At 55.2% G+C, this 128,804-nt stretch overlaps 1 protein-coding gene and 1 long non-coding RNA gene across 6 annotated transcripts; one reads left to right on the top strand and one right to left on the bottom strand.

The window, feature by feature from the left end:
• The first annotated feature begins 1,217 nt into the window (after positions 1-1,217).
• On the top strand, positions 1,218-8,535 carry LOC123480200 (uncharacterized). Of its 4 annotated transcripts, XR_008427202.2 has the most exons (8): positions 1,218-1,498; positions 1,601-1,739; positions 1,942-2,006; positions 2,118-4,260; positions 5,690-5,834; positions 5,947-6,120; positions 6,597-8,053; positions 8,339-8,535. It is a non-coding gene; the product is annotated as an uncharacterized lncRNA (long non-coding RNA). The 4 variants fall into 4 exon arrangements; XR_008427200.2 differs by having other exon boundaries at positions 6,597-8,535; XR_006656107.3 differs by lacking the exon at positions 1,942-2,006 and having other exon boundaries at positions 4,057-4,260; positions 6,597-8,535.
• A 2,749-nt stretch (positions 8,536-11,284) lies between these two features.
• Positions 11,285-91,128, bottom strand: UBE3C (ubiquitin protein ligase E3C). Of its 2 annotated transcripts, XM_024564552.4 has the most exons (23): positions 90,740-91,128; positions 79,893-79,946; positions 78,509-78,583; positions 77,827-77,973; positions 74,594-74,709; positions 72,198-72,355; positions 66,843-66,996; positions 66,298-66,518; positions 65,735-65,889; positions 63,322-63,509; positions 57,343-57,429; positions 52,466-52,623; positions 52,089-52,321; positions 45,390-45,494; positions 43,343-43,430; positions 43,084-43,181; positions 41,916-42,048; positions 38,158-38,405; positions 25,028-25,240; positions 21,014-21,202; positions 20,856-20,922; positions 15,437-15,567; positions 11,285-12,742 (listed from the first exon to the last, which is right to left on the bottom strand). In XM_024564552.4, the coding sequence occupies exons 1-23, from the start codon at positions 90,803-90,805 to the stop codon at positions 12,572-12,574; spliced, it is 3,255 nt and encodes a 1,084-aa protein (XP_024420320.1). In that variant the 5' UTR covers positions 90,806-91,128; the 3' UTR covers positions 11,285-12,571. The 2 variants fall into 2 exon arrangements, with proteins under 2 accessions (XP_024420320.1, XP_024420321.1); XM_024564553.4 differs by lacking the exons at positions 74,594-74,709; positions 78,509-78,583; positions 79,893-79,946; positions 90,740-91,128 and having other exon boundaries at positions 77,827-77,963.
• Positions 91,129-128,804: the final 37,676 nt, after the last annotated feature.

The following is a 128,804-nucleotide window of genomic DNA, read 5'->3' as shown; positions in this document are numbered from 1 at the left end:
CGTTCCGGAACAATCTCATCACCTCCGTCCTCCCTCTTCCCACCCCCCCCTTCCCCTCGCCCCATCCCCGGACCGTTCCTCTGCTTTCCAAGTCTGTGCATCTGCCTCCTCGGGACAACGCACGGGGAGAAGTCCTTGTTTCTTTTCCTTTTTGTTCCTTTCAAACTACTTTGAATTTTATTAGACACGGCAATGTCTACACGCACTTAAATCAGAGGCACGTGACAGCATGAGATGTCGTAGTTAATCAGTGCTCAGAGACAAAAAGAGGTGACCTTGGACCCGGCAGATCCACCAAGAGGAAGTTATTCGTCGGACACATTTGCACAAGGGGGCGAAGTCACGCACGTTGTACGTGTGCTGAGAGCAGACACACGGGATGGGCTCGAGCACTCTCTGCAGAGAGCTGGTGAAGGGAGCCGTGGTAGAGCCGCCCGGTGGAATACTGAGCAGCCATGAAAAAGGTTACCCTGGTAAGGTCCTCTAGTTTTCATTATGGTGTAGGAACATATCTTTTCTTTAAAGATTGTATTTATTTATTTTTAGAGAAGGGAAGGGAGGGAGGAAGAGAGGGAGAGAAACATCATGTGTGGTTGCCTCTCGTGCGCCCCCTACTGGGAATCTGGCCCACAACCCAGGCATGTGCCCTGACTGGGAATCGAACCAGCGATCTTTCAGTTTGCAGGGTGATGCCCAAGCCATTAAGCCACACCACAGGGCAACAGGAACATATCTAAAAACCTAGAAAGAAAAACCAAGTGTGTGAGGAGGGAGGAAGGGTCTAAGGGGCATAACATGATGGAAAGAGACCTGACTTGGGGTGGTGAACCTACAGTAGAGTGCACACGTGAGGAGTTGTAGAATGTGCACCTGGAACCTGTACAAGTTTCGTTAACCAGTGTCACCCCGATAAAAAGAAAAAAAAAGGAATATCCAAGGAAACACCCGGAAACAAAGATCTACAGCCGAGGAATGCGGAAACCCACACAGGATGTTTGGCCAGAAACCACCGCGCTGGCGTTCCCATCAGAGCAGCCAGGACCTCATCTCTGAGCTCAGAGCCCGACCACTTCCTGGAGCTGGGCTGTGCACGTGGTCACCGTTGCCCAGACGCCACTGAGCAAACAGAAGTGCCAGATCTGTCGATTGTTTCACTGGAGTTTGTTTGGTTTCCACCCACACAGAGCCCACCTGGACCACTCCCATGCTCCTTTGGGGCGAGGCCGCGGGGCGTACTGCAAGGCTTGCTCTCTCGGACTCCCCCTCCCCTGCACTCGGAGATCCCCCCACCCTTCTCCTAAGGCCAAGTCTCCAACGTCCCTCCTGAACTGCGTGAGGGGCTGGCCTCTGCTCCCCAATGGTGTCACGTGTTGGAGGCCCCCCCCAGGACCTCGGGCTGTGACCATACTTGGAGACAGGTCTTCACAGAGGTGGAGGGGACTCGCCAGGGTCCTTAGGTCTCTAGGGTGGCCCTAACCCTACACCGATGGGTGTCCTGGTAAGAGGGGAAATTCTGACCCAGAGACACATGCTGGGGAGTGGACGGCGGGACACAGGGCGGCGGTGGCCGAGCAGGGGGCCCGGCCCCATCTCTCCTCAGCCTCAGCAGGAGCCAGCCCTGTGCGCCCCAACGGGGCTCGGCCGCCAGAACCACGAGACTGTCCCCTGCCCACTGAGCCGCCTGGTCCGGCTCCCCCAGCGAAGAGAAGAAAGGCCTCCCGTCCCTGGTCCCTGTGCCTGTGAGTCCCAGCCGCCCGGTGTGCGGCTCAGCTCCGGGGTTTATAGGTTACCACTCCTGCGGTCTCGTGAACTCCCCACACGCCACCCAAAGCTGCTAAATATTTGTCTTCAGACACCCATCTCCGCTTCACTCCAACTCCACTGGGTGTGGGTGTCTCCCACATCTTACGAGTTTTTTCCGTCCTTTGCTAATCTCACAAGTGTAACAGGAAAACCAGCCTCCACGCCGGACTCCGGAACGGCCCCCGGTGCTGATGGCCCTGCAGGTCCCGGACCCCCCCGTGCAGGGCCCGGTGCTGCTTCTGGCCTTTGGGACTCACAGCGGGTCTGGGCCGCATGTCCTTCCTGCCCAGTCTGTGTATTGTGGTCCTTTACAGAAGCCGTGAAAACCGTTCCTGGCTCAGGACCAACTGCCCACACAGGGCCCGGGGGGTCAGAGTGCGCGGCCGCCCACCGGAAAACATGACTTTCTGCAGGACGAGGGGGAGCACATGCAGCCACGTCGGGGGGCTGATCCGGGGGAGTCGCAGGAGCTTCAGGCGCCTCCTCCCTCGGTGGCTGCCCGGGGGCGGCCACTGTCCTGCGGACGCTCAGCAAAGCCCCTTCTCTGCAGGCGCGTCTCGGGGACCCCGCACTCACTGAGCTCCGGGTCTTCGGGGTTTATCCCTGTCTCAGCAGGTGTCGGGGGTCTGTCCTCCTTAGGGTTGGGTAACCTCCCGTGTCCTTCTCTGACCCTGTCTGGCTCCTGGCTCCTTTCCTCCCTGCCCCCCAGCCCTGCCCCGCTGGGTCCGTGGCCTCCCTCCCAGACTCCAGGAAGAGCAGCCAGGAGACAAGGTGTCCAATGTCCATCTGCTTTGCAGTTAGAATCCCTGCCCCTCCCTGCTGTGAGCTGAGGTCCTGAAGGTCCCCACCCGTCACCTGCCCTGCCCCCTCCTCTAGAAGGGCTTTGGGGCCAGGTCAGCCTGCAGCCACCCTGACTTCCTCCCCCATGGACGGTGAGGCCAAGCTGGGGAACCTGCCAGGCCAGGTCGGCCTGTGCTACTCTTCCGAGAACACACCTGCATTTCACCTGAAGCCTTTTAGCCTCAAGTCAACCTGCCCGCCTGGGGATTCCCGCTCAGAGCCCGAGGAAGGGGCCGCAGCGGGGACACATGGCCACCTGGCTTCCTGGCTCTGCTGAGCCACACACCCCCATGCCTACGCTGCAGGCTGCACGCAGGCAAACCTGTGGGCCCTCCGGCCCTGACTCACTGCCAGTGGCAGCTCCTGCCCTCCCTCCCGCCCACAAACCGGAGCTGCTGGGCCTGCCTCTGACTCACCTGAGCCACGCAGGCCCTCCTGGCCAGGGCGGGAGGGGTGGTCACCCCATCTCCCAAATGCCCCTGGAGGCTGTCATTTACATGTTAGTGAGAACAAGCTGGCTTTGCCCTAGACAGAGGGACCCATTCAGGGGAGAGGCTTGTCCTTGGAGCTGGAGGAGCTGGGTGGGTGGGGTGTGGCCAGAGCTCCCCAATCACCCAGAGAAACGCCTGGACTGGCTGAGCCGAGCAGGTCTTGGGAAACCTGTGCTGTTCCAAGCCCTGAGGGAAGACCGGTTGAGAAATGGGTTCTGCAAGAGTCAGAACGTTGTCTTTGGTGTAAAGACCTTCCCAGCCGGGGGCACCTGGGTGTCGGTCAGAAGCTGGGAAGGAAGAGGGGAAGGTGGAGGGACACTTTGGGGGAACTGGGGCAGTCCGAGAGCCGGCCAGGGTGTGGACACCTTGCCGGCAGCTGCAAGTGGGTGACGGACTGTCTGCTGCGGCCAGTGAGTCACCTCCGCACGAAAAACCAGTGCTCACCTGCACACCCTTCGGGCCTGACCTGTGTTCCCTCAAGGACACCGTGGGCCTCCGCTGGGGTCTGTGCTGGGCGCTGACTGGGCTGGTGGCCTGCGAGCATTGTGGTACGTGCGTGGCGCCCAGTCCCGTTCAGGGGGCCTCCCTGGGCTGAGGAGCCATGTAGACGCTACTGAACTGAATATTCCTTCTGAAACAAGGTCTCCACAGTCATGGAGTACAAAGTCGGAGAAATGTAGGAAGTGTTCCTTTTGGAAATATTTTATTCATTTAATTTTAGAGAGAGGGGAAGGGAGGGAGAAAGAGCGAGAGAGAAACATCAAGGTGTGGTTGCCTCTCGCATGCCCCCTACTGGGGACCTGGCCTGCAACCCAGGCATGTGCCCTGACTGGGAATTGAACTGGGGACACTTGGGTTCGCAGGCCTGCTCTCCATCCGTTGAACCACACCAGCCGGGACTCACCTTGTCTTTTTAAAGCAGAAGAGCCCCTGACCGTCCATACGACCCCGTCACAGAGCGCCGACTCAGTCTTTCCCACGGGCAATGGGTGTGATACCAACACAGGAATGTGAAGCCGTGCAGAAAACTACAGACCAGCTGGTGACGTCAGGACCTGAGGGGTCTCGGGAATTCTGACTGCTCATCCGCTCATTCCTGAGTCCTGAAGGTGAATCCCTGTCAGGGGTGGGTGACTAAGGATCACCCGTGTCCCCACCCACACTGTGTCAGTGTGAGGTCCCGCCCCCAGCCGGAACAGGCCCTGGTTCAGGCAGCAGGAATTTGCTGAACTCCAACAACATCTGCGGTTGGGGGAGGCCTGGGGGGCAGTGGCCGCGGGCCTTGCCCCAGCGAGGGCGGCAGCAGCGCGGTGGCTCCAGCAGGCTGGTTGTCTCACTCAGACCCCCAGTCTCCTCCTCCTGCAGGAAGCCCTCCCGCCTTGGGCCTGGGGTGGGCTGTGGGCTGTGGTGGGGGCGCCCTCTCTCCGGCAACCAAAGGTGGGCTCACAGCCCCTCCCCTGGGTGTCCGCAGCTTCGCCCTGTCCCTGTCCTCACCTTGACCTCGTTCCACTTGGTGCCTAGCTGAGCATTTCTGCGTGTAGCCTGGAGCTGCTGGACTCGAGAAACCAGCCCCAGCCCCAGCGCTGTCCCTTTCCCGGCCCCGGCACCCCTAGGAAGCCCCCAAGGGCGCGGCCTTGACCCCAAGGACCCCGTAGAAAACCACCTCAGACTGTGGTGTCTGCTCCCAGGGGCAACACGTTGCCCCAAAGGAGCAGCTCCGTGGGGCGTGTGCTCCAGACACGGAGCTTAGCACACAGGCTCACCCACCCCATGTGTGCAGCGACAGTGGGGACAGCTGTCAGTGTCCGCCTCCGAGTCAGGCCTGTCTTGTGGCTCCCGCATGACCCCCAGGAGGACCTCCAGCCGGCACGTGGCCTAAGAGGCCTGCAGAGGGCCATTGTCCGGGCTGCCACCCCAGCCTCCCTGTCCACTTGTGCTGACCACTGCAATGGCCTCGGGCCGCAGGTTGGGACCCTGGGTGGCCTAGCTGTGCAGCCTGCTTTGGCTTCCAGGTAAAATAGGGGACGCCGGTGAAGAGAGAACTCCAGATAAACAGTGTGGGGTGCACTGGGGCCAACAGGGAATGGTCCGCCTGAAACTCCCCTCCCACTGGGCACCGGGCTCCCCAGGCCTGGGTGGCCATGACACCCGCAGGCTCCTCACCACCCACAGCCGAGTCCTTGGAGGGAGCCCAGCCTCACAGGCCACCAGGAGTCCAGGCGGAGATGTGGGCCCAGGCCACAGACTTGTTGTGGAGACAGCAGGTCATGTAACAGGACCAGGTGGTTTTGCTAGAGACGTAAATAATTGAAGCTGCGTCTTAAATTACCAGAAGGATTCGGTGTGTCTTACAATCCCACACAGCCTGGCCTGGTGCTGCCAGTTCCCAAACGCCGGCTGCTGCTGCTGGCATCCAAGAGGAAACATCTCCAGACCGGGAGGGAGGGGGGTGAGGCTGGGGATCCAGTCACCTGTCCTTCTGGTCCAGGACCGGCCCTAGGGGTCTCTGTGCTTTGTGGGGGGCTCATAGCACCCCTGGCTTCCACCTACCACAGGCCAGGAGCTGTGGCCCCTCCCGTGTGACAACCAGGAATGTCTCCCAGGGGCTACCTGCAGTCAGAACCTCGGTCTAGAGGGACAGCAGATTGGGACATCATGGGGTCAGTGCCTGGGACCCCGTTGCACCCTGGGGAGGGAGAGGTGAGTGCATCTGAGAACCACACTCAGGGCAGATGAGCTGAGCGGCACCATCCTCGACAGGCTGCCCCCCAGGAGTAGCCTCGTGACAAATGTCCTCCGTCCCTGCACACAGGAGGTGGTACAGCCATGCCTGGCTTGGGCGTTTCTGGGAGACCCAGGCTGCCGCCCACAGCCTGAGACAGCGGTGCTGACGTTGGCGGCTCTTCTGAGTGCAGTCACCAAGTAGCTTCCAGGCCCGGGTGGCCTTGCCCGTTACCCAGCTCTCCATGTGTCAGCCTGCTCACAGGTCAGCGCCAACCTGGATGCCCTCAGGCAGTGGGCCGTCACCCTGGGTCCTCGCCTCCTGCCTCCCCCACCTGCTGCCCCACTGCAGGAGCCAGCGTGTGGCTGCCAATGCAGAGCTGGTCCTGGACGCCCCCCTTGAATCCTTCGGTGGCTCCCCAGTACTTTCAGCCACCTGTGCCCACCTGTGGCCCCATGACTCTGCTGCCCTTCACAGCTCCGGCCTCCCGCCCCACCCCCCACCATGTCTGCTTAGCTCACCCCAGGAGCTCAGCACCTGGGGCCTGGCCGGCCAGATGCCCTCACGAACTTGTCCTGAATGGATGCACGAGCCGAGAAACATGTGGTTCAGATGCACACACCCTAGAGCAGGGCGTGCTGCGTGGGGGCACCCGGAGGACCCAGAGCCAGTGACCCACAAGGCAAAACGGCCCACGAGGTCCCAGAGGCACCCGCGATCCATCCCCAACTTCGTTTCAGGTAGTAGGTCGTCTGCCTTTTTGGGGCTCCGGAGGCCCCATCGGCAGAAGTGGCCGGAAGTCAGGCATCCCCATCCAATGAGGAAGCCTGGTGAAGCGGTAATTCAAGAGGAGCAACAAACGACCTTGCAGTAGAAGTATTTCCCAAACGCCACGTGCGACACCTTCTCGGCACTTGCTCGCTGCTCACCTGGTGTCCAGGCCTACCAGGAGTCCGGCGTGGCCCAGCCGGCTGGCCCTACGCCCAGGCCCCTCCCAGAGTGTTGGTGTGGGAAGCACCTTTGGCCCATGAGTGGATGCAAAGACTTCTCTGGTAACCGGGGAAACTGAGGCCCACAGGGCTGAAAAAATGGCTTGAAAATCAAGGCCACCAAGAGTGTGGTGATAGCAGAATAACTTCAGGGGTGTGGCGAGCTGACCAGAGGCCAGGAAGGCATTGGCCTGGAGCCTGTGCCCGGCACCCCGTGGATGAAGGTTCTGATGGGGCTAAGGGCTTGGGAACAGAGGCACAAGGTGGGGAGGAGGCCCCTGCGCTGGGCAGGGTCGGGGGCCTGGGTTCTCCCCGAACCCCTGGAGGGAGCAGGGCCCTGAAGACGAGGACGGAGAGTCCTGGTCCCCAGAGCCGGAGAGGCCACATTCCGCAGTCTCGCCCCGCCCCATCTGTGGTCGGCAGCGCAGGAGCGCGTGAGGGCTCTAGGTGGAGACAGTGAGGCTGCAGCGGACAGGCAGCTGGGGCCTCGGGTGGCCTGGGGACCCTGCGCCCCAGTCCCTAGTGCTAGACACGCGTGGCCGTGCTGGCCCCCGTCGTGGACCTCACCGGACTGGGCCGCCCGTGGCGAGGCCCGAGGCTTGAGGTTGTGGGGAGGACTCTCCCGGGTCCTGCAGATCCGACCTCCCTTCCAGAGGCCCAGCCGACCCCGCCCGCTGGGCCCCGGTTACAGGCTGCATTTGGGTGTCTCGTTGGGGCCACCTCGGCCTTCGCGCCCCTCCCCACGCGGGGCCCAGGTGGGCTCTCCCTGGGACTGGAGAAGACTGAGCCCCGGCCCAGCCTCCACCTGCGGGCGCGGCCCGGCTAGGTAGGCGATCCGGCGCCTGCGCAGAACGCCCCTGCCGTTCCTGCCCCCCGCTTCTGACACCACGTGGAATTAGAGCTGACCCCACGGAGGGCCTTTCGGCCTGCGCGGGCAGCAGGTCTGCGTGTGCTGTGCACACTTGTGTGCCGTGTGCAGGCGCCCGTACCAGTGTGTGCTGCGTGGCAGCAGCGCCCTCTGCTGGCTACACCGGGGACCGCAGGGACGGACAGTTCCGGAGGCGCCCTCTAGGACTCGGGGCCCCGCAGGATCCCCGTCCGCAAGGCCCGTGGCGATCCGCACAAGAGCCGGGGCGACAGCACCCCTCCCCGGGAACGGAGCCCAGCGTATTGCCCCCCAACTTTGTCGCCGAGTCCCCTCCATCTTGGTAAACACCCATGGCTCCCAGCTGGGACTCGGGGTGCAGCCGCCCCCCACGACCTGCCCCCCTCAGGGCCCTTGAACTCCCGGGCAGAAAGCCCCCTGCAGGGTCCTCCAGGCCCAGCCCCGGGGTACGACCCAGAGGCGGCTCCGGCAGCATTTTCGCGGGGTGTGACCGGACCTTCGGCCACAGGGCCAGCGAGGGCAGCCCCGCATGTGCCCTGTGCTCGACCACAGGAGCCGCCACGCCCTACCAGCCCCCCAGCAGCTTAGCGACCGCATCTCCTCACAGGTGCAGGTCCTCACGGATGGTAGAAGCGGCCACCCCACCCGGCCCCCAGGGAAGAAGTGTGGTCGGTCTTCTGGATCAGAGGTGGGGGCTGGCTCCAGGTTCCCACGTGGCTCCTGGCAGCCCTTCTTGTGGAGGGAGGGTGCTTCCACAAGACACAGAACCACTTCTCGGTCTTCCTGCAGAGCAGGCTCCTGCCCCCCCCCGGGGGACCCTGCCGCACCCCCCCCCCGGGGACCCCTGCTGCACCCCCACCCCCTGGGGGCCCCTGCTGCACCCCCACCCCCTGGAAGCCAGGAGTCCTCCCCCAGGAGCCTGACCTGGGTTTGGCAGCCTCTGCCCCAAGCCCTGGGGACACCGTGCACCAGTGGTAGTCTGAGGGGTAGAAGTGTACGCTGGTCAGCTTAGCCCCAGGCACCATGTCCCTTGGCGACCGACCCTACCAAAACTGTACACAGGGCTCCGGGCTGGGGACCCTCTGCCAAGCTGACCAGCACCCTCGGCTGTAGCAGCTGCGAGTAGAATTCTTTCTGGGGGGTCACTGTGCACCAGGGCAAGCCAGGGCCCCAGGCTATGGGGATGGGGAGCAAGCCCTGAGAGCCGTGATGTGGTTGGGGGAGCAGGGGAGCAGCCACTGGGTCACAGGTCACCCGCCCAGACAGCCGGGCCTCTCCTCCTCTGTGACCTTCCCGAAGAATACAGCACTCGTCTTCTGTCTGACTCACAGGGACGTAGATGATGAATGTGAAGTAAAAACGGAGAGTCCACGTTTCCCAGCACATTCACTGTGTGTGTGTCTAACCCTCACCACCCCCTTCCTGTCCCCTCTCCTCCCGGGAACATCAGTGCAGGGGACAGCTGCACCCCAGGCCACATGCATCCGGACAGCCCTCCTGAGGGCTCGTGGGCCCGCACGGTCTCCCGTGAAGGAGTGCCTGTCGGGGTCCCAGGCACCACGGGTCGGCACGGGCAGCCTCCACAGCTGCGGGTGCAAGGCGGCCCACCTGGGCCCAACAGCGTTACCTTGGCCAGCGAACCTGTCATCCCCCCACCCCCCATGGAGCAGCCCCCGGGTGCCCCCTGCATGCCAGGCAACATTCTAGGTGCGCAGCGCACAGTGGCTGCTGGACAAAGTCCCCCCCGAACCTCAGTCTCGATCCAGAGGGGTGGAGGCAACTATACGCCAGAGGTGCATGAACCGCCATGGGGATGACGTGAGTGAGGGACAGTGGCGGAGAGGTGACACCCAGTGAGGAAGGGCCTGGTGTCTGCAGCCCCAGGAGGTGTTGGGCACAGGACAGAGGGACCAGGAGCCAGGATGTCCTTTGGGTGCTGAGTCCACGCTGTCCCTCTGCCTGCTGGGGAGGCTTCACTGGGGTGGTGTCGTGACTGTAAAGCAGCCACTTCCTGACACACAGCACAGTCAGTCCTTCGGGGACAAGCCAGTGATGCCAGTTCCGTCACCTGGGAGCAGCTACCCCAGTGCCTGCAAGTGACAGGGTCAGGGGTGCAGAGAGGAGTGCCGAAGGGGTCAGCCCCCTGCCCAGCCCAGGGGAGGGAAGGGCAACATGTCGACTACACAGAGCCGGTCACCCTGCGGCCATCAGGACGGGCTTTCACTGCGGTGCAGGGAACACCTGCCACCTGGGACGGCAAACCTCCTAAGGAGACAGGTGTGCAGAGTCCTGCTGCATCTGTGATGGGGAGGACGGTCACAGCTCCCGTCACACCTTCGAAGCAGCCGGGGACACCACGCAGCCCGGTTCCCCACTTCATGGATACAGGAGGGAAGACGCGGAGTGCTTGAGCTTGACAGGTCACCCTCAGAACCTGGAAGCAGAGACGCACAGAGCCGTGCCTGCAGCCTGCTTGACCCCTCAGCTGTCTCCAGACTTTCCCATCCAGTCCCCCAGCCTCCAGGACTGGTTAGCTGTGGCCCCCACTGCAGTGCCGGGGAAGGGCCTTCAGGGGCCACCAGCCCAGCCACACGGCCTCTCGGGGAGCAGAAGCAGCCTCTTCTCTGAAACGGATCCCAGGAGCCTGCTGTCCTCCACCAGCCTCGGGGCCGCCCCCTCAAGCTCAGACTGCGCACTGCCCTGATGCTCTCTCTCCGGCCTGGAGCAGCTGGGTTCAAAGAGCTGGCTGTTTTATATTTGTGTCTATTTAGCGGGGCGAGGGGGAGGGGTCTTGGTTGTAAGAAACCAGCTCTGGGCTGTGGTCGGCTTCCCTGAGGCTCCTCCCCCAGGTCCTCGGCCTCTCCCACAGGCTGGGCTCTCTGAGCTGCCCCTCAGCGGTCGCCCCCCAGCACGGTCCTGGTCCCCCACCTGCCTGTGGCCCAGCGCGCGGCGAGGTAGACCCAGGACATCCCGCTAAACCGATGTGCAGACGAGAGCTTGGGAGAGACACCTGGAATAACCTCCCTGTAACTTGGCATTCAGGACTGGGCACAAAACTGGGCACAGAAGCAGCAAACAAAACGGTGCAGAAAGGAGACCCCTCATGGGCACACCCTTCCTCAACTGTGATGCCCACCCCAAGGACAGGAGAGTCCCCGGGGCCTCACCCCAGCCCGACACCACCCAGCACACGGAGGAGGTGGGGGAGGGGAACTCGGGGCAGCATGCCTGGGCGGCGTACACCTGGCGATAACCCCAGTTACACCCGAGCGGCTGCAGCTTCCCAGGGCAGGAGGAAGTAACTGCAGGGGTCTGGGGCATGACCCTAACACAACCTTGGGGAAAAAACATTTAATGCAAAATTTACCCATGAAAACGTACAGATAAATAAATAAGCTCAAAATGGCCAATGGAAAAAAAACCCCAAATGAAGTGTAACTGCCCATTTCTCTTCAGTCCCCGATATTTCCAAATACTGATGATAAAATACACAAATTAACTAGTAAGTAAAGAAGATACAGAACATCCAACAGAAAACCACCTCAAATAAAAATAAAACCAAGGACAAACCCTAATTATTTTATTTCTGTGTATCAAGACTACAAATAGCATTTAACACTTAATTTATTATTCAGATTAAGAAATTACACATTTGTTTCGATAACGGTCATTGTCTCAGAAGCATCGTTCAGTCCCCGCGTCTAAATGTGTATTGCTGATCTGGTCAACACAGGGGGCAGCCCGCAGCCCTGACAGGGACACACCCGCCAGGGGGAGGAGCCGTGTCGAGGTCCCACCCTGTCTCCGGAGACCCGGGTCGCCCACCAACAAGTCAGGTCCTGATAAAGTGCCCATCTTGCGGGAATCACAGCGCTCCTCCCCGGATGTGTGTCTAGGGACTGTCCCGTCTTCCTTCAAAGCAGCACCGTTGAGGGAGCGGGGGGTGCGGGAGGGTTGCGAGTCACCGACATCCGGGGAGAGGATGGCCGGCCCAGGGGCGAGGGTGGCGGGCCGCAGGGGGAAGGTGCAGCCGCCACTTTGGTTCAAGTGACTGGATCGATCTCAGTGTCTCTTCTCCCACGTTGCCATTCGCGGGAGGTCACACGCGTGCCGTGGGGGCTGGACAGAGACCCCTCTCCTGAAAGCTCCCCAGGCACAGAGTGCAGACAGGCGGCAAGGAATGAAGTACCCACCGCGTACACCCCAGTCATGGCATCCGGACCGCCAGGTCAAAGGTCAACAGAACACCCCAAATGAGCATGCCAGCCTCTCCGGGAGCCATGGCTTAAAAGCACAAGTAAAACACCATCACGTCTCTTCTCCAAACCTCCCCGCTTCGGGAAAAGGCAGCAGGAAAAATGCCTTCAGTGTGAACAGTCAGGCTTGTAAACAGTTCGGCCACACGGGAAGCCGTGGCCCCTGAGAGTCAGCCCCCACCTCCCAGACCCTGTGCCCCGCAGACCAGAGCCCGCCTGCCCCAGCAGCCGCGCCCAGGGGCCCTGCCCGGGCGCCCCGGCTCAGGAAGGCCTGGAACCCACCAGCAAAGCCAAAGCTGCATCTTTGGTTAATTCCGCTGAGTCACCACTAGTCTCCCAACTGCCCATCCCGGCAGTATTTCCACGTCAGCCGTGCGGCACCCAATGTTTGTTACTGAAAGTTATCTGAAAAGCAACGTCCACCTAAGTAAAGGACCATGACCTAAGTCATTTACAAACTGGAGGGGGTGACAGAGGGGGGCAGGGGAGCCGTGGGGGTGCAGCCTGAGCACGTCGGCCCGGGAGGAGCTACTCACGACGGAGGCGCGCAGCTTCTGGGCACGGGTGGGCCCGCCTGGGCCTGCTCAGCTCAGCTCGAAGCCGGCCGCGCACTCGATGGCGTAGAGCAGCTTGCTGCGCAGCAGGGACTCGTCATGGAACTCGGGGAGCTTCAGCAGGTTCATACAGGTGCTGGCCGTGGGCAGCCGCTCCAGGTCGGAGCCGCCGTGGTGGATGCAGAAGGCCGGGTACAGCTCCTGGAAGACAGCACCGGCCAGCACAGCCGTCAGCCCGCTTCTGGACAGCTGGGCACACGGCTTTGCCGCGGCGGCATTGAAAGGGGTGCACACCCGCATGACCCCGCATCCACAGAGGCACCCAGCAAGCAGCCTGCTAGCCAGGGCGGGGGAGCTGGAGAACATGCCGGGAGCCACATCCCTGCTCTGACAGGGACCCTGGCGAGCGTGGGCCACCCCACCCCGCCCTTGGGCTCCCCATTGCTGGGTTTAGCAGGCGCTCTCTGACTGGGCAGAGCTGGCCGAGCGCACAGCCATGCAGCGCGGGACAGAGACCGCGGGCTCTCCGGTCGGGCTCAGCTCTGCCAATCAGCACACGGGCAGGCGCTGCGGGCTGGACCCCAGGGTGCCGTCCAGCTCCAGTTCACAGGGCACCCCAAGTGTCTCACAAAATGGTCAGACAGGAGTCCAGAGAGAAAAGAGAGCGTCTGTTGTCTCTACCATTGTTCTCATTATCATTCAGCGCTCTGGGCACAGCGAGAGAACTGCTTTTCTCAGAGGCTTTAAATACAGTACAGCAGAAGCACCCAGGACCGGCTCTGTGACGGCGGGGTCGGTGAGCACAGTGACAGTGGTGTGACCGGGGAATGAGGTTGTGAAGTGGGCTTTGCAGTCAAATGCCACATGTTAGTGTTTCTTTCTAACACTAATGGATCCCCTACCTGGAGTCCGAAAGTACAAGAAAGGCACTCTGCCCACGCTCTGAGGCAGGGCGCCATCTCAGGCATGACTGAGTGGGCACAGGGGAACCTGCGTTAGTTCAGGGCGAGAGAAACCCGCACTTCATGGTGCGGCCTGATGGTGGCGTCACGGCTTCCTGTGGCACCTCAATGTTTTTTTTTTCCTGGAACAATCATGTTCATTGAACAAATGAAACTTTAATTAGCTCTAGCAGATGTCCTTCCTCCCCAACAACCCGGCACCGCGGCGTTTCCAGCTGACTACATGGGCGGCCTGCTGCCACAGGGCTGCAGGGGGAGCCAGGCTCTCCTCCGCTCGCGGTTCTGCCAGCCCTTCGCCGGCACCCTGCTCACTGAGCAGCATGCAGATTATGGTGACTTTTCCACATCTGAAGTCCAATTTGTGACAACTACAAAAACCTGTCAACACTCTTCAACTTCACATTTTATAGGTTTTGATTTTTATTTATTGATTTGAGAGAGAGATCGGTTGCTCCACTCTTGATGCACCATTGGTTGATGCTTGTGTGTGCCCTGACCGTGATCGAACCCGCAACCCTGGTGCACGGGGAGCTGCCCTGACCCACGGAGCACCCAGGCGGGGCCCCATGGAAAACATCTGTGGTCACTGGAAACAGCCTGAACGAGGGAGAGGGCCGCCCCAGAGCTGGCCTGCAGTCCTGACGTCAGAGGGGAGGCAGCCTGGGAGGTGGCCCGCCCCGCACGGTCTGTCTGTGCCCGCGTGCAAGTCCTCGAGCTGCACAGTTAGAGCTGTGCCACTACCCACAGGCCGTCCGGGCCTGCGGTGGCGCCACCGTACCCGAGTCCCTGCTGCCCTCGGCCCCAGGCAGCCACTGCCCCGCTTGTGTCTGGACACGGAACGATCACACGTGTCCCTTTCCTTCCCCGTGTGCGTGGTCTTCCACATGTGCGCAGTGGCGTGTGGGGCACTGTGTTCCTCTGCAGTCCTGGGTGGACCCGCTGGGTGGACACGGGGATCCTCAGTGCCTGGGACAGACATGCGGACGGTCCCCAGTCTGTGGCCTCGTGAGAAGTGCGACTCTGGCACCCCCAGGGGAGCCACGCTGCCATCCAATTCGGGTGTGTTCCCTCATGCCGAGTGAGGGTCAGGCTGACCTGCCTGCGCCCCATGGAGGTGCCGGCAACGCGGCGTCCAGCGGGAGCCAGGCTGGGACGTGGGCACTGTGGTGGGTGCCAGGACATCAGGTGTGTCTCTGGCCCACTGCCCCCGCCCCGTCCGGTGACTCCTGGCAGTTCTCTGGGCAGCTGAGGCTGCGGGGCCAGGACTGCGGTGTGGGAGCCAGCCTCGCTGCATGCCCCTCTTCAACGATTCGTCTGTGGTTATGGAGGGTGTTTGCATTTTAGGGAACCAGAAGGAACTCCAGTGCCTCCAATGACCCCCGAGGGGCACCGAAAAAGAGGCAGACAGAGTGATGGGGCCGGGGCGGCCAATGCAAACAATCGCTAACATCGGCTACAGCGCTCTCTGCCCAGTTCCGGCAAGTTCTGTGTAGGTTTGAAACGGTGCGCTGAGGCCAGGCAACCACACACACCTCAGTGAACCACCAAGAAACACGCACTTTTCTGTTCATACACCCTCCTCCCCGAACACACAACCCCGCTTTCGGCCCATGCTCCCCACAGTGCACGGCTGACTGGGTGTGCTTCCGGGAAGCACGGCCACAGGTGACTGCCGGGAGTGCAGGAGGGCCACAGACAGACCAGTCCCAGGGTGCGGACCCACCCAGTGGACCAGCCACCACACTGAGGCTGCAGTGCTGCCGACACGGCACAAATCAATGACCCTGGTGCCGCCGAGCCACAGCACACTCACGTCACCTGCTGGGACACACCGCGAACGCCCCCCCCCCCCCCCCCCCCCCCGCCACAGAGCCCACGGGCTGTCCCACCGCCTCCCCCCGGGGCTTTCAGAGCGAACGCACAGGGGCTGTACCTTAAATCCCAAGAGCGGGGGCCGGGAGCAGCTGGTGACGAACTTGAGCAGCTTCCGCTTCTCCTCATCCGTGAACCCCTCCACGACGCGCCAGAAGACCCGGATCACGGGGTGGTCGGCAGAGTAGCCCCCTGACAGAACGAGCATGCCTCCGTCAGCACAGGCCACGTGCAGAGGCCGCCTCTCCCAGCACCTCTCACTGTCCCTGGGGGCGGCGCGCAAGCTCCGAGGGGACAGAGCCTTCACTGGGGGCAGAACGGGGAGTGCTCCACAGCACAAGAGGCTGCCAGGGTCTGGGCCTCAGGCGCCGCGCTGGAGCTCAGGGCGACCCAAGGGGCAGTGCCCGAGCAGCGGGAGGTGCAGGAAGGTCCCGAACCTAACGGCGGGCAGACTGGGGACCTCCGTCTGGACAGCCACTTATCCTGCCCACCCGGCTCAGTGTCTCCGTCCTAGCTGGTCCCGACCGTGGCTGACGATTAGACCACTATTCCAAAGTGTAACATCTGCTACTTACAGCTTTTAATCTGCTTAAGTGCTTCCTAAAACTGAAATAATTGCCTTATATTGTTCTCTCATTGTTAATACACTACAAAAATAACATCAATAAAATATCTTAAGTGCATTAATTGGCACCAAAATGAATATGATAATATTTTAAAACTATTTACTGGAATAGCTAAGATCATTAAAGGCATGAGCTTTCTGTGCAGACGGGGAATGCAAACAACCCAAGACAATTTCTTGGCAAAGGAAAGGCTGGACTGATTTCATTTTTCTACACTTACGACTTGATAGTGGGGACAGTGTGACCTTAGACCATTTGCCTTTGCATAAACACCAGAGTTCAAGTTTAGAGCAATATGAATTAATTACAGAAAGGGCAAACACATGGGCACGCACACACTCACATACATGTGTATTTAATGAATAAACGATTTTAGCAAATTCACGGAGCTTGCAAGCTCCGGAGCATGCACGGAGATGCAGTTTTGGGACATCTCTGTTCCCTCAGCAAACCCCGTGCCTGCCGTCCGCCCGAGCAGACACCTCACCCCCACGGAGCCCCCGTTTGCAAGCTGGGAGACTCCCACGCTGTCCTGGGTCCCGAAACCTCGTCGGAGTCCCCAAGGAGGGCGGGCTGGGAAACAGTGCCCACAGCACAGAGGGCAGGAGGATGGTTCCCGTTGTTTAAAAACTGCGGTAATGGAAATTACGACCCACCACTGATGCTGTTGCTAAGTGGCATTGGCCATACAGGCCGTGTGGGGTGGTCCCTGCTGTTTCCAACCAGCAGCCCCCTCCCCAGCCATAGGTCACTCAGGGGCTGAGTCCTACAGTCCATGTCCTTCCATGTGTGCCAGGCCCATGTCCCTCTACAGGATGGTGCCAGGGCTCGCCTTGCTGTCACGTGTGTGTGAGCCTCACTTCTCCCAGCCACGCAGACCACACTCGCCCACCTGCTCCCTCACAGGCAGGTGTTTGGGCCGGGTTGGCCCCTGCCTCCTGCGAGCACCCCGGGTGGGTCCTTGCTCCGCACCCTGTGTTGGGCTGGCTCACCAGGCAGCGCTGTGCTCAGACCTCCAGGAGCTACCAAACCACCTTCCACAGCGGCTGCTTTACATCCCCAGCAGCAAAGACCGGGGCTTGTTCCCCCTCGTCTTCACCAACCTGTTACTTCCCGTGTGTGTGTGTGTGTGGGGGGGGGGGGGTTAAGTGTTTTCTCTCCCAACCTGCGGCTTGTCCTGTCATTTCCTCAATGGTAACTTTGGAAGCCCAAGGCCTTTAATGTTGAGGAAGGCCAATTTTCCATCAGTGTCTCTTTTCTGGATCACACGTTCGGGCAGAACTCTGCCTAATCCAAAAGCCACGAAGGTTTGCTTGTCCGTGCCACAGTAGAAGCCTCCCCCCCAGGCCCGCGACCCTGTGCAAGGCCCACACTCACGCTTCTCTCTGGGTCTCGCCCCAGCAGCAGCACCCGGTCGAAGAGCCGGTGGGCGCGACAGAAGGGTTCAATTCTGAACTCCCAACGACGTCCCACCCACCGACAACCGACTGTCCCCGCGCCCACACTGCCGTGTCCTGGTCACCGCGGCCTCACGGCGCACTCCAGGCAGAGCCTGAGCCCTTCAGCTCTGTCCCATCGAACCGTTGTGGCTACTTTAGGTCCTCCACATTTCCAGATAAAATTTAAAGCCAGCCCATTGATTTCCAATCAGCCTGCTGATCTTTGGATAAGGGTCACGTCACCGATACGGAGTCTCCCGGTCCATGGAAACAGACCGTCACTCCACCCATCCACGCTTCCTTCACGCTGCGTGCAAGTCCTGCACTCACTTCGCTGAACTTGTACTTTATTCTTTTTGACGCTGCTTTGAATAAAAGCGTTTTATTGACGCCATTCTTCACTTCCGTACAGAAACAGGGCTGGTTCCTGGACACTGCCCTATGGTGCAATCTGCTACGACTGTTTATCAGTTCTAGCATGTTTCTTCTCTTTCTGCTCACGTCGTCTATGAAAACTTTTACTTCTTCCACTGTTCCTTGTTCGAGCGGGACACCCCGCGCCCCGCACCCCCCGCCTTCCTGCCCGTGTCACCTCACTGTACCAGCTGGAGCCTCCGTGCAGTGCTGGGTAGGACCACAAAACAAGCCCCTTCGCCTCGGCAGAGAGCACAGGGACCTCCGCTGGTCAGTGTGCCCCCGGCTGTGAACTCCTCGGGACATCCTGCGTCCGCTTCAGGAAGACCCTTCTGCCCTGGTTTCCTGAGAAGCATCACCCTGCACAGGCAGGAGAGGCTCCTGGCCCGGAAGAAGCGACGGTGCTTCCCTTTCCTTCATGGCTACTGGGATGGTCGCACGGGCTTTGTCCTCTCCGCCTCCAGTGCTGAGCTCCGCCCCAGTGCGCTTTCACGCGGGCCGTGCGACCTGATGTTCTCGCAGCAAGCACGCCTTGATATACCGATTGTTATGTGTTGCTACTTCATTTAATGTTTTCAGCTTTGCCTGTGTTCACGAGGGATAGTAATCTATAATTTCCTCTCCTGTTACTTTTTTCTGCCTTTGACATCAGGCTAACATACTGATTTTTGAGGAGAGGAGCCCTCTCCTCACTCAGCCACAGCTGGGCGTCCTGCACAGGATACACCTTTCTGACTTACATACTAAAAGAAATATGCATTTGCCCTGGCTGGTGTGACTCAATGCATTGAGAGCTGGCCTGCGAACCAAAGGGTCGCCAGTTCGATTCCCGGTCAGGGCCCGTGCCCGGGCTGCGGGTTCTGTCCCCTGTCAGGGTGCATATGCTCGACATCTCTCTCTCACATCGAGGCTGCTCTCCCTACTGCCCCACAAAAATCAACAAACATGACCTCAGGGGAGGATTAAAAAAACAAGTACAATGAAGAAAAATGAAGAAAAAAAATTGCCTGTTATTTCATTAATTGTGAACGATTACTACCACTTTCTAAAACTGAAATGGATTTTAAATATCCTTGGTTTTAAAAAGTAAATTATGCACTATGTATACTATTCACACAACAGAGAAAGAGAGACAAAATTTTAAGCAATATGTGTTTATTTTTGGAGAGAGGGGAAGGGAGGGAGAAAGAGAGGGATAGAAACATCAGTGTGTGGTTGCCTCTCACACGCCCCCCACTGGGGACCCAGCCCGCAACCCAGGCCTGTGCCCTGACGGGGAATCGAACTGGTGACCTCTGTTTGCAGGTCAGTGCTCAATCCACTGAGACACGCCAGCCAAGGCAGAAAAACACAATTTTAAACAAGCAAAACTGACTTGTAATCTCAGGACCACTTACCAACTTTGCTTTTATCTTGTTCATGTTCCCTTTCACATTCAGACATGGGTCACATGACACCGTCAGCTGGTTCAGTTAAGACCGTGCTTTAAATTCTCTGACACAGGAAACACTCGGGAATGCCCACGCGCACAATGCAGACAGAGCCAGTGGCCAACACTGGGACGACTCCCACAGCACACACTGAGGACTCTGCACAGGCTTCTACGGAAGAGCAAGGAGACTGGAAGGGTGAACACACCCTCGCCTCCATTCAAAGATCTGCACAGTTTCCTGTGAGCCACATTCATTTTAATTTCACCCCAGAAATGTTCAAATTCTGTAGCAAGTAATTTAACTTCTGGGCTTCTCTCATTAAAAAAAAAAGACTTTAGCTCTGGCTGGTGTGGCTCAGCGGACTGAGCGCCGGCCTGCAAACCAAAGGGTCACTGGTTTGATTCCCAGTCAGGGCATATACCAGGGTTGCAGGCCGGGTCCCCAGTAGGAGGCATGTGAGAGGCACTCACACACTGATTCTCTCCCTCTCTTTCTCCCTCCCTTCCCCTCTCTCTAAAAATAAAAGACTTAACGCATAGGCAGAAATATAAGTAAAGTTGTTTGTTATGGTGGAAAGTTAAATCGCATACATCTACTTAATCTCAGAAATTAATTGCAAGGAGAGTCACAGCGGGGAAACACTTTAAGCTCCCAACGCTCAGCAAACAGAAGCTGCACTCCCCGCTGCACAGCCCCACGTGCTGCACGAAGGCACAGACCAGACTGGGACTGGAGAGCGGGCAAGGACGGCGGGCCGAGACACCAGTGGCTGCTACAGGGTCTGTTTCTCTTTTTCTTTTCATTGTTCCAATAAGCACCAGGAGGGTCGTGTAAAAACTCACAACACCCAGAAGGTGCACTAACTGCAACTCCGAACACTCCCGTCACGGTATCAGTTTGTTACTTCTCTGACCGCTGACGGTGCTGAGCATCTCTACATGTGCTGATTGGCCATTTGTGCAGCTTTGGCTTTTCATTTTCTTGAAAAACAAACACATTTAAGCTTAAAAGTGATCAAAAAATAAAGATTTCAACGAGGCCCAATTTTTAGGGTTTTTTTTTCTTTCAGTTTTTCTCTTGTTAGTGGACTTTTGGGGGGCTGGCACTGCTTTTGGAAGTGAAAGCCTGGAAGCAGCCCACTGCGCACAGGCAGAGGAAGACCCCACAGGACGCACAGCAGCTGTATCTGTGCGTAAACACACATGGGCACTGAGAGGAGTCGGGACTCACGGCGGGGGGTGGGGGTGGAGGTGGAGGGGCAGTAGATGGGACCAGGAACAGGACTATGGCTATGGCCTCGCTATAGTTTTAAAAACAGTGTCGTTTTTTTAGTCCTCACTCGAGGCCGTGTTTTCGTTGCTCTTAGAGAAAGGGAGAGAGGAGGGGAGAGAAAAACTGATGCGAGAGGGAGGTGCTGACTGGCTGCTGCCCAGACTCGCCTGGACCGGGAATCAAACCCGCAACCCTCACTGCAGTCTTTGAACCCACAGGGTTAAAAATGCGTCATCTACGTAAGGATGGGTATTGGTAACGTGTTCAGGAAGAAGGAGCGCACAGTGGTAACATACCTGAGTAGTTGGTGAAGGATTTCAGGTCCTCCAGACTAATGGGCACCTGTGCCCCAGAAATCAGCACCTGAAAAAAACCCAATTTGTGGAACCGGAGGCAGGGGTGAGGGAGCCGTGTCATGCCACAACGGCACCCCTGGGCAAGGTGGGCCGCAGACCTGGATCTCCTGCTGGTCGAACATGCGCAGCCACTCAAGGTTGACCACATTGGCGAGGCCCTGGCGGAAGGCCAGGCAGTGCTGGCGAATCTGCCGGTTCAGCCTGTAGTCAGCCACCAGGTGGATGTACGCGATGCGATTCGCGCTGGTGACGGGGATGTCTTTCCCACCGGACTTTAGCTCGACTACCTGTGAACGTTAAAACAAGGGTCTTAAAATCCTCAAAGCAGGATCACAGGATGAGAGCCAGGAAGGATCATCTTCTGGGAGCTGGGCAGTGCTGCTTTGCAAAGGAGAGCACAAGCATGAGCAACGAGCAGTGCCCTGGGCGTGCCCGGCCTTGTGGGCCTGTGTTCCCAGGGCCAAGCAGCTCAGCCCTCCTCACAGGCACTGACCGCCCTTCTCTCCCCACAGTATGAAGGGACCGTGGCAACGTCACCATGGCCCTTCCGTTTACAACATCGGAAACCATGAAGGGCCAAGCTCTGAACCAAATGACCCCTGAAGTCAGAGGGGGAAATGCATTCCGGGGACAGCACAGCTCCAGGACCGAGGTGGCATGAGGACTTGCGCCGGCGTCTCCCCCACTTCTCCTGCCATCAGTAAAAGGTGATATGTGATGATGTAAGCGCCTACCAGTGAAGCGGGCTGACAAACCACGGACAACTGTAAACAGCTAAGCCTGATTTCAAGAGTGCACTTTTAAGCTCCTTGTTCACGGGCACCTAAAAGAAATGCCTCCTCCACGCAAACGACGCCGTCCACACCGAGGAGGAGACAGAGACAACCCATCCAAACCGAGTACAGACGCCGCGGAGTGACGGCAGTGGGCTGGGGACCGGGCAGCCTGCACCCGCGGAGTGGGCGGTGAGCTTCTGCAGTAAAAACACGGGGAGGCTCTGATTGTGGGGGGCAGGCACCTACGGTTCTCCTGGAAACAAAGACACCCCCCCCCAGGGTGATGGCTTCACCCTATCTCCCCACTTCATTGAGAGGTGGCTCTAAAACCCACTGGAGAGTGTCCCTCAGTCACTGCATGCCTGCCAACACCACGGCTCTCCAGCCTCACCACGTGACTCGGCGTTATCCCTTGCTGGGTGACGCTGCCCTTTCACTGGTGCCTGTCCTCGGTGTTGAACCACTGTCTGCACTCTGGGGAGGGGCTCTGCCCCCCAACACCCCTACCCCCGCCCTGTGGCCACTCCCCTGACAGGCCATCCTTCACCAGCTGGCTTGGGCTCCATTTCCACAGATGAAACTCGGGGCAGCCCCCGTAAGTGGATTAAGGGCAGGTAACAAAGGCTGATGTTCCCTGTGACTCGGAGACAAAGGGCCTGTCAGGCAATCAGTTGCGACCAAAGGGTCCCCCTCCCCCCACCAGACAGCAGCAACATTTCTAGAACCCGAACGTGGCCACACTTTGGCCTTCACACTCCTCTCAGGCTACACACACCTAAACCACCACATGGGTTTAAAACCATGTCAAACCAGTCCCCAGGGCACCCCTGCACCTGTACGCACGGACCAGAGCAGCTTCACCTACAGCTGGCCAGGCCCCTTCCAGATGCATGGTCCGGAGCAGCTCCGTTCCCCGCACCTGAGCAGGGGCCTCTGGCTGGCCCCAGATCACAGAGCGCAGGGCAGGACTTCCACCATGGTCTCCCGCCTGCAGGCTGAGTCCGGTCTGCATGGCGCACAGTGATGTGCAGCCCTTCTCAAACCGGTGCACGCCGACCAGCAGGGGCCGGAGCTTCTCGTTCTTTTCCCAGCGGGCCGGCAAACGGCCACACTGGCTGTACTGAAGACATCAGACTTGAAAGCAAACCCACTGTTTTAAAAGGGAAGATTAACTAACAGGACCTGCCAACACAATGAAGTATTTCCATATTACAGACCCTGAACTCATGGAATTTTATAAATTTAAAGACCTGTGTAGAGGACTATGGTTTTGTATCTATTTCTCCATAAATCTCTAAGATCTCCCCCAAATTAGATGCCTCACCAGGGACTTTTTTTAATTTGCCCCATCAGGCCGGCTAGTCTAATTATCCTTACACAGCGCCCTCTGCAGGCCCATTGCTGGGGGACCTGCGGGGAGCGACAAGGACACTGGACACCGTGCTGCTGTGCTCAGCGGTCTCGGTGCTGTCAGGGCGTCCGCACCGCCGTCTGCCCATTGCCGTCTGCCCCCGTGAGCCAGGCCTCGGTCCCCCCTCTGGAAGCCAGCTGCATGGAGTCCCCAGGGTGCTGGGGGGCATAACCCCCTACCTTCCCACCATCTGCCTGCACACTGCTGAAAATTCAGCTCTGTGGTATGGGAGAAAACAAAATAAAATCAACTAAGTTGCAACCAGATGAAAAACGGTTCTGTCTTCCTCGTCTTTACTCTGCCTTACACTGCTGGGGTCAGTCGCCCAGAGCGCCTCCATGGCTGTGCAGGGGGTGGGGAGGCCCGGAGGCAGCACCAGCTAGCTGTTCCTGCTTAGGATTCAACCCAGACTTGCGTCTGAAAGAAGCGGCTTCGAAGGCTAAAACACAGATGGAAAATCCAGGTCCAGGTCCGACAAAGGTGGCTATGTCTCTAGGACGCACAGGTCTGCGGGACAGGGGCCGCGCAGGCTCTGGGGTCGAGGGAAGCCGCCAGTCAGAAGGCACGCAGCCTTGCCACTTCCCAGAGGTGCTCTCAGCAGCAAGGCACAGAGCGCAGGGGCCCCCAGCTCGACACACACTCTCACCACAGGGACGGCTACTCCCTGAGGCAGAGCCAGGCAGAGAACAGGACACGAGTGTGACAGGGTGTGGGGAAACATGGCCCCGTGCCTGGCCGGTGGGACTGGGAGATGCATGTGGGCAGTGGGAAGGGTCCTCGGAAAGAGGGTGAGCCGCCATGTGACCAGCTCGTCTAGGAGTCTCCCCCAGAGGGCTGCCAGCAGGGATGGAGAAGGTGCTCCTGCAGCAGCGCCCACGGCTCCCAGGACAACACTAATGACCACAGATGGATGAGAAAGCCACGTGGCCTGTACATGCAGGGACGCAGCACTCAGCCCCCAAAAGGAGCAACCTCTGCTGCCCCGACAGCACGGGCGAGTTCAAGACACTGCCCCACAAGATGCAGTTTAAGTAAAGGTGACAAGGGTGTCGCGGTGTCTGACTCCTGTACCCACCTGGCCCAGGCCCTGCCCGCCCCAGCCTCCTGAGCCCAAGGCCAGCCTGCTGGGACAGCAGCTCGCTGCTCCCTCGCTGCTCGCTTCCTGCCAGGTCTGAAAGGCACCCATGGAGGCTGCAGCTCCCCGAACCAGCTGTGGGACGGAATGCCAGCCTTCCCGAGCACAGGGTCGGCCTTCCTAGAGCCCCAGACCTGCCGTGCTCCACAGGCCACAGCTGAAGCCCACCTGTGCCTCCCTGGGCAGCCCCCTGGGCTGTGCACTCCACCAGGCTGTGTGTCTCACCCCACAGGCGCCTGCCTCTCCTGGGGGTACATGCGTGCTCTGCTGTGCCCCTCCCGGCTTGGCACCGTGGCCGGCACAGCGAGTGGGTAGATGTCCCGAGAATCAAGGAGACGAAGGCTCAGTCTGGTGGCTGTAGGTGAGGGACAGGAAAACAACCCAAATGGCACTGACCCCAGCTTGCCGCACGTGATTCACCCGGGGAGGGCTGGGAGGGCCCTGGGTGTGGTGCCTTTCCACGGTGAGCCCACTGACCTCGAAGCCTACTCGATACACGGTGACTCTGCAGTGGGCAAAGCCGCTGGCCTGGGAAAGCTGGGTCAGAACCCGAGGGAGACAAAAACTTGGGAGAAACAAGCGCAAGGTCGAAAGATAACTGTGTGTAACAAAAACCCAACTACCAAGTTGAGAAGACTGTTGAGTGATGTGAGAATGCTGGAGACGCCTCTTCCCAGCTGGCCCCTTTACAACCTGACAGAACGAGGCACCAGGACCCCTGTGGCGGGGAAGGCCCCCCAACAATGGGAGTCCTACGCAGGCGTGCGGACACCCCGCCCCCGGGCCACACCTGCGCCTCCCCGAGGTCGTTGTTCACCACGGTGAAGTTCAGCCCCAGCTCCTCCACGTCGCCCTCATAGCTCTTGAGGAACAGGAGGTTCCGGTACACTTCCGGGTCCAAGGACGCCAGGTGGTGGATGTCCACGTCGGCGCTGGTGCCCAGCAGCTTGGACAGGAAGAAGCCTGCGAAGGGCAGCTCCACCAGCATGTTCTCGTAGAGAGCCTGCAACAGAACAGGGGCTGGCGGTCAGCAGCTCCCAGACTTGAGGAGAATAAAGGTGTGCGTGCTCCCTGTAGGGTGACAGGACCCCAGGGCGGCGCCAGCCTTCCTCTGCATCAGAGACCAGGGTGCTGGCGCGAGGACTCAGTGGGCATTGGGTTCGCCACCTGCCAGGCTACAGGCGCAGCGGTTGGGGCATGCGTTCGGTGCATCGAAGATTCTACACCAGACTATCAAGGAGTTTTAGGGCTGAAACCACAGAATGTTAATACCAATGGACATTTTTAAAAAGATTCTGTTTATTTTTAGAGAGGAGAAGAGAAGGAGAAAGAGAGGGAGAGAAACATCAGTGTGTGATTGCCTCTCACGTGCTCCCCACTGGGGACCCAGCCCGCAACCCAGATATGTGCCCTGACTGGGAATTGAACCGGCGACCCTTTGGTTTGCCGGCTGGCGCTCAATCCACTGAAACACACCAGCCAGGTCCCAGTGGGGATTTTTAAGAGCCAAACCGTTACCCCGACCAGTGTGGCTCAGTGGGTCCCGCCACATGAAAAGTCACGGGTTTGATATCCAATCAGGGCACAGGCCTGGGTTGCCAGTTCAGTTCCCAGTCAGGGCACGTTCGAGACCAAATGATGTTTCTCCCCCTTTCTCCCACCTTTCCCCTCTCTCTAAAAATAAATAAAATCTTAAAAAAAAAAAAAAAAAAAGAGCCAAACCCTCCACGCTGCAACAGAGGCTGGCAAGCCTTTCCTGCAAATGGCTTTGCGGCTGGCCTGGTCTCCAGGTGCTGCTGTCGCCACGCACCACAAATTGAGGGGCTTAAGCAACAGAAATGTGCTGTCTCACAGCCTGGAAGCCACAGGGCCACAGCCATGGCGTGTGCCGGCCACACTCGTCCCTAAGGCTCAGGGACGGACCCCTCCGGCCCCTTCCCGCGTGCCCCGTGAACCAGGCCTGGGACTGCTCCCTCCGGCCTGTGGCTGTCCCGTGTCTGAGCCTGTCCTCCTACAGCAACACTGACACTGCACTCAGGGACCCTTGGGGACCCAGCACGACCTCACCTGCATGTGACTACATGGTGAACACTGTTCTTTCCAAGCAAGGCCACCTTCACAGGTACAGGGTGTGAGGACTTGAGCTTTCTTGGGGGTGGCACAATCCCACCATCTCGGACCCCCCACCCGACTGTGCCTTTGGAGGATGAGAGAGGGAGGCTGTGGCCAGCGCTGTGCACCACTGACTTCCGACAGAAGCAGCACTGCTCCCTACGCTTGTCTGTCAGCCACGGGGGAGGGGCACTCACAGCACACTGAGCCCTCGCCCTGCTTTACAATGAAGCAGCCGGGCCCTGGAGCTCGGGGGGCACTTGTCCTGACATTATGAGTTAGTAGGTGGCAAACTGGTAGCAAGCCCCACATCCCTGATGCCAGACCAATGACGTTCTCCCTCGAGTCCCTGTGTGCCGCCACGCTGAAGGGCCTCAGAGGGCAGTTACTTCTGTGTTTATTTGCAGTCACATACGAGTCACACAGGGGAAAGCACGCTGCTGTAAAGCCTGGCCGGAGGAACTGCAGCACCTGCCCTGACCGCAGCTGGGAGATGACCCTCCTCCAATCAGGGAGCAGAACATCGGCACGCACCCCGCACCCCGGACCCTCACCCCATGCTGCCGCCACCTCGAGGATGTCTCAACGGCTACAGAACCTGCACGACGGTTATGCAGGCCTCACCCCCCCTTCGCACCTGACCTCCCACTGCACACCCTTCTTGAGACTCGCCCAGGCTGCTGTCTGCTCATGAATGCACCTGTGCAGCGTCTGTGCATGCTCCCCGTGTTTGGCTACGGTGCGTAAGCCCTGTGGAGGCCCCTGCGAGCCTTTCTGGGGGCCTGCGCCTCCCCCCGTCTCGTTGGTGGGCACCGAGAGAGGCTGTGTGGACGGGGAAGTACTGGCTTGCAGGCCTGCTTCCCAGAACGAAGTGACTGTGTCCCCACGACCGCCACTCGGGTGGGTGGCACCTGGCCCACCCTCGCCGGGGACACAGTGCTGTCGCTGCGCCTGGTCTCACGTGTCCCGGTGGGGGCAGTGACTTCGTCGCCCCGACAACCAGAGTGCGAGGCAGCATTCCGTGTGGAATCCCTGTGCCACCTCTGGCACAGGTGAGGGCCAGCGGCTGCGGGCTGCGACCACGAGCCAGCCTGCGCCCAAGCGGCAGACACACCCGTCTCCTCACCTCATGGAGGACCAGAGAGGGCCACCACAAAGCTTTCTGGTCAGAGACGTGCTGCTGAAGACAGCAGCTCCCCTCCTGAGGGCCTGCCGGGCATAGGGCAGGGTGTCAAGGACGCACTCGGCACCTGCTGCCTGACTGCTGCCTGCCGCCACGCTGTCCGGGTTCCTGCTCGGGCCCTTCTGGTGAGGACGCCCCCACCTCCCGGGCAAGAGGAGCAGTGGTGTGGCCCTGCCCCAAGGGGTCAACAGCAGCTGCAGGCATAGTCCCGAGTTCAGTGGTTACAGACCCTCTGTCTGGGGGACAGCCTGTAACCCTTGGCCAAGATGGAGTGACCTCAGAAGGACAGTGGGCAGGGTGGTGAGGGCTGGGTGGGCCCCACCTCAGAAAGGCCTGGGGGAGGCCTGCTGGGGGAGGTGTGTGTTGACACAGGCACACCCCGAGGCTGCAGCACTGCACCGGGACCCCACATGCAGAACCGGCATGTACTCTGAGGGCCCCCAGCCAGGGAACGGTGCCGCCCTCAGATGTCACTCTTCCCAGTTGGCGTGTGCCCCAGGGCTCAGCAAGATGGGTGTGTGAGAGCCAGGAATGAGCGCTGGGCTCAGCCCCTCCCAAGCCCAGCGGAAAAGCAGCTCAGCTGACCCCAGCAGACACCACGGCGCAAGCGAGCAACTGCTCCAGGTGGGCAGTTGGGAAGTCACACACTCGAGAGTGTGCCCGTCGCCTGCACCCCCAAGGGAGCTCACAGGCATGCCAGCCCACGTTTCTGTCTCACCACCAGTGGGCCCACAGGCAGTGCCAATGGGCGGGTCATGTCTCCCCGAGAGTGACGCCCAGGGGGCACTGGCGTCTCGCTTTAGGAAGGCTGCATGGCCACAGAGCCCAGAGCTCCTGTCAAATGCGGACTCCGCCACATCCCCGCCAGCCGATGCCTCAGGGACACGGAAACCACTTGCTTTTATTTCTGATCTGAAGACTAATGTTGACCTGATTACTTTTAAAAAGTTGGCAGATAAGTCCCTCTTCCCGAGGGATGGGGTAACGCCGTGGCTCCTGGCACCGTGTAGGGCAGCTGGGCTGAGGTGAGGCCGCAGGCCGCAGGGTCCCAGTGGCCGGGATGCCGGCCCCGCAGCCTCGGGTGAATGACGCTGGAGCCATGGAGGACACTCGCAGACGGGCAGGCGTGCAGGACGGCCTCCCTGTGCCACGGACCGCCGCGTTGGACAGTCAGTGCCTGCGGCCACTGTCTGTCAGGTCCACATTGGTGACAACAAACCAGTGAAACTGGCTAACCCGGCCTGAGCTACCTGCATTTTAAACAGAGCCTCACTGTGACTCACAAAGTGTAAACGCAAAGGTGCAATTTTTTACGGAAGGCAGCTTTCACCCTCCGGAGCATTTATGTACGAGGACTAATAAATGACAGCACTAAAACCCATGACTGCATCAGCTAAATGGATTATAAATTAAATTTCCATAATGTATGCAACCGAGATACAAATGTCAGCATAAATCAAGGTATTTTCTAAACACAGGTTAATTATACAACTTCAAAAACTGCCTATTTTTTATGCAAAATAATCCACTTAGCATTTTTCATCTTGGCCAGCTGACCAGCTGGTTCCCGAGCCGCATCAATTACTGCCTGTCTCAGCCAGCGGCCGCAGGTATGTGGAAAAACCTGTGAGGGATTTTTCAACTGCCCGTGTTTTATGAGTGTTTATAGGTGGAAATTGTGCCAAAATGATCTGAAATAAAAAGGATTAATTATCCTAGGAGCCTTTCAACGTGAGTGAGTGCAGCCGAGCGCAACGACCGCAGGCTGCGGCACCGTCGGGAGGGCAGATGCGGACCGTGCTGTGGCCACTCTGTGCTGCCCAGCAGCGCCAGTAATTTACTATATTAAGAATCGATAAAAAAAAATAATGCTTTTCAAATGCATCTTTATCAATCTTCAGGTGGCTGCAAAGTGAACATTTATAACTTCATCTGAAAACTGTATTAGCAATATTTTTTTTAGAGGCCCCTGATTGAGCAAGAAGAAAACTTTCCTTTGGTCCCTGCTCACCTCCGAGTTTCAAAGGTGAACGGGAACGCAGAGCAGGGAGGTGCGCTGACAGCAGTGTGCTGCTGAGCGCAGGGGCTGTGCTTGGTGCGGCTGCTGACCCCTGCGTGCGGGCTCCCAAGGGGCGGCAGGCCCACCCAACCTCTACACACCACACGTGGTGCCCACCCGTGGGCCAGGGACTACTTCATACCCTGGAATCCTGTGCCTGTGATTCCTTTTCAAAACCACGTTTACTCCCTCTCTTCTGGGAAATCTTGTGATGAAAACCACCTGTGTGTCTGCACTCGTCACAAATCCGTGGCTTCGCAATCTGGCTCCAGTAACCACCCCCGCCACGGTTCATCCCTTCAGCCCCACCTGCACAGGCCTGGGCCTTTTCTGTGCTCCGACCCAGGAGCACAGCTCAGGTCCCTGCGGAGTGAGCCCAGAGAGCAGGGCCCTCAGCCTCGGGATCAGGACCCACTCGCATGGCCCTAGCCAGGCAGCTCAGTGCGTCAGAGAGACACCCTGAGGCACCAACACTGCGGGTTTGATCCCTGGTCAGGACACATACAAGACCCAGCCAATGGCGCGTCAATAAGCGGAACGACGACAGATCAGTGCTTCTCTGTCTCTCAAATTACAAAAAGGTACTACATCCCACTCATGGCCCTCCTAGACCAGCGACCCTGACATCCACCACAAACTCGCCCTGCCCGCTCTGGAACCGGTGAACACGGAGTCCGGCTCCCTCCTCACAGCCTCGGGCCCGGGTGGTCTGGTGCTCTCTGAGCAAGCTGCGGTCTGCTCCAGTCAGCACCCACACACACACATCCTCCTGTCTGCCAGGACACTCCTGGGGGCACAGGCAGAGGGATGGCCTGAGACGCACCAGAGACTTGTTCTGGCAGCTCTGGCCTCCACACTCCTCAACGCCGCCATCCCTGCGGGCCCTTCTCAGTCCTGTCTGCCTGACCCTATTCACTGCCCCGTCTCCCGCGAAGCACTTTCCTGGGCCTCTCCCCACCTTTCTCGCAGTGCCGACATGCTCCCAACCCCAGGACGTGGGATGGCCGGGACAGCCCCTCAGCTGGTTGGCAGCAGCCTGTGCTCCCTGGGTGACACCGCCCAGGGCCAGGCCCTCAGTGCTCAGCCCAGACCCGCCCCGCACTGGGGGCTTGGCCTCAAGCTCCACCCAGACCCCCTGCAGGCATGTCTGACAGGAGCTCTGACGGGGCACCAGACAGATCATCAGCCCTCCCCAAGTGCACCCTCAGCCAGTGGCACCCCATCCTCCTCATTCTCACAGCAAAACCCAGACAGTCCCCCTCAACACCTGGCCCCGCCTCCCCGCCAGGACCTCCCAGGACGAGTGCCTGGGACCCCTAAGCTGGTCGCCCTGCCTGAGTTCCTACTGCCATGGGCGAGCTGCACTCCCAGAGGCATCCAGGAGCCGTCTCCCCACCAGGGTCCCCACCGGTGGGTGACTCGGAGCGAGCCTGGCTCGCTCACTGAGGAGCTGGGGCTCAGTGGCCTGCCCTGCCGCCTCCTTAATGAAGTCCACCCCAGTGTCGGAAACCAGAGTGGCAGCCCACGCCGCCTCCTGCTCTGCTCTGCGGGAAGCTAAACTCACTACTTTTTAATGAATGTCAGATGTTTAAGATAACTGAAACGAGCTACACTTTAGTTTTAGGTGGTTACCAGCCAGGCACAGCCAACAGCAGACTTGGAGGAGGACCAGCGAGGGCCTGTGTTCTCCAAGTCTCTTGGTGACAGTGCAGCACGGCTGAAAGAGGGGAGTGGCCTCAGTGCCACACTGGCCTCCACGGACGCATGTCTGCGAGTGTTCAAAAGCAGGGCAGCGATGCCCTGGCTGGTGGCTCAGTGGGCTGGGTGTTGTCCCGAAAACCAGAAGGTCATGGGTTCAACTCCCAGTCAGGTCATGTGCCCAGGCTGCAGGTTAGGTTCCCAGTTGGGGTGCACATAGGAAGCAGCCAATCGATGTTTCTGTCTCTCTTTCTCCTTCCCTTCCCTCTAAAAAAAAAAAAAAGAAGAAGAAGAAAAAAAGAAAAGGAGTGATCTCTCAGGAGCAAAGAAGACCCTTACCCGGGGACAGACGGGATGTGGTGACTATCTTGGAGCAGCCAGCACTGTCATGCTGTGTCCAGGTACTGGGTCAACTGAATTCTGCAGCACACCTGTCCTTTTTCCCTGTACGATCGAAACCACTTTCATTTCGTGTTTTATTATTTTTTTATTTTTTTAAAGACTTTATTTATTTTTAGAGAGAGAAGAAGGGAGGAAGAAATGGAGGGAAAGGAACATTGACTGGTTGCCTCTTGCATGCCCCCGACTGGGAACCTGGCCCGCAACCCAGACACGTGCCCTGACTGGGAATCAAACTGGCGACACTTTGGTTTGTAGGCTCGATCCACTGACCCACACCAGACACAGCTGTTTTGTGTTTAGTTTTAAGGAAATAAAGAAACTTGTATAGAAAACTATGACCTTGGCTGACAAGAAAGTATCATCTCCAGATCTGTGATGGCTTTGTTTTAACAGAAAAGAAAATAAATCATGATTACAAGGAGGCTATAAACGCAGGCAAAATTCTTAGAAGGGGTGAGCTTCAAAAACAGTAACATTCGTAAAAACGACCTTTGATTTTACTGCGACAAAAAATGCTGTCGGTCAGTGAGAGAAAGCTCAGGAAGACCTGCCCGTGGTCTGGCCTGGAGAGAGCACAGCATGCAAGGGAGACCTGCTGGCGTCCAAGCGAGGTGGCCTCCAGTCACTGGGAGGTTCCTGCCGGAGTAGAACACGCAGCTGTCTGCGGGGGTCACGTTTAGAGTCTCAGGGCAAGACGCAGCAGTGGTCGCAGCACTTGGTCCCAGGGCAGGCGGAGAGGACGCTCAGTCCCAGCCCCCTGACGGGTCTGTGAGTCAGAACCAGACCTCGCAAGCAGAGGCTTTGCCACCTAAGGACCAAGGGCACTTACATCACTAACGTTCACCTCACTCCACAGTTTCAAAGCTTCAGCAGACCCAGTGAGTGCTTAACAAAAGGGCTCCAATGATACCGAAGAACAAATGTTCCCAACTCTCGAGAATCTCGGGATAAACTGCTAACTGTGCTCTAGGATACATAAAGGGCACACTAAAATACAAAATTATAAACTACACGGACATTTCACAATCTAATTAAAATTTGAAATATATGACTGAGGTTTTATCAAACAATCTGATTTATAGGTATTCTGTTCCAATTAAATCAATATTCTAAAGCAAGAAAAAAAGGGAGCCATTTTCAAGTAGAATTCAAATATGATAAAAGATTCCCTTCAATAAATATTCTGCACTTAATTGGCTTAAATGGGCCTAGGTGCTTCTGTCTGAATAAAAACGCTGGAGATGACATTACCGCATCCTTGAGCTGTTTACTTACCCCGGCGCGGCCTGATTTACAGGCGGTAAGTGCCACGCCGGCCGCAGGAGCCATCTGCTAATGGAACTCCTAATTGGGGAGCGAGCAGCCGAGGAGAACTCTTCCCGGGCAGGACTGCTCCCGGGGCCTGGCGGCACTCTGTCACGGCAAACAATCACTAACATATGCATTAGGGGGATTTAAATACATTACGACCCAATAAACACCATCATCCATCAACACAGTCTTGCCCCCAGAGCTCCCATGTGCAGGCCCAGCTGTCGGCGCCGTGAGCCACACTCCCTCGGCCCCGACGGTCCGACCGTCTGTGGTCAGTCAGCCACCAGAGCGTCAGGAGCAAGCGCTCCCTGGGGGACAGCTGCAGAAACCCATGCAGGCCTGCAACACGTGGGGCTGCCATGGGTCAGCCACCACCCTCAGGTGGCTGTGGGCTCCTTACAGGCTTGTCGGAGCAGCATTCTTTCCAGCAGCTTCACTGACACAGGACTTTCATAAACCAGTACCCACGCACCCTGCCCGGACCCCGGGTAGAGGGGTGCGCAGCAACCAGGGGGTGAGAGGCGCCCCCCATCCCCGAGTCTGTGGCACCCGAGACAGTGCCTTGAGCCCCGCCCCGGCCATGGGCCGCCACCACCCAACCGGCGGCACCACTCCTCGCCAGCCCCGTGACCAGCAGCTCCCCTGACTTCAGAGGGCCAGGGCCAGCCGACTCCCCTGTCTCTGCAGCCACTGAGACTGGACAGTCTGCACAGTCAGGAAGGGAAGGAACACAAGATTTCGAACACTGAATTCCAGCCAACGGAGCAACTCTGCCTGTCACCTGTCACCACACTGTGTGAGCCGCTCCCCGGAGCAGCGCTGCAGGCCAGTCCAGGCTCCTGTAGTCATTCTCGGTTTCTTAATAAAGATTTTGTTTATTTCTAGAAAGAGGGGAAGGGAGGGAGGGAAAGAGGAAGAGAAACATCAATGTGTGGTTGCCTCTCACATGTCCCGTACTGGGTACCTGGCCGGTAACCCAGGCACGTGCCCTGCCTGACTGGGAATCAAACTGGCGACCCTTTGGTTTGCAGGCCGGCGCTCAGTCCACTGAGCCACACCAGCCGGGGCACCTTCACTGTTATTTCAAATTTATTTTTGTTATTATTAATTTAGCAAGTTCTTGGGCTTGCCCTGACAGAAGGAACTACGCACATCCAGTCTCAAAGGCTTCTACACCACGAGTCAGGAAATGTGTGTCCTGAGGGACCGAGAGGCAGAGATGCGCCGTCTTCAGTGAGTTAAAGGGAGAGCATGGCCCGTGGCACACTCACACTAGGGCCTCCACCACCAGGCCAGCATCTGAACTGTCACTGAAATGACGAGGTGACGAGAGGCGAGCCACAGGGCAGTGGCGAGGCCGGGCCGGGCTGCTCCAGAGCTGAAGACCGCGAGCCATTTCCACCCGCAGGACAGCGTTGCCTGCAGCCCGCCCAGGGAGGCCACCACCAAGGGCCTGGCGGTGCCGCAGTACCAGCAGGGGCCTGTCACCACCTGTCCCCCTCAACACAGGGCTGACCATGGGCCACGGTGGTCAGAGCAGAGCTGTGTGGGCATCAGGGGCCTGACGGACAGATGGGGGGTTCGGAGAGACACCCTCAGGGTGGTGATTGGCTGGTTCTGAGCTAACGGGCTAGACACGTGGGAGCCGAGAGGCGGAAGAACTCACCTCGCACCATCCACACAGATCACCTCCACCTGGACCCCAGACCCACCTGTCAGAGACGAACCAGCAAAGTGCTTAGCAGGACACACAGGGGCGGGTATTTCGTGACCCTGGGTCAGGCAATGGTTTTTTAGGTAAGACATCAAATGCACAGAAAAAAAAAGAAATAGAAATCACCAAAAATAAGAACTTGTGCTCCAACAGACACCATTAAGAACGTGAGACACAACCCACAAAACGGGAGAAAATATCTGCAAATCCTGTATCTCTGATAAGGGATCAAATCTGGAATAGATAAAGGACTTTAAGGGCAGTGACTGACTGTAAGAAACAGGCAGTAGGCTTGGACAGACACTTCTCAGAGTCGCGCAGCATCGCCAGTCACCAGGGAAACACGACTCCGAACACAGACGCCCTGCCTGGCTGTGAGGGTGCTGGCGATGGACCCATGGACGGAGGGCAGGGCTGGTGGGGGTGAGGCACCGGGGTCCTCCCTATCCACTGGTTTGGAGGCTCTCAGGCTGCAGACCCCGGCCCAGTTACCGAAGGGCCCCCACCTGCTCCCCGAGGCCTGCACGCTCCCAGACACCCACGTCCCCACAAGTGGTTGCCTGTGACTGTCCCAAAGTTCTCAGCAGCACTCTCCACAGCAGCTAGCAGGTGGGGAGGGACAACCAGCGAGACACTGCTGCGGGAGAAGGGAGAGCTGACACCCACCACACTGCAGTGTGCCGTGTGCTCTGTCAGAGCGGCCGGTCAGCCACGCCCACGTGCCGCTGCCGCCTTACACCCGACTCCCAGGGTGGGTGATGGGGCCATCTGGGATCAGAGTGGGGGGTGGCACAGCTCAGGGCCTCTACTAAAAACCACTGTATTGTCCCCTTTCAAGGCTAAATTTTACGAAACGTGAATTATATCTCAAGATAGCTATTATTTTGAAAAGTCACAAAGAGCGTGATCTGCTTGGCAGGCACTGATTTTAAATTCCGCTGCTTCTCAGACGGGCAGCTCCCCACCCTACGCTGCATGGGGACAGCGACAGAGCTGTCCCTAGAGGTGGGCGCTGGCCTGGGAGAGGAGGAGCCACCTGATGGACCTGGGTGGTAGAAATGTCCCACACATGCATGTGGCTCCTCCGTGCAGGTGCAAACTCCCTGCCACAGGTGAGCTGCGTGGCACGGGAGTCAGGTCTCCACAAAGCTGTAAAGAGAAAACACCAAGAAAGAAGGCCTGGCGGCTCCGCCCAGTGGTCACTGCTCAGTCCTCCCTCGGCCTGGCCACACGACGTAACCGCAGTCCAGGCCACCACCACCGAGGACCTAGACCCCCGCCTGCCCCCACAGCACCACAGCCTCCGTCACATTGTGCTACGTCTGTCACCTCAGCCATGACCCGAGGCACGCACACTCAGCCTCTCATCCCGGAGCACAAGGGCCCGATGGCCGGGCTGGGCCTGGGCAGCACACGCGGGCCCCGCTGCTCAGCGCTGCCATGGGAAGAGGCAGCCACCACCGACTGGTGGGGTCAGGCCTGGCTGGTCCAAGTGAAGCCCCTCCATACGAACACGGGGGGTGGACCGGCAGTGGCTGTGGTCTACGGCCCTCGGGTCCTGAGAAGCCACACTGACCACAATCCTTGTTACGCCCGTCTGTCTCTACGAAGGGTCAGACAGCAAACACGAAGCAGCGGGTGCTACTGTTCCACCACTTTCCATAGGGGAGTGAAAACGTATTCCCGCCCATTCACAAACCCTAACGAATTTCCCTGAGACACCACGAAAAACGCTGCCTGTCTGTAACGCATAAAAACACACCCGGGACTCGTGGACGACATGGAACGTGAATAGTATCTGATGGTGACCTCCCCAGTGGGAGTGCTGTGTGCACTGTGCAAGGCCGCCTGATGGTCTGCGGGCAGCGGCACTCTCCTGGCTGACAGGAAAAACCAAGGGAGGTGTCTTCTGAGCTGGTCAGTCCCCTGGCAGAAGCTGGTGCTGGGAGGCAAAGGGGCAGGGCATGAGGGGCAAGGCTAGCCAGCTGGGGCCCCTGAGACCCAACCCGCTATTCTCCCGCCCCCTGCAGGCTGTGACCCCAGCCTGACTCGGACAGTGACGCTGGGGCACACGCACGCACGCCCGTTGGAGCAGAGGTGGAGCACTGGCAGCCCGGGTGCAGCCCCGCAGCCTGTCGTGCCCAGGACGGTCCTTCATCCAAGGCCAGCTTGGGGACCTCTCGTTTCTGACTCCTCACGGGAGTGACTGAAATGATACTCTGTCTCGTCCACACCAGCCCAGGCAGAACTCTGAATTTCTGATTTCCCTGGGGGATCTGCCCACCACGGCCAGCCAGCATTAGCAAGTATCAACATTAAATCTAAGGCAAAAAGAAGCAAATGCACTAAAACAAAAAAAAACCCAGAAATACCACATTGCACACAAAAGTTCCCCATTACTAAAATGCCAGTAATCAACTAAAAAGAAAAACCCAACAAACCCAAATGATTTTTGTGGGCCTGGTCTGGCCTGAGGGGAAGCAGCCAGACACCCCGACTTCAGCGAGGTCTTGCTCCAATGTTCCCCACCCCCACAGGCTGGGCGAGGTCTGAGTGACCGTGTTCCCCAAAATCCGTACAATGGACCCTCCCAGCAGGGTGAGGGTGTCAGGAGGGGAGGCCTTTGGGTGGAGCATCAGGCACAGATCAGCACCCCGTGGGAGAGGCCCCAGAGCACCCCCACCCCAGGAGCTCACAGCGAGGAAGTGGCCCACCAGGTGATGCACGGGGCAACCCAACCTCGGCCGTCCAGCCTCTGGGACCGTGAGACAGGAACGCCTGTGGCGCGTGAGCCCCTGCCCAGGGTGCTTTGCTACGGCAGCCTGAACGCAGCGAGGACCCCCTCGCTCAGTGATGAGGGTCGGCACCCAGGGGGGCGTCCTCATCCTGCTCTGACTTCAGTGGGAGGCAGCGTTAAGAAGGTTCGACAGGAGTCGGAAGTCTGCACAGGTCACGCAATCCCCTCCGTCTACAGTAACGAGCAGGGTGAGCTCGTAAGGATGGTCGGTTGGCAGATGTGCTGTGACAGCTGTGACAAAAATGCCACAGCAGCAGCCTTCACCAGCCAACTTCCACGCAACCCACACCCAGCACAAGTGCACACGCCCCACTGTGCCCCCCGGCCTTCCGCCTTGCAGCGCTTCAGCGTGGCGTAGACCCTTACAGGAGCCACTCACAGCCTGACTCCCAGCAGGCGCCTGTGCGGGGCCCTCAGCCCTATGCACCCCCCAGGCACTTTCCCGGGCATGACTGCTGTGGATGTGAAGCGTAAGGGTGAGCTGGGGTCAGGAAGCAGGAAGTGCTCCTCAGGGTTCATCAGAACCAGGCCAGCAATTCTGAACGAGGGCCCTCAGGGAAACGGGGGGAGCCGTGCAGACACACAGCCCGCCACCCCCCCCACCCCCCGTGGCTGAAGCCACCTCTGTGTGACACTGTTACCTTTCCGAGCATCCTGCCTAGGAAGTAGTAATGTCTGGCAAAGGAGTCTCCCACGAGCATCTGTGCGGCGGGGTTGGGGTACAGAAGCCCCTCGTTCGTGGTCTTGAAGAAGCCCTGGTTGGGGTTGAAGCCCGACTTCAGCAGCTCATTCAGAAACTCCCGGAAGATGCCGCCGCCATCGATGCCGGCCTCATCCAGGCCGTGTGCGTTGAGCAGGTGGACGCGGATGCGCTTCTTCAGGTCGGGCTCTGGGGGCGGGGAAGGTGAGAAAGGAAAGCAACACAGTAAGCAGAGGGGAGGCAGAGAGATTTGCAGAGGAACTTCAGTGCAGGGCTCGGGAACAACCCACAGACAGAGGTGCCGGCCCGGGCACGCTGGAACCTGCCGCTGGCGAGGAGGCCCTCCGCACCCACATGTGAAGACGGAGTTATGGGACGGGGAGGCAGGAGAAAACAGCCACTCGCACGTCCTCAAGGGCAATGCACACTAGAACCAGGAAAGGCGGTGAGTGGGATGAACGACATAGGACGACACTGGGACACAGAACTATCACCACGAAGGCAAGAAGGCGTGTGAATAGAGACTCGGCAGAGCGAACGTCTCAGAGACCCTCTGAACGAGGAGGATGCTGCGGACCCCAGAATCCATGTCGCCATTTCAGACTGCTCCTTGGCCAGAAAGGGGGGACATTCCTGGGTTATGGACGGTGCCACAATGACAGGGAGGCACCCCGCACAGGTCTTGTACAGACGGGGCCGCAGGAGTGGGACAGACCACCCCCAGCAGCTGGCCATGATGACAGCAGCCCTCCACCCCAGCGCCAGCATCCCAGCACCAAGCACGGCCCAAGTGGGGCCATGCGGGTCCCGCTGGCCAGGCTCAGTCAGGGGACGAGGGTGACGCCGTGGCGGCCCTGTCCTTCCCCCTGCCCACCAGTGTCCCCCAGGGGCTCTGCCTTGGGGGTCGGCTCTTCCCAAGTCAGAGAACCTGGTGTGAACTGTCTACAGTGTGCCTCACTCCCACTCTGCGCAGATGGCGATCTTGCTGTTGTGCACAGCAGGACTGAGTGGGTCCTCCATCCCACGGCAGGGACCAAAGCTGTGCCAGGTGCGCCAGGTGAGCTGCATTGGGGCCCACATGCCCCCAGGGCAGGGAGGGCGAGGAAACCCCAACCACCTGGCTGCAGCTCGCTCCTGAGCCAGAGTTCGAAGAGTGACTGATACCCACATTGCAGGGCCGTCTTTGTCCCTGAGCCTCAGTGGCCAGTCACCAAGTCGCCCTCCCCCTGGGCTGGAGCTGCAGCTGGGGCCCCTGTGGAAACAGTGCCACGCGGCAGCACCAGGGCGCCCTCAGGACCTCACCCCTCCTCAGGTCTCAGATGCTGAGGCTGCGCGCACAGCAAGGTCCAGGTGAGGATGCCAGAGGGACCGCTGTTTCGGCCTCACCCCACTCCTATGGCTCCTTCAGGAAAACAGCGAGAGAAATCTAGTCCCACGAAAGCAGTGACACCCAAACATGTGGACGACTGAGGCTCTCAGGAGGGAACTCCACATGGGTCCGCCATGGCCACCCACAGCAAAGACGGACACCAGGAGTTCACCGGGGCGCCGCCCCAGCCCCAGGACGGTCCAGGGGAAAGGGGTTGCTCCCCACAGCCCCCACACAGACAAGGCCCCAGCCACGCTGTCGCCGTGGAAAGGGCTGCAGCAAGCTGGAGTGCTGGGGGCAGCATGCGGGTGTCCCCGTCTGCTCAGCGCTCCTAGTGACGAAGGGAAGCCACCATGCTTCCCGGAGCTCCGCCCGCCCACACCCGGGACACAGGCCTGAGACGGTGTGCAGTGAACAGCACCCACAGAGGGCAGGCTTGCATTCACAACTGGAGGATACAGGGACGACCGTGCTGACTAATCACAAGCAAACCATCAGTCAATGGAGCACTCTGGACCCCTTTCCCGGGAGTAAAGGAAACGTTCTAAGGTGATATTTAATTTCACTATCTTGCCTAGCAAAATGCCAAACAATTTTAACATGTGGCTTAAAAATCTCACCGATGAGAATTACACAACATCTGTAAAGACTTGAAGCATTGTAAGACACGTTGTTCACACTACATGTTTTCCCAAACCCTTTGAACCGACGCAGTCATCACCCTGCACCCAGGCAGCCGGAGCATGAGCAAATGTGAACACGTTGGAAGCTTGAGGACACGCTTGGAAATGTGGGGTTGTCATCACTGGGCAGTGATGTCTTCAACGACCCCACACAATGTGGGTTTGCAGCTGCACCCTGATGAGGCAAACGCTCCTGTGTGCAGGTACCTGCAGAAGCCCAAGCCTGCCAGGTGCAGCCGCCACTGCGCCGGCGGTCCAGCCTCACTGCAGCCTCACCTGCAGGCCCGTCTCCTGTTTCCCAGGACCTGGGCCAAGTCCCCCTGTTCACATAGCCCACCAGGACCCACCAGTCTCTGCTCCAAACAGCAGGCCAATCATGGAGAATTTATCACTGTCTCATATCGCCAGTCTTTCCCCAGGCTCGACCACAGAGCCAGCACACGTCCACCGAGCACCAGGTGTGTAGGGACTGAGGACAGGATTCTGCCCCAGACCCGCGAGGGCCTGGGCCGTTAGCACAACCCAAAGACACAACCCCAAGGGACTCAGGACGGGCTGTGGGTCCCAGGGGGGAGCGGCCTCTCTGTTCAAAAGGACGTGAGGTGAGGGGCCAGAAAACCTGGCTGTGCCTCGTCCATACATAGCACCTAGGACAGCTGCCGACCCCACCGGGAGCAACCAGCTGCAGCAGGGAGTTCACAGCTGGGGCTCGGACTCGGGTGAAGCCCTTGGGTGGCGGTGTCTGTTGTCCGAAGGCCGTGTCACTGGCGGGATGGAAAAGCTCGATGACAGGAAAACACAGATCGTGCTCACAAAACCTGGAGCAGAGTCGGGGTGCTGGAAATGCTGGCCTTCCTCCCACGGGATCACACTAGCTCCTGAGCCAGAGGCCCCACTCTGCTAGCAGAAAGTCAAACTGCTCTTCTAAAGCAAAGACGACCGAGATGCCCCACCCTGCACCCAGGTTCTGCCCAGCTCCCGTTCTAACCTCCCGCAGGGATTTCGCTTCGATTTAGGGCAGCACCGTGGGCTCTGCGTGCTAAAGTCAAGATCGTCAACATGTACGTTAACTCGGAAACTCTGAGCCCTGGGTGTCAACACTAGCCCAACACAGAACGCGCCACCGACCCTCAAAGGGCTATCCTGACAACCGCCCCAGCACGAGTCCCCTCCACCTGGCACACGGCTGTCCAGACACATTGCCCGGTGGACGAGGGCACGTGGGGGCAGTGCTGTTTGTTTCAGTGCCTTCAGGGTGGCGGACAGCCTGCAGCATCTGCACGAGCAGACAGTTCTCTGTGACCCGCAGAAAGGACGTAAGGGAGGTGGCTGCCTGTCCACTCTGCCAGAGTCGTAGGCTGTCAGCTCCATCTCGCACCAGACCCCGGGGGCACGCCCAGGGTGAGCGCAGTTCTTGCCGTAAAAAAATTCTGTATTTGAGAAGCGTGTGCTGCAGTAATTTGTCAATTTCAGGAACCTTATTTGATGATACACACGCCCCAAACCTGACTCACTGCACTCAGTTTTAACAAGTCACTCCAGAAGAGGTGACAGCCACTCACTGTTTAACCATCAGCTTTCCCTAAAACACCTCCCCAGCCCCTGCCCCGCGCACACATGCGCGTGCACACACACAGTGACACGTACCGTTTTCTGGGGAGAGCTTGTCATAAGCATCTTCATAAATATAGTTTCTCCTTATCGTGACATTGATCCCATCGAGAAATGGACCGTCTCCTTGAACTTCCTGCTTATCTGCATATATCAGCCTTTGAAAGATCTACAGAACAGGGGGCAGTAAGGGTATTTGACACAACGGACAGTTACAAACATAAGCAACCGAAGGGAAAACTGCCAAATAAACCTTACCTTTTACACCTTCCTGAACTGTGAAATCAACTTTAAAGGCCAAGATATCAAATACTGATTTTACATGTTATCTGTTACCTGTAAGTATAACATCTATGCATTTGTAACATCACTTCTTTTCCCCATTTTATAACAAATTAAAAAAAACTCCAACCTACAGTAATGTCCCCACATTTCCTTCCATAAACTCTTTACGAAACTCAGGTGCTGGAGGGAGAACAGAAACAGCTCTTTCAGCTGCATGAACACATCCGTACCAGCACAAGTTCCCCCCAGGGGTGCAGTTCACGCCATGTGCTTTTTTGACGCTGGAGCTCCAGCAGAGGGAGCTCGGGAACTGCACGAGAAGGAGGAAGCGCAAACCGCTGTAGGAGGAGCTCGCCCCAGCTCTTCCCCTGAAAAGGAGGTGCAGGCCGGGGAAAACACCTTCTCCAGCACTGACCTCAGAATGGAGCCTCATGGTCCACGGAAATCTGCTCCGTTGGTGAGAGCACACAACACACTTTAAATTACAAGCTCTGTATATTAGTCAAAAATCACTAGGCAACAAATTAAGATACCTGTCCGTCTCTTTTTTATGTAAAGTAGCTTTTTAAATAAAGTATAAATATCTTTAACACAATGTACAGAGACATATTGTTTTTAAAAGTTGTACTTTCAAAAATGAAGCAAAACTTACAAGGGAAAAAGTACCTCATTGCTTCCATTATAAGAAAATTACAGCATAAGAGGCCTTTTAAGTAATCACAACTAAGGGGAAAATATTTCTGGTTCATACCAGCAGCCACCTGGTCGGATCACACCTGTATAAATCACAGTTAACTACTACCACCTAACTCGGGCGACTCGGTTCTGCGACCCACTGGGCCCCAGGCGACGCCAGAGGGTGGCGTCCTCCCTGCCTCCCGCCCTGTGCCCCCTGTCCCATGGAGAACACTGGGCCTACCTTCACCCGCTCCTCAAACGGCACCACAAAGGGCAGCTCCGTCAGGACGGCCAGCTGCCGCTCCTCGGACACAGACAGCGGCGGTGACTCCACGCCCACTGCAACACAGACCTCCGTTAGTGTGCACCTGCCTTTCCAGACCCCCACGGACACGCCCCAGGGACCAACCCAAGCCCGAGGTGCCTGGTGCACTTCCTGCAAACTCCCTGGACACACCCCTGGGAGTGACCCCAGCAGACCTGTAGCCTGCGCTCCTCACCATCCAGGGTGGACTGCAGGGGGCCGATCCGCCCCATCCGTCGGAACCTCCACGCGTGTCTGGCGGCCGGCACATACAGCTGGGGGACCTGCGGGACCAGCGACCCTGCTCAGTGCTGCCCGTGAGCTGCCCACACTCACCTGTCCCCGCAAGCTGAGGACAGTGCCTCTTCTCTGCAGGTAGCTGGGCCCCTCTCCGACCTCGCGTCCCTCTTGGGGGCCCTGTCTGTGCCCGGCACACTCACCATGTGACGGATCCCCCTAAGGCGCCCCCAGGAAGCCTCTGCTGTCCCATGTGCTGATGTGGGACACAGTGACCTGCCTCAGGATGGGCGCTTCACGAAGCAAACGTATTGCTTAGAAAGCTGACAATTTCCTACTGTTACTGAACACTCATTTGTGGTTTTCCAAACAACTGGCCTGTCCACACTGCGCAGCACCCCAATGCCATGCGCAGTCTCCCGGCTCCCACACGCCTTCACTCCGTCGCCCCAGACTCTGTGGGGCAGCGCCCTCGTGGTGTCACCGCCTGCTCCGTTGCCCTACGCCTGCAGTCGCCCACGGATGCCTCCACCCTGGGCAGGAGTCGGACCAGAGTGCCAGGCATGCGTGGCTGCCGGTCGGTGGTGAGGTCAAGAACATGTGCTGGCACGTGGGCCACCAATGCCACTGGGCACCCCGGGCAGCCGGAGCGCAGCGGGACCTGTGTCCTGGCCCCAGACAGTCACCAGGTGGGCCTCTCCCCCACAGCCCTACAGACCACGGTATAGCCAGCACTCGAGAGCCCGTCTGGCCTGTTACTGCCCCAGGGCCCATGGGAGAGGGAGGCTCCAGTTCAGAGACTGTCCCTGCTGCCATCAGCAGGGAGGCGTCCACTCCACGGAGGGCCTCTGCCATCCACTCCACGGTCAGCCTGAGGATGAGTTTGTACAGGGAAGGCAGGCTGAACGCCTGACCCCTCTTCCAAACCGTGTCCAAAACTGCGCTTGGTCCTCAGCAGCCCGGGAGCACCTGCTCATTTGAGGTCCATGAACCCATCACCTAAGTGTCACCTGAGGTCTAGCCCACTGTACCTGTTCACTTTCGTGTGGGGGAATCCCTCAGTGGGCCCTGGCTCTCTCACACCACCCATCTTGTCCAGTCTCCCCAGACCTAGGATCGGCCACGGTGCCCACAACCACTCTTCCCAAGGGGCGACGCTATTTAGAGGCCCTGCCCTGGGCCCTGCCAAGCTCGCTGACACAGGGCCCGTGGTGGTGTCTCGACGTGGGAACGCTTCCGAAACTGCTGCAGACCCTGCTCTCTGTACTGTCTCAGCAGTAGCCCCCGTGTCTCCCACCCATCCACTCTCTGCTCCATGCCCAAGTCATGCCTTTTTCTGACAAACGAAAACGCCTCATGTCCTTTATTAATGTTATTTAATTCTTAAAAATATACTGTTGAGTCTATACTTTAGCTCTAAATGTTAGTAATATTCAAAATTGTCTGTTCCCTTAGAAAATCAAGGATAAGTTTCATTTCTTTTAAGTACCCAATCTATACTGACGACACCAATAAAAGCAAAGTCTTCTTCAAACCCAACAAAGAATCATCAGGGTTCAATACAATCTGTGGTTAAAGGGGCAAATTAAAGTTAATAAACTCAGGCCTTGGTTGCTGTGGCTCAGTGGATTAAGCGCCACTGGCCTGCAAACCAAAGGGTCACCAGTTCAATTCCCGGTCAGGACACATGCCTGGGTTGCAGGCCAGGTCCCCAGTAGGGGCCACACGAGAGGCAACCACACACTGATGTTTCTCTCTCTCTCTCCCTCCCTTCCCCTCTCTCTAAAAATAAATAAAATCTTAAGAAAAAATAAAGGAAAATAAACAAACTCAGGATGCATGACATTGTTTCCTGTGACCTAAGAGTTAAAATTTACAAGTTTACTGTTACCAGTCAGTTATGTACTAAGTAATAAACAATTACAAAGGATTTGTTCTTTTCCCCAGAAAGACAAAAGCTGGAAACGCAGGTCTGGAGAAGAACACCCAAGGGTCCGCAGTAACACCTTATCTGCTCGGATGTCTTCCTGCTCCGACAGCCAGTGGTTTGGGGGACAGAAGCTCCTCCGCGTGTCTCTGGACTTCAACATCTTCACCAGGTTGGTGATGACCTGCAGGGAGAGGAGGTCACGTCACACCAACGAGCCTGGGACTGCCACCAGCCATGGTCGGGGCGGCCCCAACGAGAGTGCGTGTGCTTTGGCGTTCATGCCCTGGCCTCGCTCCCCTACCCCCCAGTCAGGTGGTTTACAGGGAGGGGTCTCATTCTGCGATCACAGGAGTGGGTTTTTGGTACAGAGCAGACAGTCATCTGCCAACAGAGACAGCAAAGTTAACGCAGATGCACACGTGCCAACGCTGATTTCCAAACACCTACAAGGAAGGCAGTCAGGGAGTGTGGAAGTAGGTTTGGAAATGTAACTGGCTCATCTGAGCTATAATGAAAGATCTCCAATATAGCAATTTTATAAACCCTTTTCCCAAGGTAAAATAGCATTTCTTGTTTTCTGAAAAATGGTACATCCAGGGCGCTGGGGAAGAAAAACACATCTCACTGGGACATGAGAAATGATGTCACTGCTTCCCTCCCCGAGCCTCTGCAGGTCGGGTGCCCACCAGACGTGCGAGATGGCACAGTCTCAACTGTTGAGAGACTCCCCTCCAAGCCCTGCAACTCGGCGTCCAGACCACAGAAACGCAAAGGCCCCTTTCATGACACGTACGTGCCGATGTCCAGGACATCAGGAACTCCACGCCCAGAGACCCTGCTGAGAGCACGGTCCTCTTTTGAGAGAGAGAGAGAGAGAGAGAGAGAGAGAGAGAGAGAGAGAGAGAGAGAGAGAGAGAAGCAGGGGGCGTAGACGGGAGAGGCAGAGTGACCCAGGCCTGCAAGCACGTGTCCAGGAGGGGTGGCCGAGGGAGAGGTAGCTGGGGAAAAGTGCCCCAAACAACTGAAGCCGACAGGAACCCGAGGCGACGGTGGTCCCTGCCGAAGTTTGCCGGAGACACAGCACGCCTAGAAATAAGCCTGGACTTCAGAGAGATGCCAAATAATTTTTCACTTTATGTCCCAGATGTTGCTTTATTCCAAGTATAAGTATGTCCCAAATAATGCTTTTGTTAAAAGTGTAAGTATATCCACAGCATTGCATTGGACACGTCTATACATAAAAAAGCATTAGTTACCTGAAATTCAAGTTTAACTGGGTGCCACATCTTACCTGCTACACCTGGCAACACTAGCTCTGCACCCAGTCCAAAATGCTATGTTCAAACTGTCAGAACCCTTAACCTTAAATTCAGCTGAACACTACTGCCTTCATTTAAATAATCTTTTCTTCTAAGTTTTACAAGAAAGTACAAATTTTAAGAAACCATGAAAGTTAACTGCATGCCTTTTATGATGTCAAAATGCCTCTAAACACATCCCTTCCCTCTGCATCTGTTTTCAGCATCACAGACGCAGCGGCTACAGAGATACTGGATATGGAAAGAGCAGTTTGCGGAGATGACCATTAAAATCACAGGCGCTGATGAAAGACTGTGAGCGGTACAGGAAAGTGGAGCAACAACTCTAACCCGACCAAGAGAGCCAGCGCTGAGATCAGAAGTGTTCACTTTCAGTGAACTTGACCACATTTTCTGGCCTAGGGAGGACCCCTAAAGAAGACTCCACCCAAACTGAAGACTCAGAGTTCCAGACATAAAGAGGACCTAAGACACAAATGTCCACACAGGGCCACCACAACCAATTTGTATCCCATTCGTTCGAGGGGACGCCACTCAATGGTAGTTTCCCAGGAGACCCAAATGCGCAGTGAGACTTGGGAACCAGCGTGCGGGGTGCAGAGCAGCACGGGCTGACGAGAATGAGCCAGGGCAGCGGGCTGTGCCCGGCGCCGCCTGCAGCATCTCAGCGGAGACCACGGCATCACACCGATGCGACACATCCTGCCACGTCTGAGGAAATCAGCGCTCTGAACTCACAGGAGGGTTCAGGTCCTGAAAAATGCATGCAGCCGCTCTCCACGCTCCATTACGGACAGGGAGGTGACACCTGTCGGCAGGTGTCCCTCAGCCCAGTGTGGAAAAGGTCGAGTGGACAACCGCTCCTCAGACCACACCTGGCCACGTGTGCCCCACAGGGCCACTGCCCGACCCAGCATGACATGTGTCGCAGCACCTGCTGCACATGTGTGCACATGTGTGACTTCAGGCTGCTGCTGTGAGGGCCTGTTCCTACATGGAGCTCACTGACGTCTAGTTGCATTAATACAACCAAAAAGTACATGTAGTTCACACTTTGAGAGGCAGCTGGAAGTCTATGTTCCATTAGAATATGTGATACTTTCTTTCCGCCTTAAGTCTGACATGTAAAATCTGGTCAGTAAAATCAACCACCTTAGGTAATTCTTGAAAAAGTTCAATACAAAGTACAGGATAAAGCATGTAATTTATGGGTACTCAGGTGTGGTAAATTTTTAACGATAAATATACATCAACTAAGACATTTTTAAGAATTTGATTTCATAACAAAAAACACATAAAAATGGAAGAGGCGTGCCCTGGCTGGTGTGGCCCAGTGGACTGACCACCGGCCTGAGAACCAAAGGGTTGCTGGTTCAATTCCCAGTCAGGGCACCTGCCTGGGTTGTGGGCCAGGTCGCCAGTAGGGGGCATGCGAGAGGCAACCTACACTGATGTTAAAAAGAAGGGAAAAAAAAATGAAAGGAGAAAAACCAGAACAGCCTAGCCTTGAGAACAGAACCTCGGCTGTCAGAATGCAGTCTTCCTAGACTCGCTCCCCGGAGGGATGTGGCCCATGTGTGTCCCGGCCTGGGAGCTCCAGGGGTACCCGCCACCCAGCCCCATTTCCCTTGCTGCAGTTGGCCGGATGTGTCTTGTTCGGTGCACAGTGACCCCGAAGATCAGGGACTCAGTCCGGGCTCAGACACGGCCCCCGCACAGGGTACAGCCAGCCTTCCTGGACTGAGCAGCATGGGGACCTGGCTGAGGACGGTGACGACACCCCACTCTGTGTCCTACAGTGTCTGGTGAGGACTGTGGCTGTCACAAGGCTCATGATTTCTACAGCCCTCAGTTTCCACTCACTTAAACTGGTGTGGTTTAAAGGACAACAGTGTCTTCCACTTTACTTAGTAGTGAAGACAAAGCAAACCAGCCCTGGGCGGTGGCTCAGCATGTGGGAGCGTCATCCCGTGCATCAAAGACTGTGGGTTTGACCCTCAGTGCGGGCTCATATGGGGGGAACCAACTGATGCTTCTCTCTCACATCAACGTTCCTCCCCCTCTCTCCCTCTAAAATCAGTAAATGTACCCACGGGAGAGGATTTAAAGCAAAAAGCAAACCCAACAGAAACAGAACCCTTACAAGACAGGCAGGAGGGGGCATGCTCTGCCAGAACAAAGGCCACCGCTCGGCACCCCTCGGTGAACAGGCTGCTGGGACGGTGGTGTGACGGGGTGCCGTTGTCTTGATTCTTAATTTTTGAAAAAGTCTTTTGAACCTGAAAAGCACAAATCAACCCCCAAGACAGTGGCAACCCGTCGCACCGGGCCCTCTCTGTCCAGACAGGTGTGGTAGGCAGGGCCCGAGTCCCACCCACCCGGACCCTCCTGTGGAGGCGCTGCACACACACCAGTGTCCCAGGCACACATGTGCTGGAGCAATCAGAGCTGCAGACCACACCCACCAGGAATTCACAAAGTTGATAAATGCAGAAACTGTTTTAGCAGCATCGATGCACGCCTTAGAAACTGACCTCAGTTCCCACAGTGACAGAGAAAGATGATTCTCTCCACTTGAAATTCTATTCTGTGACCAGACAACAGCTTCTCCCAGAAACTGGCTCGAGAGGACCAGTGCGGGACTGAAAATGAGTGGCTGGCGGTCCAGGGAGCCAGGTCCCATCATGGCAACCCCATCAGGTCAACGGAAGGCAGATTCTGCCTTGCAATCTTCAACTCAAAGCTGGCACTGCTGTATATAAAGAAGGCCAACAGGCTTCCGGTGAAGAGGGAGGCGGAGGTGGACACGCTTTACCTCCTCGCACAACCGTAAGGGTCACAACTAAGCTCAAAACAAAAAACAGCCAGAAGTGCCAGATAATCGAACTGTGTGGAAGTCCGACAACCAAGGGTTTGAAGAAGCCACATTTGTCCAGACGAACATGGCTTCCAGAAGAAGATCAAAACTATGAACAGTAGAACGACAACAAACTCACAACTATCAACAACCAAACCTAAGAAAACAAAAACAAAAACCAACTAAGTAAACAACTAGAACAGGAACAGAATCACAGAAATGGAGATCACATGCAGGGTTAACAGCGAGGAGTGGGGGGGGGGAGAAGGGGAGAGGGGAAAGACACAGGGAATAAGAAGTGTAAATGGTAGGCAGAAAATTGACAGGGACATTAAGAACGGAACGGGGAATGGAGAAGCCAATGAACTCACATGCACGACCCATGGACATGAACTAAGAGGGAGATGGGCAGAAGGGGAAAACTTGGGACAACTGTAGTAGTATAATCAATAAAACATACTTTAAAAAAACGCTAACAGTTTACTCTGTTTCTCCCCTCCCACTACCATGTGACCTCACCTGTAGCACAGGAGAGTCACCGCATCCTCCCCATGGCGTGGTGCCATTAAAGTAACCAACACACGCCAAGCTCTCAGAGCGCTGCCTGGACACAGTGCCTGCGGGGACGCTCTCCCCACCTCACGTCCTGGACTGTGCTCCCAGTACGGGGCCCTGGGCGCAGCCAGGCCCTTCTCTGCTCACGGAGGCTTCCTGCTGCCATGGGCAGGCCTCGGCTCAGTGCACAGGTGGCATAAAGGACTTTTCCCCCAGGACAGAGACCTTGTTCAAGAAAACTGCCTTCAAACAACTCTGTTCGAAACTCAGAAGGTCTTTGTAACAACTAATTTCAAACCTAAATGAATCCTTTACCAAAAAAGTGAACTCTCACCCTAATTCTCAAAACCCTCAATCCCTATAAAGTGGTAATGAGTCATTTTGAGGGGTAAGAAAGAAATTCATTATAAAATTTCCAGTTAATGCTTAAGTAAAATAAAATAGGGCCGGGGGGAAATCTATAGCATTATTAAACTCAGAGATTTTCAGGTCCAAAAGATAAACCTGTCAAATGAAAATTATTAAATTCTCAATAGGTGCTGTAAAACGATGAAACTATCTGATACTGTGCACAGTACCTGTTACCTACACGATGGAAAGCTTAATTAACGAAGGCCCCAGCGTTTAATTAAACACTTAGAGAGAAACACATATGCCACCGTAATGCACATATCCAGGAAAGTTTACATAAGAGTGATAGGCTTTCAATGGGTTGATAGCTTATTTTTAACTTAGAAAAGTTAGAAAATTGTCAATCTTTAAGAAAGGATATATCAAGGGCTAAATATGTAACCTTCCAAATTTACTTAGGGACCTAGACATGGGTGATTAAAGTAAACTGCAAACACATCTCACAGTCATCGGCACAAATTACAAATTCAATGGGGCATTAGGACTGTGTTCTGCGCCATCAAAACATTACCCGTTAGCCCTTCGGCTTCTAATGCTTCGCCGTAAGTGCAATGTGCTGTGAGGCCAGCGGAAGGGGCCGCGCAGAGCCCACCGCGCCCCTCGGATGAGTAAGCAGTCCTTAATTAGCCCATCAGGTTAAGTGCAAGCATTAATGGGCCTTTCCTAAAGTCTAGCTTGACATCTTTCTCCAAACATGGCCAAGAAGAAAGTTCCATTAGCAATATTAATACAAGCTTAGTTGATCATTTTCATTCAATTAACTTCTTTCAATTAAATAGATAGCTTGACAACAGCGGTGATAAAAGACCTGAAGGGACAGCTGATGACTCGCACCGAACATTAGTGCGCGAGAGGTCGCCAGTCTTCGCCGGACGGTAAATCTAGCACTCACTTTGGAAAATGCATTTCTTCTGCTCTCAGCCCTTTAACGAGCGATTTTAGCTGACTGGATGTGTTTGCCACAGAAATTTCACGGGAAGTCAAGCACCCTTTTCCCTTCCATTTTTCTGCCCCGATAGCTAGTCAGTCTCCCTCCGTGGAGGCAGTTTCCTGCCAACACTGCAGCCCTGGTAACTCCAACTGCCCTTTCTGCATGGCCGCAGATGAGGCTCTTCTGAAATGATTCATATTCCACTGTCATGAAATTGATGACCTCACTCCACCTATGTCAATTTCTTGTAAGACTAGAGAAATAAAATCTGTAAGAGAGCCTGTAGTAAAAAACAGGAACAAAAACATTAAAAACCTTCTTTGCACGCCACCACGGCATGGGAAGTACCGCGGGCGGTCTCTAACAGATGCGCTCAGCAGTGCAGAACCAGGGTTTTCGAAGAAGGCAGATGTCGGGGGTACGGGAGGGAAAAGGGGGACCAACATGGGACGGAAGATGACCTGGCTCTGGGTGCTGAACCCACATGCAGTACACAGACCACGTGTCACAGAAACACACACTTGAAACCTATGTAACCTCATTAACCTACGTCACCGCAAGAAATGGAATTTTTTATAAAAGTAAAAAACCCACCCCTAAATGACATCTAAAATGAAAAAAGGAAGGGAGGAAGAAAACAACGGCAAACGTGAAGTGACTCTCTCAGTCTGCCAACCTGCGAGGAAGCCGGCGGCCCCTGACCTTGAACAGCTGGATCCAGCGCTTCTGCTCCGTCTGGACGCACTGCTGCACCTCGGCGCTCGTGCTCACCCCCACGCTCTGCAAGGCGGTGACGTACTCCTCCCGCACCTCCGGCTTCGTCTCCGGGTAGGCCAGCTTGATGATGCCCAGGCAGGCGTCCCGGAGGCAGCGCGACAGCGCCACCAGCTCTTCCAGGGAGAAAGGCATCAGGGAGGACGGCCTCTGACCAGTGACTGGAAAACAGCCCCGCCCATCTCAGTTTTCACGGGGCTGTTCCATGCATGCACCAGGGTCCCGAAGAGGATGGGAGTTTCTCTCTCATCCACCAGAGGGAAAGGCCAAGGGCTGGCGACAGAAGGGCCCTGCAAAAGCCTCACCTTCTATGGGATCACCGAAGAACTCGTTATCGTGGATGGAAATCAGCGAGTGACTAAACAGGGAGCTGAACAGGTAGAAGAGGGGGATGATGCGGCCGGAGTCTTCGAGGGACATGGGCGAGCCCCTGGAGATCACCTGGAGCAGCGGCACTGTGGACCTGAGCACAGGGTGGGGGGACAGGAGACAGGGCGTTAGACAGACTTGGGGGAACGAGCACTTCCACGAGCACAGCGTCTGCCCCAAGGGAAGGTGCGGGCCTTCCACTGGCATTGGGCAGTGAACAGCGCACAGAAAACCAGGAGCCAGCCCGCCACTCTGCACTACGTCCTGAGCAGCGCAGACTGGGCCCCAGCCTGAGGACACCCTCAGAGGACAGCAGCGCCCGTCATGCCACTCTTGTGGACGCACACTTTGCTTCTGTAGTCAAAGTCCCCTTTCCTGTTTAACACAGACGCCGAGGCCTGGTCCCAGGAAGTTCACCAGCTGCTCAGCACTCAGGGACATTCCAAAAAGGGTCTGCCGACTCGGGCAGGAGCTCAGGAATCGGACCTCCCCCTCTGCCCCAAGCCTTGCTTCTAGGAGCCCAGCGCCCATCCCGGCTCTGTGGCTGCTGCTGCATGTGCCAGGCTTCACAGGCCCCCCAGAGCAGAGCAGTCTAACGTGGTCCTGAGAGTGCCTCGGGGGCTCCTCACTCAGCAAGAGCTGGCGTGGGCTACACTCACTTCTCCCACCTCCAGTCCAGCCCCTTTCTCTCGTGGTTAAATGTGGTGCCTCGTGTTACTGAACTTGGAGCTGACACGGGTCACCCGTGAGCTCTTCCCAGACTACCAGGCCCCATAGTCCTGCGCAGCATGTCCAGCCAGTCCTGTGGGTACCGTGAACAGATCTACGTGAGCCACAGGCAGGCACACAGTAGGTGAGGCGTGACCAGGACTCAGGACACAGCCAGCCGGCCGCCCCGGGCAGCTCACAGGTCTGTGGGAGAGCCTGGTAGGAGGCAGGGCCCGGCGGCCGGCCGGTTATTCCCGGAGGCTAGGTGGAGCTGGGCCGAAGCCCTGGAGCTTCTGGGCCTCCATGGTGCACACCTCAGAGGGTGGCGGCACCGCTGTCAGCAGGGCCGAGGATGGGGACCCAGTTAAGCGCCATCCCCAGGAGAAGAAACGCTCTGGCCACCACCCCGTCCTCCCCCACACTCGGCCATGGCACTGAGCCCTGTGCTTGATGGTCTCACCAATCAAAGGGACTGGTCCAAAACAGGACCGCGGCAAGGATGCTGAAGGGGACACAGGACAATTGTCCCACCTCATGGGCAAAGTCAGGGGGACAGGAAGAGGCCGTGCGTGTGCAGAACAGGGGCAGGGTGCTGCCTCACTGTCCAGCAGTGGACCCTTCACCTGCAGGGTCCTATCTCCTGAGCCCACTGGGCCACCCAGGGTCGCATGCTGCTAACAGACAGAAAGCAGGATCTTAATGTCCTAGGTTTTGTTGATATCAGTAAAAATAATGGTTCATATCTTTTAGTTGCTTTGCCACTAAATGCAGAACTGCAAAAATAACTGGTATTGAGGAACAAATAACACCTGAGGGAACGTTGGTATAGGTTGAGTTAATCAGGTGCAACATAAAAAAACATTTCCTGAGCCCTGGCTGGCGTGGCTCAGTACACCGAATGGTCCCGGGTTCCATTTCTGTCAGGGCACGGGCCTGGGCTGCGGGTTCGGTCCCTAGTAGGGGCACATGTGAGAGGCAGCCAACTGATGTTTCTCTCCCTCCCTTTCCCTCTCTCTAAAATCAATAAGCCTGTCCTGGGGTGAAGATTAAAACAAAATTCCTGAATGTAAAACAGTGACAGACCTGCCTCAGGTGTTACTGTGGTCAGTAATTTTCATACTCAAAATTCCCCCCCACCGCCTTCTTCATCCTCCCCAACGTCGCCTTCACCACACCCTGCCCTGCCCTCACCGTGAGTCACCCACGCACCTGCCAGCACACATACAACTCTCAGATTGGCTCCCTAGAGAAAGACAACCCTTCCGCTCATCCGCCCTCTCCAAGTCCCTGTCGGGGAGCCCAGAAATGAGTCGTTTTCGTTCTAATGACAGGCTGTGACTGAAAAGAAGGGCCAGCTGCGTGCCTGTGTCCTCAGGCAGCCAAGATGTGAACAGAGCATCTCTCGAGTCCCTGCTGACCGCAATCTCCACCACAGACACCGACTCAAAGAGTCCTCTAGAGACAGGCCAGCCCTGCAGATGCGCCAGCTGAGAAAAAGCCCCAACGGACTACAACAGCAGGATACCTACGGGTCACAAAAGAGCTGGCTGGGAAGGAGCACCAATGTGGCCTTGGGCCACCCCGACCTGGCCTCGGCTTGCCCTCAGCTCAGGGCTGCAGGCTGCGCCCTCAATCCCACTCCCCTGGCCCCACAGGAAAGAGCCTCTCTTCCGCCTGTAGAAGCTCCTACTGAACAGGCTCCTGCCTCAAAAAAGAGTTTTAAGAGTACTTCCCACTTCGCCTGCTGAGAGCCCCCCTCACTGCTGGTGCCGATGTGGAGGGTCACGGGGACATACAGCCAGGACCCGGCCAGCCCTGGGGCTAGGGGACCACTCCACTGGCCACTCCGGCAGAGGCACCCCCGAGGGCGCCAGGTGGGAAGCAGAGACCAGTTGGCCCCGTGTGCCTTCACCTGCCCCCGCATTGCAGTCATCTGGGAGCCAGTGGGCCGCAGGCCGGGGCCCAGGCGGCACAGGAGTCTGTGCCCTCACACCCCCGCCTCTGGCCGTCCTCCCGCACCCCACAGCCCAGAGGTCCCAGCTTTGCGCGTTTCCAAGTCACACGCAGTGCCACTCAGAAAAATCAGGCATTTTATTCCAACAGTCAATAAAGACATACATCAGGATTAATACACTCTAAGTTTTTTGAAGGATTTTGTTTTAATAAATTAAACAAGGAAAACGAAACTTGAATTATCACACTGGCTTTTTAAAAATACTGAGTTTTTAAAAACAGAGTGCAGTCCCTCATCGCTCTCCCCCACTCCGTGACTCCGCTTCCTCAGCACGAGGCGGTGTCACGGACACACAGGCAGCCAGCCTCTGCGGCTAATTCCTGTCCCCACGGCCCCTGGCCTGTGCCTGCCTTAAACAGACTGTCCCCCGGGAAAGCCCAGGCTGGCACTGAAAGCACAACACAGCCTGAAGCTTCCCATTCCCTGAAAACGAAGGGAAGCAAAGGAAGACCTCCAGGCCTCTCTCCTACCCCCTCCCCGGGGGCTGCCAAGCCTTTCCCCAGCCGAGCAGTGTCACTCGAACATCCGCTCCTCACTGCATGAAAGTAGCAGGTTGGCCAAAAAGTCCGTTTAGTTTCTGCGAAAAATAAGACACATTTTTCATTTTCACCAGTAATTTCATTGATTGGGATATTTTGAGTAAGTCAGCTCTCTCCCACTATTGGCTTCTAGTGGGGAGAGGCCAGGGGCGCTGTTAAACATCTTCTAATGCCTAAGACAGCCCCATAGCAGAGAATTCTTTGGCCAAAATGTCAGTAGTACCGAGGAACTTCACAAACCACTTTTGACACGTTTGCTCAGTCACACCACCTTCTCACTACACTGCACACATCTTTTCCTGCATTTTTGCCTTTCTTGAAACAAAAACGTTGCCTGTTTTCTTCCGGCTTCCATATTAAAATGGCTGTGCAAACCTTCACGAGTTCTGGTAAGCTTTTTTAACAAAGCGGGCCGGCAGGACAGCCGTCACAACACAACCTAGCCAAACTGTTCCGAATGAAGTGGGAGACAACTGAGCACTACTGGAGCTGCGGGGCGGAAAGAAGCTGCAGACTTTGTGGCCAGCCCAGGACCCCAAAGCCAGGCTGTATTGACAGCAGGCCCCCATTAGTAAGAGCAACCTGCACGGCTGACCTGGACACAGCGCCCCCTGCAGGGCTGGCCATCACTGACGCTCAGGCTCGGACCTGGGGCCTCCTCTCTCTGCACAGCACACGGGGAACTGCGAGGCACCTGGACTTCCTACACCACCCAACACGCCACACACCCACTCACACTGCAGACACCTGCACAGTGGGATTTTGGAAACCCCACCCTCACCCACCAAAACTGCCTTTTTTCAACTTCTTGTCTCCCAAAAAGAAAAAAGCCAAAAAAACCCAAAAAGAAACTCTTCTTTCCCAAGTCTTGCCCTAAAACTGAGCCGTGCCTCCTGCTCCCAGCTGCGCGGGCTCCTGGCGAGCGGCCCTCACCACGGCACGCGGGCTTCTCAAGCGCTCGCTGCAGCTCAGCTGCGTTTTCAGGTTTAGCCCCCAGAGAGCTGAGTTGCACCGGCCTCCTTCTGTGCGGCAGCGTGCTCCTGCACGGGAAAGGGCTGAGGGCAGGTCACCCGAGTTCTCAGTTCTCTGCTTACCACTCGACTAAAGGGAGGGCGGTGAAGGCTCTCGCCTTTGTGTTTCATAGCGATTCAGATAAGAAGTGTCAAATTACCTCAGCGCAAAGTTTTTAGAAACCTACTTCTACAATATTGGGTATCTTTTACTGTTTGTGTAATGTGTTAAATTTGCTTCAAACCTAGTATTTTCTTTATCAAAAACACAGGAAAGTCACGTAGAGCAGAGAAATTTTCAAGCCTATCGTTTCCAAAAACGACCAGAATTTTAAAAACAAGCTCAGCCTCAGATAAAGCCACACTCTTAACATTGCATACAGACAAGACAGACGCCTGTAAAAGTGGCAGTGACTTTCCCTCCTGTGACACTGAGGCCGTGCAGAAGGCTGCCTCTCCTAGGATGTGACCGGAATGGAGCAGCACTGAAGAGCACCTTACGGAGTTTAGCAAGGCTGCCGCGTCCCGTGTGCGCCACATACCCTGTGATCATCCGTGTTGTCATGGACGATACGAGAACCCACAGGTGCCTCAGAAACCTGGCGTTAAAGGCCAAGCTGTAGAGAAGCCTAAAAAGGAAGGGGGAGACAAGAGTCAGCAAACACTCGTTCAACACATTGCTTCACAAGAGCGCTAAGCCGAGGATACTGTACAATGTGGGGCATGCCTGCGCCTGTGCCACCGATGATGCACGCTGCCCACCACAGGTGCACAGGCCGGAACGCACTTCCCGAGCGACGCGGGCCTTGCGCCATGGCTAGAGAGCTCCCGGTAGAAAGAGAAGAGCTCAGCCGTCCTGAGAACATGTTATCATTACTGACATATGCTCTTAAAACCTGTAATGCTTAGTGACTGATTTTAAGTCACGATTCTGGAAACACGCACATAAAAATGAGTTTAATGTTAACTAAAGTCTATAAAATACCTTAGATCTAAAAAAACAGTTTAAAGGTTGAAAACACTTCTGCAGAACATCAGCTCCACGTAGGGGCTACGGAACCGTGAGGCTCTCTTTCGGCTAGCTCCCCGTGCCACCCTGTGCCCTGGAGCAGGCGGCACCCCGCGGCCTGTGGGTCAGCATCGGAGAGGCGCGCAGGGGAGCACTTTCAGAAGCGCAGCCGGAGGCCAAGACGCAGCAGGCCAGGGCCAGGGCCAGGGCCAGGGCCAGGGCCAGGGCCAGGGCCAGGGCGGGCGGGCGGGAGGCAGGGTCTTGAGGGGAACTGCGCCTGCTTTAAATTCTCCTAGAACAGCCAGGAAGCCTTAGGCTGGGGAGAACCTACGATGTCACCCAGCCACCCCACTCCGCGAAGGCCAGGTCGCGATGCTTCCACGGGGAAAGGAGGAGGCCTCCCAGCCCCGACAGCTGAGGGACGGCTCCGAGTGGAGTGTGTGTCCGCCCCGCGCACACTCCAGAACAAAGTGGCAACAACACCACACAGCCTGCAGGGGCCCCAACTGGGCGGGTCTCCAAACCAGGCTGAAAGAACGTCTTAAAGTCCCTGGAATAATTTTAAAATGGAAAGGATGACACAGTGAGTCACAGGAGGTAAACGCAACAAGTGCCATCTCGGAGAACCCTGCTGCCCTGGGGTGAGTGGTGGGCAGCCCCCACCTGACCCGACACTGAGTGGGCTCCAGTGTTGGTTTTCCTGCCTTTCCCAGGTTTTACATGCTAGGAGGGTGACAAACAGCTATGCGGGAAATAGAACGAGAAAAAAATGCATGAAAAATATGAACTTTCAACAAAAGAGAATTCTAGAAGGTAACCTTGCCTCCCCTCTCTTCAGTTGAGAAATTGAGTTCTCTTAAAAATGTATTATCTAGTATAATTTCACTGATAGCAAGACTTATTAAAGTTGTGTTAAATGTAAATACTAAAATTCAGCCCCTCAAAAACCTGAGGAATCGCACAGGGTCACAAGGGTGCCTCCTCGGCGCCTCTGCACAAGAAACAAGGTGGCAGGGAGCTGCAATGCGCCGTCCCGCCTTCCCCGGAGGCAGGTGCGGGAACGCCCGGCACACACGCTCACCCGGGCTCCCCCACAGGCTCCTGTGGCACGCCTGCTCACAAGGACACCTGACACTGCTCCACACACCTGTGAGAGGCCGTTTCAGGGGCGCACACTTCCTGAGTGGTGCTTGGAAACAATGACATTTCCTAAGTTCGTCACTCAACAGACATTTAAACAAGTCACCAAACCTGCCTGTTAGTTACCGTGACACGTGGAAAGCTGCCCCCTAGGCTTTACTTGGCTGAGCTGCTCTGTGGGTAACCGGCCACAACCCAGGCCTCTGCCTGCAGGGACCACCGAGGGACAGGAGAGAAGCAGTGGAGGCGCCAGCCCTCCTTCAGGCCGCCCTGGTGGGCCCAGCAAGGCATGTTGGGATGCCCTCCGCACAGAAGGGGTCGCGGGCACCTGCCAGCCACCGGAGGCCCCATGCCACCAGGATGGCTCTGCCGGCGGAAGCAGCACTCACAGCACCATGCGAGAAGAAAGGCGAATTTTAAACTCCCTTTGTGACAGTAAAATCATACGACACATTTCAGCTGGAGGCCACTCACTACTGACAAACATTTCCTCTTCACCAACTCGGACCCAGAGCAGAAGTGAGGCTTTAGGCACACCGCTGTGTTCCACGAGCGGCCAGCCGCCCTTCCCTGACCACCCTCCTGGGGCTGGGCCTCCCCACACACGGGCTGCAGAGTCAGCTGACGGGGAGGCAGCCCTGGCCTCTGGAGGCGTCCCACGGCCACCTCCCCCTGCTAGTTCTGAACCCTGCTTTTCACACACACCGACCACAGAAGTTTCCAAGAGCCCTCCCGGGATCCCCTGCGTTTCCTAGGAAACAACTACTCACCCACGTTTACAATGTTCTGAGAGGTTGGAAAACTCACCACCAGGGACGGTGCTGAGCGGGAGGGGCGCAGCCCCCTGCTGTACCTGCAGCATGCACCCCAGCGACCGTGCCAGCTCCTCCTCTGTACTCACCTCAAAACAGACTCCGCAGTAACACCACTGTGTGTGGGGATGTTAAAAAAATGTGTTATCCGCACTTGAGGACATCTTTTTGTTGCTTTTTAGAGAGTGAGAGGATGGGGTGGGGGTGGAGAAGGAGAAACATTGATGACAGAGAAGCATCACTGGCCGTCTCCCATACACACCCTGACCAGGGGTCAGACCCCAACCTAGGTTTGAGCGCTGGTTGGGGACTGAACCCACCACCTTTCGATTTACAGGTCGATGCTCCAACCAACTGAGCCACACCAACCAGGGCAAGAGAATGCAAATTTTAACATGAATCAATAGCCCATTAAACCTATCGATTATACCAAAAACATCATTGATACTAAAAGCAAACAAAATCATGGGCAAAAAAACCAAATGTTTCTCTCTGTAGGTAGGCACCTCCTCAACATTTCTCTAAAATACTATAAAGTTTACAAAAACATAAACATCTAAAACAATTCTGCACCACACTGTATTTCTCCCCACTGAAGTCTCTGCATAACCCTCCTCCCCCAAACACCTGAAGACTGGGCTCGCAGGGCATCCGTCAGCGAGCCCCCTGCCAGGGCCGAGAGGGCAGGCCAGGAGGCAAACGCCTGTCTGCACCCCAGTGATTAGCAAAGAGCACGCTCGAGCAGGTTGCCCTGTTCTGTGCGTTCTGGCAGAAAAATCAAGCGTGCGTCATGGTAAAGCTAAACACTACAGGCAAGTGACGACGTCAGCCGCTCTGATCCCCAAAGCACTACCTTTCAAGTTCTGCTTCACAGTTTTTAGATGCTAGAACAAGAGAGCCAAGCCTCAGGAGCAGGCCCACCTACCCAGCACCCAAAGTGTGAGTGTCGTCGCTCCTGAAGAGCTGCACTCTGGAAGGGAGCCTCCCCCACAGCGGGCAGTTCACCGGAGCCGGGAGGAGTCTCAGCATCGCGCTCAGGAACTGGTCCCACAGCCAGCCCTGCCAAGGAGGGTGGCAAGGGGAGGAGGTGTGTCTTGCATGGAGACCAGCACAGGCGGCAGGACAGAGGTGGGGGCGGCACCTGGGGTCACATGAGAGGGACGCCCAGTGCCAGTCAGGAGCTGCTGGGTGGGCGGGGAGCTGGGTGTGTGAATTTCCCCCGAATGCCAGGGAGGCGCCTGGGCAACGTTTAGGCGAGGCAGGGACAGGACCAGAGCTACACTGTGCCACTTCAGTCTGGCAGACCCGGATACGGTGCAGCACTCCCCGTCCTGGTGCCCGAGGGCCGATGAAGAGTCACGGAGAGGGTGACTCCCAGCCTGAAGGCCAGGCCGGCGCTTCCAAGGCTTTCTGGCACCAAGTGGGCTAGGCCACCGCCACACGGACCGCTGGGCACGTGGGACGTGGCAAGTGGGACCAAGGAACAGGGCATGCACTCTAATCTAACTGTAGCGCAGCAGCCCTGGTTTGCTAGTGACTTCCTAAAAGACGTCCCAGCACGACCCCTGCTCGGGGAAAGAGGCCAGCCGGTCCTGGGTGGCATGCAGGGGTCTGAAGACAGGCCCTACAGCCGATGGACTGGGTGCGGAGCTCCAGACAGGGGCCAAAGCCCCTTGTAGGAGAGAGATCACCCAGAGCGCCCGCTGGATAGGAAGGCACTAAGAAAGCAAGCAGAAAGGGAAGTCTAACAGGCTCAGGACACACGGAGACAGAGACCGAGAAGCCCTGCGCAGGAAGCCGAGGAGAAGCCTGGAGTCAAGGCACAGTCACCAGCACCGGGTCTGTGAAGAGGCCAGGTGTGCAGGAGAAGGGGCCTGGGGGCGTCTCTGCAGACAGATCTGTAGGCATTTCAGTGAAAAAAGGAAGTTACTAAGCAACGTGAATAGTAACCAATACACGTTCTTACTTCCCCCACTCTCTTGACTGGCACGTGGTTACTGTTCACTGTTCTCTATCCTCCTTTTTTTAAAAAAAAGATTTTATTTATTTATTTTTAGAGAGATGGGAAGGGAAGGAGAAAGAAAGAAAGAGAAACATCAATGTGTGGTTTACCTCTCGTGTGCCCCCTACTGGGGGCCTGGCCTGCATCCCAGGCATGTGCCCTGACGGGGAATCAAACCAGTGACCCTTTGGTTCACAGGCCAGCGCTCAATCCACTGAGCCACACCCGCTAGGGCTATCTTCCTTCTTTTACTTAAACAAATACCTTGGAAATCACCCAGTACTCCTTCACAGGGATCGCCACGTGGAAGAGAGCCCAAACTGCAAAGCCCCACCGGAAATGGGGGGCTGGAGGGAGCCTGGGTAAGGCATCAGCCTGGGATTGACTCTCTCTGTTTCAACCACCTCTTCAAAAGACTCGGAAGCAGTCAGAAACCTTCAACCGTTGAAGGAGGCCTATCTGCTATGTCGTGAGCTCTGAAAACACACTGTGGACCCCTAAACCCTGAAGTGTTCACCGCCCCTGGAGCGAGGCCCCCAGACATGTCCTGCAGGGAGCAGGCACCGGGCTCGCACACCGGCCACGGGGAAGCTGTGCTGGAGCCACACCTGGCAGCCTGGAGCAGGCGGCCACCGCCCACAGCCGGGACCGGGTGCCCCTCAGGTCTCCAGCCTGCTCTCAAGCAATGGCCCAAGAGCTCCCCGCCCAGGAGGATCTCGGCCTCAGCACCAAACCTCCTCCGCAGCAATAAACACCGGTAGCTAGGATGGCACCTCATGAGGCCGCCTGCACAGCAACAAGGCAGATCCTGCCAACGACATCCCCCCACGACTCACATCAGAGGACACTGTCCAGAACGAAGCAGCAACCCTGTCACCCTGTGGGCGAGTGGTTCTCAGAAGCAGCCTCAGTCACCGGGCGCAATGCAGGGCCCACCACCGCTGGAGCTGTCCGGCAGCCCCCTCCCCTGTCCCTGGCAGACCTGCAGTCATTCTGTGGTGTGCCCTATTACGTATTTTTCTGTTAAACTCCTAAGAAATTGCTAAACTATTACTTAAAATAGATGCGAAAAAGCTAAAGATGTCAGGTATCCAAGCACAAACCAGCCATTTTCACTTGCTGTTTTGTTCCTCTTAAAACTTATTTCAAGCTTTTGAAAACCACAATTGGGGATAGACAGAGTAGAAGGTCCAGGCACGCCAACAAAAGAGCAGCATGAACAAGCCTGAGACGACGCACCGCTATTGGCTCTGTCATCGCAGGCACCTGCCCGACTTCCAGCACCGTGGCTAGGACCAGACCCCTCCGTGCCTGAGATATGGCAGAAGCTGACCGACTCCACCTGCTCCCACGTCCCAGGGCACCTCAGAGCTCACTGGCCAGGGAAGGGCCCCAGCAGCGCCCGCTGGTTCGGAAAGAAACCCGACTCCTGTTCTCCATGAAATGCACAGGCAGAAGCGGCCCTGTGCCCTGCCCCACTGGGAAACAGCCGCCACCCCAACAGGGATGGAGCGCAAAGCGCAGACGGGGGACGGGACGCCGCGCCACGGGCACGTGCCTGACTCGGGGCACCATCATGCGCTGCTGCACCAGGAGTGTGTGGCAGATGCAGGCCATCAGCGTGAAGGCCTCCTCGCTGGCCGAGTCCCGCCACACCAGGCTGAGCAGCGTGTTCGTCTGCTGCTTCGTGTCCAGCTTCCTCAGACACTCCTCCGTTATGTACGGCAATGACAGTCGTCCGTCCGCCTGAAACACACCGGGGAGGTACTGCCGGTTAGTGGTGCTCTGTGGGAGCCCGCCTCTCCACCACACCCACAGGGGGTCTCGTTTTTCTTCCAGTCAAAACGCAGGGCAGGTGTCCCCCACAGAAACCTGAGCTCTCGAGTGGGCAGCACTGTGTGCAGCGTAGCATGTGCCGGGGGGGGGGGGGGGGGGGGGGGACAGAAGGGACAGTGTTTGCAGTGCCCCCACTCGGACAGAAGCTCATCTCCTACGTTTAGAGTGCACTGCACCCAGCGTGCATCTGTGAGAACGCATCGTCACTGAAGAATTTCCACTGCAAATGATCTGAGTGATCAGTTTAAACAAAGTAGGCTACTAAAGAACATTTAAAAACAATTAAACAAAATACATAAAGCTGTTGTGTTAGATCTTACTTCTCTAGAAGATCTGATTAACTGAATAAAACCTGCACTAATGCTCTACAGAGTGTACTGATTTGGGGCATTGATCAAAGACACACGCGTTTTTCCTGTGTGGATGGGTGCGTGCGCACACGGGTACACGTAAATGTACACACGGGACACTGGGTATTGCTGACTGCACTGTTGCAAAACTGGGGTGATACACGGTGTGCAACTTCTAATCATCTACCAAATGAAACACGGTTTTAGAGACTGAAGCCACAATTCCAGCTGGCAAACTGGGCTCTGTCGACAAGATGCACCGAATGAGAAACGTCGGGACAGGCAGTCAGAGCTGTGCACTTCCTGCGTAGGCCGCTCTTTGCAAGTAAAATGCCTGCAGACGTCAACAGCCCGCCCCCAAACACCACAGCTGCGAGCACAGCAGGGGAGCCAGGCTCCTCCCCACAGTCTGCACCCCATCTGTGTCCCCAAAGGGGAGGACCCCGGTCCCTGCACAGCCTCTTCTTCACGTGGATACCAAGTGCATGGAGAATTAAAAACACCCCATAATCTCACAGATCCTCAAGAAGGTCACTGAGTATGAAAATCTGTCTTCTAAAACGAAAGTTCTGCCTGCACCCATCTGCAGGGCGCCAACTCTTTTGTGACCGCACACCACAGTCCATTCCTGGTGCAGAGTCGGGGTGTGGCCAATGCTCCTCCCGCAGCATACCCTCCCTGCCGAAGTCCAGGCACTTCCTCATCCACGAGCGAGCTGTTTGTATGCAGAAGGGGGGGCACTCGCGCCCTCCCACCCCACTCCACCCTGAGGACTGACCTCCTGGAAACCTGGCCCCCTGCCCCTGCATCCCTCCCGAGATGAGACTCCACAGTAAACTAACAGAGAAATAATGAGAACCTGTGAGAGCCGTTTCAATTGTGTAAGAGAGCGAGAAGTGAGCAGCAGACAGACACACATTATGTGTATGTAACATACTGCTTTCATCCCTTGCAAATACATGGTAGGGAGCAGGGTAAAAGGGGGATAAATGGTAAGGGGAAAAATACAATACGCAAAATCTGAAAAAAGTCCCATGGAGATAAAACACAGGAAACGCACGGTAATCACGGCTGGGTAAGAGACGGGAGGCAAACACGACAACGCACTCAAAGTTCGTTTTAAATAGATCATAGCATGTACCATCTGTAAGGCTGGCAAAAACGACCAGAGGACGTCCCCTGGTGTTCGACATTCTCACCAGGTCGAGCAAGAAGGAGCCCAGCCATCTGCCCCCTTAGGGGCTGGGACGAGGGGGTGGGGGTGGCGCTGGGGTTCCGGCTTCATCCTGGAAGGAGGACTGACCGAGGACGTGCCGTGAGGGTGGCCGCAGTGCTGGCTGCCCAGGGCCGGGACCATACTGCCCACAGCCACTGCGCTGCACGTCACCTAAAGGGGTGACCTGCACGGCAGAGTGCGTCTCAATAAAGTGGCCACTGAGAGCTCTCACGAAAACACACGCCTGCCGAGGGCGAGCAACGGCCTGCTCACTGAGACAGCTCACGTCCAGGACGTGGTCGCTGAGCGATGACCTGCCGACATACCGCAGGACCCCATTTTGCACGAAAACCAGGCACCACGCCGTGTGCCCCCATAAATATGCATGTGGCCTTCTCGTCACTAGGGTGGGGACCTCTGGGAAAGGTGGGTGGGCTGTGGAGGTCAGTGCTTCATGGCAAACACACCCTCCTGCACATCTTACGGACTAAGACCAACGGACCCGGACCGAGAGAACACTGGAGCCCAACAGCGCTGTCTGCGCGGCTCTGCGCCGGCCTGGAGCTCACCAGTGTGCCGCTCTGCTGGTCTGCCTCGGTGCTGTCATCCTCGGAGTCACTGGCTGAGTCGGGGCAGCTGGGACGGGCAGGCGACACGGGCAGCTGGGACAGGAAGGTCTGCAGCACGCGCAGGTACACCAGCAGGCCTTCCTCCGAGAGGGTCCCTTCGGGAAAGTCGATGACAGCGGTTCATTACAGGCGACCCGAAGAAACTGGAAAACCGCCGTCCCTGCCTTACACTCAGACAGGTGTGGACTGTGGTGTCGCAGAGGGAGAGGCTGTGACCCCAGAGCATCTGATGTTTGGCATACACAGGGAGACTTCCTCACACATGCACCTGCTCTCCCGCGCAGTGCTAAAGTCCCGAACCTGCGTGGCCTTAGGACGAGTGTCTACCCCTGGCGCTAGTGCAGTGCCAGCACTCTCCCCAGGGACCCCGTCCAGGACAGCCCCTCGGCCTCGGCACCCTCCCAGGACACACCCATGATGGCAACCTGCTGGGCGCTACTCCTCCTGACGGATCTGTACTGTGACCCACACGGGGCTCGGGAGGACCTGTCTGGCGTTCATACCCAGGTAACTTTCACCAATAGTTAAGACAACGTAGAAGAGCCAGGGCGCGCCCCCACTGGGTCCGGAGCGCCCGCTCTCCGCCGACAGCAGCGCCTCCAGGAAGGGCTCGAAAGGGAAGGCAGCCTGGGTGTCGGCCAATGCGGGCAGCACGAAGTGGAAAACCTGCTCGGTGAAAGGCGCCGCCAAGCACTCCTCGGTGAAGGCTGCGAACACCTGCCGCCTGAAAGGGAAAACGCACACTTTTCATAAAATCCATAATTAAAGTAACTTTCAAACCAGTCTTCTGAAGTAATCGAAGCCAAGCATCCAGGACCAAGAGAGCACCCCAGAGTAAGAAAACGCCCCGCGTCTCTGCATCTTTGCCACTGGAAGGCAGGGTAACGGCCAGGTCTTCAGAAGCATAAACTTGTATTAGGGTACAGGCCAGATAGAGAAGGTCACACTAATACATTAAAAATTCGACGTTTAAGTCTATTATTTAAGACAGCATCCTGAGACACAGATCTTGTGAAATTGCAAAATAAAGCAATCGCCCCCTCCTCACCTTGCGCCTTCTGGGCAGGAGTTGTAAGTAAAGTGCAATGGCTTTAGAACATTCTCTAGCAACACTGTTGCAATAGGAACTCGAGATAAGTCAGAATATTCAATACTTGACGGAAGCCTGCTGTTGATTAACAAGTAGAGAGATCTGTAATACCCTAAAGGAAAGGGGAAACACACGTATAAATTGGGTGCCTTTTCTTATAACGAGGTACAAAACATGTCCATTTTAAAGTGCTTTTCATACAACTCTTACCAGTCCAAGTTTGAGTGACTTCTTCAATCCCTATTAAAAGATGTTATGAGCAAACACAAAGCAGCCTGAGGCAGCTGGTGAGCCCGTCATGGTCAGTCCCTGTCACCGAGCCCCCACCGTCGTCAACCTCAGCCAGTCAGCCCCTGACCCCCACCCCCGGGGAGCAAATCTGAGACTTCACTATTTCAGTGTGGTGTCAAAGATAACTTTATTTAAAACAAACACATTTTATTGATGCTATTAGAGTTGTCCCAATTTTCCCCCCTTCCCCCTTCTATCCAGTATCCCCCTCCCAGCAGCATTCCCCCCTGCACTCAGTTCATGTCCACGGGTTGTACACACAAGTGCTTTGGCTTCTCCATTTCCCATACTGTTCTTAACCCCTCGGTCTGTTTTCTACCTACTGTTCGTTTATGCTTCTTAGTCCCTGAACCTTTCCCCCCCTCTCCCACCTCCCTACTGATAACCCTCCGTGTGATCTCCTTATATATGATTCTGTTCCTGTTCTGCTTGTTTGCAAACTTTTTTATATTCAACTGTTGATAGTTGTGTATTGATGGCCATTTTACCGTTCATGTTTTTGATCTTCTATTTCTTAGATGAGTCCCTTTAACATTTCATATAATAAGGGCTTGGTGAAGATGAACTCCTTTAACTTGACCTTCTCTGGGAAGCACTTTATCTGCCCTGTCATTCTAAATGAGAGCTTTGCTGGATAGAGTCATCTTGGATGTAGGTCCTTGCCTTTCATGACTTGGAATACTTCTTTCTAGCCCCTTCTTGCCTGCAAGGTGTCTTTTGAGAAATCAGCTGACAGTCTTATAGGAACTCCTTTGTAGATAACTGTGTCCTTTTCTCTTGCTGCTTTTAAGGTCCTCTTTTTATCTTTAATCTTCAGTATTTTAATTATGATGTGTCTTGGTGTGGTCCTTTTGGGTTCAGCTTGTTTGGGACTCTCTGTGCTTCCTGGACTTACAGCTCTGTTTCCTTCACCAAATTAGGGAAGTTTTCCCTCATTATTCTTTCAAATAAGTTTTGAATTTCTTGCTTTTCCTCTTCTCCTTCTGGCACCCCTATGATTCAGATGTTGGTGGGTTTGGAGATGTCCCAGAGGGTCCTCATACTATCCTCGTTTTTTTTAATACTTTCTTCTTCCTGCTGTTCTGATTGATGCTTTTTCCTTCCTTGTGTTCTAAAAATCATTGATTTGAATCCCGGCTTCACCGCCTCCACTACTGGCTCCCTGTGGGTCTTTACTTCACTTCACGTCACCTTCATTTCTTCTCGGGTCTTTTTTTATGGCATTGACGCACTGTGAGTTCCTGGAGCACCCCGATCGCCAGTGCTTTGAACTCTGCAACTGACAGGTTGCTTATCTCCATTTCGTTTAGTTCTCTCTCTGGAACTTTGACCTGTTCTTTCATTTGGGCCATGTTTCTTTGTCTCCTCATTCTGGCAGCCTGCCTGTGTGTTTCTGTGTATTAGGTGAGGCTGCTCTGACTCCCTGTCTTAGTAGGGAGGTCTATTTACAGGTCAGAAGAGTGTACCTGTAAATTGTGTGGGGCAGAGCCTTAGGCGATCACCAGCGAGGGGCAATCCACTTCACCACCTTGTGGCTCTGTGTGGGGGCAGGGCGTAGAGAGGGGACAATGCTATTGCCTGGCTTCTGGAGGTTTGCCTGGCATTTGCTCTCTTTCTAGTCACTTCACTTTCTCCCTGTATGTGACTGGTGCCCCTCCAGCTGCTGCGCTGGTGCTGAATCCGGGGGGGTGGGGGGGGTCTGCGTAAGTCTGTGTGGGCCCTTTACGTGGAGCCTCCTGACAATCTGGCAGTTTCTTCCACCACCCCAACCCCCACTGGTTTTTATAGCCAGAAGTTATGGGGATTTATCTTCCTAGGTCTGAAACCCAGGGCTGTGAGGTCTGACCTGGGACCCTTTGCTCCCGAGGTGGGTCAATGATATATATCCACCACACGTGAACACGGACCGCCCGTTCTGCCGCCTCCTGGTGCCACAGTGGGTTCTGCGCTACTCTGCCCATCTCCGCCCCTCCTACCCGTCTGGATGAATATGGCTGCTTTAAATCCTGGTTGTCAGACTTCCACAGAGCTCGATTTCCTGATGGTTCTGGGTGTTACTTGTTTTGAGGTCCGGTTGTAATTTTTTCTGTAGTTGTACAAGGTGGCGAAGCGTGTTTACCCATGCCTCCATCTTGACCAGAAGTCTCCAGAACTTTTCCTTAAAAATCCCATTATCACAGCTAAAATAAATTAATAGTAATTCCTTAATATCATAAACATCCAGTCAGTGTTCAAGTCTCCAATCATCTCATGCTATAAATTTTATTAAACTAGTTAGCTTGAGTCAGGATCCGAATAAGGCCCACATGCTGGGATTTTAAAATTTGTCTCTGAAGCATCCTCCAAGCAATTGTTTTGTGGTTTTTGCTGACGTGGGACTCATACACCCAGACGTGCTCCGACCCACAGCACTGCGTATTCTCTGGCAGGCAGACCATCCTCTCTCCGTGCAGCAGGCGACCTGAGGTGGCTCCCAGAACGCTGCGGTCGCTGGGCACCTCTGTCTTCTGATGGGACCAAAGGGCCAGGCCCATCCCCTACCTGGGCGGGGCAGCAGCCTTGTCTCCAGGACTCGTAAGCTCCTTCAGAGGAGAATCTCTCTCTGCACACCACAACACAGGCACTGAGGAGCCCAACTGGTTCAAGGGCAACGTCTTGGTTCAAGGGCATCAGCAGGAGCAACGCCTTTTGTGACTGCCTAAGCTTCTGGTGGGGTTCTGCGTGTGCAGGGAGCAGACTCCGGAACACCAACCACCCAGATCGTTTGATCTCTGAGGGATAGACGCCCCTTTCTAATGAAGTGGTGAGAAGACGCTTCGGGTGCAGCTGCGAGCCCCGAGATTGTCCGTGCACAGCGCTGGTGCCATGAGCGGTCCCCACGTGCCTGCTGCGCTTCTGAGGACAGTCCAACCCGCTGTGCACCAGTGTCGCGACCACCACGTGGTGCCCACTGCGCCCTCCGCCATGAGGCCCACTCCGTTAGCTGCCCACCTCTGACCCCACACACAAGGACGACCAGTGGAACACAAGAGGGGAGCTTGCAAGCCGCTTTGCCATCAAACTAGGAAGAAGCAAGTACAAAAAGAATTTTTTTAATATGCATAAAGAAAACACGTAACGGTGTCACAGGACTATTCACAGTCACACGAAGAGGTATGCGTGAAGCAGACTAAGAGGAGTGTGACTAGGGCGTCAGGTTCTGCTGCAGGTGTGATAGTGTCCCGTGACGTCACAGCGCACGAGGCCCGCTAACACCACAAACCAGAGTAAACAGACTGCTAAACTTCTGTAGACTAATGTCAGGAGCCACTTACAAACACAGCTCAAAAATGGCTACAGCACAGAACATGCTAGAAAAGGCAATTTCGGGGCAAGATTTTGAAGCATTTCCAATTCCTATACATACTTCAAACTAATGCATATTTTAGCTATCTTTATACTTCTAGAAAACGAGAGAAGTAAAAATTCTAATCGAACACTTAGCCTTAAATCAATATACTTGGTACATCAATTAACACACTGGACCAGTTCTATGATCACTAATTTGTATTTAAAAGACCAAATTCCACAAATTTCAATTTACTTTTAATTAATTCCCTAATCTTTCATCAAACTAAGTAGAGCTTCTTTCATTAAAACCTAAGCCAAACACCAAGGATGTGTAGGATTTCCATTTATTTTTTACAGCTCTAGCCCTGAGGGCTCAATCAGCTAGAAGTCACCGAGACCAGCCCGTCCCTTTGAGAAAACAAACGCACACTCACTCCTGTTTTTCCCAGAAGCGCTTGCGGTTCGTTCTGTGCCTGACGACACTGGTTCTAGTGTGACAGACACTCTGCGAGCCCCGAGGGCTCTCACTCCCTGCCTGTGAGAACGCTGGGGGTCAGAGTCCCAAGTGTTTGTTTTGTTTAATTCATCATGAATGTTTTAAAATTGCATGTATCTCCCCGTCCTTCTCCAAACAGAGCCACTGGCGTACCCTCAGAGGCGTTTCAGACCCAGGCGATCACGTTCTGTGCAGCACGCCCCCCCAACAAAGAGGTCCCTGTGCGGAAGCTCAAACACTGGGCGTGGAAGGGAAATCAAACGGACTCAGTGTCGGGCCAGCCAAGAAGTCCATGTGGCTTTGTCCGCACGATGGCTCTAGTCGTGCTTAGCTGACTCTAACTTCACTGGAAACAATTTTGTATCGTGACAGCTATCCTATCAGCGTGCATTAAAAAAACTTACCGAAATTGGAATTTTGTGTAGTTATTTTAATATTAAAGATGGAAGAAAATACTCAACTTTTTCAGCATATTATGCTTTATCATTTCACGAAAGGTAAAAATGCAACTCAAACACTAAAAAAGATTTTTGTAGTGTATGGAGAAGGTGCTGTGACTGATCGAGCGTGTCAAAGGTGGTTTGCAAAGTTTCATGCTGGAGATTCCTCACTGGACGAAGCTCCTCCACGGTCAGCAAGACCAGCTGAAGTTGACAGCGATCAAATCGAGACAGTAACTGAGAAAAATCAACATCCCACCACGCGGGAGAGAGCCAACATACTCAAAATATCCTAATCAATCAAGTTACTGGTGAACGTGAAAGATGTGTCTTTTATTTATGGGGGAACCACACGGACCTTTTGGCCAGCCCAGCTTGTCCCTCTCCTTCGTGAACGAAGGTGATGACTCCTCACTGCTTTCCACAGGACAGGCCCTGGCGGGGCATCTCCAGGCCGCCGCCCTGCAGACACGAGTGTGACCAGCGCGCCGGGACAACTGCTGGCAGCAGACATTCTCACTTCATTTACAAGCAACAGAAGCATGTAAGTGAAGAGCCTGAACACGTTTTCAAACATCAGACTGGGTGGAAGTGAGGACAGGTGTCAGATGTGTGACCCCAGCAGGCGCTCCCCAGCCATGCACCGTGTGTCTGTGCCGAGTCACATGTGACGCTCAGAGAAGTGTGAAGCCACACCTGCACATGGGCCACGCTCTCCCCTCAGGTCAGCACGGGCTCCCACCCGCCCCCACTTACCATTCTGAATCATGTAGTGCAAAACTTGTTCAATGACCGACACCACATAGCTAGCATCTTGTAACACAGGCAAGTAAGTGTTCTCGGACGAAAACACCTCAAGCATTCTCATGGGAAGTGCAACATTCAAACTGTCGTCGTTACAGCTCTGCAGTAACCTGCAGAAACAAGAAGACATGTTCGCACACTTACTGGATGCCACATGCCACCCCAAGTTCCCTCGGGTCCCCGGCACGCACTACGGTGTGCGCTACGGCGAGTATCTGGGCCACTTCGTCCTCGTACCAGGAGATCCCTAAACACGGGCCCGATCCAGACAGACAGGAGCACAGCAAACTCTGTGCCCACACCGCGAGTCCTTACTGCGGACCAGGCTGCGCACCAGCACCAGGGGCACTGGGCTCCCAGAGACAGCACGTGCACGGCCACCGAGGCCAGCGTGGAGAAGCATGAGGACCGAAGTGTGGCTGTGAGTGGCTGAGGCCCGGGGACCAGGCCTGGCACAGCTTGGACATGGCCTCTCCTCTCTAAAGGGGCCCCTGCTCTCTCCTTCCAAGATGCCTTCAAGACTTCCCATCCCTGCCTGTCCCCTCTGCTGGACAGTTAACACAGCTTCCTGGCCCTAAGCCACCTGTTATTTTGACTAAAGAGAATTACATGAAAATTGCAGGCGGAAGGAAGGGTTAGCTGTCACATAATTAAGTCTTACTTAAAGACGACAATGTCTTTTCCTACAACCAACTTTCCATAGACACAGGTCACACACAACCACACACGTGCACCGACGCAGGCACTACGACTCGCCCTGACAGACCACACAGCCCACAGCCTGTCCCCAAGGGCCCCCTGGGCCCTCAAGTCAACCCCTCCCTCCGACTCCCAGCCCAGCAGCCCTCTGTCACCATAGGCTGTGCTTCCTACCACTTCACGTGGAAGGAGCCACACAGTGAGTGCATTCACATGGAGGCCCTTTAGAGATTCACCCAAGTGCCCCCACCCGGCCTGGTGCTGCCGCGGCCGAGCACCTGTGGCCGTGAAGGACAAGCCCTGTGGGGGTCTGTGTGTCCCCGCTCCTGGGTCGTGATGCTTCAGGAAAGCGGCCCGCATGTGCAGAGGCAGAGAAAGAGCGGATGGGGCTGAATGTCAACCTGTAACTCCAGGTGGAAAACACAGAGGTGTTCTTTCAACTTCTGTGGTGTTAGAGATTTTTCAAAGTAAAAAGTTGGAAGAAAGGAGAAATTACATATTGATACATCACCTATTAAAATTACCTGCTAAGTGATAATCTTTCCAAAGCACGTCATGTACCCGGAAATGACAACCTAGGGCCGTGTGTGGCCCCGAGTGAGGGGGCCGCCGCACCCTCACGGGGTCATGTAAAGAGGGCACCAGAGGGCGGAGGTGGACACTGCCTAAGACACCACTGTCTGGACATTTATGGAAAAATCTGCTGGCACCTGCTCTAGGGCAGCGAGCTCCGACCTTCGTCAACTCACAGCTCACGCGCACTCATTACTAACGCTCTGCGGCACACCAAAAACACACGTTTCTGCCGGTCTGACAAAAGAAAGGTGTGATCTGGCTTCATTCACACCAGACGGCTACTGTTGTGCTGGCTGCTGTCACTTTTTCACTCGACAGTCTAAGGGAAGAGAGGCCAGAGCCCCAACTGAGCAGCCAGGTGTGGCGTGTTTTAGACGTTCTGGTGGCGCACGGGCTGAAAATCAGTGTACAGTGTATACAACGTGTTTTTCAAAGTAAAGTTTTCCCAAACACACAGGAGTTAGGGAAAAAATGGGAATTCTTGGGATTCGCAACCCTCTGGGTCCTCTCCCTCCGTCAGGGCCTCTACTTCCTAGACCAGCTCCATAGCTCGGAAGGGTCGGTTAACGAGGCCTAGTTCTGACGGCAGTCCCAAGTAAGTTCCACTACACGCAGCTTCCCGAAAAGCAGCTGAAATGACAGCGAAGGCTCGGAAGCACTTGAAAACCATGCTGCTGCTCAGGCAGGGCAACTGTCTACAACGGCGGCAGAGCTGTCACCTGCTCGCTCAGTTACTGAGAGCTCACATCACTCGGATGTGCCACCTCCTGCACTGAATCCATGAAAGTCCCAGAAGTGACTGACTTCAAGTTCACATGTAGGCACAGTGGAGCCTCTCGCTCGGTCCACCCATCACCCCGGCACACACCACCTGTGTGGTGTCTGAATCTACACTTTCATTCCCACGGGCCAGGCTCACCAGGAGTGAAAACTGTAATGCATAGGACACCCCGCAGTATCAAAGACAGACGAAACCCCACCGTCTCGGACACTGGCACCGACGGCGCTCTGCTCGTCCAGGTGTTCAGAGTGGTCACCAAGGTCACACAGCTGCGGACTGCGAGGGGACTCACCTGCAACAGAGGCTCAGCAGCCTCTTGATCTGGAATAAGCACGTGAGTCTGTCCGATCCATCCAGCTGCTGGACAAACACAGCGCTGTGCTTAATGAGGTTCTGACACACCCAGACCTGAAATAGCAGAATACGCACATTACAGCCCTCAGCCCAGACAGCCAGCGGCTCACCACATCTGGTGACGTCTGTCCCACACCCCTGGGTGCTACATAGATGGGCAGTCAGAGCCGGTCGGGCCTGGTGAGAGGCAAGTCCTCTAGGGCAGGTTTACGTGCAACACACCCACGCTGCTGGTCGTGCTCCTGAAAAGGGCTCTAGGCCTTTGGCTGAGCGACTGAATTTACCACTGAAACCACATGTACTTAGAACTCAGGCAGGCCTGGAACAAAGTCTATCCACGAAAAACTCCAGGAGGAACACACCAGTCACACACCACACGGGGTGCCTGTCTCCCCTTTCCGTGCCTCCAGCCCCCTTCATGGGGGGCCCTCCACCACCCTCACCCCACCAAATTCTGGCAGGAAAGGCACTCCTGGCCCCACTGTCCCCAGCAGGACAGGCGTCAATACACGGGGCAACGCCGTGTACCCCACCAGGTGAGGCCCTTCCGCAGTGCTCACCTGCACAAACCCACCACTGTGCACACTTCACACACCTCGCATTTCTGTCGGTTGTGCCCAGCACAGCTGGGGCAAAGGTCAACTGTGAGTCTGGGCGGCCAGATGCACCATTCCCAGCACAGGCTCGCTGGTCTGAGAGCTCAGCAAATACCAGCTAGATTCCCACCTAACTTGCACCCAGGCCTATGGACATGGATGCAGCTGCAACACATGATTTTAAACCTCCACACACTGAACCGGGAATATCTTCCACTTTGTTGTTTGTGGAATTGTTCTCCGTTCGGCTCAGAAATCTCACCCAGAACCAGTGGGAGTGCAGACGGCCTCCTGCATGCAGCTTGCTGTAAACGTGCCACACCACCTTTCCTTTGTTACCTTTCAGGAGCGTCTCTCCAAGAGTCACACCTCTGTGACATTGAATGTGTCACACAGGTAAACCACTACAGCGAAAGCGCCTGCCTCCCGGGTTAGAGCGTGCCCTAGGCTGGGTGGAGTAACTGGCCCCCCACCCCAACACCAACCTGCACGCTCGCGCTTTCATCCCGAGGGCTGCTAGCCACACGCCCGCACTCCTCAGGGACCAGCGGGATGCAAAGATGCCCGCCTGCCCCGTGCTGTGCTCTACAGCGTGTGCTGCCCACTGACACGTGAGAATAGGGTGCACATGTCCACGGCATAAAGGGAAGCCACAGCAGGCTGACACTCTTCCTGAGCTTTCCGGACTGGCCTCGGACACCGTGGTCGCAGCCCTGACAAGCACACCAGCACGGTCCCGAGGTGCAGCGTCACCACAGGGAACCTCTGGATCAACTCTCTGCCACGTACTAAACGCAGATGAGTAGCTTTAAAGCTTTCCCTCTTACTCATCCTTTCCTGGGAGGTCAACGGAGGATGTGCACCAACAGAACAAGGGAGTCAACCAAGGAAGCATCAAGACAGGAGATGGGGAAGGAGGGCCTGGCAGGAAGCAGAGCCAGAAGCCTTCGCAGGAGAAAGGCCTAGAGAGCAACTGGCCAGTCATGCGGGACTCCGGGGGCAGGGGCACAAGCCTAAGAGCGGCTGGGGAGATAGAGCCAGGTGGCCTGGCCTCTCTGGTGGCGGCAGACCATACTGAGAAGCATTCGACAGTACTAGTAGGAGACTTCACCAAGAGAGTCCCAGAAAACTACACAGAAGGGAAGCCATTATTAACTCCAGAATAATTGTTAAAAAGAACTGCGCACAGAAAAGACATACCCACGGCACGCTATTCTAGCAGAGGGCACGAGTAAGGCCATCAAAGTAGACACAGGAGGAGTGGGAGGGGCAGCACGTGCTCGGTCCTGCACAGGATGTCTCAGGAAAGCTGCCAGGAGCGGCATCACTCCTCCCAGGTGGAATCAGGGGCCTGAGACTGGGCAGGAGACGTCCCCTCGTGTGGTTGCCTGCGCTTGCACTTCTGTTTGCTCGCTGAATGCTCAGGCCCACTTCTGTTCTGTCAGCCAGGCTTGATGGCATCATTCTACCCAGGTGAGACCCTGCACAGAACTGCCTCGGACTCACTGCAGGCTCAGCAGTCAGGCTGCGGAGGCGGGGCTGCACAGCTACGCCCAGGGGAAGCCGCAGGCAGTGCCCACGGGGCCCTGCTGGTGCTCCACAGAGAGAGGCTCCAGGAGACGCCGCCTCTCACATCTCTAAGACAGGAGCCCAGCAACCTGGGACGGACTGTCCAGTCAGAAAGGAGATCGCAGGCTTTCCCGACCCTTCTTCTCCTAGACGTCAGATGGAAGCGAGAGGAGCCTGCCCTCAGGGAGGCCAGGTGTGGCCTCTCCAGATCGGTTCCAGTGTGCGGAAAATTCTCTCCACAGTCTGGCCTTGCTCTCTTCGGAAGCGGTGCCAGACATGAAGCCAAACCCCAATGGCAACCTGGTATTCCTTTGCCCTTGGCACCCATTATTCACCTACACTTTGGTGTGTATCCCCCGGTTAACACACACTATTCCTCACTACTGCCAACACTGGAAGCCTATGAAAGTTAAGTAATCCAATCATATTCTGGATGTTTAAGAAGGAGACCCTGCCCTGGCTGGTGTGGCTCAGTTGGCTGGGCGTTGTCCGGTGAACCAGAAGTTTGGGGTTGCATTCCGGTCAGGGCACCAGCATGGGTTGTGGGTTTGGTGCCTTGGGGCATATCGGAGAGGCAACCGATGGACATTTCTCTCACTCTCTCTTCCTCCTTTCCCCTCTCTCTGCAATTAATTAGCATGTCCTCAGGTGAGGACTTAAAAAAAGGGAGAGCCCCTGTGATTTAGGGGTTTACACTGAGGCACTCACAGATATGAGGGGCACAGGGGAGGGGGGGTCGGTGTGAGACCAGCTGTCCGGGACTGATCACTCAACTGCACTCTCCTTTGTCTTGTATTTGAAATTTTCCACAATAAAAAAAGAACAAACCTATTGACAATTTGCACCGATTTTTAAGAAGGTCCAACCCACTGGCACAGAGACGTCCCGCTGCCCCTGGCCAAGGAGGAGATTACCACGAAGGGGCCATGGGGGTAGGTCATCCAGCCCTGTTCTAAAGGCAGGAGACTGTGTAAACACAGTAAGTGAAGACGCAGCTACCACTCACCAAACGTTTGGAGTCTTCGTTCTGCTTGTAAAAAAACAGAAGCTGCCTCACCAGAAGGGTGAGGTTGGGGCCATTAGCGACGGAGAAAGTGCCACCAGCCTGTGACGAGTCAGCGCAGCGATCGAACGCACTTCTTTGGACGGAATACTGCAAACACAGCAACCCACAGGTCAGAGCAGGAGGGGCACCTACCGTGGTCTACACGCCCACGGAATGCTGCTGCGGGAGCGCGACACCCGTGGCGCGCTGACCACGGAGCCATCCGATGCAGGTGGAACACAACCCGACCCCCCAGAAGGCAGGGCAGCTCCTCCACCCCCTGGGACCGGTTGCCGCCACTCACCCCCCCCCCCCCCCCCCCCCCCCCGCTTAGATCTCCAGCTGCAGTTGGGCCTGTCAGTATCGCACTCCTTAAAAAACGAGAACGAAACCTCACCTACCTGTACGTCTTTATGTAAACCCAAACCAACAAAATTAGTTACTGGGGGAAATACACATGAGAAGCAGCCACACATGGATGTTTCTCTCTCTCTCTTCCTCCCTCCCTTCCCCCCCTCTAAAAATAAACAAAATCTTTAAAAAAACCATAAAAAATGAATTCTACTTCTAAGAATCCCAGGTCATTATTTAAAATAAGTTCTCATGTGCCTTTCTACCTTTCTCAGTTCATACACAGACTTACTTGCTGTTTTCTGTCTCGATAGCCTCGAATAAATGACTGGATAATTATTGCATTTTTCAACCTTCGCCTTTCTTCCTGAATAAAGGAGAGAACAATCCATGATAATCAGTGAAATGACATTCGGTTAGTAGAGACTTTAATAAAAAAATTACAGCTATATAATTACATACCACAAAACTCCCTCTTTCAAGTGTGCCATCGACGGTTTCTAACACACAGGCGTTCACATCTGTGCGCCCATCACCACTGCCCGAGTTCAGAACACGCACGTCGCCCACACCCCAAAAACCCTGGCCCGGCAGCGGTCACCTCACCTGGCCCGCCCACGCCCTGGCGACCCCTGGAATGCCCTTTCGACATGCAGCAGCCTACTCTGCCCACTGCAGAGAATGGAGTCACAGAGCAGGTGGCTCCTTAATGGCTGGCTCTCACTCGGCATGGTATTTTGAAGGTTCACCCTCGCGGTATCACCTATCAGTACTTCAGTCCTTCTCCCGGCCGACGAGCGCCCCCTGCACGGGTGCCTCATGGCGCAGTTACCCACTGGCTGTGCAGCTGACGGGCATTTGCGCTGTTTCTACTTTGGGCCCCTACGATCAGCGCAACTGCGGACGTGCGTGGACAAGTGTTCGCGTGGACAAGCGGTTTTCATCTCTCTTGGGTGAATACAGGAGTGAAATTAGCACCTGGGGAACTGCCAGACCGTTTTCCAAAACGGCTGCATCATGTTACAATCCCACAAGCACAGTGAGACTTTTTAAAAAGTTTTTAAATATTAAAAGAATACAGATATCACAAACATCTATTTTAAGAGTCATTCTTGTTTCAAAGCAGAAAAGTCCAATTTTTATTGACCTGAGACTGTCTTCAGTGACCAAGCAAAAACCCGTGTTCTTCATCATCGGTAAACACCGCAGGCGCCACATGTGAAAGCCTACTGTGTGCTAAGAGGGACACTTCCCATGCACCTGCACAATCATCTTCCATGTGTTACTTGTTTTGAAGATGCAGAGACCAAGATTTCCATAAAAATTAAATAGAGACAGAAAATTAAGAGGTCAGAAGTCAAACTGTCCTGTGCCAGTAAGATCGGTCCTCCACCTGACAGGTGACACAGCTTCGCGTCTCTGTGAACGCCACCTGTTCTGGAGACTGCCCGTCCTGCCCACCTTTCTACACTGGCGTCAGACTAAATGGCTTGCTGAGAAAAAGATACAAGGAACCCAGAAACATCCCTAAAGCTCAACACACTTATGTACGTGAATGCACACACAGAGTGTCACACTTAGCGCACACACACCTACGGACAAAACAGTAAAATCGAGACATATTTCAGTGATACGGGAAAACGCTCATCTACAGACTATTACCAAACTGTGTTTACCTCTCTCTTTCTTCTTTCTTCCTGAGTACGATGTAAAAGAGAAGCCTTTTCTTCCTAAATACAAAGAGACAGAAAAATTATGGAATGCTTGGACCCAAAAAAGACTCTAAAGATCATCCAATCAAACCTTCAGACGTCATGAGAAATCTGAGGCACGGGATGTCCCAGATGTGACGAGAGTCGGTCCTTCAGCAGTTTTCTAAGAATAAAACCTGGTTTCTTACGCACAGAGCAACTCCAAGTGAAACAGGAGAGGGAAGGAGGCCAGAGCCCAACTGACATCCTGCTGTGTGCGGACAGAGCAGCCCCTGGGGGTGGGGGGTGGGGGGGTGTGTGGCAGTCAGGCGCCCTGAGCAGCAGGCCCTCCACCTGTATCAGCTCTACTACTACAATCACCCAACAAAATCTTCAACGAAAAGTCCATTTCTCTACTGCTACCAAATTTTAAAATCTGTTTCTAAAACAATTTTTTTCATGATTAGTAAATCTAAGTTTTGAGAAACTCAGTTTTCAGTATTCTATACACCAAACTCAAATTTAATTTTGAGTTTGGTATGTACAAGGGACTAGGTAAAAAATGGGATTTGGATTCTGAAAATGAACTGCTAACGAAAACACTAACTGATTTTGGTGCAACCACCTGTGCGTCAGAAGCCCACAGGGCCTGACTTTCTGAGCGCACCCTTTCGTTTAGTAACACTGGCACGCCGGTCGTTAAAGGGGGTGGCAGAAGGGCCTGTACACATTCACTGCACTCACAGACACCTCACTCTTAACTCTGCAAACACGGTATGCAAAATACTTTTTGCGCTCTTCATGGCTCTCTCCCCAAAATCAAGGTGTGTACTCCGTGGCTCCAGGTGAAAGGTTTACCCCACGGAGACCTGACAACCCTCCTGCAGTTACAGCCAAGGGGACACCCTCTGCTTCCAGCATGGGGGTGGGAGGAAGCCAGTGTCACAGAGCTGCAGGATGAAGCCACCGCCCTCAACAGGGGTACTGACACCTGACTGGGCGCTGACCCCTCCTCACTAGTCCTGCACTTGTGCAGTTTACAGACTGTCTGTGGGTCTAGGAGGTCAAGGTCTGCTGCGGGGGCACACTGGATCAAACCCCCTTATGGCACTGCCATGGCAATCTGAATCATGTCTGCTTTTCCTATGACATCACATGTGTGCCTGCGTTACTGTTTCTCACAAAGCCGTCTGCAGACCTTACAAGATCCCCTCTAGCTGATGAGCTAGAACACGTCCTCACAGCTTGTTCACCTGGCTCCGGGCTGACCGATGGTGAAAGACTGGGTGAGCCCAGAGGGTCGCCCTCCCTGGGAGACATGCGGCTGCCCCCACACCCGGCCGGTCTGCACAGGGACCGGACCCTGAGTGACACCGGGACTGCGGCCGCCACACCCTCGGCTCTGTCACCAGTCCTCACACATTCCATGCCCAGCTGACGGAAGGGGCAGCCCGACAGTCACCGTCACCGTGTGGGCGTGCTTTCAGGCTGTTGAGAAGTCCCTCCTACTGTTCCTGAAAGTTTAGCAGGGACCGGGTGGCGTGTGCCTTGTCACTGCTACATGAAGCCTGAGCGATGGTTTCTCACCGGGACTTTGTCCACAATGGGCTCCCTTCACTCGCTCAGACAACCCTTCTAAACCAGATTTCAAAAACCTTCACCACACTGGCTCGTGTTTCCTAGGCAACTGGTTAAGGGTACAACACTGAAAGCATGCCCCAGGGGCCTAGCACTGTGGTCCACACTAGACACACAAATGACGGTGACTGTGACTACCCTCTGTGCCTGAATGTATACGGCAGCCTTCAGAAAGGACCCTGTGTTACTTTACCCCTAATCCACGCCAGGCCCAGCAATCAAGTGAGAAAAACAAAGGCAGAAGCACAATCCTAGTTCAAAATCACCAACACCTACACACAGCTCACATGAGCAAACACGGTCAGCTTCTAACAGTGGCATTTTGCCACGCGGCCAACGGAGACAGAGCTAGAGTGGCGCCCAGGAGCCCTGAGTGCGGGGATCCACACCAGCGAGACCGGCCAGGCCCAGACAGCCCGCGCTGTGCGTGCACACCCAGCAGCCCCGGACGCTGACACATGCACGGGCGCCGACACATGCACGGGCGCCTGGCTCCCCACTGAGGCCCCCCAGGCCAGCCTCGCCATGAACAAGGGATGTGACAGACCTGACACCCAAGCTGTGTTCCCACTGGACACTGACACAAATGCTACTAGGGGTTTGAGATGTCCCTCCGTACACCTGCTGAGTCGCCACACACAGTGCTTCGGGGCACACACTGACCTAGGTTAGCGAAGGCCAAGTGCACCCAGGCACATTGGGGTCAGGGGGCTCCAGGGAGACGCACGTGACTGAGCTGGCACCTCAAGTCTACAGAGAAATACAGTGTTGGACGGCTGAGTGGGCCAGACAAATGATATCATATCCCTAGTCATCACACCAAAACAGACTCCTGATCAACCTCACGTTTATTTACATACACGGCACTAAAAAATACATGAAGACAGTGTGAGAATAAACGAAATCTTGACTTCCGGTCAAGATGGAAGTGTAAGTAAACAGGCCTCGCCTCCATGCACAACTACAGCAAAAAACACAGCTACACTATGGAACAAATACCACCCAGAATTGTCAGAACCTAGCTGTGTGGAAGTCCGACAACCAAGGATTTAAAGAAGCCACATCCATCCAGATGTGTAGAGGGGGGCAGAGACGTGGAGAGGTGCAGAGAGGCCTGGATGGCCGGTCCCACATCATGTGTGGTAGATAAAGATCAGAAGGGACACCTTGGAAGGGAGGGATCCCAGCCCCAGGCCAGACCACACAGCCCAGGGTCCCAGCACCAGAAAGGTAAGTCCCAGTAAGTTCTGGCTGTGAAGACCAGTGAAGGTTGGGGCAGCAGAAGAAACTGTGTCCTCTCAAAGGGCCCGCAACACTTGGGACTCACACAGACCCACCTCCTCTGGGATCAGCACCAGAGCAGCAGCTGGAAGGGCACCAGTGGCATGTGGGGAGAAAGTGATGTGGGGAGACAGCTTCCTCCTGGGCAAAACCTCAGGGGCCAGGCAGTAGCACTGTCCCCTCTGTGAGCCCTCCCCCCCACACACAGAGCCACAGAGCAGTGAAGTGGATTGTCCCGCCCTGGCTCCACCCCACACAACTTCACAGGTGCACCTTTTGACAGGGAGTCAAAGGAGCCCCACCTAATACACAGACACACAAACAGGCAAGCTGCCAGAATGAGGAGACAAAGAAACATGGCCCAAATGAAAGAACAGAACAAAACCCCAGAAACAACTAAACAAAACAGAGATAAGCAACCTATCAGATGCAGAGTTCAAAACACTGGTGAATCAGGATGCTCAAAGAAATCACTGGGCACAGCAACAGCATAAAAAAGTCCCAGGTAGAGATGAAGTTACATGAAGTGAAAAAAAAACCCACAGGGCACCGACAGTGCAGGGCACGAAGCTGAGAATCAGATCACCAATTTAGAACACCAGGAAAAAGCATCAATCAGAACAGCAGGAAGAAAAAAAGAATTTAAAAAAACCAGGATAGTATGAGGACCCTCTGGGACATCTCCAAACCCACCAACATCTGAATCATAGAGGTGCCAGAAGGAGAAGAGGAAAAGCAAGAAATTCAAAACTTATTTGAAAGAATAATGAGGGAAAACTTCCCTAATTTGGTGAAGGAAACAGACCTGTAAGTCCAGGAAGCACAGAGAGTCCCAAACAAGTTGGACCCAAAAAGGACCACACCAAGACACATCATAATTAAAATACTGAAGATTAAAGATAAAAAGAGGACCTTAATAGCAGCAAGAGGAAATGAGAGAGTTACCTACAAAGGAGTTCCCATAAGACTGTCAGCTGATTTCTCAAAAGACACCTTGCAGGCAAGAAGGGGCTAGAAAGAAGTATTCCAAGTCATGAAAGGCAAGGACCTACATCCAAGATGACTCTATCCAGCAAAGCTCTCATTTAGAATGACAGGGCAGATAAAGTGCTTCCCAGAGAAGGTCAAGTTAAAGGAGTTCATCTTCACCAAGGCCTCATTATACGAAATGCTAAAGGGACTCATCTAAGAAAAAGAAGAAGATAAAAAATATGAACATTAAAGTGGCAATACACATCAATAATTCAATGCAAATAACAAACTTAGCAAACAAGAGGAACAGGAACAGAATCACAGAAATGGAGGTCACATTGAAGGTTATCAGGGGGGTCAGGGGAAAGTGGGGAAAAGGCACAGGAATTAAGAGATATAAATAGGCCCTGGCTGGTGTGGCTCAGTGGCTTGAGTGCCAACATGCCAACCAAAGGGTCGCTCGTTCAATTCCCATTCAGGGCACATGCCTGGGTTGCAGGCCATGTCCCCAGTAGGGGGCACGTATGAGGCAATCACACATTGATGTTTCTCTTTCTCCTCTAAAAATCTTTAAAAAAAGAGATATAAACGGTAGGTACAAAATAGACAGGGGGAGGTTAAGAATAGTATAGGAAATGGAGAAGCCAAAGAACTCACTTGCACGATGCATGGACATGAACTAAGGGGGGAGAATGCTGGTGGGAGGTGGGTACCAGGTAGAAGGGGGAAAGGAGGAAAATTGGGACAACTGTAACAGCATAATCAATAAAATATATTTAAAAATAAATAACTATCGAGAAGGAAGATTTTCTAAGAACACCTAATGTGTTTTCTATAACACATTAGGTTTATGTTACTTTTTGTCATTAGGTTATTTCAACCCTTAATTACTTAGGAATGACAAATTTGGCTACATAAAAATTAACTTTTTACATAGAAAAATATCATAACCGAGGTGTAAAAATGTGACAAAGTAGTAATAAGTATTTGCAACACTGCAAAACTACATGTAAAAGCACTCAATAATAACTTTGAAAGATTTAAGAATAGAAAAAGCTATAAAGTGCACAGAGCAATGAACAAAAATATCTTTTAAATACAGAACTGCACCCTTATTCACCTGGGGGAAAATGTCGTGGACCACAGTGAAAGGGGCTTTTGAAGCCGCCTTCTCAGCAGCCCTGCCAACTAGGGACAGGCTGGGGGGCAAAGACGGAGGGGCAGCTACTCACATGCGCTGACAGAGCCCCTTAGAGGTAATCTGGAAATACCTACTGGAACTCAAAGTGCACCCGGCTTTGACCTAGACCCTCTAGAAAGCGAACCTGCACACGTCACAGGCACACACCAAGCATACGCACTGCAGTGCTGTTTAAATTAGCAAAGACGGAAACCCTCTCAAGAACCATCACAGCCATGGCCGCGCTTCCGCAGTGTCACCAGCTCTGCACAAGGATGCAGCAGGGCACGTGTGCACCTGGGGCTACCTCCTGCCAGTCTCATGGGGGGGCCACGAAGAACGACAGCCTGTTCAACGTGCTGTACTATGTGTCTGAACAAGAAGAATGCACACACCTCCTCGAGTCTGGGGGGACCCCAAAATTAATCTCCCAGAGGGCAGGCCCCTTATAGGACAGGCTTCCCCCCTAAGTGCATGACCTAGGACCCCATCTGGACCAGTGGACCAGCTGGTGCTGTGAGAGGCTGCGTTCGGCCGCAGTGAATTTTTCAGAAGCCTCTTTCCAGATGCTTGCCCACTTCCTGAAGGGCGACCGATGAGCGCGCTGAGCGCACCTGTCCACACCGTGACGCGTGTCCAGCAGTTCCTGACCAAAGAAGGCATGACCGCCGTGCCCCATGCTCCCTATTCACGGAGTCGACTTTTTTTGTTTCCCCAGATGAGAAAAGTCCTCCAAGGGAAATGTTTTGCTGATGTGGAAGAGGCAAAGCAAAAAAGGCAGAAGCACCAAAAGGCATCCAAATCGACGCATGCAAAGCCTGGCCCAAGCAGTGGGAAACGTCTCAGTGGGTGTGCCGCATCCAAGGAGAGGGCTTTGAAGGCGACTGAAGTTTACACATGGAAGAGCAAATGTACATTTGATACATAAATTCCACTTTGGGCCCCCTTCATACACGCAGAAGACAGCACTGCGCAGACCGGTGAGAACCTGGGGACAGCCTGACAGGAGGCATCAGAGGTTGAGGGGCGAAAGGGGTGGAAGGCGGGGGCCCGACTCTTCTCCTGCTCAGATTACTGTCCCAGTGCGCGCGGCACTCCCTCCCCCTTTTAGAATAAAAAACTCACGACGCCACACGCAAGCACGAATTCTAAACACAGCTCAGCATGACCAAGAGTGAGTCCATGACTACGTGGCGGGGGAGGGACCACGAGGCACAGGGCGCACTGGGACACCGACTGGTACAAGCACGTGGTTCTAGCCCATCACACTTGTGCCTGAAAACACCCTCGCCTTCACGACCCGCAGGCCCTGGAAGGACAGGGGCTCCTCGCAGCAGTTGGGGCCACCCGACCGAGGGCACTCCCCACGCACTCCTGGGTGACTGGACCAACCGCTCTCGCGCACCCTCCAGCCCTGGCCGTCCACAGGTAGGCTGCAGCGGACGGCTTCTTATCATATGTGTTTTTAAATGGGAAAAATGCTTTCTTCTCGCAAATAACCTTAGTGGTAACAAAATGAAGTTTTTAAAAAAGCAAGTCATATGTAGTTTAAATTAATTTCATTACCCATTCAAATAAAAAAATTTATGGTAAGAAATGAATATATGTCAAAGCAATTTTATATAACATGACAATTTCCAAAAAAAATCAAATGCTCAAATTGACTGCTAACCTATCTTTTAAAAAGAACTTTGGCATGTTTATTGCTATCTCGATTAAAAAAACCATTATGAGGTTTCTACTGTTTTGTCCATTTGGGCATTTTCACTAGCAATTTCCTCCACTTACTAATGTAAACAGAATGACCAGTTCCCCATGTGTTTGAAGTTAGTCTTTCCCACCCCCAGCACTGACAGGATGCTGACAGTTCTGCACAATTCAAAAACCATTCAAGTAAGACACTTCCCTTTGCGTTAAACCGGAGTAGGGGAGGGGAGGGTGTGTTGGTAAGTAAATGGTAACGGGGGACACACGTCACTATGCTCGTCAAAACCCTCAGGAAGCACAACACAGAGAGGGAACCTCAATGTATCCATGCTGGTTCATCCGCTGTAACAATGAACCACGCAGATGCCAGTAACAGGAGACACGTCAGGTGGAGGAAAGGGAGGAAGAGGGAACTCTGCACCGTCTCTTAATTTTCTGCAAACCTAAAAAAGCTCTAGAAAAGTCAATTAATTTTTTTTAAAGCAACAGATAAACATTAAAGAAACATTAATTCTACCACCACTTTTACCTCAACTATCATGGAAAGTTTGAAAAGAAATTTGTTTTTCTTCCTCTCTATAAACTCTTCTGTCTCCACCTCCATTTCTTTCCTTTGAATCTCAAAACATGTCCCTCCTCTGCTCACGGGCTTCTTCTCACTGTTGCCTCTGCCAGGCCCCTGAGAGCCTGTCACCCTCCCTCCTCTAAACGTGCTCCAGTTTCTCCCACCCAAAGAAACAAAACCTTCCTAGACCCCGAGATTGAGCACAGTCTCCTCCGGGTCCTTTGCAGTGACTCCCCATTCGCCACCCACGTGATGCACTGACTTCTGGCCCCTACTGCCCTGCCACCCACTCCCCCTATGGCCACCAGGTCCTCCAGGGGGTTTGTCTCTCCTCACTGCACCGCTGCCTCACTCGCACTCGGCTTTGTGGGTACCTGCCCTCACCCCACATGCCTCCTGCCTAAGCACTCCCCCCACTTATTAAATGTTGCGATATCCCACAAGTTCCACCTGGTCAGAGACTGTGCCTTCTCACTAGGCGACTTCGCTCTACGCCTCCATCTGCTGTTAGGTCCCAAATCTGCACGTCCACCCCACGTCCACACAAACCTGGACCATTCAGCAAGCACTCCCCTCTCACAGCATGGACCCCTCCCACCCCCGCAGTCTACAGGGCTCTGTCTGCAGCAAAGGCTCCGGCTCCAGCTCCTGCCCACACGGAACACATCAGGTGGAGCCCTCCCAGGCCCAATCAGATTCCCTCTTTTAAGAATTAAAATTGAGCCCTGGCAGTGGATTGAGCACCTGCCTGCGAACCAAAGGATCGCTGGTTCCATTCGCAGCCAGGGCACATGCCTGGGTTGCGGGCCGGGTCCCCAGTAGTGGGCACATGAGAGGCAACCACATGTTGATGTTTCTCTCCCTCTCCTTCTCCCTCCCTTCCCCTCTGTATAAAATCCTAAAAAAAAAAAAAAAGAATTAAAATTGAGACCCAACTGTCTCCGTTGGACACCTGAACTGGGAAGTCACACTGGGCCAGGACCAACTGCAGGGGAAAGGGGAAAGCCAGCCCCCAGAGCGCCGAGAGTGCAGCAGACAGGCCCAGGGAGCGAGGAACCAACGGGTGCTGGTGACCTGCTGTGTGGATAGGCCTCTGTCCTTCCGTTCTGTGAGCTACCGCGTCTACTTCCCATGCACTTGTTTTGCCTACTAAGTGGGTGTCAGTGGATTCCTATACTCTAGTCAAAGGACTCCCTGAGACGCTCTTCTGGGCACTGCCAAAACAGGAAAGAAGAACATGCTAATAAACGGTACCCTGCCACCACGATGTATCCGGGTTTCTGAAACGCCTGACAGTGGACGCCGGTGTGACTCAGGGTCAGTGGAACCCAGCGAGCACTAGGTCCCAGTGTGCACCCTTCCGACCACTGGGACGCCCTGCCTGTCCCTCACCTGCCCCAGTCCCACCCATCCCCCCAGCCCGCGCTCCCCTTTCCCGGATCACTCCCACAGGAAAGCAAGATGTTATGAGTACCCTCCACTGTAACCTAACTGTAACTGGGTAGTCTCACGTTCCCAACAAGATTGTAACGAAGGCATGGACGTTTCTTTACAACATTTCAGATTCTGCACAGAGCCTCCAGAAATAAGCACTTAAAAATATGCATTTACTTTGGGGGAAAAGGATGTATTTACGCAAAAAGTGGCAACTATTCAGTTTTCCACTAAGGTCATGAAAGAAAGGAAGATTTCAAAAAATTTAAGACATGGAGGAGAGATCATTACTGTGTCTTTTAAATAAGAGCCCTGGCTGGTGTGGCTCAGTGGACTGAGTGCCAGCCTGCAAACTGAAAGGTCACCGGTTCCATTCCCAGGCAGGACACATGCCTGGGCAGTAGAGGGTGTGTGAGAAGCAGCCAAATGATGTTCCTCTCCTTTCTCCCTCGGTCCCCCTCTCTCTAAAAAAACTTACAAAAACAAAGTTAAGAGAAAGAACAAAGAGAGTCAAGGAAAGTAAGCATGCGTGCAGGTGTTCAACATCACAGTCGTCAGGAAGCAGAATTCAAACTACAAAGAAACCACCCCGCCACGGTAACTGCCAGAATTAAAAGGACTGACAAAACTAAGTGTTGGCAAGGAATGGAGGCACGGACACCCTCACCAAGCTCTGCAGGGTGCTCCACAGGGAAAGCGGAGTAGGGCATCCTGGGGTGAACCCGAGTACCGCGCGACCCAGCATCCCACCCAGCCTCCAAGCGTGTCCCTGGCAGAGCGGCACACAGACACCCGTAAAGAAGAGCGGGTCAACGGCGGTGTGTTCACACAACGCAACGAACCCTGATGGGTGGATCCCACTTCCCAGATGCACGCCGAGTGAGCCAGGACGCCAGATCCAAAAAGAGAGAGAAACACACGGTCTGACACTCCCTTCACGTGATGTTCCGCGGGGAAAACTGACCTGCGTTCAGAGAGGCCGGGAGAGTGGCCGGAAGGAGCGGAGCCTGGGAACACGGACGAGTGGAGGTCACAGGGGTGTGTTCGCAGGTAAAATCCTTCACGATGAACCTACAGTGCTGCACCCGCCACACCCGGCGCTGTGCTACAGCCACCTGCTCAGGAGACCGGCCCCTCTGCGGGGCGCGGAGAGACAGCCCCACCTGGGAGGAGCCTGCAGGTCGGCACTGACTTCCAGGAGGTACAAGATGCCAGCCCCTGCCTTGGTCCAGAGTTCTGGGTGCCCTCCTGGTAAGACCCCTTCCTCGCCCCTCCCCTCCTCTCCTCTGGCCCCCCAGCACGTGGAGGAGGCGTGTGTGACCCCGAGTGATGCAGGGTCTGCACCTCAGAGAAAAGCGGGAGAAAAGGACAACCGTTCGCACAGCTAAAAAGGAAGACGCGCAGCCGCCCTTTGAGATGCTGATCAAAGAACTCCCTTCCACGGAGCGCAGATGTTCCCGGGTGACAGCACAGGGTCGGCCGCTAGCGGGTCGCCCGGGACACACGTGACAGCGGCGCACGGGGACGCCAGGCCCCGCGCGAGCGAGGGTCGTGGTTCCGGGGCGGAGACCCGCAGCCGGCGGGCTGTGTCTGCGCTGAGTTACTACGGGTCGTCCAGCCGTCTCCCAAACAAATCTAAGAATCACGGCAGGAAAAATGTCTCCAGAAACACGTTTGCAGAGGCCGGGAAAGAATAACGTTCACAGTCTCGGTCTCGAAGGCGCGGCCGATCGGCGGTGCGGCCCGGATTTCGGAGGCTGGCGACCAGGGCGCACGCGTCCTGTTTACTTCCCTCAACAGGGACCCCTCGGGGAGCTCCCTCCAGGTAGCGCCGCGCCCGCTCCTGCGTAACAAAGTAGCGCAGCCCGTTTCCAGGAAGAAACACTGTGTCCTTCATTACGTACACCGAGAGGGCTGCGCGCCTGCTGCCACCCTGCAGGGTTCGGGGCGCTGAACCCCCGCCCCGCGCACCTGCTCAGGCTCGGGGTGCGGACCTAGCGCCGGCCCGGCCGCTCCCGCCTGTCCCCCTTCCCCGAGGCCCGGAGCCGCCCTTACCTTCCGGCTTGCGCCTCCGAGGGACACCTTGGGCCTCGTTTTGAAATCGCCTTCAAAGCTGAACATCTTTACAGCTTATCCCATCTGGGAGGAGCCCCGGACCCTGAGAGCAGCGGGCGAGCGGGCAGGGCCCGGGGGACAGTCCCGGCGGGAAGGACGAGGCTGAGCCGCGGAGCGGCCCCGAGCCCGCCCGGGGGACTCTGCCCGCCCGGGCCTGCCCTCGGGTGGGGGCGCGGCAACAGTGGGGGGCGGCTCCTCCTCACCTCCCCCCTCATCCACGCCTCCCCACAGATGCCGCGGAGGCCGAGGGCGCCGCAGCCAAGCGGACCCACACTTGCGCCGGAACAGCTGCCGGGAAAAAAGATGGCCGCCGGCCGCCGCCGCCGTGCGCGCGCCCGCCATCTACGCCACGGCGCTCCTCCAGACGCCCGGCCGACGTGCGCGCGCCCGCCATCCACGCTGCGGCGCTTCTCCGGGAAGTCCGCTAACGTACGCGGGCCTGCTACTGAAGCCGCGGCCCTCCTCCCGGAGGTCCGCTAGCGTGCGCGCGCCCGCCGGGAACTGTGCCTCGGAGCGTGGGAACGTGCCGCGGTTACCAGGAGTCTGCGGCCGGGGGCGGGGCCGAGGCTATGGGCGGGGCTACCTGGTGGGCGGGGTCTCGGTCACCTGCGCCCGCGCCGCGGAGTGGAACTTGGTTCTGGGTTGCATACTTTCCTCCGACTTGAAGCCAAACGATTCATCGGGAGAGAAAAGGATAGGCTACTTAGTGCCCGTAGGGAGTGCGTACGTATCCCATCGCGACCTGGTTTGCATGTGTACTTCATGCACATATGCATGCTGTGTTTCACATGCACACACGCATCCAGAAATGTATATCATGTACACACGCGCGCATAACTATACATATTACGTGCACATGTGTAGATAAATATGCCACAAACACGTGCATTATAAATATATCGTGGACACGCTCATATACGTAAATATATCATAGGCGCAGATATCACATGCATGCACAAAAACGTATGTCTCAGATGAAAATATGCCGTGTACACACGACTGAAACCAAAATTTAAAAAATATTTATCAGTACAGTGTGGGATGCAGTGATGTGCTTTTCCTTTCATGCTACTTGCAAGTTGCTAAGTACATTTCACAATCCACAAATGATAGGCTTCAATCTCAGAAAAGTTTTGCTACCCACACACATGTATACATATGTGAATCAGGTCACAATATAGAGTGTATTTTTGTGATAAATAAAGATCAAAAAATTTTTGAAAGCCACTGAATTAGTGTGCTGATTCTGGATTACTATATCCATCTACTCTGATATGTCAAGAAATCCTTGATTCATCAGAAATGCCCAGACTTCACCAATTTTGAAATCTTACAGATTGTGAGAAATATCACGCTTTTTTTTAACCCATCAGATGGACAAAGATTAAAATATTGGTAATATCCAGCCATGGCTGGTGTGACTCAGTGGATTGAGCGCCGGCCTGTGAACCGAATAGTCACTGGTTTGATTGTCAGTCAGGGCCCCAGCTGGAGGTGTGCAAGAGGCAACCACACATTGATGTTTCTCTCCCTCTCTTCCTCCCTTCCCCTCTCTCTAAAAATAATTAAAATCTAAAAAAATAAAATGAAACATTGGTAATATCCATGATGTACTCTCAGCAACTGATTTGGCCCTGAGGTTTCTGATTTTGCCTCAAGCCCTTCTGAGGGCCAGACCAGGAGTGAGGCACAGGGAAGCCAGACTGGCCGGGGCACCAAGCCCAGCTCTCCAGCACCAGCTCTGTTGGTAATTAAGGTGCACTATCTCCATCTGCTGGGTATTACTCAAAGTTTCTAACAGGCAGGAACGTGGGCAGGGAAGAGGGGGCTATGGGCTGGCCTCTGAAACTCCCGGCACTGCTGTCCCCTCCCTTCGGTCCCCTGTGCTGTGCTGCCAGCCTCCCTGTGCTAGTTCGGTGCTTGTGCTGCAGGTGCTTCCCTTGGTACTCACTCCACGGAAGAATTAACAGCCTGCCCTCAGGCTTCGGGGAAAGCTGGCTGAACCAAAAAGCATTTATTTGTCTCTTGCATGATTCCAACTGAAAGATTTTTGAGGATTTAAAAAAATATTTTAAATAGAACATTTCCCGCCTAGGAATTCAGAAAGAACAGTGTAATCTGTCCCCACGACGCATCACGGAGCTTCCACGGCCAGTTTTCTGTGATGTGTAGCCTGCCCATTCTTCCCATTCCTTTGCTCCAAGTGAATGCGACATAAAATAAGAAGACATTATATTCTTAAGTTACTGTTTGTGGAAGCTTGAGAGACCTCAATTTATGTGAAGATTCTAGCTGAAAATCAAGAGTTGTTTCGGAAGTTTCTCCGTGATGTGCAGGAGAGAAGAGAAAGAGCTACTTCCACCAGGAAAAGCATTTGTTCATTTTCTTCTCTCTTACACGCTCTCTTGTCTGAGTTACCTCACAATTCAAATATTTGGTGATAATTGGAGAATGTACATAATATGAGGGCTGCCTGCAAAAAGTACATAATACAATGAAAACAGTTTGTGTGACATCAGTGTAACCTGGCAGCCAAGGAGCATGGACTGGAATGCCCATGTGTGAACAATGATGACCTCACTGTACTGGTCAGTGGGGGCAATAGACACTGTTGAGTGAGCATGTGTACTGTGTGGCCGTCACATTCAAAGTGACTGAGCAAGCAGAACAATGAATCTGCATCAAATTTTATGTTAAGCTTCAACGTTCCTCTGTGGAAACTATCTGGATGAATCAGAAGTCTGCAGCCATGGGCAACTGGTGATTGGCAGCTTTACCACAACAACACACCCTCTCAAGTATCACATCTTGTGCAATTTTTTTGCGAAACATCAAATCACCCAGGTGACTCAGCCCCCCTACAGCCCAGATTTGGCACCTGTGACTTCTGGCTTTTCCCAAAACTAAAATGATCTTTGAAAGGGAAGAGATTTCAGACCTTTGATGAGATTCACGAAAACACGACGGGGCAGCTGATGGCGATTGGAAGAACTGTGTGAAGTCCCAAGGTAATTTTGAGGGGGACTGAGGCATCATTGTCCTATGTACGGTGTTTCTTGTATCTTGTATCGTCTTCAATAAATGTCTCTTTTTCATAGTCCATGGCTGGATACCTTATGAATAGGCCAAATTACATATATAATATATAACCCAAGGACTTTTTTTCATTGTTTTTTAAGGGAGAGAAAGGGAGACCCCTGGCAGGTGTGGCTCAGTTGGTTGGACATCATCCCGCAAAGCAAAAGGTCGCCAATTTGATTCCCCGTCAGGGCACAGGCCTGGGCTGCAGGCCAGGTCCCCAGCTGGGGGTGTGTGAGAGGCAACTGATCGATGTAAACTTCCCACACACGGAAGTTTCTCTCCCTCTCTTTCTCCCTCCCTTCTCCTCTCTCTAATAGTAAATAAATACAATCTTAAAACACAAGAGACAGAGGGGAAGGGAGACAGAGACAAACATGCCTCCCACATGCACCCTGACCAGGGATCAAACCGAATACCTTTTGACCCCTGGGACGAAGCTCCAACCAACGGAGCCACACTGGCCAGGGCCGTTATATTTTTATTGTGAAATTTTGTTATTTAGAATAGTGATGCATGTTAATTGTTAAGAAAAATCAAAACACTACCAGCTCAAGCAAAGTATAAGAAAAACTTCCCATCTGCTATGTATTTCCCTCTTCTCTCCAATCATCTTCCATCTATTTATCCTCTGCCTGCAATGTATCTATTTATCATCTCTCCGTGTTTATCATCTATCAGCTGTCTGTCTGTCTGTCTATAATCGATCACCTGTATTGTCTGTCTACCATCTGTCTATCATCTCTCTGCTTACTATCTATCAGTCATCTATCTATCATCATTCACCTATCTTAGTGTTCTCTCACTGCTGTCACAGATAACCACAAATCCAGTGGCTTAAACAACACAAGTCTGTTCTCTCACCGCTATGGCACTTGGAGGGCTGCCTATGCGAAAAGAAGGGTGCCTGCAGAGCTGTTTTGGGGGGCCTGGGATCTATTTCCAGCTTCTAGAGGCTTCCAGTGCTCCGTGACGTATGGCCCCTTCCCGCCATGGCCTCCCGGCTGTCCTCGGCCTCTGTCCTCTGACTCCGACCCTCCTGCCTCCTCTTACCAGGATGCTATGCTGACCCTGGGCTGTGCAGGTGAGCCGGGATACCTCCTGCATCCCAGAGCCTTCATGAACTCACACCTGCCCAGTGCCCCTGCCAGTGAAGGTGACCCGCTCACAGGCTGCGGGCATGAGGACGTGAGCATCTTTGGGGCGGGGTCCAAAAGCATTCTGTGTGGTCCAAGAGCATCCTTTGAATGGTGCCTGTCCTTTTTAATGCACTGAGGTTTGTTTCATGGCCTCGCACCTGGGCTCCCCTGGAGAAGGCTCCGTGAGCACCTGCTGGGGGCGTTCTCTGGCGGTGCCAGTGGGGCCGGTTCAGAGTCAGGTGTAAGTCGGCTCCCTGCTGTGGATCTCGGTCTACAGGGCCTACCCATTGCTCAAAAAGGGGATTGACGTCCACAGCTATTACTGTCGGGATGTCTATTCCTCCCTTCCTTTCTCCCGGTGTTTGCGCACTTGAGTGCCTTTGGACTTGAACGCCTTTGGACTTCAGTCTTGGAAAGCAATTTAATTTTTGTACTTCATGTTCCCCTGGCAAACGATGATGGGAGAGGAGTGTGTGTTCAAATGTAGGGCGTCTTATTGTTGACCTCTCGTTAATGAATGCCATAGACCGTGTCCCCCATCCCCAAACTCACATGTTGAATCTTACCCACCAGGGGTATGGTGTTAGGACATGGGGTCTTTGGGAACTGATGAGGTTGTGAGAGTAGAGCCCCGCAAACAGGACCAGTGCCCTGGGAAAGGCCCCGCACAGCTTCCTCACCCCTTGCTCCATGGGAGGACATGGTGACTTGACGTCACCTACGAGCCAGAAAGCAGGCCCTTACCAGACACTGAGCCTGGGGGCGCCTGAATCCTTCAGCCTCCGGGAGGGCAAGAAATAAAGGTCTGCTGTTTGTAAGCCACCCAGTGTGTGCTGTGTTGTAGCGGCCTGAACTTAGAGGCACACATTTCTTTTAGAGAAAGAAGTATCATTCAAATGATACCCACGTAAAGGGCAGGACGCGTGTATCTACATTCTGAAGAACAACAGCAAAGCCGCAGCCCTGGAAAGATGACACAGGCTGAGAAACAATGTTGCCAGTATGGGAGAAGCTCCCTGCAAGAACTTCCTGGTGGTAACTAGCGTCCCCAGCCCTCCCAACTGGGTGATGTGGGGTAAATCATCTCACTTCATCCACTCCATCCACCCCCGCTGGGCAGAACGCCCCCCTACGCTGAAGGGCTGAAGGCCGAGGCCTGGCCCCTCTGGCTCAGCAGCCCTGGATTTCGGTGATAGACGGGTACTGAGTCAGCCTACCCGTTTCAGCCTGTGGGCATCAGCACAAAAAAAGGTCAACAGTAACCAATATGAAAAAACCAAGTGCTGATGATAATAGGCTGTTAACATCCTGCTGATCCCATTTTTATGCGTCATCATCATCCTCATTGTTTTAATCATTTAAAAAGGTTAGACAATTAAGAGTGTGTTTGGCCGCCAGTCAGCGTGCCAGGAGCTGCAGGCCAAACAGAAAGTGTCCCCAATCACTCGGGTTGGCAACAAGCTGCCCAGGGTCAAGGGCGGCGGCTCCTCGCACAACACCCCTGCCATGCCCCATCTGTAAGCACATTTGGAAAGACACACTCACACTTCTGTTCAAAGTCACTGGCTAATAATTGAGTGCCGGACTGTAGACACATGGCCATGGGCAGTAAAAGCTTCTGCCTACTGGGCATTCCCTTTCTGTCCGGCATGTACCGTGCAGTCTCTTACTTCTCAGGGCAAACCTGCCCGGTAAACACTCCCCACCCCCACGTTTTACAGATCTGAGACCGGGAGCTTAGGAAGCCATCGAGCAAGAGGCACAGCAAGGACCCACCCCAGGGTTGCTGAGGAACCAAAGCCTGAGCTTCCCTGAAATCCACTGCTTTGGGATGGACAGTCGGTCAGGGGTGCATTTCTAGCGACATTACTGAGGCTTTGCCTCAACAATTTCCATAAATCTTTCTTTGTTTACTCTGAGGGAGAAAAACTGCTGGGAAATGCACCACCCTGTGCAGACCAGAATGAAAGGAGCCTCCCCCACCCCTCGAGGGTACTTCCCCACCAGTTAAACAGCAGGGCAGCAGCAGCCAGAGGATGGAAACATTTTATTTAAAATTCCACCTGCAAAGATCATCAAAGTATCCTTAACAGTTTCATTAAACAGAGATACAGACAGAGTTAGGGTAGTAAATCTCCTCCAGTACAAGGAGTTCATTGGAGAGCCAAGGTTCTGGGCAGCTGCAGCAGGAAGAAAAACCCAGGCACGCTCCAGCCCCTTCAGAGCTCTCTGCGCCAGGGCCCAGCCCCAGGCGGATCACCTTGGCTGGAACAAGACCTCAGTAGTGAGGCCTCGGCTGTGCCCTCACCAATGGGTCCCTGACTGGTCACAGATGTCTGCGGCTCCCAGGCTGTGAGTGTTTGCAGGGGCCAGTCTTACTATTCAGGCAGGGAGAGACCCACACACCACGGGGGAGGGCCCCTGAAAATGCAATGTAACTCACAGGTCCAAGAAGAGGGGCAGGCACACGGTGGAGGGCACCCAGTGGTGGGGGGTTTGGGTGTGGTTTCCACAGGAAGGGCTGGGCCAGGCAGGGGGAGCAGGCATAAGGAGCCACCCTAGTTGTTGGGAGTCAGACCTTGAGTGGTGTGTGGCCTGGAGTGAGAGAGCCCACGGAGGAGGTAAGGGGTGGGGGGCAGGCTCTGCCTGGGCTGCTTGCACTCACCGGTTTATTGTCTGGGGCTCTTCCTGACTGTGTGATCCTCCCTTAGCTGTCTTGCTTGCTGTCAAAATTAAGGTAAAGCCACGTGGCCCATATTTTGAGGACAGCTCTTTCCCTGGAGAAGGTGTCCGGGTTTAGGATAAAACTGCGCTTGGCAGGGTGGTAGCTAGAGTTCTCCAGATTCCAGCTCGGGCGGGGAGGCAGGCCGGGTGGTGCAGGGGCAGGGGGGCGTTGCCGTGGGGGTTGCAAGGGCCCGGCAGCGAACAGGCTTCACGTTTCTGGGGAGAGAAACTGTCCTGGAAGCAGCACACTAACTGGGTGCCTGCCTGTCCTAGGACCTCGCACAGAGGACCTCACATTTGGGGTGTGAATGGCGTGGCTCCGCTGTCCATGGGGCCTGAGGTACCCGCTCTCCTTGAGTGGCACCTCTCTGGGGGCCCACCGCCAAGCTGTCCCATCCCGTCTTCTCTGCGTTTGCCCCCTAGCACCCTGTGGCACTCTCGAGGCACAACCATGACATGGTTGTCACAGGGCTTGGTTATTGGGGTTCTCTCTCATCCCCTCAGGGGTCCCCTCATTTAGAGACACGGAGCCTTCCTCATCTCCGTGCAGCCCCCAAAACGGGAGCAATGCTGTCGACTATCTGGTTAACATGTTAAGTCGGGAGCCTAGTCAATGGAGACAACACAGTCTCCACTAGCAGACAACCAGTAGACAAGAATCTCCTTCAAAATAAGGGATTCCCTCCTCACTTCTCCCTGCCATTATAATCTACCTTAAAAGCAAGAAAGTCGTTAGCAACCAGCGACAGAACGATAGAGCACGTCTACACGAACACCAGAGTTTAACAGTAAATCAACGCAGAGCCGTGAGCGGAGGTCCCGTCGTCAAAGCCCGCCTGGAAAGCCCGCCTCCGTCATCCACCTGCGGCGCGCCCTTCACATTAAAGTCGGTGAGTGGGTTTATGACTATATTTTTCCGGAGGGAATGTGATTACTTTAAAATATTTTATGTATTTCTGGGCTACAAAGACTGACATGCAGACATTAAATAGAGCAACACTGAGGAGAACATAGATTGATAGCTGTGGATGTTGCCCAGCCTCTCATTTTACAGATTGGAAAATCGGAACTGGGAGAGGTCAGGAAAATTACGCAAGTGGGTACAATCTCCAATTCTCATTTTTTACATTAACGTCGTGATGCCTTGTTTATTATCCTAAAATTATCCCAATCGTGTTCCAAAGAGAGCCTTTTTCTTGACATTTCAGGACCAGGAGGACGTTTAGCACGGCATAGCCGGGGCAGGCCGCCAGCTGCTCCCTCTCTCAGCATCCCCCCCACCTTCCCAGGGCCTCCTGGCCGGCTGCTGCCCCACTGCCCGGCCCCCAGTGACCCCCGAGCCACCTCCCCACCCCTGGCCGGGTCTGCCTCTGTTCCACAACGCCAGCTGAGTCAGATCGGTCAAAGGCACCTGTCCCACAGCCCGGTTCCTGGGTCCCCGGCCCCTTGGCTGCGGATCTGGAAATCAGTGGCAATGACCTCCTGCTTCATCTGCCCCGGTAACATCATTGAATTTTTTAAAGCTTCTTATCGGAGACAATTTTAAACACATGCAACAGCAGAGAGTCGGGCGTCACAAATGCTCACGTGCCAGTTACTCGGAGTCAACAATCAGCGACCCGTCCCTGGAACCTCGTCGCGTTTACTCCATCCTCGCCCACGTTCTGCCTCCTCCCCCACCAGCTTCTTCCCAGCCCTGGATGCTTGCAAAGCTAACCCCACACGCTGCATCACTGCATCCCTAGGTATTCCAGGATGTGTTTTAAAAAGATAAGGATGGTCTAGTCAGGTGGCTCTGTTGGTTGCACAGGTTCGATCCCCAGTCAAGGTGCATACAGGAGGCCATCGATGGATGTTTCCCTCTCTCTCTTTCTCTCTCTGTCTAAAATCAATACCCATGTGCTCGAGTGAGGATAGAAAAGATAAGGACGGCGTTTTTCCTAAACCACTGCCACAGTTCCACGATCGCACCCAAAGGAGTTAAAGCAAATGTTCACAGCAGCACGATTCACAACGGCCAAGTGCTGGCAGCAGCCCAGGTGCCCATCGGTGAGTGGATCCAACAACTGTGGGCCGTTCACACGATGGAATACTACGCAGCAGAGAGAAAGGAGGAGCTCCTACCCTTCGAGACAGCATGGATGGAACTGGAGAGCATTATGCTAAGTGAAATAAGCCAGGCGGTGAGGGACAAATACCATATGATCTCACCCACAAGTGGAACCTAATCAACAAAACAAAGAAGCAAGCAAAATATAACCAAAGACGTGTAAATATAGAACACACTGACAATACACAGAGCAGAGGGAGGAGGGAGATAACAGGGGAAAGAAAGGGAAGGGTCATCAAGAAACATGTATAAAGGACCCAAGAACAAAGCCAAAGGGGGGGGATGGGTTGAGGGTGGGAGGTGGGGTGGGTGGGGCGTTGGAAAATGGTGGGGAAATGGAGACAACTGTATTCAAACATTCATTAAAAAATGATTTTTAAAAAAAGGTTAAAACGAGTACTCGAATCATCAACGACCCGGTTTGCGTCCGGGCTCCCTGATTGTGAATAATCTTTTGGAGTCGGGATTCAAACACCGTCACAGTGAGTTGAAGGAAGAAGAGAAAATGCCTCACACTCTGTTTCTGGCAACGCCCGAATCATCCCGAACTGCGTGGCGAAGTCGCCGACCCTACAGAGAATTTCATTTTCAGAAATTCTTTTTAAAAGCCACGAGCTTTTCCAGGAGTCTCGAAGCATAAATCATGCCTTTCGTGAAAACCCATAAAAAATACTCAGCCTGTGAGATTAAATGAAATCAAGACGAACCTAATCTTCACGGTCACTAGTGCGGTTCCCCGCCGGGACAGGGGCCACCACCGGGTGCTGCGCTTCTAGACAAGCAACCCATAAGCCACGGTAACAACCTCGCCTAGTTTTTTTTACTCTAGACCAGCGATTTTCAACCTTTTTCATCTCATGGCACAGGTAAACTAATTACCAAATGTCCGTGGCGCACCAAAAAGTTATGTTTTGCTGATCTGACAAAAAATATGTATAATTTTGATTCATTCACATCAAATGGCCATTGTTGTGCTGGTTGTTACCATTTTTAAATCTGACAATCTAAGGGAAAAGAGGCCAGTGCCCCTGGCTAAACAGTCAAATATTGCATGTTTTACAAATTCTTGCAGCGCACCGGTTGACAATTGCCACTCTAGAAATTGTAATTTCGGACCTTTCCACCCGTCCCTGCTCTCTGGGACGTGTCAGCTCCCTACACGTGGGATGTGTCAGCTCCCTAAACGTGGGACGTGTCCCCCTACAAAGCGAGTTCCATCTCAGTTCTTCACGCAATGCTAAGGATTTGTCCAGACCTACCCAGGAGCCCTATGAACAGTGCTCGGTCGCCGAGGCAGTCCACGTTTGAGATTTTCCCGTTGCCTCGATTGGGGGCAGCACAGCCTGACACGGTGCTGTTCTCCTGTCCCGGAGGACCCGAGCGTGACAGCTGATAAGTCAGGCGTGCAGTGACGGCCACCCTGCCCCATAGCTGGATGTCTGTACCTGACAGGCCTGCGTGCCTGCGCGTGGGAACTGTCCCACAGAATTCAGAGTCTGAAAACACAAGCTGGGAACATTCTCGAGATTACACAAAACAGGTTAACTCTGACTTCAAGCACGAACATCAGCTCATGCAGCTGAGCAAGACTGCCAAGTGTGCTGTAGAGGTACACAGAGGGGAAAATGAAAGGAGACAGCGCCAAAAATCCAAGAGCAGCACCTGCCCTGTCTGCGCCGCCCCAGGGGCTCGGGAGTGGGAGTGAGAGCCCGCGGTCGGTTCCATCTGCGGCGGGGCTCTTGAACTGGTTTGTGACCTGCTTCCGGCCTCGAAAATTGCATAAACCACAGAAGCCAGTTGGGGGGGGTTTCCTCCAACGCTGGAGTCATGGTGAGCAGCTAAGAGGAAACCCTAAGAAGCAACAGGTTGGGGGTCCCCACCCCGCCTGCCCCACGGTGCCGTGGGGCCCGCCAGGTGCTCTGCTCCCCGAGCAGCACGCCAGCGCGTCCCGGGGATTCTGGGAGAACATTCCTGATTCTAGTCAACGCTCCCATGGAGCGAGGGTTTCCAGTGGTAGGAGAGAGAAGGTGTGTCGTAGCAGTTTCCTAGGACGGCGGTCGAAACGACCACAAATTCAGTTCCCTAAAGCCGCACAGACGTGTTACCTTATGGTTCCGAAGCTCAGAAGTCCGACTTGGGTCTCACGGGGCTACAGTGAGAGGCCAGCAGGGCAGATCCCCCAGGAGGCCCCCTGGGGATCCGGGGAAGCACCTCCTCTCCTGCCTTTTCCAGCTGGTGGCCTCTCCTGGGAGCCACACCAGTCCGGCCTTGACTTCCATCCTCACAGCTCCTTGGCTGACCTTGACCCTCCCGCCTCCCTCTAGTCAGGACCCCTGGTTATAGCAGCTGCACCCAGATAATCCGGGACCATCTCCTCACATCAGCATCCTTAACAGAATCCTGTCGGCAAAGTCCCCTTTGGCCCGTGGGGTGACACAGTCACAGGTTCTGTGGGTGTGTGAGTCCCTGGGCCGTCCCTTGAGCTGGCCAGTGATTCTGCCCACAACTCATGCGGTTGTTTCCTAGCGATGTCACACACACACACACACACACACACAAGGGTCTCAGACCGGGAACAGTACCATTCAGCTGAAGTTAATGAACAACGCATTATATGAACACCTACTGTGTGCGATGACCGAGTGACACCCTGTTCTAAAGATGCTCACTGTCTGGTTCAAGGGCACGCAGTGTGCCGAGAGCCCTAACCAGCCAGTCTGAGATGTGAGGTCAGAAGGGACGGCCCTGGTGGGGATGCGGGACAGCAGGGAGGGGCAGCAGGAGCGAGATGGAGTGGGGAGACGTGGGTCCCTTGGATCCTGCCCCTCAGTTCCCTGGGACACTGGCGCTCCTTTCCGGTCTCCATACTGGACGGCCGCCACCTGCTCGTCCAGCTCGGGGGGCCTCTGAGCTCCAGACGTGGCTGCGCAACTGCTGGGGGTCCCCCTGGGGCCTTGGAATTCAGGCGCTGGCACCAGTGGGAGCTGACCCTGGCCGTCCCCACCCCCGACCAAGGAGCGCCTTCCCTCGCAGCAGCCCTGCCGGATCCTGCTCCTCCCAATGACCAGGGCATGCGGCACAGCCAGAGTCAGCCCCTGAGTTCAGTGTCTGCCACCTGCCACGCTCCAAAAAGATGCCACGTGCCATTGACAAACTTACTGTCAAATACGTTTTCACAGCGCAGCCAGAGGAAACCCTGCCTCCTCCTTTATAGGTGGCGAGGGGCTGCCGTCTGCGGCAGCGCCCCCTTCAGGCGGTTCTGGGCCAGGCCCGAGGCTCATGCTTCACCGTCACAAGCTGAACTGTCCGCGGTGCAAGATCTCAGGACCTGGTATCAGAGCGATTCTGGGCACAGCCGTGCAGCTCTCCCGGCGTGAATAAATCAGGTCCTCGATGAGCACAGATGGGCAGGAAGGCCAGAGCCATGGATTCGCTCGTGCGCTACCTGTGGGACCACGAAAGCAGAGCAGTTACAATTAATGGGTTTAATTTTCAGTGCAAGGGCCTCCGCATCCAAGTGCTAAAGAAGTCCATTTTGGCTTTCCGATTGCTCTTTAATTATAATTGATGTACCTGGGAAAGAGGTCAGCAGCATCTGTGTTTTATGCAGGTGTTAGCTGCCACACCCCACCCCCGCCCCACCCCCGCCCCCGCCTTAACCACTCCTCATTCTTGCTGGAGATCGTCAGTGACGGGCAACATGGTTTTGATGAAATCCAAATTTATTAGGGTTATTAAAATCATTAATTATTTGGCACCATGTAGCTTTCATTTGCTTCATCCTTAATGAACACTGACAGCTTTATCTTTTTAGGTGTAAAAAGTGGGATTTCCTTTTAAATGCTTCCTGTCCCATTCCTACTACCGTTGTCCCTCATTCCCATCCCTGACCTTGGCCTCCCCTTCCCCCCTGCTCCCCCAGTATCAATTTGTAGCCCTTTCCCTTCCAGAGAGACGGGCAGTTTGTCTTCCTCTGCCCCCCTTTTCACAGCCCCATGGAAGCCCCCCAAACCCAGGGACAATGCTCTCAGGCCTGAGGTGCATCTGTCCGAGGGGGGAGGGCAGGGCTGGGAATAAGCAGCCCGGTGCCCCGAGGGGGCATCCCCTCCCCACCTACCATGCTCCCGCCTGGGTCATTCATGGGTCTGACGTGAAACAGCTCAGCGGACGATGACGTCGGTAGAGGAAAACAAGGCCACCCCTGGGGCCACTTCTGCACTGGGGCGCAGGAGAGCCATTTTCCTCTGCAGACAAGGGCGTGAACATTGTCGGGGGACCCTGCCTGTAGGAGCCCGTCACCTGCACATGGGACTGGGTTGCGGTTCCGGTCCAGTCTCCCCTTTTTTCTCTGGGACCAGCCAGACAGTCTTGGTGCAGGGCCACAAAATCAAAGTGGGGACGCCCCCCGGGGGTACTGAGGCGTGGGGAGAGCACCCCCACCAGCTCAGCACCCCTGTCCACGTGAGCTCACCCAGGCGCTACCTGTGCGTCCGGGTCCACACCCCATGCGGTTCACACTGAGGATTGGAGAGGACGTTGGTCGGAGTTGTCGGCCTACACAGGTAGGTGTCTCTCAGGGGATGGACTCGGGGAGAGGGGATGGAGCTGAATAGGACAACTTAAAACCGGGCAAAGCTCCATGAACACTCAATTTCTCACCTGCGGGAAGTGCAAGCTGAGCTGACACAAGTTGTGGGCGCTACTGTTTCCTCTCTGTGTAGACAGGCGGGCGGGGATTCGAACAGAGAGAGCAAAAGAACACTTTCAAAGGAAACAAGTTTTCCCTCCCGTTGTGTCTGCTGGGCAAAGGAAATGAATGGAGGAGTTATTGTATCATCCAGGCAGAGAGTACTGTGAGGAAGGGGAGCTGGAATCTGAATGCTCTTGGAGGGACGGACCACAGCCCTTCCTGAGCCCTAGGTGGGGGTGGGGGTCGGGCACGTGTGTGCACGGGTGCAGTGCGAATTTCTGCCCCTCCCCCCGTCACGTCGACACCAGTGACCAGGGGGCCTGTGCTGGCTGTGACTAGAGGGACAGTCTCTCCAAGTCCTTAGTTAAAACACAAAATGCCTCCGGAATGGGGTTGCAGAGAATTACCTAAGACACCGAGCTTTCTCAGCCTCAGGAAGAATCAAACGGACAATGTTCCGGAATGTTCAGGCACCTTCTTCAACTCGTATGACACCGGCTACCGAAGGACATCTCTGAGAAGGGGGAGCCCAGGAGAGGAGTCCCGCCAGCTGCGACCCAGGGGCCGCCAACAGTCCCAGACACCGGCCAACATCCCACGCCGGGCAGACCGGAGGAGGGTCCTGCTCTTCCCCTGGCGACCAGATTGGAGAACTGACCACTCACTGTCCACAGAGCAGAGGGTAATGTCACACCACGTCCTTGCTAAGCCGGGCCGCAGAGACGACAGCAATCCAGGAGGATTTTCTCCTCTGCAGCCTCCGCTCTGCAGTCTGCCCACCGTCAGCGCCAGAAGGTACTTAGCACCGGGCTTCTTCCGGGAGCGGAGGGTGCCCCGGCACCTGAGACAGGGAGCAAAGGGCAGAGCGCGTCCGAGTGCTTTGTCTCTGCTTGCCCCCAAATGCATATGTGCGCGAGCACATTCTCGTATATGTGCTCTCACCTGTACGGGGTCCAGCAGAGGTAACGCCTGCTTGAGTGTGGTTGGTAGGGTAATAAGATGGGTGTGATAATTTATAGTTTTCATGTTAACATTTCACATGGTGTGCTGAAATGTCACATGGTATGCTCGAGTGTGATATTGTTCTGTTGCAGAACGACATGCTTATGATTTTGTAATAAAAGAGTTTGTAGTAAACAGGGGCGTTATTTGTGCCACAACCTGTATATTCTCAAATATACATACATACATATACATACATACATACATACATATACATATATACATACATATATATATATACATCTATATATGTATGTATATATATGGTTTGTTACAGCACTTTAGAAGCGACCAGGAAAGAATTTAAATAGAAACTGAATGCAGGTCCAGTCCCAGGTCTCACTGGGGCGAGCAGCGGGCCACACCCAGGCCACACGGGTGTTTTCTTCACCTGTGCAGTGTCTCATCGCCCCTCTTGCTCCTGTGTAGTTGTCCAGACCACAGAAAACCAACCAACCGCTACAGCAAACACCTAGGTTCGCTGACTGTGCACATTTTGCCACATTTGCTTTCTTTCCCGATATGTGTGGGTGTGTGCAGATACAGTGTGTGCGAGCATCCGAGTGTGTGTCTTTGTGGGTGTGCGTCTGCGCGTCTGTGTATCTGTGAGTGGGCCGGCCTCTGCCCCCTTCCCTTGGCCGGCCTGGACCTCGCCCAGGTCCGGGAAGGCAGCATCAGACATTGCAGTCAGCCTGGGGAGGGACACACAGCAGCCTGGCGCTTGATCTCATGGTGCTGGGGGCCTGGCCAAGTCCACAGCGCCATGCTGACCCCTCTGGAGGACAACTGTCAGGGGCCCCCAGCCCTGATGGCCCCACAGTTGGGGGCTCCCAGCAAAGCCACGAGTTCTGCCAGAACCCCTAGAAATGTCAAACGAGCGACACCGTGACCTCATCTGCATGTGCTCGTACACAACGCCCCGTGTCCTAAACATGTGTTCACACGTGGGTTTCCAAAGCCGCTCTATGGCGTAAACAATACTGGTCTCATTTTACTGGTGGGAAAGCCCTCGGGGACGTCCAGGCGACTTCCCAAAGACAGAAAGACAGTCACCACCCGAGGCCGTGGGAACCCAGCTGCACAGACAGCGGGCAGTGTCCCTGCCGCATCATCCTGTGACCACCCCGACAGACAGAAGGGATCGATTTCCAGATCGGGCCTCCGTCTAACCGTGTGCTGCTCCCTCAGAGAGCCACGTTCCAGCCCCGGGACGGCCCTGGAACAAAGGGCTTGGGCAGTGCCACTGCCAGGGGCCGGGGCAGCCCGTGGGGGAGCCACTCCCGGGCTCTGCAGGAGGACATGCCGGCTCTCAGCCACCCTGAACGGTGGCGTGTCCGCTCTTGACTTACCTGTTCGCCTTTTCGGGAAAGAGAGAACGTGGGGGCCGGGGGGAGGAGCAGGCGGCTGGAGGCAGAACAGAACAGCCCAGAAGTGTTGACCCACCTCCTAATTTCACCCCCCTCCCCCCCGCCCATCCCGCAGATGTCAAAAATCCGCACCTGGGTCTGGAAAGAAAAGTCAAAGGGGCCATTCCCAACCAGCGCTTTCCAGATTGTGAAAATATCAACCTTTACCAGCCGACTGGGGCCAGGCTGAGAGCCTTCACTCACAGATGTGTGGCCTTTGCTCAGGAAGAACACGGGATCTGAGACCATGACCTCAAACCCAGATACAGAAACGGCAGAAAACAGACACCACTTACTCGGTGTTCCGCCTCGTCGATGAAAGAAGAGTGAAGGACACGGTCCCAGTAGTTTAGCTATAAATTTTGTGATAAATTGGGGACCTATTAAATTAACTTTATGTGATAGTAAAGTAATTAGGTTTGCAAAACACCACCACTGACCAAAAGAAGCCATCGGCTGAAACGTGCAGCCGGACTCCCCCACATCCCCACCTGCTGTCTGGGTAGAGCTGCCTTCCAGGCACGCCTGCGGCCCTCAGTGAGGCAGAGATTTTAGGAGCGACAAAAATTATGGGAGGAACGAAGCTTCATCAGTCATTTTCCTGCAAGAACAGCGGCGATTTGAAGAGTTTTAGCACTCTGAAGGTCGAGATTAAAACCCCAGTCATTTATTACCACTGATTTAGAGATTACCATGTGCCAATTAATCAATTACTCAATGTGATGAATTGACAATTAATTGACATTCGAGTTCCCATCTGGCAAAGCTTTTGGTTTCCATAGTGAATCATATAAAATCTCTCAATTGAAAGGTGAGGAGGGTTTCTTCCAAGATCAAAATGAAAAGGAATAAACGAGGAACCGTAAGAATTACCGTTCACAAAATTTTACTATGTGAGATGTGTGATTTCCCAGCAGGCAAATCAATGTCACTGAACGCGTCTGCTTAGGCAGGGTGACAATGGGGGCTTCCCTTGTTGTACCTTGCTTTTATCCCATGCCGTGCTTTGGGTGCCGGCCCTGGAGCTGAGCTCGTGTGGCCTGGACAGCCCCCCACCCCCACCCACCGCTCTGCAGAGAAGGGCTTTCTAAGGGGCTCACAGAGCCAGCTTAGATCCCCCGAGATCAGCCGTCTGGGGTCAGGCTGAGTGCCTTTGAAGCAGGGTGCAGCCAAGAGGAGGGCCCCAAGAAGGGATTTGTAATGGGGTCCAGGACTCGGGGTGTCCAGGAAATATTAGAAAAATGTATATAGGATGTCCTCATCCCCACAGGCCTGAGCCAGGGGGGATGGGACACATGGAACAGGGCCATTCAGAGCTGTTTTGGGTAGCAAGAGCTTTGCAGCTAACCCCTGGCACAGTCATTTAACATATCTATAACCTTTAACTGGTTTCATGGATGTGTTAAGTAGCTGTGGCCATGCTTTGAGCCAGGGGGATGGGACCAAATTCCACCCAGGATGGGACTGGGAAGTAACTCCCCCTGGTTACAGGGCCTGCGTGAGAGCGTGGAGATGATTGGCTCCATGCCATGGGGCCACACCTGCCCAGACTTACTATGGCAGCCCAGTAAAGCTGGAAGAATACAGGGATGCTGGCAGGTGTAGCTGACTGTAGGAGGAGTCAGAAATGGGGCTGCAAAGGAAGATGGGCACTGGGATTTAAACCTAGGCCCGGCAGCCATAGGAAGAGAGACCACGCGGCTTCAAAGTAGTGGGGAGGACCACAAGGTTTTAGGAGAGAAGAAGAGACCACGCGGCTCTGAAGTAAATGGGAGAACCACGAGGCTCTGAAGCAAGTAGATAGATAGAGGTCCATGTGGTTCTGAAGTGGGGAAAAGAGACCCCGCGATTCTGAGGGAAAGGAAGAGGACCACGAGGTTTTGGAGTGCTTCTTCTTGCCATGCGGCTTAGGCAGCAGGAGAGACTTTGCCAGGAAGAAAGGGGAGAAAGGACTCTTGCTGCTGGGCCATGAGAAGGTGCCACACGGCTTTGGATTAACTGGAGATTGCAGCAGCCACACAGAGGATGGTGCCGGGAGCCTGAATCACGGACTTCTACTTCTTTTCCTGAGACACGGTACCCCGGACTGGGCACAGGGAGAGGGAAGGACTGTGCATCTGTGGGTATTCTAGAGGACTTTAGTATCTTATTGAAGACATTAGGTCATTATTCTAAGTTTGTGTAACTTTTAAATAAACAATTCCTTTCCTTTTCACCAGTCTCTGGCATTGAGAGACGTCTTTCCTCTGGCGGCGGGCATTGCGAACCTAGCAGGTGGGCGTGGGGGAAGGAACCTCCAGAGACAGAAAGGGGGAATCCTTTCTGTAATAATTTATCGTGAAGGAACCACCCCCCCTCTGCTCCGTAACACCTTCACTCACAGACAAGTGGCCTTTGCTAGAGGAGAACACGGGGTCTGAGACCGTGACCTCAAACCGCTGCGGAGCCAGGTACAGAAATGGCAGGAAACAGACACCACTCACTCTGTGACCCCCTCGGGGTGCTCCGTGGAGTCATACCAGGTCAAGGTCAGGACAGCCACCTTCCAGCAGCCGCACCAAGAGCACACGGCTCCCTTCTGCTAATCGAGGGCGGCCAGTCTGCAGCTGGCAGGGGAAGGGGAGGTCTGGGAGCTCAGCAAGCTCATGGCAAAGGGTCAGAGCCGAAGGAGCTAACAAACACCTGGAGCCTCAGCAGACAGAAAGACTGTTCCCGAAGGTCGTGGGAGACAGGGAGGGGCAGGGAAGCCCCTGGAGTTTGGAAAGGCCTCTGCTCTCCTCTCTAGCTGCTGGGTTCCCCTCCTGTGCTCGGTTGCCCCTGTGCCCAGCAGCGACAGTCTGGCCTCTTGGGCTCCTGACCTGGATGTGTGCTGGGAGACCCTCGGCCGCTGCATCTGGATCCTGCATCTTCCACCTCAGCCCAGGCTCCCTTCAGCTCTTTATCCGAAAGAACCGAGGCCCAGAACTCTAAGGAGAAGATGCAGCGGTGCGGGCATGGGGCTGCCCCCGGAGAGCCGCCAGGGCTGCGAGGGCACAGGCGGGAGGCACGGAGCGCAGCCCAGCAAGGCCTTGCCCCAGAAGCCTGTCACATCGGAGCCACAACCTAAATGACATTCAGCTTCCAAGAACCTGACGTACATTTAGGCGAAGGGATGAGTAACTCCATTGCAGGGGAAATTAAGTTCTTGATAAAAATAGCAGGGAAATGAAATGAAGAGAGACATTTTGAAACACGTGCCACAGCTCACACGGCCCTTCTCCTGGTCTCACGGCGTCGGCCTGAGACGCCCCATGATGCCACGGCCACTGGGGTCCAACAGCCCTTCCTGCCCCATGGCCCTCTGTGTGTCTGTGTGTGTGCTTTCTTCAAGATTTTATTTATTTATTTTAGAGAGAGAGGAAGGGAGAGAGAAAGAGAGGGAGAGAAACATCAGTGTGTCATTGCCTCTCGTGTGCCTCCTACTGGGGACCTGGCCCACAACCCAGGCATGTGCCCTGACTGGGAATCGAACCGGCGACCCATCGGTTCATGAGCTCACACTCAATCCACTGAGCCACACTAGCTAGGACCCCTCTGTGTTTTTTAAGCCTCATTCCCCCGACTGAGGGCTTAGCAAGGAAGGGAGCCGCCGGAAGGCTGCAGCGGTGCCCCCTGCAAGGTGGGCCACCACAGCTCTGTCCTTCTCCTCACCGTCTGCTCAGGCCGCAGCTTTGCATGTCAACAGGTCAGCTGCTGGGGGATTGCACCGCACTTAACAACCAGCCCAGGCTGAACGCGGAGGCTGAGGTAGGAACCCAGGACGAGATGCTGGGGAAGGAGAGGGGCCCCCAGCGGGAGTCAGGGCCCTAGGCTCCAGAGGTCACTTAATGCCAGGCAAGCTTGGGACAAGGGCGACCGGGCAGGAGGGACGGAGGCCATGAGGTTCAGGTTTCTAGCAGAGTGGCCCTGGCTGACACCCAGTCCCATGTCCTATCCAATCATAGAAGGTGACCACTGCTCACGCGGCTGGGTGTCTCCCTGGCGAGATCAGAAAACCTGCCCAGCAGCTGCTCTGACGCCTGGGGACTCTCTCACATCACAAGGCCTGGGGGACATGCTCAGGCGCAGCAGCTCCAAACTGCCACCAGAGACCCGGCTCCTCTGCCTCTCTGCTCCTTCCTCATGACGAGGCAGGGTCCAGACTCAGGCCTCTCACGCAGCACAGGGGCCTGTCCAGGGGGCATCTGCACTCCCGCCAGGCGGGAAAAAGGGAGCGGCGAGAGGGAGAGGGGAGGGAAAGAAGGAAGGGAGGAAAGGCAGAGATTCATGCTCCCTGTGTGGGGCTGGCTGAACATTCCCAGGAATCACACCCATAATTCTTGCACCTCAATGGTCAGAATTGTGTCACATGATCACATGAACTTTCCCAGGAATCTCCTCTATACTTCTCCTCAAATCCCATTGGTCAGTACTGTGTCACATGGCCACCATAGCTGAAAGAGTGGTGGTGGAAAGCTGCTGTTTGCATTGGGCACACCTCCCCTCCTCCAAAATCAGGTCTTTTCCTGAGGAAGGACCTGGCTTAGGTGTTGAAATCAGACTGGCATTAGAGCGTCCGGTTAAAGCCAGTGCAGGAGGTGGGAGGGCTGTCAAGGAGCAGGGGCGGAGAGGGAAGGTCCCCGCTGTCCCCTCAGGCCTAATGCTCAACATGTGAGAGTCTCTGCCGGGCCCACGGTGGACCGTGACCTGGAAATCACAAGTCTCTGCGGGGACGCTTCGCTTCTAGACCAAATTGTTCCTTAAGCAAATTAGACGCGGAGGCCAATTGTATCATTTCTCTAAATTAGCGAACCAATCTCTTTCAGAGGCTAAGAGTCCAGAAGTGACATCTGTCATGCCAAGTTCTCTCTCAGCTCACTCCCCAAACAAAGGGGGAAAAGCATGGGTGTCACGTCCCCCCATCCGCCCTCCAGCATCTGCAGAAAAGCCCCCCCCCCCCCCCCCCCCCCCGCCAGGGGCTGCATTAGCATTTCAGCAGCCTGCTGATGTCTGGAACCGCCGGCAGAACAGCAATAAAGCAGCCGCTCAAATGCTTCTGGAGGCGGTCCATAAGGAGGATATAATGAAAAGGACGGCCCAAATGTGCAAGGATAATATAGTTAATGTATTACTTCTTTTATTATTTTATCATCTTTCATTAATTGCTGGCAGCCTGCCGGCAGGAGTCGGCTCTCTGGAAAGGGCTTTTAGTTAAATGTCTTAAATGAAACGACCACTTAGAACCCGAGAACAAGGTTGAACCAAGGTTCACTCGACTTCAGTCAATCTTGTGTGGTGAGGGCACAGAGCGGGGACGGGGGCACACGGCCCAGCAGGGCTGGTGCTCAGATGCCCAGGGCGCTCAGGGCCCCCCACTTCGGGACCCGAGGCACAAAGGTCTCCCCCCCTGCAGCGCCCTGGACCCACCCTGCGGCCCTGAAGAGGCACTTGCCATCTCCGAGCCTCATTTCCTCCGGGCGGCGCCTCCCTCAGCAAAAATGTGCCCTGACACCAAGCCAATTACATGGCTATTTTGGGTCGCCAGATCACGGTTAACGGGGAGGCTGCGGGGGAGGGGGGGACGTGGGGGTAGTCCTGGACCAGCAGACGGCCCCCCCATGGGACTGCGGCTGCTCAGGACAGCACCAAGGCCCCCTCGGCCCTCTCTGTCTCCCCGAGGGTTCCCCCACCGCTCGGGGGTCACAGGGCGCCATGACCCCTGCACCCTGGGTACGCAGACACTCGGACACTCTGGCACGTTGGAAGCCCTCAGCCTCTCCCCCCCCCATCTGGAAAAAAAGCATAAAAATGCTGCCAGCTCCTAATTTCAGCAGCTTCACACTCCCGTCTTTCGGCGCATCTTGGATTCAACTCCTTTTCCTTTAAAGCAACATTTCCGCAGCGTCTCCTGTGTGCCTCACACGGACAGGGGGAACTGCTGGGGGCTGCCTGAGGTGTTGGGGGCTGGATCCCAGGAGGCAGCCGTGCAGGGAAGGCTGGCGACCTGCACAGGCTTGACAGGAGGTGGCTGTCAGAGTGCCAGGTGACCACGGACACAAGGAGGTGGAGTAAGGGGAGGACCTGAGGACGCTTCCAGACGTTTCCAGACTGGCTTTTCCGGGCTCGGCCTCTGGGTCTGCTGGACATTGGCACTTGGGGGTCCCAACACCACCACCAGGTCCCAAACTGAGTGACCGACTTGCCCCAAAAGTAATGCTCCTGCAGACATTCGGCTTCTTTCAACAGCACTTCAACGTTCTTGTTCACGCGCCTTCACGCGCCCCCTAACCTCTGACCTCCATTCCCCCTGGCCTCTTTTATTTAGACACAGAACTATGATTTTAAAAAAATAAAAAATAAAAAGTAAAGAAGAGCGGGCTAGGGTTTAGTACAATGACAATGAGGTAAGAGGTGGGTCAGCAGTGGAGAGAGCAGCCCAGTCTTGGCAGGACCGGGCAGGGGTGACATCAGGGGGGAGCCAGAGCCAGGCCTCCGTGCGCCGGCTCCCGCTCCCTCCTCCAGGTCTGCCAGCCCCCACCCTCCCTGCCCCTCAGCTCCCACAGGGACGCACGGCACCGTAACCGTGCACGCCCACGGGCTCAGCCCCACAAAGACGAACAGCGCACAGATGTACGGGGTCCCGGCACCCCCGCCCAGCGCCCCCCAGTGTGCACAGCTTGCGTCACTGCAGCACAATATCCAAGCCAGGAACTGAGCGGTGGCACAACCCACAGGGCTTGCTCGGATTCCGCCAGTCACGCGTGCACTCCTGCACGCGCATGCGTGTGTCTGTGATTTGATCACGCGTGGAGCTTCACGCAACCACCACCATCAAGATGTTTAACTGCATTGTCACTCCAAGACCCGCCCTCCTCCCCAGCCCTCGGAAAGGCAAGCTCGAACCTGCTGGATATGTCATCTTGGTGTGTCAGACGCACGCAACATAGTGTCCCAAGTCCACCTGCGTATCGATACTTTCTCTTTGTTACTAAATGCTGTTGCTTGGGACCCACGGACCAGCAGTGTAGACAGAGGTTCACCCTCAGAAGGGGCTCTGGGGAGTTTCCAGAGTGGGGCTACTACAAACGAAGCAGCTACAAATGTGTGTGTGCCGCCCCAATATCGCACGGACGGATTGTGTGAAAATGGGTACGCGGCACTGTGACACCTGCTGTCCCGTCCCCACCCCGCCCCCTGCAAACGGGCACAGCCCCTGTGGAATACAGTCTGGTGACCTCCCTTTCTCTAACCCTCTCCTGCCGACCACACGTCTACCCCCAACCCTCCCCTCCCCCCTGGGGGGGCCAGTCTGAACATTGCTGATGGACTTCCCAAGGTCACATTCGTTGAGTACTACAAGGACCTGGAAGTGGGTGTCCCTTTCTCTCTCACAGACACATGTCCCTGGGGTGCTCAGCTAGAGCCCGAGGAATCTCTGAGGGAAGTGGGGAGCAGCCCAGAGGCACCTCTGGGGAGGGAGGCCACCCTGAGACCGGCCAGAAACGGCTCTGACAATTCCGAGGTCAGTAGGGGACGGCCGAAGCGGTCTGACCCTTCTCAGCACCCGTCTGCGAGGAGTCCTGATTCTGGCACAGACGTGGGGCACCCCTACTTCCCCCAGCCCCCATACCAGCCCACCGCGTCCTTTGTGGAAGCCACTCTCCCTAGCGACTCCCCACTTGAAAGAGCCCACAACAGCTCTAATCATGGAAGAGACTCGAGGCGACAACCAGCCCAGACCCCACACTCAAGGTTTAACTACCTGCGCGCGTCCCCTGCGGGCCCAGAGTTCCAGGGGTGACACGGCCAAGTGTCCGATTTATGAAGTGGGAAACTGGGGCGGGCTCATTTGTTTGCGCGGTTGACGGCCAGCGGTTAATCACCAAGGGTAAGTGGAAGGAATCATTCCTGTTCATTTGCAAATGGAAATCAAATGAGGACTGAGCCTAAATGCATCAGCGTTTTCCTTTCCAGAGGAGAGGGTTTCAGAAAGACGGCTGACCTTGGGTGCCTGGGAGGCCTGTGGTGGCTCGCAGCGAGCGGGCTGCGGCTTCTCCAGACTTGGGCCCTGCGCTGCACCTGCTGGGCGGGGAGGCAGACCTGCTGGGTATTTCGGGAAGTGGCATTTTGGGGGCCGTGAATTCATATGTGCATACAAGTAGACACTTCTTTCTTCTTTATCACTCCACAGAGACTTGGGGATGCACCCCCACCTTGCATAAGGAGCCCCAGCAAATTATGCTGAAGTCTTGCCAAGGGTTGAAATATGTTTATAAATTCTCCTTCCTGAACCGCTGGCCCCAAGAAATCTTACGACTAGAAAGCTCTCCTGTGTTGGAGGTGGGGTGGGTTGGGCTCTTCCCCCTAGGCCCCCTCAACTATGCAGTGCTCTCTGTGGACAGGCCAGGTGTTAACACGGTGTTTGATGCCCCCCAGAGTGGGAGCCCCGGGCCCTGAGGCAGCAGCCCCGAGGGTGGGACACGGCATGAATTTCTCTCAGCGCTGGCGGCCGAGTCTCCGTGATTTATGGTTGTCTTAATGTGCTCGGCCTCCTCGTAAACCACCTGCAGGTGGCTGTGGTGGAGGCAGATCTGGCCTCTGATAACTCCCCCCATTGTCTGGGGAAGTTATTGCGGCCTGGGCAGGTAAACAAGCTTGGATCAAAGGCTGTGGGTGACCCGTACGCAGTGGAAGGGACGGAAAGCCTGTTCACGGGAACAGGAGGAGAGGCTCAAAGCAGGCAGAGTGCTTTCCTCGTAAAGGAAAAGGAGAAGCAGCTACAGCTCCGGAGGGGTCCTTGCATCTCATGGGGCACCGTCCCCGTATGTCCCGGGAGACCCACGGGGAGGAAGGGACGAGAGCGGGAACCGAGCTCCGACCGTCACGGGAGGGAACCACCTGGTGCAGCAGGTGCTTCAGGTCCCCTCTCCTCAGAAGGGGCCTTGACTTCCTCACCTGAGGATTGGCTGTCCACAATTTCAACCTAAACCAAGCACGGGGAGCAGGGGGGACAGGAGGGAACCTGTTTCTTTCTGAAGGTGGACCATGGAAACCGAGGATGGATGGGAGGCACAGAGGAGCCGGCTGGCCTCCCTGGTTCTGAGAAACCCCGGGGGGCTGTGGGAAGGAAGCTGCAGGGACACAGGTGAGAGCTACAGGGAGACAGGTGAGCCCTGCAGGGAGACAGGTGAGCGCTCCAGCAGAGAAAGAGGCGCAGATAGGAGTGGCAGCCGCATCAGGGTGTCCCAGCATCAGGGGACAGCAGGGATGGCGATGGGGCCCCCGGGGAGACCACCCACCTGTGCCCAGGTGGGGACCCTCACAAGAAGTACGTGACCTCTGGGTTCTCCAGGGTGGATCCCCGGGGTTCCCCCGACCAGGGAACCTGTGGGTGAAAGGTCCCTTAGCTCATCGACTGCCTTGCCGCCCTCCAAGGGATGGGGCCTGCTCTTTGCCATGCACCAGGGTTTCCAACACCGCCTCTGTGACGAAATTCTACGCCTTCTTGTTTTTTTCTGTGCCAGTTTCAGGGCCCCCCAGCCTGTATCCGCAGTCAGACCCTCGGGCAAGTGACATGCATCGAGTGTCCTGATCGAACTGTCACGAAGACCCAGGAGGAACTCGTCGTTGTCACCACTTCGCTGACGAAAGAGCAGACGGCCAAGAGATCGTAGCACTTGTCAGGAAACCTGCAGGGTTTTCCCCCCGTGGAAAGGTCCCCTGCCGCCCGGGTTAAGAACCCTAAGTGCAGCTTCGGTGTGAGCCGAGGCACCGAGTCCCACCTGCCTGACTGGCGAAGGTGCCGTCTGGGGGCGGCCTGGGGGGCAGAGAAACGAGCCCTTCGCCCTCGGCTGGTGCAGCGTGCACGGGTGAGTCTCCTCGGTGTGCCATTCAGAACCATCAGACTCCAACATTTTCAGTGGACGCGCCCTCCCAACCAGGGACCCTCTGCAAACGTCCTGTAAACATGGGTGAGACGCTCCACGGGGGTGTCTGTCAGGTCGCAGGTTTGACTCCCGGTTGGGGCTCGTACAGGAGGCAGCCAATCAATGTGTCCCTTTCACATCGATGTTTCTCTTCCTCTCCGTCTCTCTCTCTCTCTCCCTCCCTCCCTCTCTCTCTAAAAGGAATGAAAAAAAAATTGTCCTTGGATGAGGATTAAGAAAAAAATTAAAGATACATAAGAGATAAATAGAAAACTACAAATAAACATTAAAAAAAACAAACCCACAGCTCATTTTCTCTGTAGTTCATGGCCACTGTAAGTTGCTCACTTGCACAGCAGTCAGTTACTTGGAGGCTTTGGCTACAAGAAACAGGAGCTTTGGTTAACTAAGCAGAAAAGGAGTTTATTGGAAATACATCGTTCATGGGTGAGTAGGAGGCTCCCAAATAGGCTCAGAAACTGGCAGGAAGCAGGAGGGGCAGGGACAGGCTGGGCTGCTCGTCACCCGCGCGGATGCGGTTCTGTGAACACAGTGTGACCTGTCTGTTCCTTTGTCATTGTGCCACCTCCACATGGCTCAACACTGCAGCAGCCTGGGTCTGGGGGCTGGGAAGCAGTGGCTGGTCTGCTGGCTGCCCCAGCGGAAGGCATGGTCGACGCCCCAGGGAGCTCCGGCATCAGGTCAGGAGCCCCAGACGCAGAGCGAGGGCATTGGAGGGGGACGCTAATGATCACCAGACAAGCAGCCCCCACTCAAGCAAGCCTGACCTCAAGGAACCAAAGGTTGCCGCTGTCTAGCACCTTCTCTGCCGCCGTCCATGAAGCAGCAAGGACAACGTGGGCAGTAGGACTTCCGGTCACGCAGACAGTCTCCTAAAGAACACCTCTCCCGCCCAGGCACGACCGCTGTTCCAGGCCTCGTGGGTGCTGAGACAAGGTCCCAGGTCCGCCGAGCGACTTTTCCAGAACTAGATCCGACCCTGGGGCAGAAGGCCTGGCTCTGCATGGAGGGTCCAGGGCACACCTGCAGGAGCAGAAGGGCGCAGGGGCAGGTGGAGGGCCCGCCCCCACCCACCAGGGCAGGTGCCAGGCCGGGAGGTCAGCCGGGAGCTGGGAGAAGTGGGGCGGAGGCCAAGGCAGCAATGACCGGCCAGCACAGCCATCGACCGGGATAACAGAGAAATAACGGGAGTGCCGTTGGCAGCCTCACTAATAACGATAAACACACATGCGGCCTGTCTGATAAACGGAGAGGACGTGGTTGGAGCGTGGACCAGCCCTCACCCGCTCCGTGGCCTCTCTGCTGAGATGGCCAATCAGCAGAGTGCTCCCAAGAGCCGTGCTTGGCCTCCAGCTCCCAGCACGGCCGGGAACCAGCGTGTCCAGCCAAATGCCAGCGCACAGCAGCTACTGACCTGCTCCTGACCCCGAGGAGCAGCTCGGGGCTGCATTGTGCCTGCCAGGCTCGCTCCCATCCACGCTGGCGCGGTCGCGCAGGCTGCGGGGCAGACATTTCAGCACCTGCAGTCACTTGCCCCAGTTTCCCTCCGTGCACTGTGCAAGCGTGCGAGGAGGTACCCCTGGGGCAGGGGTGCGTGTGCAACTGGGGACCTCCTGGGAAGGCCCAGGCCTGGACGCCACAGCCTCAGATCTCACGGGGACATGGGGGAATGGGTCTCCAGAGCTGGTGGGGGTGTGACCCTTCAGTCCCAGACCCCCACCCCCCATGTTGAACCACCGCCTTCAGCCCACGAACACCAGAGCTGCCTGGGTCGCAGGACACCCCCCCACAGCAAAGCCCACACGGCCACACCTTCCAAACAGCCCTGGACTCAGGGTCTGCAAGTGTAAACTAACAGAATAAATCTCATGCTTTGGAACCTGGGGGTGGTCGTCCTCTAGGGCTGCAGGAACAAACTGCCCCAGACTGAGGGGCTTCACCGCAAACTATTGTTTCACAGCCTTGGGGGCCAGATGTGCAAGGTCACGGGGTCAGCCAGGGACCAGACCGCTTCCAGCCTTGTCCCCGACGTCCCGCGGCCCCTTCATTTGTGGCAGCAGAACCCCAGTCCTCAAATGGCTGCCCCCTGTGGGCACAGCTGTGCCCAAATGTCCCCTTTCCATGAGGACACCAGTCACATGGGATTGGGACCCTCCCTAATGACTCAGCTTCCCTTGATCACCTGTAAAGTCCCATGTTCCTTTTTCTTTTTTTAAAAGATTTTATTTAATTTTAGTCAGAGTGAAAGGAAGGGAGAAAGAGAGGGAGAGAATAGTCAATGTGTGGTTGCCTCTCATGCGCCCCCTACTGGGGACCAGGCCCACAACCCAGGCCTGTGCCTTGACTGGGAATTGAACTGGTAACCCTTTGGTTCACACGCCGGTGCTCAGTCCACTAAGCCACACCAGCCAGGGCCCATTTTCTAAGTAAGGTCACACCCTGAGGTCCTGGGGGTTAGGATTTTAACATATCTCCTTGTATCGGGACCAATGCAAACCACAAACCAGAGCAGAGCACGCCTGAGCCAGGACAAGGTGCAAATTGCAGACTTTTACAGAAGATGCACAACACCGTATAACCCCGATGCATCTCACACCAGGCTCGAACAGGCTACAGAGTCGAGCGAAGGCTAGCCCGACTCCACGTTGTCCAGATAGGGGCTGGGCAGGCCTCAGACCCCGGCCTCCCTCTGAAGGCAACCCAGGGCCAGACAGACGGACCTCATCCTCACCGGGCGGGTTCGCTCACAGAATCGAGGCTATCGATCAGCTCCGCGGCTTCGGGAAAGCTCAGTATTAAACTGTCATTTTGTCAATAAAACGTCATTTCATCAATACCGCGTCTGTGCGGCCTGAATGTTTCTGCATAATTAATTCTGCTGATGCATTAAGGCATGTTATACACAATATTAATCAAAAACTCGTGTCAATAGCAGGGTTATATATAAGCCCAGACGGAAAGATCACCAACGTCTCGGAACTCCGTGCACCCACAGACAAGCTTCTCGTCCCGGGGTGCTGGATCTTCGCTTCATAAAACTGCTACTTAAAAAATTAGTCAGGGGAAGGCAATTAGAGTAATATAGGGAAACCTCTTGGGAAATTAATATTTTACAAAACACTTTTTAATAAACTGCATTTAGCATCAGGAAGTCCTCTAGAGATGGCAGGGCCCCTCAACACAGAGTCACGGGGGGTCCCTCCGCCACCCCTCCCCGGGCCACAAGAGCCCTCAGGAATCCCTCCAGCCCAGTCTGAGCCCCAGGGTGTCAGCAGGTGCCTGGAAAACCCTCCAGCCGCTCCTCAGAGCCCAGGGGACGGGAGCCCCCGGGGAAGAAGCAACTGGACCCACACACGCTGGCCCCCTGCTGGCCCCTCCTTGGCTGGGCTCCCAGCTCCTAACTCTGTCACCCTCTGTCAAATCCCCTCCTTGCCCGGCTCTCCACGGCCACAGCTCGACACAGCTGCGCCCGCTGTCACGATTCAGACACGATTACTGAACTTACCTGTCCCTGGCTTGCGGCACCTTTCCCTGAAATGCTTTCTCACAGATCTGGGACATGTTTCTCTCTTTTGCCATGGACTCCTAACATGTGAAAAAGCCCTATTCCGTGGCCAAGTACACGACATGGTTTATCTGCAACAGGAAAATAAAGACATTGTCAGGGACTGTTTCCCATTTGTTGTGTGTTCAGTATTTTCAGAGATGATGTCTCAACGCATCTGAATCTAAAGGATACTGCTGCATTAATAAAGGACGGGCAGGTGGCCCCACACAGTCTTTCAAAACCTCTTTACTTGGCGAGGCCGATATTACTAGCTCTGCATATTGTTAAGAGGCCCGCATTTGAATCAAATCGTTCTTATTCATTTCATTATTTAACCAACTTGCAATCATTACAACCCCTTTCAAAAGAAAGATTGCATTATCAATATATTTCCCATCACATCTTCCTAGGAGCCTACAATTATCCACAGGTAGATTCATGTTCTGAGCGAGGTCCTGCGTGCTGAGTATTTCATCCTCTGCATCCGAGAGCCTCTGTCTCTGAAAGGGGGTTTATAACCGTTTGGGGAGAACGTACTCTCTTTATCTCTTAGCCACAGGGCTCCAGTTCAGCAGGTTATTTTAATATATATGTATATATTTTATTTTTTATTAAATATTTATTTATTTTTAGAGAGAGGAGAAGGGAGGGAGAAAGAGAGGGAGAGAAACATCAATGTGTGGTTGCTTCCCTTGTGCGCCCCTTACTGGGGACATGGCCTGAAACCCAGGCATGTGCCCTGACTGGGAATTGAACCCACGACCCTTTGGTTCACAGGTCAGTGCTCAACCCACTGAACCACACCAGCCAGGGCAGTTATGTTCATATATTTACAGTAGGCCATCATTCCTGTGCATGTTTTGTCTGTGCAGAAGCCCAGGCAAGTGTTTGCTTCTGAGCTCCCCCCAGGGTGAAAGATTCACTAACTAAACCTGAGTGTGGCTGGCTGATCGTTTTGAAGCATGTGGGGAAAATGGAAAAGGTTAGGGTTACAGCGATGTGATGATGAGAATATCAATACAATGAGCCTTCAATTGCTCTCTAACGAAATCAGTAAATCCCAGCCTAGAATCTCCACGTGTCCAGACATCTAAGGAGGGAGCCTCTTGCACACCTCTGGTTGGAGCTGACTCTCTCGGCTCATTATCAGGATCCTATGGCCCAAAGCTCACTATGCACTTGATGAATTGGAAGAAAAAGCAGGGTGTTACTTAAGTTCAGTGTGGTATGCAAGTATAAGGTTTACAGGGAGAAATGAGTGGGAGCTCTCCTGTGGCAAAGTTCAAGAAGCAATAGACTAGTCCTGGCCGGTGGCTCAGTGGTTGGAGCTTCTTCCTGTATGCCTAAAGGTTACAGGTTTAATTCCCGGTCAGAGCACATGCCTAGGATGTGTGTTTGGTCACTGGACACCAATAAACACATCCTCGGGTGAGAATTTAAAAAAGAAGAAGAAGAAGAAGAAGCAACAGACTAAATAAATTATAGGAAGATTGTATACACATAAATCCATGAAACCAGATTGCTGATGAACACCACGAAAGTGCTCAGCTTACAAATTCTCATTAGTAGGGATTTGGTTAGGGGACCAGAGGAAAGGAACCCACATGGTCCCAAGGACCAAATACCATGGACGGCCAGTAGCTGGTCGAGCGGGGTAGCCCCTGTTCTAGTGAAGCACTTACTCACCGTTCCGTTAGAGACAAGACAACTGCTCTGTTCTAGAAGATCGGTGCCTGGCACTGGAGAAGTAATACAATTTCACCCTCCGCCCCCCTCCACATGTGGCCATCTTCCGTCTTCCTGGCTGCCTTAAAGATAAGAGGCGGCACAGAGAGACGGACATTCACCTTCAGACTCTATGCTGGGTCCCCCAGCACATCAGAAATGAGCTGGGCGTTCCGTACCGAAGGAGACGTAACAGCTTCCAGAATTTTCTGTGCGGTTTCACCTGTGAGAGGGCCAGGCGGTGGGAGGTGGTCCCCCTCAGCACAGATGCCAAGGCCATCGGCCCATGATTACCGCCCCTGGATAAAACTTCTAGCTCACTTTGCGGCAACCAAGCCAACGCAGGTCCACAGGGAGCTACTGGATGGAGCTACTGGACCGTTTCAGCAGCTCAATAGGTTTTCACATGATGCCGGACTTGGAGTCCTAGAAGCTGAAGACCAAAACCCCTGAGCAGCTCCCGGGCTGCCTTCCCAGCACAGCTCCGAGTCTGTGGCTCGCTCCCCATCCCTCCACCCCAAGCTGGTGAGGCCTGGTGGCCTTGGGTGAAAGGCAAGGTCACGCCAGGCTGCCTCGGTGCGTTATTAGCTGTTTATACAGGACCGCAGTGGATGAAAAATGACTTTCCGATCTCAGAAAATAAATCAGGGCCGGCGAGTGACTCCACTTAATAGTTAACTGTAGCCAGTAAAATATTACACCTGTTATTATTCAGGGCAAACAGAGCTCCTTCCATTTGTTTATTGAGGAAACCATTTATTGGAGGACATTTAATTGCAATAGTGGAGACTGACTTGGGGGTTAATCCCAGTTTATCGACGCAATTAAAAGCAGTGTGCGCGGCCTGTTGTATTCATTGTCTACAGGGACAGTGTTGACACAGCCCAGGAGCGGGACGCGCCCGCACGGTCTGCGCTCCCCGTCTGCGTTTGCATAATCTAATTGAGGCAAGGCTTCTAATTTGATTTCACTCGGAGCAATATGGGTTCAAATTGCCGTATAGATCCAGCAATGTTTGGTTTCTCGTCAATGATTCATAGGGCGTTAACGTCCACCAGGCAGACGCAGGCTGTTCCTGCTCACGCCTGCCTTGGGCAGCATTCCACAATTCCCCGGGCCCCCGGGCTCCCCTCTCCTTCCCTGGCTGCTGGACACCAAGCCCCCCTCTCTCGCTCCGATTTCACGAGCTCTTGTCTAAGTCAATTCCTGGCTGCCTGCCCCTCTCACAGGGTAACAACCTCCCCACAGCTTGGAGGGACCCTGGAGGGGGGAAATGCCCCGAGTGGGGGACAGAGAGGCTGGAGCCCACAGCCACCTGCCCCCTCCGGGGTCCATCTGAGGCATGGCCAGAGGAAGACTTCAAAGATCTTACTATCCCTGTCTTTTCCCTGCAATCGGCTGTGATTTTCTTCTGGTCACACGTGCATAGTTCTTAGTTTGGCTTTTTAAATGTTATCTTTAACTGTCTTCATGGTTAATATACAAAGTCTGCCCAGAACGTATCCAGCCATGTACTATGAAAAATAGAGACATTTATGGAAGAAGATACAAGATACATTGTACACAGGACAATGATGCCTCAGTCCCCTGCAAAGTAGGCACCTTGGGACCTCACACAGTTCTCTGAGTCACCATCAGCTGCCCCGTCGTATTTTCCTGAATTTCATTGATGGTCTGAAATCTCTTCCCTTTCAAAGGTGATTTTAGTTTTGGGAAAAGCCACAGGTCACAGGGCACCAAATCTGGGCTGTAGGGGGCTGAATCACTTGGGTGGTTTGATGTTTCTCCAGAAAACTCTGCATGAGACGTGGTGCATGAGCAGGTGCGTTGTCGTGATGAAGCTGCCAATCACCAGTCGCCTGTACCTGCAGCCTTCTGAATCATCTGAATAGTTTCTGCGGAGGAATGTTCAAGCTTAACACAAAATTTAAGGCAAATTCGTTGCTCTACTTGCTCAGTCACTTTGACTGTGACGGCCACACAGTACACATGCTCACTCAACAACGTCTACCGCCCCCACTGACGAGCACAGTGAGGTCATCATTGTTCACACCCGCACATCCCAGTCTGCCCTCCTTGGCTGCCTGGTCACACCCATGCCGTGCGAACCGTTCTCGTTATGTGGACAGAGGCCGGACAGCCTTCACCATATGCCCACCCGCACCAGGAGCCGTTTTCAGAACTGCCGAGTGACTTTTCCATCTTCCTTCTCTTTTCTTTCCGTCTGCCCCTCCCCAAGCACCCAAGTGCATCCTCCTGATCTCTCCGTTGGTCCCCAATGGCCCTGGCCCGCCGCTCTTGTTCTCCACAAGTTGTCACTGGTTTGCCTTGGTGGCCCTTTCTGTGTGTCCCGACTCGCCCAGGGCTCAGTGCCTGGCAGGCTGCCCTGGATGTGGGGATGCTTGAACCCCAGCTCTTCAGTGACAAAGAAACGGGCTGGCGGAGCAGGAGCACTGGGCAGTGGATCAGAAATAGGAACCTTTGTCCTCCGGACAGGACGTTCCAAAAGGCGAGTGTCCCCATGAGTTCACAGGACAGAAGTTGGTCTTCTGTCACAGAGGCGTTTTGTCTGAGGCCTGCCGGCTGTTGCAGGAATAACGGTGACAAGGAGACTCTTGGACCACATGAAGAGTTCTGGGTTCAGATCCTGGCTCTGCCACTGGATGCGTGATTTATGGACCAATCAACCAAACTCCCCAAGCCTCTGTTTCCTCACCTGTAAAATGGGCTCAAGGTCACAGCTGGCAGCTGCCTGCACCAGGTTCTCCAATGTTGAAAGGGTCCTTTGTCCCCTGAGCTTCCTCCACCTAAAAAAGCTCCCAAATTTAAAAATCCGTAGGTGGGACTATCTTCTGATTCTCATACTCACTCTGTCGGGAGAGCGAGTAAAATTTTCACTGAGGATGACACTGAGACCCCAGGAAATTAACCCAGCGTGAAGGTGACAGTGAAAGACAGGCAGAGCAGGGCCAGAACAGCACTGGGTCCCAGGACAGAGGAAAACGGGGTTCTGACCCTGTTTGCGGGGAGCCTGGTGCGCTTCCCCCCAACTCTGGGAACCCGTACCAACACAGGCTGCACATCTGACCCCCCACGAAGAGTTGCTTCCCCCTCCCTCTCGTGCCTGAATATATATGATCTCACAGCGCGTTCTGCTTCGTGCGTGCATTCCCCGATGCCCTCCCCCCCCAAGAAGGAATTAAGATCCAGGAGCACAGAAAGGTCTTTTAAGCAATTCCCTTTCCCTTCATATCACGCAAAGTGGCTTAGTAAGTGCTTGCTGACACGGATCCCGCAAAACAGCCCGCTTGGGACCAAGAGAACAGATGCGTATGTGAGCGTCACCCTGAGCAGAGAACGCTGAGTCCTCCTCCCCCACCACAGGTGACATGCTCCAACACCGTGTTTCAGGGACCTGTCACTCACGCATCTGGCCAATGGCCACTGTGGAGGCCGTGGGGCCCGTGGCCGGCCTGTCTCAGGCCGGCGTTCTGAGCTCATGCAGACTGTGCACTGCAGGTGGAAAGAAAGTCCGTCCATTCTGCCGGGGACCCTCTCTGTCACCTGCCACGAGGCAACCCAGCTCAGCCAGAGAGAGGAGGTGAGCCAACTGGACTGGACCCAGCAGAGGCGCTCAGGTGAGTAAGGCACCAGCCTGTCCTTTACATCCCCCCCCAAAGGGTAATGGTTGGCCTCAGAGACCTGTGTATTATCATTATTTTTAATCTTCACCCGAGGTTATGTTTGTTGCTTTTTAGAGGGAGAGGAAGGAGGAGAGAGAGAGAGAGAAACATCGATCGTTTGCCTCCTGTGCAAGCCCCAACCTGGGATCGAACCTTCAACCTTTCTGTGCACGGACGACGCTCCCACCCACTGAACCACCCGACCAGGGCTGGGGGTGGGGGGAGGTGGTTTAGAGGGGGCAGCATCACTCAGTGCCCTTGGTCGCCCCTCCCACTGCCTGCACAGGTGCAGAAGGAAGCGGCTGCCGCTTCATTGACCTGAAATCCTCTCCCCTCGAACCTGCCATTGCGTGGAACACCCCACCTTCCCAGCTGCCGTCTCCCTGGGAGCAGGTGTCACGCAGGTGTTCTCTGTGCAGAAGCCTTTTACACACGTGCTTTGGCTGGGAGCCCGCCAGCAGGCTCTCCCTGGGCCCTGGGCAAGGCCCACCCTCCCTCCTCTGGCTTCCCACGGCCTCTAGGGTCGGGGCTTCAAAAGTTAATGCTTCCGGTCCTCCCCAAGCCAGCCTCAGGCCGGCATCAGTGAGGGGACCGGCAGGCGAGGAGGAGGAGAGGGCGCTGGTTTTCTGGGGAGGGTGGGCCGGGCACAGGTCCTCATCCATCCCTGGTGCCCAGAACTGTTTGGGGAAGGCCTTCCCACGGTGGGGTGGGGGGGCGGACATGGGGAGGGAAGGGTCATCAATGCGGAGGTGCGCAGAACAGGTTTGTCCCTTCCGTCCATGGGAGGGAGGGGCTCCAGGGACTCTGGGCGGAAGGCAGGCCTACTGGCTTCTAGAAACAGCCACCTGTGAGCCCAGTGGGTGGCCCAAGGGGCAGGTGGGGGCACAAGGAGGGTGCTGCTCACCCCTCCAAATGCAGGGAAGGGTCAGAAGGGAATTACCCTCAGGTTCTGACCACCCACCTGCCACCTTGGCCAGGGGGTCCCAGCCACTGGCACTGGGGCAAACGAGCGCTGCAGGGACCGGGGACCACGGTATTGGAAAGGGTGTTGACCCCGCCCCCACCCCATCCCCACCCCCACCCCTACCTGTTGCTCTGAAGGGGGAGGGGGAGGAGGAGGGTGGGACAGGGGCGGGACCAGAACAGGCTGGGGTGGGGGGGAGCAGGAGGTGGGGCCCATAGGTCGGGGAGGGGACAGGGCCAGCTCCCTTAGAGGGGTAGGGTGGGGGCTCCGGCCCAAAGCAGCAGCCCCATAAATCTTCCAGGGAGGAATTAGTTAATGTGTCCATTAATTAAGGAAAAGAGGGTCCAACCTCGGTTAAGCTGGACTCCGGGCCCAGGGTTATGGAGAAACCAGTGCCCACCCCACAGCCCCCAACGTGCAGGGGGGTGGGGGACCCTGGGTGCAGGCCGCCTTTCTGAGAAATGACTGACCGGCGTTGAAGGGGCAAGGCGGGAGGCAGGCGAGTGGACAGACGGTGCAGATGGCCTTCCCTTCCCTGAGTCCCCTGCGGTCGCTGCTCCCCACCTGAGGGGGGGACAATGATGCCCAGCTGGAGACCTGGGGGTCCCACCCCATGGGCTCCTGGGGCAGCACCTCGCTGAGCTCCTCAGCTGGGTCTCCTGACCCAGAGCCCCCTGCGGGGACCCGATTTTAAACAGAAAGAAGCTCTATAAATACCGGCCGGGGCAGTGGAAGGGACCTGCGGACAGGGACCCCTTGATGCCCCCGCCCCCGGAGGGGCGGCCCCGCAGCGCATCCCGGCCAGATGTTGAAGACGGATGAGAACGAGTAGTTAAAACCCACATTATATAGTTCTGTCGGGTATAAAATTGCATGTGCTGACCCATATATTCTACCTGGAAACGGACTGGAGTCACTTAAAATATGGCAACGTCGATGGGACTAATTAATTGGAAATAAGAAACGAAAGAATACAATTAAACGAGAACAGAATCATTTTCTAATTTAATAGAGGGACATTTATAAAGATCACAAGCTAAAAGGCATCGAATGATTCTATCGACATGCTATTAAATCAGCCCCCGGGCCCCGGGTGGAGGAGGAGGCAGGCACAGCGTCCGGCAGCCCCGGGTGAGGTTGCTCCTCCACTGGCCGGACCCGCGCGGGTCCCCAGAACTGGCTGTCCCCCTGCCCACCCGCTCAGCCTGGCTGCGGCCCGCGCCCCAGGCCCTGGGGAGCCCTGCTGCTGAGTCCCGGGCTCCCAGGGGTTTGCAGATATATTACAACAAAATCACTAATTGGAAAATGAAATTGTCAATAAAGTAACCCCCCCTCTGCAGATACAATATCCTTAAATATTAAGATATTTTATTAGACCCATTTCCTAACAATAATTTATTGCAATAAAACAGACACCGCAGGTCCCCTTAAATTGTCTTTTCATAATGAATAAATTTAAGCGGGCTAATTAATATATAAACTAGCCCAATTTGTCAATTTGATTTGTATTTTAGTTAATTGTGAAAGTAATTACCACATGGTCAAATTAACAGCTTTCTGGAAATGACCAAGCCTGAGGTTTTATTTCCTTCCTGGGTGAAGAAAATTCATTTTTCCAAGCTCTTGATGTGATGAATAAAAGTCATAAATCTGGGTGATTGGTGCAGGCAGAGTCTAAATGGCTTCATATTTCATTTTAGGTTTAATAGAAATATTCATGCTCTGTTTTAATGAAATTAAATTGAGGGGGGATGGGGCTGGGAGGTGGCGGTGGCCGGAGCTTAAAGGGACGGTGCACGTTGCCCTCCCCCTGCGGGGGGCCGGCAGCCAGGTCACCTGCCTGCGAGCCCAAGGCCTGGCTGCGCAAGTGCAGGCAGCGGCTCCAGAGCCCCAGCCCAGGTGCACTCCAGAGCGGCCCTGTGCCCTTGCTGAGGTCACTCAAGGTCAGGTCACCTGGGCGCAGGTGCAGTTC

Source organism: Desmodus rotundus, chromosome 6 (assembly GCF_022682495.2).
Source record: "Desmodus rotundus isolate HL8 chromosome 6, HLdesRot8A.1, whole genome shotgun sequence".
In the NCBI taxonomy this organism is placed as follows: Eukaryota; Metazoa; Chordata; class Mammalia; order Chiroptera; family Phyllostomidae; genus Desmodus; species Desmodus rotundus.
This window is presented reverse-complemented; position numbering and strand designations above follow the sequence as displayed.

Excerpts from the sequence above, each read along its gene's own strand:
- UBE3C (XM_024564552.4), bottom strand. The coding sequence starts at position 90,805 with ATGTTCAGCTTTGAAGGCGATTTCAAAACGAGGCCCAAGGTGTCCCTC. Across the intron at positions 74,710-77,826 it reads ACGAAGACTCCAAACGTTTG|GTCTGGGTGTGTCAGAACCT; the intron begins GTGAGTGGTAGC and ends CTGCTATTTCAG. Across the intron at positions 45,495-52,088 it reads GCTGGATCCAGCTGTTCAAG|GTCATCACCAACCTGGTGAA; the intron begins GTCAGGGGCCGC and ends CTCTCCCTGCAG.